This window comes from Calidris pugnax, unplaced genomic scaffold (genome assembly GCF_001431845.1).
Source record: "Calidris pugnax isolate Ruff unplaced genomic scaffold, ASM143184v1 scaffold273, whole genome shotgun sequence".
NCBI classification, from domain to species: domain Eukaryota; kingdom Metazoa; phylum Chordata; class Aves; order Charadriiformes; family Scolopacidae; genus Calidris; species Calidris pugnax.
This window is the reverse complement of record NW_015094508.1, coordinates 733,002-863,234: the sequence shown is the minus strand read 5'-3', so window position 1 is coordinate 863,234 and position 130,233 is coordinate 733,002. Positions and strand designations below refer to the sequence as shown.

The 130,233-nt window shown below is 41.6% G+C and overlaps 1 protein-coding gene across 9 annotated transcripts; it reads left to right on the top strand.

Annotated features, from left to right (window-relative positions):
- Nucleotides 1–8,684: 8,684 nt before the first annotated feature.
- ARHGEF28 (Rho guanine nucleotide exchange factor 28) lies at nucleotides 8,685–127,159 on the top strand. Of its 9 annotated transcripts, none has more exons than XM_014965106.1 (36): nucleotides 8,685–8,725; nucleotides 28,595–28,742; nucleotides 30,637–30,927; nucleotides 43,130–43,313; nucleotides 44,501–44,681; nucleotides 48,317–48,389; nucleotides 52,303–52,349; nucleotides 53,848–53,908; nucleotides 73,183–73,313; nucleotides 75,725–76,026; nucleotides 78,453–78,597; nucleotides 79,879–79,990; nucleotides 82,425–82,505; nucleotides 83,494–83,533; nucleotides 84,091–84,214; nucleotides 85,590–85,722; nucleotides 86,086–86,141; nucleotides 87,031–87,082; nucleotides 87,659–87,806; nucleotides 87,910–88,031; nucleotides 88,895–89,035; nucleotides 89,508–89,758; nucleotides 90,699–90,821; nucleotides 91,213–91,330; nucleotides 92,777–93,031; nucleotides 93,354–93,430; nucleotides 94,114–94,292; nucleotides 94,973–95,067; nucleotides 95,899–96,081; nucleotides 99,090–99,221; nucleotides 99,897–99,976; nucleotides 103,550–103,588; nucleotides 103,678–103,725; nucleotides 105,533–106,012; nucleotides 109,267–109,567; nucleotides 126,066–127,159. In XM_014965106.1, exons 1-36 carry the CDS (start codon nucleotides 8,693–8,695, stop codon nucleotides 126,224–126,226), a joined length of 5,127 nt encoding a protein of 1,708 aa, XP_014820592.1. In that variant the 5' UTR covers nucleotides 8,685–8,692; the 3' UTR covers nucleotides 126,227–127,159. The 9 variants fall into 9 exon arrangements, with proteins under 9 accessions (XP_014820592.1, XP_014820591.1, XP_014820594.1 ...); XM_014965105.1 differs by having other exon boundaries at nucleotides 99,891–99,976; XM_014965108.1 differs by lacking the exon at nucleotides 82,425–82,505 and having other exon boundaries at nucleotides 99,891–99,976.
- The last annotated feature ends 3,074 nt before the right edge of the window (nucleotides 127,160–130,233 follow it).

Genomic DNA, 130,233 nt, shown 5'->3' with positions numbered 1-130,233 from the left:
CGGGGCTGGGGGCGGGGGGCTGCCCTCGCCCTTCGCCGGGGGGCGACGTCCAGCACCGGGGAACGGCGGCGTCGTTCCGCCGGCCGGGGAGCGGTGTCCGGGGAAAGCGCTTCCCGTGGGCTGTTAGTCGCCTTCCAAACTCCCAAAAGTGGAGAGAGGGAGAATTTGATTTTATTTTACTTTATTTTTTTTACTTTATTTTATTTTACTTTACTATTTTATTTTGTTATTTTATTTTATTTTATTTTTCCCCCCTTGTTTGTCCATTAACACACCATAAGACCCGCTCGTGGTTTTTCTCAGTTCCTGCCTCTAAGTGGACAAGGTGTTTGGTGTTAGGCACGAAAGCACTTGTGTTTCTTTCTCAGCCGGAGCGTAAGAAGCTTCCAACTAACTTTATACTTTTTTTTAACAACCGAAAAATGTAAAGGAAAGGAAAACTTTCCTAACGGTAGCATTCAGAGAAACAACTTTTCGAAGCATTCTTGGTAGCGTTTCCTTGGGACGCTGATGTGTGCAGCTTAGAGTTGCTCAGGTTTTCAACCTGCAGAGTCATTCTTGTACCAAAAAAAAGGGCTCTAAAATCCCCGTTCGTTTTTATGGACTTAACTTCTGCCTCGATATTTGGTCATATAGAAAATAGAGGTAGTTCTTCTCATAAGTCATTATAAGGCACGTGAATGCGTTAGAAAGCCTAACAGATGACACAGGTTTTTTTCCTTTGTAGAGATAATTTGCTCTCTACCACACTTAGTGGAAATAGCATTTCAGGAGGCATATGAGTAAGAGGAATTTTTCCACATAGGCAAAAAAATAACCTGTAAATTAACTGAATTTGGTATGAAAAATTGGTAGGACAAAATCCGGTGAAAAGATTTGAGTACTTAAGTGCCTTTTTTATTTTTTCCCCAAGTGGTGTTTGAATATTGAGTGCAACAAGGAAAGTGATCGTGTAGATGTGTCTTAATAGAATCTGCCAGGAAACTCATCTGGTCTTCTCAGTCGACTTGTAAATTAGACATTTCTGCCAACATTTTGTTATGTAATATCAGGGAGGAGTGTTTCTTTTCTCGATCTGAAACTGCTGCTGTTATTCAGGAGAAGTTCCCGTTGGCTCCCCCGAGAATAATTCCTTTGTGGGGCCACTTCAGAAGGGTATGGTGTGTGAAATGGCCCGACATTCTTTTTGATCTGAATAATACGTTGAATGAGAATTTGCACCAGGGTATAGGAAGGATAGCCTATGACTAATACAGTGACTCAGAAGATCCAGTTCCAGTTTTTGGCCAAAACCAGCTCTCTGCATGGCGAGGCATCAGTCAATTGGCACCTGCACATCTCGATTTTCTGTTTATAGATGGGGCATACGGTAATCTTAGGGCAGGAACATGCCTTCTCCCTGCCTTCTGCAAATAATTTTTTTAGGTGCTAAGGTGCTACCTAGAACAGCAGGCATAACTTGGATCACCATGCATGTTTGTGCCCATGTATTGAAGCTACAGAAGTCTTTGTTTGCACCAGGAATTTTCATACTTCTTTTTGACAGGTCCATTCCTTTTTTTCTCTGCTGTATTAGCTTGAATATTCCTGCATCTGTAGCATCTTCTCACCCCTGTCTCAGGAGTGGTTTTGGAATTTTCCTCAATGTTGTCTGCTGAAATTCATCAAAAATTACTGAATTTTCAAAAATTAACAGGTTTTCCTACTAACTACTTGAGCTGTGTCACGTATCTTTCAGGCTTAGCATCATTTGGAAAAGGAGGTATCACTAACCTACATTAATAATTAGAAGAGGGCTGTGAGGTGGAATAGTGGTGCTTCTCAATGGAAGCTGCTTTTATGAATATCAGAATTGTATCTAATGACTTTCGGTGTTGAAAATTTGCTTCTTGCTCTTAATGGCTGTAGAGTCTGTTGAGGTGTTCCAGCTGTTCACGAAGGGGGAATGCAAATTACAGAAGTGCCATTAAACACACAGTATATTCCTTAATTTGGTTGGTTGGTTAGTTACAGCAGTTTGGTGGATGGCCAAGCCTGCGTGATGCTGAAGCCTCACAGGTCGCGTTGGAGCATGCATTTGAATGCATTGGTAGAAGCAAATGTTTCTGACCCACTTCTTTGCTACCTTGCCAGTAAACTGTACAGCTGTGCTGTATAAACTCTTTAAAAAAAGAGTTTGCTTTTCCTCTGGTCTCATGGCTTAACAGTGCCCAAACTAGGGAGTAGTAAATTCTAAAAGCCATTAAAAATGTCATCATTAGAAAGCTGCAATCTCTGTCACAAGGGGCATTAACAGGAGTAAGGGAGGTGAAACAGATCGCTGGTACTGGTATCAAACAGGTTTTATTATGTTGTAATGACCTTACATATACATTTAGTTTTCTTTCTCTCTTTCAGTAATGTATAACCCACGTTTCACATTTCTGAGGTTTCTAAAGTTTAGAGCCCCATTTTATTTTTACTTGAAATGAAAATGGTACATTAAGAATGTTAATACAGAAATGCATAAAGAATACATTTCGCCAGCCTCAGGAGCAGGCCTCTGTCTAAGACGCATTTTTCTAGAGTTGTTTTTGTGCTTTAAAGCCCAAATCTATTTTTAAAAGGTGAAAAAATGTGACCCTTTTTTGGAGACTCTTTAAATATTTTCCCTGCTAAGGAGGACAAAATGGTTCTGACTTTAACAAATTGAAGAAATAAGATAGCCATGAATGGGGTGATGTTTTTTGAGGAGGATATAAGTTTCTTATTGTGTCGAATTGTTAAAAAGAGAGCTATTTTAAAAGGTGTTTAGCTGCATTTCTTCTGTTTGCTTGCTTCAAGAGCAACTAATGTGTGGTGAAGTAATCAACAGTAGTGCAAGCTGCTTCATTATAAATTTAATAGGCAAGGGTTTATTTTACCTCTCAGTTTGAATACTGTTGGAAGGCAGTAAACAAATGTGCCTGCAAAGCTGCTAGCTGAGAGTTTTGCTCTGTCCCCTCCCTATTCCCCATCCTCTAGGTGTTCAGGAGATCCTGAAAGATCACGCCAAAAACCTGGGAAAGGTGTAAAACTCTGACTTTGGCAATGTAGTATTTATTATGTGTGTATTTTGCTACATTTTTCCTTTCGTTTAATTCTTCCAAGGTCTTTTAATCAGGTCAAGGATCTGCAGGTAAAAGAATGTTCTGTATGATGTTAGAGCTGGTAACTGTGCAGCGTGGTTCTTGGTGCTTGGGAAGCTGTGAGTGATCCCTTAGGTATAGGTGCGTAACGTAACTCAGATGGAATCTGTAAGTTCAAAAATACATGAGAGGAAGCAGTGGGATGAACTTTATTCATGGAAACTGGCTGGTCTGTGAGCACTATACTGGAATCTCACTGTTTTTGAAGAGTATTAAGATCTGAGAAGCATAAACACAGTATGCGCAGTAATTTGTGTCCATCTTAGAGGCTGTCCTGTGGGTTGATGTCACACCTACCTCCTATGGAATATTGCGTAGTAAAAAGTAATAAAACAGTGATAATATTGACATGTGACATGGTCATCCAGTGGAGGAGAGCTTGGTAGAAGACCTCTTAATATGTGAGTGCTGCTGAACTTTTAAAATGCACAAGACATTTTGCTTAGACAAAGACGTTGTATTTTAAGGCATCACAAATGATGCTCTGGGATTTGTGCCTACTTTCCACTGGCCTCTGGGTGGGACGCACCCTTGCTTTCCTGTTGCTGCAGTTGTTCAGGAATGAAGTTTCAATGTGCTTGTCTTGGTGATGGCAATAAGGCCAATTCTCAGTGTTCTATAGGCATGAGTTTCACTATGACCATCACCAAAAAGAAATGTAATTTAAAAAGGAAGAGTTGAGTTCCGAGGCACCTGTGAAGCCTCATTGGTGGTTCATTTACATAGCTTGACAGTGTTGACCTTCAGTCTGTTGCTTTACCATTTGTGAAACAGCAGCAGTGGTCCGTGGTGTGGACTTAAGCTCTGAAAGAAGAATATAGGGAGCAGGGTCCAAAGACCTTGTGTTTTGTTATATTTGAACTGGTGCGTGGAAGAGAAGTATGAAATACATATTTTATAGCACTGCTTATACTTTGCAGCCCTTTGCCAGGCTGGCACAAACTGTTGTGTCGTGCAGCAAAACAAGCCATGAAGGCTCGTTACAGCAGCAGAGCCCAGAGCTAAGCAAAGTCCATACAAGCAGCTACTGGATCACGGAGCAGCATCAAAGCCAGAGCCCTGTCTTCACCTTCTCTGTGCCTTTCTCCCGCAGCTGTATGCTTTATTTACAGGGAAGAGGAGAAAGTCAGGGTGTGAGTTGTCAGCCAGGTGGCTGTAGGATCGGGAAGCTTCCTTTTGTGTTTAGGGAAATGCTGACAATACACAGTAGGACAGCCAGATAGTAGTCACAGTGTGGTCTGAAGGGTCACCTTGTCCACCAGCAGAATTGCCTTTCTGTTGAGATTTAGATAATTCTTTCCCTTATCTAATTTCTTTGGTGTATACAGAGTAAAATAGTTTGATAGCTGACGTGTTTTGCATTTAAATGCAGTTAAGCCAATACCTGATGTTTTTGTTTCCCATCGGTTTATTTCCTTATTGTGGTCCTTCTAACATGTCTTGATAACTGGGGAAACCATGCTATAAAATGCTAAAATTTGCGATGTGGAAAGAAATGGGATATGTGAGAGTCCCACAATTGGCAGCCAATAAATAAAATATTGTGCGAGGAAAAGTGTTGGAGGGATTATTGAAATGTCTCACATCTTTGATAAAGCAGCAAATACTTGTTGATGTTCCTCTCAATCATTTGAGCTGGTCAGGAGGCCGGCAATAGCATTTGACATTACATTTAAGGGAGAGATTGTAGACTGGGGGGGGGGGGGGAGGGGGGTAAATTATATTTTTTTTAAAGTGGACTCTGAATCCTAGTTTTAATTAGAGAGAAGGTGAAATCAGGCAAACCTACCTCTTGCTCAAATACTATTCTTTCCTCAGTATCCCTCTGTTCTCCAGGAAAAATGGTCTTCTCCCTGTTGGTGACCATTTATGCAGACCCAGGATGCAAACTCTTTCCCACTGTGTCCTCACCATCTGCATGTTGTCTACCTCTCTCTCTATTGACAGCTTCCAATAAAAGCTTCCTTTAATAGAGTTGTCCTGACTCACAGGTGGGGGGGGGGGGGGGGGGGGGGGGAAGTGAGTTAAATATGATTATTTTCAAGGTTTTTTTTGTTCTTTTTTTGTTTATTTACTTCTGTTTGACTGAATGTGTCTCTCCAGTTTGCAGCACATCACAATAAATGCTTCCCTCAAATTTATTGCTAAACTGGACGCTGAAAAGGTGTAGTTTCTTTTTTTTTTTTTTTCCCTGTGTATAGATGAGTCCTGCTAGTGCTGAGCTCAGTATTTGTGGGCAATGCCTGAAACTGGACCTGTTTGTCTGTTAGGTGCCCGTCCTGCTGGTGTCCGTGTCAGAGGCAGGGATCAGGTGTTGCTCGGTGAAACGGTGTGTACCCGTGATGCCAGGCAGCTGGACCCTGCCCTTGCTGTGCGGAGCAAGACCCCAGGAGGGGTTGTCTGCGTGGCACCTCTTGGGCGCTGTCGACCCCGTTTTTTGGGGGGCTGAGCAGCTCTTTGCCGTGCAGGGGAGGTAAGCGGTAGGCTGCGGGCGATAGGGTCTCCTTCGCTCCCTCGCTCTGAAACGGAGGTTGCACAAGAGCTGCTCCGTAGCCAGAGCTGAGTGTTTCCTCCCAACGTGCATCCTCTTCTTCTTCCTGCCCCTCCCAGCCACTTCCAGCAGCCAGGCTGAGTTACTTGTACGCCCCAGATGGAGGAAAGACGCGAGCTATGCATGTAAAGCTTGTTCCTAAAACAACCAGCACCCTTCAGCGTGAGAAAAGCAGAAGAGGCAACTTAGTGTTTTGTGTTGACATTTATTGGTTCTTCTGCAGGAAGCAGAGGGAGCACCATTGAGTACCCCTTTGTAGCCAGGGAACACCATTATAAGCTGGTATGTCAGCAGAGCACATGTTGAAAGTACTGGTCGTATTTCAACATAGTTCTAATCAGTACTGTGTGGAAAACATCGATTGCTTCAGATTGCTTCAAATCTTCAGGTAATTTATCTGCTCAGGATCAACACTGAGCTAGGTACTTAGTATCTTAGCACAAGCTCCCTGGGGATCCACGGTATGACACAAGCAAAGGGTGAAGGGAGGATGGCATCATCTCTCCAATGAATTGCATTTGTATTATCCAGCAAAAAAGAAGCTTATTGTACTGATGGTGCAGTGATAATCCGCCAAAGGATGGGCTAAATTTTGCCGCCTTATGCACACTGGCAGTAGAGTACGTGGACTAGACTGGATACCTACCTTTTTCTCATAGAATCATAGAATCATTTAGGTTGGAAAAGACTCTTGGGATCATCGAGTCCAACCATCAACCCTACCCTACAAAGTTCTTCCCTACACCATATCCCCCAACACCACATATAAATGCCTCTTAAAACTCATCCAAGGATGGTGACTCAACCACCTCCCTGGGCAGCCTATTCCAGTGTCTGACCACTCTTTCTGTGAAGAATTTCTTCCTAATGTCCAGTCTATCCCCTTGCAGCTTGAAGCCATTCCATCTTGTTCTATTGCTAATTGCGTGTGAGAAGAGACCAGCACCAACCTCTCTACAGTGTCCTTTCAAGTAGTTGTAGAGAGTGATGAGGTCACCCCTCGGTCTCCTCTTTCTCAAACTAAACAGTCCCAGCTCCCTCAATCGTTCTTCGTACAATTTATTCTCCAGGCCCTTCACCAGCTTCGTTGCCCTCCTCTGCACCCGCTCCAGCACTTCGATATCTCTCTTGTATTGAGGTGCCTATTGAGGTGCTCATCATTGCAGAGGAGGACATTGAGATATGTCTTTTAAGGCTCTTGAGATAGTCATACAACAGAAGTAACCAGGAGCAGGTCTTGTTCTGTTGGCATGGCATAGTGATTTGAATGTGCTTATATTTTCTGGTAGAGGAGATGCTGGACTTAAGGTCTGATGTGTGCCTTAAAAGAGGGAGAACCATTGCAGGTGAAGGCATTTCATACAGCAGAATAGAGCAGCAGTGTAAAACAGCTGGCTGGCAAGTCTCTCGTTTCAGCCAACCATGAAGTGATGCCCTGTATATACATAGTCTGTGTGTGGTGGTAATTGTGAGCTGGTGACAGGTCTGGGATAGAAGTTAATGTGCTTCATCCGTTCTGTAAGGTGACGCTTGTGAAAAGCTCCACCTTAAAATTCTCCTGGTGGAATTAATGTTAACGGTTTCTTAATTTCTCTTGTAACCCTGTTTTCTTCTGTAGGAATAGGGCTGCTCTTCCCATGCTGCTGCTGTTAAGGTTGGATTCAGGATGCCGTTGCTGGGAACTGCAGGGCTTTGTCTCTGTCTGTCAAAGCGAGACGCCCCACAGTCAGCTGCGGGATACCTCCTCCCTCCCCAGAAAATAAGAAACCCCTCTGTCTGAGTCATCTCGCTGCTGTCTGTGCTGGCTGGATTAATGTTTGTCTTGATACCCTTCTTGTACAGTATGAGAGGTGGTTTGGGTTTTTTTGCCTGAACATTTGTGGCCAGTGATTTTTGTAAAGGGTTTTTTCCTTCTGTTTCGAAGTTACACTGAAGTAAAACTGTAAGAGTGTAGGTACCTACGAATGTGGATGAATTGATGGGCACCAGGAGATGAGTATTAAAAAACTTGCTAAAAGGAGTGTGTGGTGGGTGGGTCATTTTTGGTTTTGATTGAAGCTGTGCATTTAATCTCTGCAGTTTGTAGGCAGGGAACTTCTCAAATCCGATCTGACTCATAGCAGGCTGTACCTATGTATTAACGAGCAATGAGCTGCACAACTGTGTTGTTCTTGGATACTGCTCAGCTGTAAAAACAAGACCACAAAGAAGCTGAGACAGCCTCCCCTTAAGACAGACTGTTTTGCAAGTAGAGGCAGGCTTGCATGTAGTTGTTGAGCCCACCTTGCTGTTTTAAAGATGTGGAGTTGCTTCTGGTATGCTTTTCTCAGTTGACAGGAATACTGTTTTTAGAATGTGAATTTTGAGGATATAGTGACTTTAAAATATCGTAATAGAAATCAGTGTTGCTAGGATGATGGTAATTACAGTAATTCCAGTGATGACTCGTGTCAGTAGCTTGCTGTTTAGGGTAGTTAAGGTGACGTACCTTGGGGATATCTTCTGTGAACTGCTAAAATAGCAGCACCATATACTTGGGATATTGGTGTGGAGTAAAAGTTGCTACAACTACATCTTGTGGTGAAATTCCATTTTTTTGCCTCTAGAAATAAGAAATGCTGCAATTCCCACTACTCCATTTGCTACAACTACTAACATCTCAGTGGCTGGTCTCAGCCTGACCTATTTTGTTTACTGTGTCTATTGTGTGAAAAGCACAGAGCGTGTTAACTGAGGCCAGCCACCCCTCTTCCAGCCTTACATGGGCATCATTACACCAGCATTTCCTCATTCTGGGGAAATCTGGGGCAACTAGATAACTGGTTAGCTTAATATCCTTCTTTCCCCTCCCTCCCCCTAAATCTGGAAGATTTCTACTTAGTTTGCAAACATGAATGGGCTATAGTGATGCCAGTGCCTCCTGATGGGTGTGTAATAATTCCACTGATTTATTCTGTTTCTAGATGCTGTGACAATGGAGTTGAGCTGCGCTGAAGTACCTCTTTATGTAAGTTCTACAACACTAGGCTTCTGCCCAGAGAGTCGCTTATGGGTAATGGCTCATTCAAAACTAGGGTAAATGAAACCAAAAACCATTCTCTGGTTGTCTAAGACCACAGCCTGTCGAATGTTGCTGTCTGATGCAGGCGTGTGTGGGGATGGTGGTTTTCAGTACTCTGGCTCAGTTCTCTGAAGTTTAAAATTATTTCCCCTTTATGATTATTGTTTTCTTTTCCTTCAGTAGTCTTAAATGCAGTTTTCAAAAGCAGAGTTACTGCCTGTGAAGAGACACCATTTGCTCTCGCTTTCCCAAAATTTATGGCTGTTTTTCCACTAGAAAATTTCAAATTACAATTCTCTCTACCTCCTCAAAGCAGGAAATTGTATGTTATGTCAAAAATGAGTGAGCTGAAGTTTGTAATCAAGTTTTTTTTTTTTCTGCAAAACCCGATTGCTTAAAATAGCTAAACTCGGAGTTCAAAAACAGGTAGTAACAGGAGCGAGACCATGCATTAGATAAACTTAATTTACTTGGTGCCTCCAGTGGGATGTAAGTATGAGGATTAAAACTCGGGCGATTTAGTCATTATTATTTATAAACCATGGTTGTCTTTCTGGGCTAGTTTTGCAATGAAAGTGGTCATAGCCTGGGGTGTCTAGGAGTGTAGTGAGAGGGTACTGAATGGTTTTCAAAAGGGCGGTAAAAGGTGAAACAAAGACAGAAACAAACAATTATCTGCTTATTTTGATGAGATGGAAATGGAGGAGTACAAATAATCCGTACCCTGGAGTAATGACGAAGTGTGTGATTGCTAATTCACCAGCCCTGGGTTTTCATTGTATTAGTCAGCTTGGGAGTGGGAACCTCAGGCTCACAAAAATTGGGTGCAACACCTTTAAAGGCACTGGGGGGAGGGATTTTGTGAGGCCTGCTCATGTGATGTTGGTTTGCATGGTGTGAGGTTTTAAAAATGAATGTTGACAGAAAGAATAGTCAAAAACATTGGTGCTAACGGATAAAATGGTTTTGTCATAGGCAGCTGCATCAGGCTGATCAGGTATTTTCCCACAATAAGATAACTGACCACTTAGAAAAGGGCAATGCAACGGGCTTAACACAAGTTGTTGAAAATTAAACATTTGATGCCATGTCTCACAGGAAACTGGTATGGAAGATAAAGAAGATGGAGATAAATATAATAAGTATATATGGATACTGCAAGAACAGTTATTAGGGTAGAGAGAAAGATGCTACAAGTGATACTTCTTAAGGATCATCCTTAAAGCCAGTTCTGTTTAATATTTTGATTATAACCCTGAAAGCCAGATGTAGGGTTATGAAATCTGTGTAAATCTGTGGGCATCATAATATTGGGAGATGTTGATTAGTATTGAGGAGAATTCAGTAGATTGAATTGTAGATTGTGGGTAGATTGAATTTCCCCACCCTGTATTTACTGCAGTTAATAAGAGCGTGGTACAAAGCTGTGCATAGGGGGACCAATAGTGATACATTTCTTATGAACTGGGGACTCATCAAGTGGAGGCAGAGAGGGCTTGGGCTGTATAAGTCACGTATAGAGTGATGGATGTGAGAGTGTGATTTTAGTTGGGAGCATTTGCTCTAGGCTTTGCACAGGCAAGACTGGGTACCATACCTGAGCTTTGGCAACTTGCTGGTTGTGGTCTGCAGCCTCTCACCAGCTCAGGTGGGTAAATCCCAGAGAGGTCTCCTAGCTTATTAGAAACCTAATGATAGTGGTTTGGATTGCTGTCAGGCAGTCACCAACTTGTTTTCTTGTGGGGGGAACAGGTGGAGGTGGTGCTTTCTTCTGGGTCCCCAGTATCCTACCAAGCCTGAGGATAGTGATGAAACATGGACTTTCAGAAACTTCCAGTGGGAGCACCTGGGGCGAGGTTCCCAGAAACTGGGACTAGTAATTTTTTAACAGCCTCCTATATTTTGTGTAGGTTAATGTGTGTGTATGAGAATGAAGGTGTGTAAAGCTTTCAGGGCTTCTGCGGAGAATAGAAAGGGGCTATATGAGCACCCTAAGGTGATTGGGGAAGATTCAAGGTTGTCTCTCAACCCCCATCTAAAACTTGGGGAGGTCTTGGCAGACCTTATACTGATCATCTGAGGTTCATGTAGTTGCTCTGGTGGGTTAGTGTATGAAAGTGCTGCAGCTTCACAGTGTTGTCTGTCACATAGTGTTCCTGATCTGAGTACTTTTCAGTGTGTCTGGGGAGATAAAAGAGGTCTGTCCATCTTGAAAAAGTCCTTGAGTCAAGGAATTTATTTTCTCTTAGTTGGGTTCAATTATTTTATCAGTTCTGGAAACTCCTTCCAGCTGCTCCTGCTTTATTTGCATGACTTTGCCAGAGAACACAGTCAAATCAGCACTTAAACTAGATGTGAAAGTCCTTTCTGATTGTGCAGTTCCTTAGACAGTTTTCATTAAGCAGGTCTCTGGCTAGCTGGGCTTGTCTAAAATCTGTTGAATCTTCATCCATAAGCAGGGATAGAGAAAGCATCTCTTGGGAAGACTGGGGGAGCATGACAAATATTTGCACTGCAGTGAATTCAGTTATTTCTCTGATGAGTTCCAGTTCCCTTTAAAGGGCACAGTGGACCTACAGAATACAATGTCATAGCAATTGCGTACTGTTCACATGTAGCTTTAACAATGTCAGCATACGGTTATAACACATTATTTTTCTGCAGGAAAAGTGGAAGTGGTCAAAAGTTAGGAATTAATCTCTTCTTTCCAGCCTCTATAAAAGTACCAGGTTTTGTTCTTCAGGAGAAGGAGTTCTACTGGGTCCAAATTAGGATGCTTTTCACACTGTATTTAAACATGCTTCGTGGATTTTACACTCTTCTTTATTCCAAGAATGTCTGTCTGACAGACTTGTACTTCATATCAAATTATCTGAGAATAACTGCATTTCTGTATTTATAATACATATTTTTGAAAATTGTATGCAAGGTGAGCAGCTGTTATGCAGCTGGAGGATGCATCCATACAGCAGTTACGTCAAGCTGTCACAATTTGTTGTTAATGAATTTCTTTGCAAATTTGAAATAGTATGCATAATCTGGTTGGCCAAGGGGTGGCTGGATTTTTTTGTTACTTTGGAGGGAATGCATTCAGAAAACTCAAGGACCTTGCTAGGTAATATAGTTTTTGTGAAACATTATTTAAAAATACTCCGTGAAATTACTCCATTTCAAAAAAGCATTATTTTGATACACTTCTCTTTATATGTATTTTTTGTGGCAGCAATACGATTAAAATCTAATGGCAACACAGAAATGTCATGGTTTAAAAAATAAATGGTAATGAAGCAGGATTAAATATTTGAAGCACATGCTTTTCAGTTAATTTGAGGAGCCTGTTTCCGGCTTCTAGACAGCAAAGTACTGTTAACCATATCATAAAATTACTCCTTGTAAGCCGGGCTAATTTTCAGGATTTACTAGCCAAGGATAAATTGAGAAATCCTGTGTTGTCTCTTCTTTCAATCCTAATAATACATTGGTTAGGTAAATAGAACTAGAATTTATATAGCTGTGCCCTCCTAAATTGTGCTTTTAAAAACTGATACAAATGAAGTTATATTTATCCAGTCCTTTCAATAAGGAGAGCAGCAAGCTGAGTCTTTTAATTGCATAGTGTGCTAAACACAGTATATGGAATAAGACCATGCTGTCTTCAGGCAGCCACTGGTTTCACTGTAAATGGAAGAAAGACTATCTGTGAAAGATAAAAAGCAAAATACTTGATGAAGTGCTTTTCAGGTATTAAAGAATTTAGTATAGCAGTTCCTCCTATTGAAAGCAGTTTCTAGTGTGGAAAAACAAATCTCTCTCATGGAAAATCCTTCCTTCTTACTTCATGGTAGGTGACTGTTTTTTGTTTGTTTTTTTTTAATGTTTGTTTTAAAGAAATGTTATTGATCACTGACATTGATCTTTGACATGGGCAAAGAAATATCTTCCTGCCATTGGGCAAACATACCGTGGGAGTAGTCAACTCTCAAGAGCAGAAAATAAGTGATCTCAGAAGTCTGTAAATTGTTCTCTGCTGAGAGCTTGATGAATGTTTCCCATGGGAGCAGCAGAGACAAATAAAGAGATGCTGAGCCATGGAGGATATCCACAGCAGTTCAGAGGGGCCTCGTCTCCCAAGGAGACGATGCTGGAGGTTATGTGTTGATTCTGGCTTTCCAAAGGAGTATTTGGACATTAATTCTCTGGGATGAGGCAGAAACACGGGCTCCCAGCTTTGAGACTCAAGATCTCCTGGGAGGGCTGAGGGTAGGGAGGTAGCACCGGGCTGCTTGCAGCCACAGATGACCTGAGTGCCTGAAGACTCCCACCTTGGATAAGCTTGGCGATGGTCTTTTCCACGGCTGGGTCTGCAGAATGCCAATCCTGCCAAGTTTTCTAGGGTTTCTTTTCTCTGGCTTTTTTTCCTGTCAAGCATTTCCTTGTAGTGTTTTGTTCCCTAGTGCATGTTTCCTTGTAATGCTCTTAATGCAGTTTGCATGGTCATGTCTGTTCTGTGCTTGTCCAGCTATTTGTTTGTTTGGATTGGTGATGTGCTCCAGGCAATGTGATACACCTTAATGCTCTCTGTTTTAAGAGTCTATGTTTTCCATCACTTTAACAATGTCAGTGTCTGGTGATCTTTGTAGTGCACTGTTCCTCACAATGCTTTTTTGTAGTCAGGAGATGTTTTACTTCATTTACAAAGAAGCTCTGAAGTGATGTAAATGCACCAACATGCCTAAAATGTAAGAAACGTGTGGTGAACATACTCCAGTCCAGGTTTCTCAGATCTTAACCTGGGATGCTAGAACGGGGCAGCATCCCTTCTTCTGTAACAAGGTTAGAAATTAAGTATGTCTGCATGAAGAACATTTTTGTTTGTGGTAGTTTGCTTTGCTTTGCTGGTAAGTGGAAACTATTTCTAACGCAGCTTGCTCATGGCATGTCCCACCAGGGGACGTGCATCGCATGGGATGCAGGTGCATCCCATCTCGTTCACAGTTCCAAAGAAAGGAGTGTAGCTGCTTTAGATGGAGGCAGAGGGAGGGAGGTGCATCAAGTCTGCATTCACAGCCATCTCCCTCTGGGAATAAATGGGAGCCAGAGGAACCACATCTGGACCTTTGTCCACTTGTTCTGCAGTGAAGTGGAAGGTACCAAGGCCAATGTCTGTTCCCATGACTGTTTGGAGCACTCTAGGCAGCGTGTCCTGAATTTGTGTGCCAGTTCATATGCACATACTGACTTGGGGCCCATCCACACCAGCATTTCTCATCACCATCGCAGCGCTGGAGTTCAGCCTTGGTAGCAGAGAAGGGGGAGGACTGAGTGCAGCCTGGTGGCCATGGCTGGCCTTCCAGGTGGACTTGCTCTGAGCAAGTTGAGATGGCAATGTAGCTTCCCTCCTGTCTCAACATTAACTGCTGGCTGAAGAGATTGACTATTAAGAGAGAGTAGGAGTGCAAAATTGGAAATTGAATGCAAGACAGTCCGGTTGCTTTTTTATCACATGCAATATATCTGTAGCTTGTCCCTCCAAAAAGCAAGTCTATATTACAAACTCAGTTAATTATCCCTTGGATCCATGTGGTTTTATTTTCTTCTATCATTAAGTAACAATGTTGAAATCCTTTTGATAATTTGTTACTTTTTTCAATGTATATCCCCTCCCTCAAGGAGTTTTTGGGCAAACAACTGGGCTACAGCCAGGCTCATTAGCATCTTCCCTGGTTTTCTTGATCTGCCATTTTGTGGTTCCTCAGAGATGAGCTGGCATAATTCCCAGGGATCCAGTTGAAAACACAACTGCTTATTCACAGGTACCTTGGCCACAGAAGGTATTATATTAAGGAGCAGAGAGGACAAAGTGAAATAAGGGACATATTTCACACCCAAGGGGTGCAGTCAAAACCAGCAAATTCCTGGACTGGCTTTTGACTGACTACCTGGATTTCTGTGGGTGAGAAACATGGTGAAATAGAATTAATTCTATAACATTTTAGTTCACCAATAAGCTCATTTCATTATCCAGTAAAAAAAGACATAAACCAGTAGGCGCTGGCCAAGGGACAAAGCAAGGGGGTCTCTGTCCAGCCAGTTGCCAGGGGCCATCCTGCCTTGCCCAATGGCTGGCTTTCATGCTCCCCCATTGAATTAGCCCTGGTACTGTTGTACCATCTGCACACTCAACAGCAGTAGCGTGGAAGGGGAAAAACAATTACAGAGTTTCATAATGGATATTTGCATAGCCATTTGCATATAAATTATTTCCAGGCCAGTTTCAGAATACGCATGGCTGTTCTATAGCGGAGAAAATTAAAGGCAAAAGTTTCAGATTGGGAGTTAAGTCTTGTTGAAAAGATCAGAAAGCAAAGGGTGATGGAAAGTTCAATTTGAAAAGAGGATTTTAATGCATATCCAGGAATTGGATCAGTTTGGTACTCTGTCAGCAGCTTCTAGTTGTCTGGGCTGTTTTGACCTCAAAGGTGAGAGTTTTCCAAAGTGCGCTTTGTTGGTTGATGCTGAAGACAATGGTAAAGTGCACTGATGTTCACACGATCCTGAATGCTGCTCAACTTTTCAGGTCTGCACTGATGCTCATGCAAAAGGTGATTAAATAAGCATTTGTTTGTACTGTAGCAGTGTGTCCAGTGTGAATGATTTGAGCACATCTGCTGGAAAATGTTCAGAGGTCCACAGGCAGAGGGACTCTGAAAACGCTTGGTGAGACATAAAAAGTTGTGAATCATCTTGTTTGGCAGAAAGAAATTCCAATTTTTTTTTTCTAAAGTATGTTATTCTTATGCCTAGCTAAAGCTAGAGAGACAAATGAGTTGTACCTACCTTCTTCACAAACACTTGGGTTTCATGTGCATGAGAATTGGCGAACAGAATTAACAGAAATAGCTCAACGTTACTCTGTTTTCTAAATGGCCGAAGTTAAAATTGATATATGATTCCAGTGTAGTTTTGCATGATATGGGGAGGAAGTGACAGCAGGACTTACATATTGATCCAAAAGTGAGTAGTTGATCATCTGCCTTGCCAGACGGTGTGCCTTCCCAGTTCCTCCATATTGGCCTAAGAAGAGTTGGGGTTGGAAGAGGGGTGGAAAGGAATAGAGTTTTCCGTGGTGGAATACAGCTTTTGAATTTTCTCCTCTTGTCACGTGTTCAGTCTCTTCTAGCCAGTACTTTGTGGAAAGAAGCCAGTTTCTAGCCTGTCTTGCCCATCCTGTGCTTTCGGGTTCTTTGCTGTTGTGGTAGGGTTGGCCATATCCTGGGCCAGTCTGTGTGTCCAACCAGGATGAAACCACTGTCTTGTTTAGACAGTGATTTCAAAACATGAAAGAGAAATGTAATTTAAAATGTAAACTTGAATTGGGCTACCAGCATGCATCTGCTAATGCGTGGATCTGTGTTCACTGGCCTGAGTCAGCCCTGGTTGGGGTCATGGGCATTTTGCTGTTGACCTCTGTGGGAGCCTGGTCAGGTCTGTCGTGGGCGGCTTGCATGGGGGCACACAGAAAACTCTGCACAGGCTGCCCTGTGTTTGGATGCATAGTTGCTGCCAGAATGAGACTGAGGAAATACATGTGAAAGAATGGGATCCATTTTAAAAGATGGGAAGGAAAAGAGCGGGTACTTCAAAGCATGTCCATCAGCAGTCAGATCATTTTCTGCTCCCATGGTGTATTATTTTTCCTCCACCTTTCGTTTTTCTGTTCAGTCCCTATATTGGGATTTTTCTGGGCAGGGACTTTGTGCTTGCATGTCTTTGTGTGGTGTCTGCAACAGTAGAGCCCTGATGGCACATCGAACGTGAGAATAACAAGTAGTCTGTTTTACATGTTTTAAATCAAGTCAACTGAAAGAGGTAACTCCTTTCATTTAGTTAACATGTCAGAATGGATATTCATTCTCTACTAATACATCTTCTTTCAGAAGTTTTCTGATGTGTGTATGTGAATAGCTCATTCCCAAGCTTCTTAATTCCTCTGTATGATTTTATGCACCAACATAAATTGTGTTGCCATTGACAGCAAAACACTGAATGATATTTTTAACGACAGACCAGCAAGAATGTTAATACATGTTTTGGCACTGTGTAAAGCTTGAAAAGATTTTTTTCTTCTTTTTCCTACCCACCCCTCACCCCCACCCCCACTTCCTTCTTTCTGATAAGAGCATTCAGGCTATTTTTATTTCTGTCTACGTATTCCAGAACTAGAAGATATCCCATTCTACACAAGTATTGATTACTTTGCCATGTGGGAGACTGAAAACTTTTCTCCGCTTTACCTGTTGTCACAGTTTGATGGTAAACCAAACACTGATATAAGACCACTGGTGACAAATGTTGACCATGTGATGCAAAGTGCTGTTTTGCTATAAACTCGCTCTCTGGTCCAGGTTGTTTGAAAACATTGGTAGATTAATTCTGCACCAGAAGCTGGGTCAGGTACTGTCTCTTTTCCTGTTGCTGACATACAGCAGGCATGAAAAGCACAAAGCTGGTTTAAGCTCTGTGTCGTATGCTCTCACTAATTCAACAGAAATGAGATTGTGTGCCTGGGTCTGGCATGGGTCAGGTTAGTGTGTCTGGGTGTTGCTCATGGTGATGTGTGAATGGTGTTGCTGCCAGCTGTACCTTTAGATGACAGATTAGTGTTGACGGTCTGTGCTGGGGAAGAAAGTAGTGGATTTTTGTCATTCTGTTTGTCTTTATGATTTGCAGAGTCATGGGGGGGGGGATTCTTGCTTGTGGCTGAGTTCCTGCACGCGCCCACTTGTGATCGTGTAAAGTGTCTGGGCTTCTGGGTTTGGCATTATAATACACTTCTGAAATGGCTGGTTGTTCAAGTTACACTATATTTATGCGCCTTTTGGTTTTCCATTTTGAGTTAACCCCATCAGTACTCTAGCCATTCCTTTGTCCTGCCATCACCCTATATACCGGTACAGCAGCGTGGTGTGAAAGCTTTATGTGACAACTGCATCACAGCCTCATGCTTTTTAGCCTGGCTCCTTGCTGCATGCCATGCTGTTTGTTTGTGGCCTAAAATTGTGCCAGGCTTCCTTTGCAGCCTGGGTGAATTGTAAGCTCCTGCTGCGTTTATGCTTGACATGTTTTTGGGGATGGTGCTTTGCAGCAGGGGTGACAGCAGTGTGAGTTGGAAGAGCTGACAAAAGCTAAACAAAAAGCACAGGGCTGACTGAGGGGGTGCAACAGTAGAAACAGGACTGAAGAGGGGAATTTTTTGTGATGAGGTGATGCTGTAGAAAGTGAGAACTTGGGAAACGTCTGTGTATATTGCACGTGCACTGAATGAAATACATCAATATGTCTAATATGTATTTCTTTTTAAAGTGGATAATTTTAGAGGCAACTTAGCAATGCAGAGCAGCGTGGAGACTTGCAGACATGTATGGCATTACCTGTTACTGGCTTTCTTCTTTTTAGAGGAACTGTGTTTAGTTTTGCAGTAAGAAAGGAGTATTTTAAATGCCTGCATATTTTTTATTTTTTTTTAATTCTCCTGGATTCCTTTTCCCGGGTCTAAATCTTGCAGTTCTCAACAACAAACTTGCTTTTCTGTCTGTGAAGAAAGTGAGACTGTGTTGAGGCTAGTGAGTAGGCAGAAACTGTAGCTTATTTTGAGGCATCAACTTTGGGAAAATGCCACTATATGCAATTTCAGAAACTCCCAATACAGCAGATGTACTTCAGTTTGTCACCGAGGGAGGAGTATTGCAATACTGTTGACTGAAAACCCACAAGGTTTAATGCTGATTTCCTATTGAACACTTACTTTTCCTTTTAAAAGGGCACTGCATCTAAACCAAGGTGATGAACTTGCTGATATTTCATAGTAAAAGAGGGCAGCTTATCAGTCTTCATAAGGAAATTTCTGTTAGTGCTTTTCCCTTCAAGGTTGTGCTGGGACCTTGCTAGAAGTGTCCTTCAGATGACTGCCAACATGTTTTCACTAAGGGCAAATCATGCCTGAACAATTTAGTAGATTTCTATGATGGGGTTACAGCGTTGGTGCATAAGGGAAGAGCAGCTGACATCATCTCTCTGGACTTGTGCAAAGCATTTGACAGTCTTGCTTGTCTCTAAATTAGAGAGATGTGGATTTGATGGACAGACCACTCAGTCGATAAGGAATTGGATGGGTGGTCTCACTCAAAGAGTTGCAGTCAATGACTCAATGTCCAAGTGGAGACCAGGGACGAGTGGCATTCCTCAGGGGGCAGTACTGACACCAGTGCTGTTTAACATCTTTGTCAGTGACATGGACAGTGGGATTGAGTGCACCCTCAGCAAGTTTCCTGATGATACCAAGCTGTGTGGCGCGGTCAACACACTGGAGGGAAGGGATGCCATCCAGAGGGACCTGGACAGGCTTGAGAGGTGGGCCCATGCAAACCTCGTGAAGTTCAACAACGCTGGGTGCAAGGTCCTGCACTTGGGTTACAGCAGTCCAAAGCACAAATACAGGTGGTGTGGAGAATGTATTGAGAGCACCCTGAGAAGGACTTGGGAGTACTGGTTGATGAGAAGCTCAACATGAGCCAGCTATGCGCACTTGCAGCTCAGAAAGCCAACTGCATCCTGGGCCAGCAGATCAAGGGGAGGTTAGTGTGTCTGGGTGTTGCTCATGGTGATGTGTGAATGGTGTTGCTGCCAGCTGTACCTTTAGATGACAGATTAGTGTTGACGGTCTGTGCTGGGGAAGAAAGTAGTGGATTTTTGTCATTCTGTTTGTCTTTATGATTTGCAGAGTCATGGGGGGGGGGATTCTTGCTTGTGGCTGAGTTCCTGCACGCGCCCACTTGTGATCGTGTAAAGTGTCTGGGCTTCTGGGTTTGGCATTATAATACACTTCTGAAATGGCTGGTTGTTCAAGTTACACTATATTTATGCGCCTTTTGGTTTTCCATTTTGAGTTAACCCCATCAGTACTCTAGCCATTCCTTTGTCCTGCCATCACCCTATATACCGGTACAGCAGCGTGGTGTGAAAGCTTTATGTGACAACTGCATCACAGCCTCATGCTTTTTAGCCTGGCTCCTTGCTGCATGCCATGCTGTTTGTTTGTGGCCTAAAATTGTGCCAGGCTTCCTTTGCAGCCTGGGTGAATTGTAAGCTCCTGCTGCGTTTATGCTTGACATGTTTTTGGGGATGGTGCTTTGCAGCAGGGGTGACAGCAGTGTGAGTTGGAAGAGCTGACAAAAGCTAAACAAAAAGCACAGGGCTGACTGAGGGGGTGCAACAGTAGAAACAGGACTGAAGAGGGGAATTTTTTGTGATGAGGTGATGCTGTAGAAAGTGAGAACTTGGGAAACGTCTGTGTATATTGCACGTGCACTGAATGAAATACATCAATATGTCTAATATGTATTTCTTTTTAAAGTGGATAATTTTAGAGGCAACTTAGCAATGCAGAGCAGCGTGGAGACTTGCAGACATGTATGGCATTACCTGTTACTGGCTTTCTTCTTTTTAGAGGAACTGTGTTTAGTTTTGCAGTAAGAAAGGAGTATTTTAAATGCCTGCATATTTTTTATTTTTTTTTAATTCTCCTGGATTCCTTTTCCCGGGTCTAAATCTTGCAGTTCTCAACAACAAACTTGCTTTTCTGTCTGTGAAGAAAGTGAGACTGTGTTGAGGCTAGTGAGTAGGCAGAAACTGTAGCTTATTTTGAGGCATCAACTTTGGGAAAATGCCACTATATGCAATTTCAGAAACTCCCAATACAGCAGATGTACTTCAGTTTGTCACCGAGGGAGGAGTATTGCAATACTGTTGACTGAAAACCCACAAGGTTTAATGCTGATTTCCTATTGAACACTTACTTTTCCTTTTAAAAGGGCACTGCATCTAAACCAAGGTGATGAACTTGCTGATATTTCATAGTAAAAGAGGGCAGCTTATCAGTCTTCATAAGGAAATTTCTGTTAGTGCTTTTCCCTTCAAGGTTGTGCTGGGACCTTGCTAGAAGTGTCCTTCAGATGACTGCCAACATGTTTTCACTAAGGGCAAATCATGCCTGAACAATTTAGTAGATTTCTATGATGGGGTTACAGCGTTGGTGCATAAGGGAAGAGCAGCTGACATCATCTCTCTGGACTTGTGCAAAGCATTTGACAGTCTTGCTTGTCTCTAAATTAGAGAGATGTGGATTTGATGGACAGACCACTCAGTCGATAAGGAATTGGATGGGTGGTCTCACTCAAAGAGTTGCAGTCAATGACTCAATGTCCAAGTGGAGACCAGGGACGAGTGGCATTCCTCAGGGGGCAGTACTGACACCAGTGCTGTTTAACATCTTTGTCAGTGACATGGACAGTGGGATTGAGTGCACCCTCAGCAAGTTTCCTGATGATACCAAGCTGTGTGGCGCGGTCAACACACTGGAGGGAAGGGATGCCATCCAGAGGGACCTGGACAGGCTTGAGAGGTGGGCCCATGCAAACCTCGTGAAGTTCAACAACGCTGGGTGCAAGGTCCTGCACTTGGGTTACAGCAGTCCAAAGCACAAATACAGGTGGTGTGGAGAATGTATTGAGAGCACCCTGAGAAGGACTTGGGAGTACTGGTTGATGAGAAGCTCAACATGAGCCAGCTATGCGCACTTGCAGCTCAGAAAGCCAACTGCATCCTGGGCCAGCAGATCAAGGGGCGTGATTCTGCCCCTCTACTCCACTCTGGTGAGATCCTGCCTGGAGTACTGCATCCATCTCTGGAGCCCCCAACATAAGAAGGACATGGACCTGTTGGAGCAGGTCCAGAGGAGGGCCACAAAAATGCCTCTCCTCTGAGAAGGGAAAAATCCCTTATTTTTGTTTAAGATATTATTAGCTACATGGTTATAGAAAAATATTCAGCTTTTATCTCCTATTTTGTTTTTCAGTTTTACTCCTTTCCTTCCCTGGGTATAATTGCTGCTTCATTGTGTGTTTAGCCTTAAATCTCATTGCATTCCATTCAAATAGGGTACATTCTTTCTTAAACAAGTCCATGACAATGTTTACTGCAATCTGTAGACAAGAGCTGTCTGGTGGTCATTATAAAAATATCACTGAACATTACAAAGTCCTGTTTATAACTTTGTCCTTTTTACTAATGATTTGAGTATGGTTGGTTTGTGTTCATTTACAGTTTCCCTGCTTTTTTAGCATCCTTTGTGTAGGATTGTTTGTAGTTGCAGTTAAGTTGCAGCAAAGGTCATTAAAAGTGTGTGGCTGCTCAGGGAAAGTATCTTGTCTAAGCACAAGTAAAATATGTTTAAATAATTCACTTTAAAATATAAAGATTTTCTGAAGTGAATCTTTTGAACAGTGAAGAGATATTTATGCTAAATGCTAATGGCAGCTTGCATAGAGCAAAAAAGCCCCATTATTGCTAGCAATACTGGGGAATTCACATTTACTTCGAGATGTTGGGGACTTGCATTTTGGGAACAAAGAAGCCATTTTTTTATCCCTGCACACAGATATTTTTCTTGGAGCATGTAACTACAAATGTGGGGGCTGTTTGTAGCATTATATTTACAGATAATATCCTTGAAAATGCTGGATAAAACATTATTTCTCAAGCTATTATGTTGCTTATTTTATTGGTAAGGACATTTTTAGTGTACTTTAGAATGTATTATTGTTATGGTAAAGGACTACTGGGAAACGGAAAATAGGTTTATCCAGGCTGTGTATGCAAGGGTAGGGAACCATCATTGAAGTTTAAGTGTTGGCCAGCATGATGGCCTGGATCTGGAAGCCCACTAAAGGTCTTTTTGCCTTGAACCTGTTTTACTGAGGCAGGTTGCTGGGGAAGAAAATCATGTTACCTAAATGGACTCAAAGTGAAAGAAGCTCGACTCAGGTTAAGGGCCCATTATTTAATAGGGTATGGGGTGACTTGCAGCTGTGTGGGGTTTGGGCATGGTGCAAGTACCATGGTTGCCTTTGTGGCCCATCCTATGTGCTTGGATGCCTCTGTGGCTCAGCTGTGAAGGTTTGCTAGATCTCCTGTCCCTCTTCTCTTTGCAGGGAGCCTGACCCAGTCCCTCATTGGGATGCAGAAGAGGGTCAGAGCCAAGCTGGAGTTGTGAGCTCTTCTCCTGAGGCTGTGTAGAGTCTGGCCTTTGCTGCTCCTTACCCAGGATGTGGGGCGCAGGGGACCTGCTGCTGCGTGCCCGTCCCGGTCAGCCCTTGAGTGCCATAGAGAAACCAAAGGAAAACATACATCTGAAAAACCTGTTTGGTTACATTGAAAGGGTGCATAGACCTATAAATCCTGTTAAAAACACAAACCTTCCTAATCTCTTCCTTGGCACCAGTGCCAAGGCAATATTTTCATGGGTAATAAAAAGTGTGCTTTCCATTGTGGATCCCAGGGAGATTAATGCTGCCAAACACTTGCTCAGCCCCAGGTTTAATGTGTTGAGAGTTGGGTTGGTGTCTCTCTTAATGCCTCAGTAACTGCAGCCTCTTCTCCCCAATCCTCCTGCATACTTTTTTGTGGTTTGGTTTTTTTTTTTTGGTTGTTTCAAGGATTGGAAGGATAATCTTGGCTCTCTTTAAATTGGTGGCAAAACTCAATGGACCGAGGGTTTCTATCCTGCTCTTTTTCTTCTGTACAATTTCTGGTGTCTTTTTGCAGTCAGAGGTGTTGATGTGGCTGCCTGACGTTCTCTGCTGTTACAGGCCTGGATGGTGTTTGAAGAATCTCCAGTTCTATGTGTTCCTGTGGTGGTTCGGTAGAGTTGAGTTACTTGGTGTAAATAAAAGTAAGATAATGGCTGGCTGGTCTCAGTAAGCGCCCTCTGACTTTAAAATTTGCTTCCTCTACAAGTCCATTAGAATCAACACTGTGGGAACCTGAGGGCAAGGACATTTCCCAGCATCTACCTGAGAAACCATCTGTGACCAGGGGCTGTGTTTATTTGCGAAGGTACTGAAGTGATGCATCCTTCCTCTTGCTTTGGTTGAATGGGGGCTGAGCTATCTGACGTCCACATGGACCCTGAAAAGCATGTTTGGGCATACCTACACATACAAAGAAACCCGTAACTCCCGGTTATGTTTTTCCAAGTTTGTGAGGATGTAATTAAGCTTGTTAGGAGGAGGAAAGAATGAGGTTGAACTGTTGTTAGACAAATGAACTTCTGAAAAACCTAGGAACTAGTGGATTGTCAGGAATCTGGCCTGGCAAAGCCCTCTGGGTCCACGCACTCGCAGCTGCCCTGTATTCAGGCCACTTGGCTGGTTTTCCAAAGATGAGGCGCCTGTGTGACTTATGTAGTTTGGGTTTTGGTACCTAGAGGATGTGTTAAGCCTAAATTGGTTCTATATTTAGAAATGCAGAAGAAATATGCCAGTTGGGATGTGTTTCCAACTTCAGCAGTCTGGAACAAGCTCAGAACAAATATAGCTCTGTAGGAGCACAGTGTCCCCGCTTCAGGTAGTGCATATACCATAATTTATTTCTGTTGGTTTTGCTCTTTTGTACTGGTACATGAACTAGGGCTTAATTACCTATTTTTAAATGCTGATAACCATAATTTTAGTCTCTTCATGCTTTAGCGACAGGTCAGTGCCTGAGGTGTTTTGCAGGCTTGAGAAGGTTGTGCCTTGAAAAATGGGGTGGGAAGCAGTGGAGGAGTGCTTTTGCCAGATGTAGTGAGAGTGGTGCTGAACAAATGTTTTCTGTGACTATGAATTTCCCATGGAACTCCTGGAAATGTCTTTCACTGTTGTTTACCTATGCTATTTAATTGTAGTAATAGTTGAACGGTGTATATGTCTTTAGAATGAGAACCTAGACTGAGCACCTGGCTCTGCCAAGAAGCAGCTCTGTTACAAAAGAGGTGGCATCTCCCAAAAAGCTCTGAGAAGGCCCTGTGCAGGAGAGGTGCATTGCTTTGCTGAAGGAATACGTTACTGACTCTTACTCCAAGATCCAGCCCGTTCTCCTCCTTCCTGTGTGCCTTGCTAGGAAAGGAGGAGGACGATGGAGCTGGAATTGCTCCCACTTCTGTCATTCTCCCAGTTCATTTGCCTGCAGACGAAGATCTGCGCAGGTAACTCCTGCTGCAACCTGCTCCCTGGGCTGGGCTTGCCTGAGGGAGCCAGGAAATAAATGCTTCTGCAGGGAATGGGTATAATGGAAAGTTATAAATTATCCCTTACATTTAGCTAATCAAATAATCCCTTTTCTTAAAGGGCTAACATACAGCTTCTGACTTTCTGCCTGGGTGAGCTTATTTTGTATGTGCAAAGAAGCTGATAGAGATCCGGTTTGTACAAGCTCAAACACTTTTCAAACACTGAGATGTAACAATTGCTACAAAAAATAATAATTCAAAGTATACTAGACCAGTCTGTTTCAATTGAAAGGGGTCTACATTGATCATCTAGTCCAACTGTCTGCATATTGTGCAGAAAACTGTTGGCTCTTAGAGTGATAACACCAATGTTTATACATAATGCCGAAACGTATGCAAAGAGGCTCTTGCTTATGCTTACTGCTATAGCAACCAAGGTCAGCTAATTTTGTTATTTGCCCTTTTGGAGGGTCAGAAACAGGAAAGTGTAGAGGTGTCCCACCTGCAGGGAGGATCGGACAGAACAGGTGACCCAAACCTGACCAACAGGGTGTCCCATCCCATCTGCCCCATGCTCAGTATAAAGCTGAGGGAGAACCCTGTCTGTTCATCTGCCTTTGATCCCAATCTGTGCATTCCTGAATCCAGAGCTGGAATCCAGTTCCCATTTGTTGCTGAGTCCAGACTGGGACTTCCCTGGTGCCTGCTGGTGACATCATCCTGGGGGCTTGATACAGTTTTGTATATATTGTATCTATTTCATTATTTCCTTTTAATTTTATTATCGATAATTTCATTAAAGTAGTTTAATTCCTTCTAAACTTGTAAATATCTTTATCTTTCCTCCTCCTCCCCTGGTAGGAAGAGATGGAGGGAGAGCATCTGTCACCATCATAGTCAAATTCGGCCTAAACCATGGCAACTGGTCTGCCAAATAATCGCATTTGTGCCAGCAGTGCAAATGGATTGTGGGAACAGTCATCTCCATCAGTCACATCTGTTTGTGATATTGTCTAGCTGCATTACAACATCTTTTTTTATTAGGGCATATATATATAAGGATGTAGATTATATGTATGCTACATACGCAACATATTGTCTAATAGTTACATTAACTATGTTAAAATCTAAATAAAAAGAATTTTGCAAATGTGGGAAAGGAATTGATCAAACACAGTATGAGATTTTTCTTTCTGGTTTCACTTTGTCTTTTCAGCAGCTTATAGATCCCTAATGCTTTTATTGAAAGTATTGCTTTGCATTCAAATCTGGCATTAAATAGATATAATTCTGTGCTAAGGGAAGACTGAAGGAAGAGATGCTTAAATATTCAGGTTTAAATGTAGTATTTATGCGTGTTTTAGTAGTGGCAGTAGGGAAGAAGATGATGAAAGTGAAGACAGGATGGATGCGATGGCAAATGGAAAGTGCTGGAGATGATGGTTGGAGTTTGTTCTTTGTGAAGGAACTGTTTCTGATGCCAGGTGTGGTGACTGTCCAGCATCAAAAAAAATGCAGCTTAGTATTCCACTGTGACAGCTGAACTCTCTGTTATCTTTGGTTCTTCTCCAGTAATACGGGGTTTAACCCTCTTTTTGGGTCATGTGGGATTTTCCAAATGAATCTTGTCTGGCCAGATACAAGCTAGCTGCCAATTTGCATTCCTTCTGTAAAATGTTTGCTTAAATTACCAGTAGTTTCTTCTTCTGGAAGGTTGTAAGGAGTGGGTTATGAAAACCCTGTTTTTATCATACACACGTGAACTTTCCACTCTGTCTTTTCTGCTCTTGCTTTTTTCCTTCATCCATTATAAGACAAGGAGTTGTGAAATTCTCCCCCATGCATGTACATTATGCAGTGTGATCAACTTAAGATGTTCTGATGTCCTTACTGAGTCTACGTTAATATTTTTAAAAAAGGAGCAGTATAAACCAATGGCTACAATTTGAGCTTGATTTTTTTTCTTTTTTTTTTCTCAAGAGTAGGCTTATGAAATGAGAAATATTGCCACAATATATCTCCTTTGTTTCATGTAATTAGTGCAAAGAAAATATGAAAGCTGGCTGGCTGTATAGTACCCTCAGCCTTAGGGGTCCAGAGGGTATAGAGGTGGTTTGGGAGTTATGGCCACAAGTGCCCATGTGGAAGAAATTCTGCTGTGCTCCTGTGCACCAGGCTGCTGTCAGTGAAGCACCCACTGGAGCAGTCTGTGGAGTGCCTTCAGGGACTTAACCTGTTACTGTCTCCCCAAAGCAGCCACAGCCATCCATAGTATTACTCAACAGACAAAAAGGGTTGTTCACAACTAACATAAAAAGATTTTAAAAACATTTTAATGATAGTAATAATAATAATAATAAAATAATAAAATGATTCTGTGTATAGCAGCATAAAACCCAAATAGAAAAAAAAAAATTGGCAGTTATAGTAACACTTCAGGCTACTAAAAAGAGGTACGTGCATTATCAGTTTCTAGGGATGACAGGCATGTTTGCTCTCAACGCTGGACTCCTTATGTTGTTTACATCTATCCTTGCAGGAATAATCCTATCTAAGGAAGATTTTATGCCTGAAACTGGCCCTTGCCTCTTCACCCCTCGTTCAGTAGACCCACTTGTGTTTTAAGAGGAAAACAAATGCAGGATTTGCATTGTTACGAGTGACGAGAAAGGTGTCCTTGGGGAAGGCAGGCGAAGATGTCACGGTGTGGGGGGTGGCAAGAGTCTCGCTGCAGTGAAGTGTATGTTTGCCATATTAATGAACAGGGGAAGGAGCCGGATGTTTGTCAGGATGATCAGGGGCATAGCTGCTGTTTTCCATCACGGAAACTTCTGTGCTGCCGTCTTGTCCTTTGGTGCAGGTTTTTACCAGACACGTTTATGGAGCTGGTGGAGTCGGTGCTGTACTGTTTTGAATAGAAGCAGGGCAGGCATCGTTTGGAAGTGTGAACGGCTGACATGTTCTTCTGCAGCATGTTTTTCAGAAAACACCGTTTCTGCCAGGTGTTGGGGCAATTCTGTCTTATTTGGAATATCTGTGGCAGCCAAGGACTGTGGTGGAGCATGCTGTCCTCCTCGTCAAGGAAATGCAACTTCATCTAAATTTCCTCCCTCAGACATGTCAGACATCTGTTATTGTTTGGTGCTTCTCAGATCCCTTTCCTGTTCTTTTTTGAAGCTATTGTATGACAGATTTTTCTTGGCTTGTTGCTTTCTATTTACTATAAAGAAACCCATGGGCAGATATCTGGGAACTAATATTCTTTGAAACCAGCATAGTCAGTTGTAGAATTACATCAGTGCTTTTGTTTTGTAAACTGAGTCTAAGATCATTTCAGACAGTTTTGAATTTTGAATTTTTTTTAACACAAAGCCTGCTTTTGTAAATAGCAAAATGCTTGGGTTCACTGACTCACTTAGTCTGATTCATTTTAAATAAAAGTAAGTTATATTTATGTGGGTCAGGATGAAAGGGATTAGTTGAAAGATGTTATTTAAAAGGCAGTTTTTAAAATCACCTTTGCTTGTACCATAAAGCCAGTGTTAATTTTTAAGTGGAAATAGAAGACTGCAGATTTGTCATTGGATCATAGCCTTTGTACAGTAGAGTTGAAAAAGGTCATAATAAACTTACATCTGAAGTATGTATCAGTGGGTTTGTTGGAGATAAGAAATTTACCGGACACTTCTGAAAGCACTTTCATTTTTCAGGGGCAGGTGACTATAAACGCAAAATTTGACAAAGACATTTACCTCCCAGAGGACGCCGAGTTTTACTTTGTTTACGATGGATCCCTAAAGAGGCACGTAATGTTTGCTGAGCGCATTAGTGACAATGCTCTTCGGTCCATTGTTCCAGGTGAGTCTTAACTCCTGTTTACATTTTTCATCTCTTTGCTATACCCCACCCCCATTTCAGTGCTGGGCACAACTGGATGGCTTGGTATCACTCCGTTTTATGGCTCTATAATGGAGGAAGTGCAGGAGCAGAATGATGACCTTTAGGATCCAGGCTGAGTTTGACTGACAATCGGTGATCCTGCCTTTCATAGCGACCCACACCAGCACAGTGTCAGGCACAGACAGTGTTACTGGGCTTCCATAGTTGGGTGTGTGCTATAGTGCAATCTTCAGAGGTGGCATCATTTTCAATGTAAATTAATTCTACGCCACAACTGTTTGCCCTTGGGCATCCTAATACCTGCAAAAGTCACGTCTGTGTCTGAGCCTTCCCTGGGTGCAGCAGTTAGCCCGGCTTGCAAGGCCCTCGTGGTGGAGGTATGCGACACTTGGAGCTCTGCTGGAGCTGTACCCAGTGCAGGGGTGTCGGGGAAACTGTTCCAGGGGTGCCTTGCTGCAAACAAGGGGAATTTGTGTTGCCTCCCTGCCTTGGCTTTGTTCCCATGGTGTGGATGTAACATAAACCCTGGTTGTCACCTTTATTGTGCGCTTTGTGACCTTTCCGTTTGTGTGAGTGGGTGACTATAGACATGATGTACCTGTGCAATAGGATCTGGTTATTACTTGTTCTTGTTTTCTAAAGGAGATTTAGGGTCTTAAAATGACTGCTGAGTATAAAAAGGGAAAGTTCACCGCTGTTACATGGTGGCTGCTTTGGTCCTGTAAATGGTAGATGATTGTAATCATTGCCATGCAGTACAAGTGGAAAAAATGCAATGCTTATTCCAGGGTAGGAAAGTTGTGGGTTTTTTTGTTTGGGTGGGTTTTTTTTGTTGTTGTTCTTTGTTTGTTTGTTTGTTTTTGTTTCTAAGAGGCCTGAAATGACAGTGTGAAATGATTGCTTCTGGGCTAGGAAAAAAACACAGGAGGCTACAGGCAACACTTAACACTCTGCCTGTTTCCAACAGAAGCCATGAACAGAGGAAAATAAAGTGTGATGTTAAAATATAGCCCTGCTGATGTTGGTGTTGTTTCATAGTGGCCAAATTAAACATAAGGGAACGCAGAGCATTTTAAAAACAACTGCAGATGTGAAAAGTACGTACTTCCTTCTGCAGTTACTAGATTGCATATATACTTGTAGTCACTCAGGGGTATGTTTGCACCCATAGTGTGTCATGGCTACCTCTCTAATGAGGAGTACAGCTTATGTCTCTTTTAAGTGTATAACATTCACCCTCACTTAGATGACAAAGGAGGCAGAGGAGGTGCTTAAACAGTTTGAGAGACAAACTCCCTTAGACTTCGAGAGTCCCAGCTGTAAGTTAGAGAATCGATACACTGTTTAATCAAGTTTGCTAAAATAATGAAGTGTGCATTCGTTAAAAGCTTCTGGCTTTTGGCTTACATGGAGGCACTGGGTAGGTATACAATGGGTGTTAATGAATAGGTATATTACTCAGAGTTTGTGTTGCCACTCTTTTCTTGAGCGTCTAATTTTTCTTAATTCTTATCCAAAAATCTTCAGGCCTTTGGTTTGTGGGATTTTGTCCTGATGTGGTTACCTCTTCTTTCCATTGCGGTTAAAGAAACTTAATCTAGAAAGACTGGTTCTACAATTAATTATGTCAATATAATTAGGAGGACTGGCAGTTCACAGTCTAGTCGAATCCAGGTTCATCCCTAGAAATGGTTGATGGATGCCTTCTGACAAATAGATGTAATTAGATGGAAGAACAGAATAATTCTGGATGAGTAGTCACAGCTCTTAGAGGCAGGGGAGGAATGAGGAAAAACTAATGTATTTTCTGAAAAAGGGTAATGCTAGTGATTAATTTACATTGTAATTACAGGCCATGGATGCCAAGAAGCAGTTTCTGTCTCTGTGTTAATGTACACAAGGGGATATTCACCTGTGGTCCTCGGCAGCTCTCCTGTCACTTACAGAGAGAATCTATCTTGCAAGTTGTCTCGCTTTCTGGTCGATCACGCAGAAAGTGTCACTGCTGCTAGTCACAAGATGCTGCTGGATAAGTTTGGGCTAAGGATAAAAGATCTGCAGTCCCTGGATAATGATTTGATGATGGCCGTTGCACACGAAGAATTGCCATCAACTTGGAACATCCTTGGAAGCTGCTCAGAAGGTGGTAAGGTTTTATTTTAAGTTGGAAAGCTTTTAACAGTGGTTTGTTGTACAGTTTGGAGCAGAGTACCTAACCATTTCATCCCAGGTTCTCAACCCTTGTGCTTTATTTTGTGGTTAAGATGAAAAATTGTTCAAGTATGAGAAGGGTAATCAGAGATTTGGTTTGTGCTCAGAGGTTTAAAAAGGATAATAATGGCTATTGTAACTCAGTCTCTCCAGAAGCTTTTTATGCCTTGACTCACTGTGAATACAGTTCTTTATTTATAAATAGACTCTGCCTTTACAAGATTGAAGAGCTATCTGTTTAAAAAAAGCAAGAATTGTAGCAGGGAAGTATTGCTGCCATGATTCCAACAGAGTGAGAGATTTTAATTATGCAGACAAAAAGGAGACGGTCACAAAACAGAAGAATGTGCTACTGTAGGAATTCTGTAAACATAATTTTTATCATGGTTCTGTCAAGGTTTATGCTTCATTTATGACTATGATTGTTCTTTAGGGAGATATAATTAAACAAGCTTTGTGACTTTTTTTTATTATAGAGGAAGTGGGATGAAAATATACATGAAACTTTACGTTAGGATATGCTATTGAAAAACTTTGTAACAAAATAAGGTGAATTTTTCCTGGTTTCAGGTTTCATTGCAAACAGAAAACTGTAGTTAGATTTTGCTGAAGAGTATAATTTTTTTTGCAGACCCAGCTGATTTATAGCTGAGGTTGGAAAACAGCGTTAAACTTGATGGCTTCACATGTTTTTCATTGAAAATTTGGTACTTTTGGCTGTTTTCCTTTTAGTACTTCAAATTGCTAAAAATTGGAGGACAGGCAGTTTCCACATGAGCCAAGCTGAAAGTGAGATTCATGCAAGCTTTTGGGAAGTAAAAGCAGAGCACTTAGTCCATTTCACTGGGTGAGGGCTTTTTTCCTGTCTTAAATCTTTCTAATTCTTAATGACAGATAGCTTGAAATCTTCTACTGCCTTCCTCAGGAGAAGGATGATTTTTGTCTGTCTGTTGTAAGCAGTTCTTTCAAGAGATGTAAAAACAAATACCAAGTCTCATTCAAATATTGGCTAGACAGTAGACAGGAGAGAAAAAAAAAAAAAAAGCCTTTACTTGTTTCATTTTAGTGTGTAGTAAATATTTGTTCACATTACTCAACTGCTGGAACAGCTGTTGGATCTTAGCAATGAAGATCTTGATTCAAAGCCTGAAGAAATCAGCTGTAGTTTTGTTCACAGACTTGGCTAAGCTTTTCATCAAAACTGGTTGAAGCCAAACCCAGAAGCATCAGCAGGATACCAGTGGTACTGAGAGATGCTTGGGCAAAGCCAACTGGGTACCTGCTTGCTTGAAACACGGGGGTGTTTATGCTGGGTATGTTGTGGGTTTGGAGGGCTGGAGATCAGCTCAGTTGGTACCAGATTAAGCTCTGCCAGGGCAGCTGCTAGCTAAATAGCAAAATTCTTTAATTTTTAATTATGCTAATTATTAACTTTCAGGTGTACTGCAACATTTATATGGAAAAGAATATGTTGCCCTCATGAGACTCTTGTAGGACTTGAATGTTTTTTGTTTCAGTATCTTTTTCATACTTTCTTTGCTTTTCAGATTTAAATATTATACATAAACAAAATCGAACACATCTGAGGAAGCAGGAACATGTGCTCCAGTCAGTATACAAAGCCTCTGTGGGTGTTTGACATGTTAGATGAGCATGTCTTGAACATGCTGCATTAGCGGTTGCTTGATGGGTGCTGTTGCACTGAAGAGGTGACATCTCCCTTTTTACCCCAGTCATTGCTCTTAAATGAAGCTTGGGTCTTTCCCCTTGTTTTTGAATAAGACAAAAACCGATCCCAATTCCTGGGGCCTTGTTGCGATGCTTACACAGTGAGGAGCTCTCGGTGTAGTCCTGCCTGGACAGTGCTTACTGGACACCCTTGTTGAGTGGGCAGCTGCTTAAAGCTTTCCAGACAGCTTCTCCTTCATCCCAAGGGGGTCAATCATTCCCTTTGTCTCCCCCTGAGGTCCAGGCTTGGGCTGGTCCTGACATCCATTTTGGTATCCTCTAAGCAGTTTGTATTCTTTGGCTCTTCCTTCCTTTCTCCTGTATCCTTTCACTTTTCTTGCTGAAAGTGTAGTTTTGATTCTTCTTATGGCCATATTCTCCTTTCCCCTGACTCTAAGAAGCACTGACTCATGTTGCTTCCTTGTGCTGTCCCCATCACTGTGTTCTTGTCCCTAAATCCAAGAGGCCAAGCACAGCTGAGGGTTGCACTGTGACTGCAGGGGAAGGAGAGGGAGGGAGAAGTGGTTGGACTGGGGCAGGAGGGCTTCAGATCTCAACACAGGTGAGAAGAGGAGGACAACGTTCTTCGTCTTCCACTATGGGGTGATCAAGGGTAGTTCCAGCTCTCTATTTCTTCCCCTGACTCCAGAAGATAAAAATGAATGAAAAACAGGGAATTTACAAGGGTTTGGAAAGAGTATGAGACCTTCTTTCCCTACCTGCTATTCCTGCAACTTCTTGTCTTGCCAGTGTCAGGATGTTCTTTTTAGTAGCAGCGTTGTGAAACATGTGGGTGCTATCATCCATCATTAGTTAGGACCTCATGCTTGTGAGATTCTGTCGGTTTTCAGAGCTGCTGGACTATTTTTATTGGAAAAAAGTTACTTTTGAGCGACACATTGCTGGAGAAAATTATTGCACCATCTGGTGGTTTTGGACCTCATTCATTTTTATGAGGATTTAGAGACATACGGGTTGATGGAAAGATAGAAGAATAATTTATTCATTGGAGTTTTGTTATTTGGAAAAAGTGTTTATATTCCCTTTATAAGGCATAAAAAGGATTGGATGAAGAGAGAGCCTGGATTGTCTAGGGAGCATTGCAAATAATTCAGGAATTTAGCGCAGTTGCACAGGTCAGGACTTGTTAGCCACATTATTTAAAGTTCAACAAAAAAGAAAGCACAAACCTTTTGGTAACCCTTACTTGTGCCCATGTCTCAACTGCATCAGGAGCTGCTCACTCACACAAACTGGTCAGATGTTGAGACCACCTGGCCCATAAGCAGTTTGCTACTAGAGGAAACTGGGGAACCAACAGAAGTGCTATGCTTAGAGATCTAATTGTTGGTGGGTTTGAAGAAACAGGAAGGAGGGGTAGGGAAGAGGGAGAGGGAGAAGCCAGTTGTCTTGTTGATTTCACCTTCATAAGTGAAAACTGGATTATTCAATTTATGGAAAACTTCTGGAAACTAGGTTATTCAATTTATGGAGATAATCAGTATTAAATATTAAGCGAAATAACTTGTTAGAGTTCCTCAGATACAAAAAAGAAAAAGAGAATCTTCCTACAGTTTTTCAGTTTACCAAAAAAAACCCCAAAAACCAGAAAAAAGAAAGATGAGGAGGTTTAACGTGGATGAGAAAAATGCTTCCAAGTAACTTTCCTGATTTTAGTACGATCAGATTAGGGCAGCCTTTTAGGACTGGCAGTTCCCAAGGACCATCAGACACAGGTTCAGCATCTTCACTGCAACTTTTTGTCGTTGACACACTCAGGTTTATGTCCCTTGGCTGTCAGAGGGGGAGCAGGAGCACAGGAGTGTGGACCTTGCAAGGAACCTGCCTTACGTACAGGAGGCTGAGAGCATCTCAGTGTCTGGTTGTTTTAAGGGCATTGCTGTGAGGGCGAGTTCAGGTTGCCTGGGTGACTAAATTGTGCTGATAATCAAGGAAGAACAGCTGCTGCTGGCTTTGCCACTATTTACAGTCATTTTCAAGAGGAAGAGTGCTCTTTTAGTTTTAAGGCTATTGGTAGAAACAATTAAATTACAGCCTGAATTATGAAAATTAATTGTGGATTTTAAGGAAGGGAACTGTGTCTATACTTGTTAATTCCCTTTCATGAAGAAGAATTTCCATTTATTTCATAAATGCTTCATAGTTGTTTTCTAGGAATGGGTCTCAAGGAGTGAACTGAAGTACCCAACCTCACTGCTTTACAATCTGCCTTTGGGCAACACTTTTCCATTTTCTGTGGCATTTTTTACTTTATTGCCCTCTCCCTGCCCTTTTCTTTGTAAATCCTGTTACTGTTTCCACTTGGTGTTAAACACATTCCTGCTATGCTGCAGCAGTTCAAACCTGGCTGCTATTTTTGGTCTGAATTAAAGAAAATTCTGTCTGTGTCTTTCCCTCAGTTGGAATTTTAGATTTCTTTTTTGCTTGCAGAAGGGAAAGGAAAGGGGGTCAAAGTGCCTTTTCTCCTTCATAGAATTAGGAAAACACTGGGAACGTGGAATTAGGGAACACTGGGAATATTTACCCAAGAACACTGGGTAAATATTTCTAGGATTGGTGAGATTTGTGAGGAGAGGTGATTTTTTTTGGTCAGACAGTTTAGAGGGAAATATTTCACCCTGTAGGAGTTTGCCCCCTTGGAAACAGGACAGAGGGAGGAGGATGCTAACCTGGGCACTGGGAAGCAGAGGGGTGTCTTCCTCTGCCTGCGACTGACCAGGAAACTTGCAACTGGCCAAGAAATCTGCCACATGAGGCAAGCTACTGGCAAGCATGCTTCAGCCTGTGGGTCCCCCAGCCAATATATGATCCTTATCTCCTGGTCAATGGCAATGCTAGCAGAGAGGAGATGTTTGAGATCCTCCTGACTGTGAAGGGGCTCTTTGGGAAAAGCCCCAAGTACTCGGAAGAGATGGTGATACGCAGAGTGACAGTATAGCAAGTACTGTAAGAGATTGTTATGGTTTAAGAAAACCCATAACAATTTATTGTCTTTTAGACAATTATTCTATTACCCAATGACCCCTCCTCTCCCAGAAAGGGGAATTGGGCAACACAAAGAAACACGAGGGTTGAAATATAAATAAATTTAATAGAATAAGACTAAATAATTAACAATAATACTAAAGAACCAGTATTACTCAGCCAATTCTATCAACAGGAAGCTGTGCACTCCCAGCAGGGACAGCAAATGGCGGACACTGCGAGTGCAGTGGCTTCAGGAGGAAGGGAAGGCCTCAGGGGTCCGGCACCGGGGCAAGGAGTTGTCTGGACCTGCCACCATCAAGGGAGAGAGACCTAAGCAGCAAACTCTTCTAATTTTTATTAAATGTCATGCTCATGGTATGAAATAATCCTGTTGGCCAGCCTGGGTCAAATGCCCAGGCCTTGCTCCTCCTCATCCCTGCACCTGGCAAGGCTCAAAAACACCTATAGCCTAGCTGGCTATAAAGAAAATATTTTCATGAATTAGGGCACTAGAGTCTTTTAAAAGGGCAGTTTTCCCCAGCATTAGAAGAAAAGTTAATCCTGTGTTGCTCAACCCAGGACAGAGATTCAAGACATTAAATTTAGTATTTTAGGCAACATCTACGTAGTGGTGCTTAGGAGCCTGCTCTGCTGCTGGAGAGACCAGGTGTGAAGCTATGATCTGACCCGGACCCCAATCTTGGGTCAATGCTGCTGGAGAGCCTTTCTCTGCTCCTGCGAGAGGGTGTCCCCTTTGGTGGTGCTTGATAAACAAGTGTCTTAGACCAAACAGGTTGAGGGAGTGTTTGGCTGCAGTACAAAAGAATGAGGAATATCCCTCTGCTAACAGAAGCCGTCTGTTGTAGTGTTTTGCATTTTTTTGGGGTCACCCAAGCAGTGAAGCCAATTGAAACTTCACCTGACGGTGCAGGTGGTGGCACCATGCTCAGCCTTCACCATGTGGTGCTGGTGGATGGGAGCCTTCTCCAGCCCTCCTGCTGCTAAAACTGCTGGGGCAAGAGTCCTTAAAGTCCATCTTTGTGATGGAGCTTAACCTTCCCCCATTTCCTCCTTTTCTTCTCCAGCATTGATGGCAGCCTCCAGGTGTTACTTGATAAAGGTAGGATGAATAGGGGAACTAATTAAAGAAAAGGAGGATTTCCAGATACTGGGTAAGGGAAAAGGGGCGATGCCACTGCAACCCTGCCCTCAGATGGGCTGTCATGTACCTGACTTCGCGCATGGTAGTTATCGTCTAGTCACAAAACCACTTGAGTGTGTTTGTGCAGCAGCAGGGTACACTGAAGAGAGTTTTATAAACAATCTCATACCTAACGGAAAAATGAAAAAATGAACAGTAATGCATAAAAGTATGAAGCCAGGAAAAACTGGAATTTGTCAGCCAGTTTTGATGTCTCCTCCTGCTTTTCAAGTCACAAGTCTTGAGGTTTTTAGTCTCCTTCCAGGAAATGAATGAGATTCATAGCCCAGAAAGGGCTTAGTCATTTCTGTCAGAGAGAAATATTTGTTTTTAGCTTATTGTTTTGGACATAGGAAGGGATTCAGGTGCAAGGAAGAACAAAAGGATTTATTTAATGTTTAAAACAGACTGTGTTTGGCTCAGCTTTGTGTAACTCAGAGTGTTTTGGCTGGAGAATGGGGATGCAATGCAAAACAACATCCTGATAGTGCATGTCTTTTACAGTACCACCTGCCTTGCTGGCTGTGTGAATTAGCCAGCAGTGTGTCATTCAAATCATAGGAATTTTTGGTTATATGTCTTGATGGAAAATGCATTTTATACCATTTAATGGTAATTTATACCATTTAAATATGAATAACTTGAAGAAGCCTTGTGTTTTCATTTTTGCCTTATTTTTTTCCTGTTTGCTACTGGATGCATTTGAATGTATTACATCTTTTTTTTTTCACAACATGGTTTTTTTTTTTTTAATTCTTGATGGTTTTCTTTTTGTCATATTTTTTTGTTTGCTTCCCCCTGCCCCCATTTTGCCACATCTGACATCTTCCTCAAGGTTAGGGGGAAAAAATGTGAAAAGTGTAGGAGAATGACATTTTTCCTGTCACAGTGAGGAGCAGTGGTGAAAGAGGAACACTGAAAGTAGGAATTGTTCTTAAGAAAAAAAGTGCTAAAACCCAGTTACCCAGTTGTTTCAGAAATTTACCTTTTTTTATAGTGCAAATTTTTTCTTTTTAGGTGGGTCTGTTTTAAAAGCTTATTATCTGTCATCATGTCTTTTTCATTATTTTGCTTTGAGTTTGCTGATCCTGGAATAGCACAGCAGAACTTGGATGGAAGGGGTCTCTGGAGGTGGCCTGGTTCTACCTTTCACGTGGAGAAGGGCAAGCTTCAAATCTGGATCAGGTTGCTCACGGCCAGGTTTTGAGCATCTCCAAGGATGGAAAGTTTGTAACCTCTCTGGGTGACCCGTCCCAGTGTTTGACCATCCTCGCAGTGAAAAATTATTTCCTTGTATTGAAAGAACACATTTACCTTTCCATTTATCCTTCCAACATTCCAATTTGTATTTCAGATTTTAGTATCAGGAAGCTATTAGTAATTGCTTTATGTCATCAGGTTCTGCTTACTCCTGGGCAAACCAGGTGGGACAGGTAAGAGAAGAATAGCCTAGCAAACACGCAGTCTACAGAGGTGAAGGATGGGGAGAAATGCGAGTGCTGTTTCAAAGTGCATCAAGGGTGAAAACAGCCAGTGGAGCTGCGAGTGGTTCTGCTGCCATGTGCATTCAAGCTAGCCATGAACAAATTTAGCTTAAGGTTAGATGAAGGTTGTTAGGTTGGGCAGATAAAAATTAGTTACTAGAATATTTGTGGTGAGATAATAGAAGTTATTATTGTAGCAGGTGTTTTAAGACCACAAAGATTAATGGCTATTTATTAATTATTTTTAAAACTAGGTTCTTTTCTAGCAGACTTATTCATGCTGCATTGTTTTTAAGATTTGGCTGGCAGAGGAGTAACTTAATTTGCTGCAGTCTTGGAGCAGGCTATGCCTCATTAGGAAAGGCTTCCTAAGGCCTGCCTTTCTGCAGAGCGGGAAAGTCCTAATCTTATTTTACCCAGAGCAATTTTATCTGGCTTTTTTACAGTGTTACAATATACATTGAAACCCAGTGGCCCCAGGCCAAATTTTAATCATAGGATGGAATTCAGAGTAGAATTTGCCTTTTTGTTTCTGTGTTCTTAATCTGAGAATTGGGTTGTGGTTATTATCTAGTCAGATGCTTAATGTGCTTAATAGTGGTTGATACATTTGCATGGGTTTTAATTAGATGGACTTATGTTCTAGCTGCTTATTAACACCATATATAGAAAAAATCATCCAGTTGGAAATGTGCAAAGAACCCTCTTTGATCTCTAAAGTGGGGCGTTAGCAGAATTTAAGTACTCCAGACCAAGGAGCAATTCTGAAAGTTCATTTTTTAGTGAATATTTCAACCTGGAAATGCATAAGGTTTGTTCTGGGGCTATGTTTTGTACCACAGCATTCCCTGGTATACATATAAACACACCAGAAAAGGGAGTGCTGGGGTTCAGACTGGTGGCATAGCCTTGAGTCTGCTAAAGTCCTTGTGGGGGGAGACTCTGTGAAGTACATAAATAGCACTGTAAAGCAAAGCACGGATGACCTTATCAATCTTGATTAAGAAACACAGCTATGGAAAGGGAAGACACTGGCACACATTTTCATACCATGTCTGAATGGTTAGGACATTCTCTGAGCAAGTGAGACATTCAGGCTCCCACCATTGTTCTTCACATCTGATTACAGTATAATGAGAAATGTAGTCATGTCCAAACAGCAGGAACTTCTCCCACCTGATTTTTGCTTTCTAGTTGGTTAGTTGCTTTCTTGGTCTTCTGCTCTGCATCCCTTGGGCTTCCTTCTGCACCGTGACCTATTTTCAATAACTCTGCAGTGGAGGGGATCAGGGGAAGCTGAAGGAAGATGTATTTGGATTCAATTCCCACCTGGCTGAGGAAGAAGTTGAACTGAGGTCTTCCATTTTTGAAGTAGCACATCAGCCATCGTTTCCATTGATTCTGAACAGATTTTGGGAAGCCTGAGTCCTTCTAAATTTAAATGTTCCTCCATAGAAGAAGGTCTCTGATCCAGGCAGACTTAGGTGTTTGATAAGTAGTGCTTGGTTGGGTTTTGAAGCTGTGGGTTGGAGTCAGATCCTCATGCTTCCATATTCCCTATGGGTATACTTGAGCCAGAACTCACTCACTGGTGGGTTTTGCTCTCATGAGACTCCACCAACCATCTCTGGGGTTGTGAGCACAGGAAAGACATGGACCTGTTGAAGCAGGTCCAGAGGAAGGCCGTGAAAATTATCAGAGGGCTGGAATACCTCTGCTGTGAGCCTAGGGAAGAGAAGACTCTGGGGACACCTTATTGCAGCCTTTCAGTACTTAAAGAGGGCTTATGAGAAAGATAGGGAAAGACTTTTTATCAGGGCCTGTAGCAACAGAAAAAGGGGCAATGGTTTTAAACTGAAATAGGGTATATTTAGATTGGATGTAAGGAAGAAATTTTGTATGATGAGGGTGGTGTGACACTGGAACAGGTTCCCAGAAGTTGTGGATGTCCCATTATTGGAAGCGTTCCAAGTCGGGTTGGATGGGGCTTTGAGCAAGCTGATCTGGTGAAAGATGTCCCTACCCGTGGCAGGGGGGTTGGACTGGGTGATCTTTAAAGGTCCCTTCTGACCTAAGCCGTTCTGTGGCCTAGTATCCTGCGGCAAATCCTCTGTCCAGCTGGACACAATTTTTGCCTAGAATTTGAAATGAGGAGGCCAAGAAACAGTTTTGTTGCCCAAAACCTGGGGAGAAAATAAGTGTTGCATGGGCAGGTTAATGCACCAGATCATGTGTGCTTAGAGATATGGTATAGTGATGGTTTTTGTCAGTGTTAGGTTGATGGTTGGACAGGTGATCTGAAAGGTCCCTTACAATCTAGGCAATTCTATGATTCTATGTGTTGGCCAGCCACAAGTAAGAGGGAAGTTTGAAGATGAATTTTTTTTTCCTAAATAATGACGTGAAATCTTGTATGTGTGTTCTAGAAATATTTAGGTACATGTTGTGTAGGTGTTTAGTAATATTCTGGTTTAAATAATCGCCCTGCATCTTCTTAGTGTGTCTGCTTCTGTTAGAACTGCAGTGAAATAAAGGTTTCAGATGGTACATGCAAATTTGCTGGATGTTACAGTGCTAGAGTCTGTGTCCCGAAGCTCCCTTTTATGCTGATGTCTGGAGTTTGTTTCATTTATTGAAGGAAGCTTGGCCTGGTTTTCTGGGATTTGACTCTGTCTGAAAGTTTTGATTCCACTTGAAATGGAAAGGTAAAAAGTCTGGATGGGTTGCCACCAAATATTCAGAGCAAAAACTGAACACCAGTGGAGATCCTGCAGTAATTTTCCCTGTGGAGTGGTGGAGCAAGTTCCGTAGCTTCCTTGCCATTCTGGCTTTACCAGATGGGGAGATAAAGTTGTTGGGGTTTTTTTTGCCTTTTTTTCCCCCCCAAATAATATTATAACAGTTCAGGTTAAACTTTTTCAAAGGAGACTAATGGTTTTGGCCCCCAACTCTGGGAGGGCATTCCAAAAAGTCCAGCTTTGCAGAGGCAACTCTCCTATTAAGATGTCCAGAGGGGATGTACTTCGCTGAGACATGACTGCAGCTTTCAATTATGTAAAAGGAAGCTGCGAAGAGAAAGGAATTAGGTGTTTTTCCTGCCTATTTTGGGTGGAACAAGAAGCAGCAGGATTATACTGAGAAAGGGTGAGCTAGGTTAAGCTAGGTTGAGCTAGGTTAGGTATTTCAAATCTTTGTAACTGTGAAGGTAAAATTACCCTCCCTTGTGTAGATTACCTACGGAGCTTACGAAACTCTCTCATTGTTGGAAAGTTTTTAGAAGAGATGAGACAAACATCTGTCAGGAGTGATTTAGGTTGAGCTGATCCTGCCTTAGGGCAATGGGTGGACTAGAGACCTCATGAGGACTCTTCAAGGTTTTGAGGTTGGGTTTTTTTTAATTATTATTCTGTAAAATAAATATTCCCCACACTTCTAGAGGGAGTACTTAAACTGGAGGCAGCCATGAGCCGCTGCATTTGCTTGTAACTACATGATACCTTTGCTCAATGCATAAGTGTTCCTAAAAAAGCATGTTTTTTAGCTTTTTGGCTACATTACTGCTCTCTCTGCTGGGGGATTGCTTTCCATCAGATGGTTTTATCTTGTAAATATTGATGCAGAGAGAAAATCTGACAGCAATTTGCTGTTGATTTTAACTCTATTATTTACACAAATGTGTGCACTTACATAAGCTTCAGAAGTATCACCTTTCCTTTGCCACTGGAACATATACTGAACTGGGTGGGCAGCAGGCAAGGAAGAGTCTGTTGAATCAGTATGATAAATTTCAATGGAAATCACTGGAAAGCTAATAGATTTCAGCCAGTTTCTTTGAGAGCTGTAGAGTTACTGCCCTAAATACTTGATCCGTGTGAAAGTACCCTTTTATATAACTTCATACCGGAATACCAGTATAAGGAACAGGTTGAGTGGCACTTAAGCTGAATTTTATTTATTGCCTTTAGATTGCAGAGGCTTTGTCTTTGGGAATGTATGTAGACAGATAAGCCCTTCTTTGAATAAAGGCCAGGGAAGTGCTTGAGTGGAGAATCTGCATCTAGTGACTATGTTGTTATTGTGTACTCTTTTATTTTCCGCTTCATCCCATTGAGCTTGATGATTCTATGCTAAAAAGTGGTGAGGAAGTATTGGCAGGTGAGATCATGTTTCTGAAAGGAGAGACACAAGAATTATCCTGTGTATTTTACCCACACATACGTTAGTTTATGGCTTGCTGTCCTGCTAAGGATCTCTTAACCTTGCTGATAAGCAGCCTGCCTTGAAAAATCACACCCTTTTAATTTTTTTTTTTTTTTTAATTTTTATTATTTATTTTAAATTTAGATACTTGACCATGCTGCCAGATGGTTTGTGTTGCTGAGACAGCTGGAAAATTGCCTCTTACCTATCTTATGCAGTATATTGCGGCATTTCAGTACTGTACTATGTACAAAGAAAGAGAGAAATACTGAGATTATCTAATTAAAACTCTTTTCTTTGCTGAAATTAGATGGTGTTTGGTTATCCTAGTTCAGTTGCACAGATGCAGTTAAGTAGCTAACTGTTGATTTCAGTGGAAGACATTTTGCCAAGGTACTTTTATAGGTCTGAACCTGAGCTGTGATATTTCTACAGATGATAACAAATTTATTTTTATGCTTCCTAGCAAATAAAATGCTGGGGATTTGTTACTGATGTTTTCTTTTTTTTTTTTGTTTGCTGTGTTTTTTCAGAGCCTAAACATAAAGAAACTCTTCTCCACCTTGTGATGAAATTGGGCTTGGTTAAGCTTTCTCAGTTCTTAGCAGCCCAACCTGGAGGGTCATCAGCATTAGTGTTACCTAATGAAGATGGAGCAACACCATTGGATTTGGCTTTACAAAACGGGCACTCCAGACTTGTTGAGATATTCACAAAGTGAGTAAAAGAGTTGCTTCCTCTGAAAAACTCCTGTCATTCAAGGGACCTAGGGAGTACTGTTGTTCTCGAGAGTTGCCTATTTTGTGTTTTGGTTTCTGTTGCTTTTTTTGCCATTTTAAGTGGTAAACTTGTATTTACAATTAAAGGAGTTGGGATTTGCATCCTTCACTACATTTGCAAGTCAGTTGATAGTCAAATAAGTGACAGAGAACCATTTGTACCATCAGGTACCTGTCCCAGCACTATCACACCTGACACATTACCAAAAAATCATCCCTTACGTAGAGAGAAATATTTAGATATAAACAGAACCACAGGACCTGACTTTCATAAAACCTCACCAGACTTTGTGACCTCTGTAAAGCTCAGGTTTGAGTGAATAAGGAAGAGTCAGCAACAAAGCCAGTGCTGCAGCTATGGCTCTGTTTTGCCAGAGAGCTTAAAGAACAAATGCTTTCTGGCATGGACCTGAGGAGCTGGATGGTGTGTGTGTGTGTCTTGGGGTACCACACGTTCAGCATCAGATGCCCCTTCTTACTGTTGGCTTTTCTTTGCAAATAGAAATTCTCAAGAATTGGGTTACATTTTTGTTTTGGTTTGTGACTCTTTCAGTTCTGGCTTCATGCAGCGTATAGTTTATGTGAGACTTATCTGTACTTCAGTTTGAAAAAAAATAATACTTACAACACTGGTACAGTACATTGTGTTATGAATGCCTCATTTGTTTGTAACTTCCAAACAATGCTGTATTCCCTTGAGGTATTTTCTGTTTTTCACTGTTGTGGGATAACAAACCTGCTAGCTGCTAATCATGTCCTACTGCTATATATGGCAACATTTACAGGAAGAGGTACTATTGCAAATTTACAGCAATAAGGAGAAATAGGTATTGTCATGGCTTGCTCTTCCTGGCTTATTTTACTAGTGAGTGACGTTTTTTTTCTCTGCTGATGACTAGAAGTAGCTGTGTGTTCTGAGACCTGAATGGAGTCATTGGTAAGTATTTGTTTGCCCAGCTGTGTTTTCAGTGGATGTTTCAGATTTTCTGCCTCTGGTTTTTGCAGCGGGTGCGTTGGGATCCCAACGGGCCATGCTGAAGGCGAGCAGGACATTCGCTGTGGCTATGTTTTCGTTCTACCTGTTTGCAGAGAATCTGCCTTGGTTTAAAGAGTGTGTTGTTCCAGTTTCCAGGGCAGTCACTCACTTGACATTTCAAGAGCGGAGATCAGCGAGGGTGCTTGCATGCAGTTTGTTCATTCATCAGGAGCTCTGACGCTGACATTTAGCCACACCGCACAGCACTTGCTGGAGTCGGACGTTAAGCTCTTCAGAAAATACTTCTGGGACAGACCTCTTCTTTACCAGGTAGGTACCTGTCACAGATTTTATAAAATAATATGCACCCACAGACTCTTCAGGCTAGATTTGTTTTTCTTGAGTAGCTTTTTAGTTTAAGTTGCCTGTGTCACTAATGGCCAGTGTAATTGCAGGATTGCTGTTGTGGGCTTCTACTTTGTGTAAGTGTAGCACATTGCACATGTGAAGCTGGAGGATAAGAGGTGTTGAGAACTTTATCAAGGCCTTCTTTAGCTCCCAAGCTGTTTTTGAATCATTGTGGAATCTACAGTGCAGATCTTTCCCTGGAATCTCTGTGTCTTTAAATTGCATTGCCATTGTATTCACGTTCGTACTTTGAAATATTCAAAGTAGTGTGATGCCCGGGAGCCTGTCGCAAGAGCCAACCCTAGTCTCTTATTTACAGCAGAAATACAAACTTTTGCTATTGAATTTAGTTATGGTGTAGTGGGTCTTATTTTATTGTAAGGTGACTGGGGCACTGCTGTGATCTTCAGGACATCTCTCAAGTTCAGTAAAGTAAGGAAGAGAACACTTGAAAGCACAAATTCTTTAATAGCAATGCAGGTGCTCACTTATGTTTTTTAGATTGAGACTGTGTGACTATATAAAACTAGTGAACTAAAAACACTAAAAATAGGCTTTTTCTCTTTTTCTGGTCTTAAAATTCAGCTCTTCTTTTCTGTGCTTAACTTCAAATTTTCTTATCTGTGCACTGATTTTCCTTGAATTATCTTTATGCATTCTCCATGTTTTTTTTTTTTTAACTTAGAATGTGATCCACATGTTACTCTTCACACAAAAACTTAAGGTGTGATGTATTGTATAGTCCTTATGTATATATTGTATAACTACACTTTTGGTAGCCCTATACCATACTATAGACCAGATTTTGATTGGTTCCAATACAAAGAAGTTATTCTGTGTTTGTAGCTTGCAGAATACCTACAATTTGTGTGTGGCTTTTCCATGGAAACTATGGTAAACCCAATTGCAAACCCAAGGCTGTAATGAAGAATGCATTGTTATTGTATCATTGGCTTTTTCTTGCACTCATCAAATCCGTGTTCTTCTTTCAGTCTTTGAAATGGAGAAGAAAGTGTGGTACGTTATATGTTTGCGTGGGTCTCAGAGACAAAGATGCTTAAAGGCTGCAGTTTTTGCACATGGTATTTTTAGGAAAAAGCCTACTGCCTTTCACTTGTGGGTTTCCCTTCTGCTCATTCCTGTAGTCGTAGCAGTTCAGATCCTCAGTTGTGGGGAGCTGTTTCACCCCTGCCCAGTGTTGCACTACTTTTAATAAAGCAGAAATAAGCCAGAATAATTGGGAAGATCACATGGTTTAGTTCATTTCCTATACACCAGATATCATCCTGAAGTATATGTGAGGAGGATGATCAAACTGTCATGTGTAGACCATGTATTATACCCAAAAGGTAAGGTAAAATTAATTTTCTTTCTGCTGCAAACAAGGACTTGCAGCCCTTAGTTGGATCCAAAGCGTAAGGTGGGCATTAGAGATTTCAAGATATGTAGTCTTTTTAAGATAGAGGTAGAATTTATTGCTGTACTGGAGTATTCAGCTGATCTACAACAGACTAAGACTGCACATCTAGCTTATTCTATCTTGAGATTGCATAAATGACCACATTGCTATTTTAGGCTTGGGTCAGAAAGACATACTACAGAGAAGGAGCTTGTTTCAGTTATGGTGGCATGGAGCACTGGATGTGTGTGTGTTAAATGGATGATCTACAGAGCAGCACAAACTATTTTTGCATTTATTGATGCAAGAAAATCCCAGTATTTCTCAAGTATTTTCTTTAGTCCCTGGTCTGTGGGAATGTTTAGTCACTTGACTGTTAGTTACAAGTCTAAAGAGTAATGGAAAAGTTAAAACAAACAAGCTGTCAGTAGGCTAGAGGTACCCATACGGGAGCCATGCCCTCACTAGAAGCCTTCAGGGACTCTGCAGTTCAAAAAGTGTAAACCCACAGGAATTGTGGCTGTACCAGGCAATGCAGAAGAGAGATTTCTCATGAAGATGAGGAAGAGCATGCAACCTCCTTGGGGCAGAAATTGCTCTGTTGGTAGCAGACCCTGTCAGTGAGGCCACGTGGTTTGTTGTGCACCTCCAGCAGAGCCCTAAGCAGTGTGTGGAGGTGATCTATTTGGCTGTCTCAGTTGCTGGAGGCAGCACAACCAATACAGGGCAGAGGTCCTCTTTGAGATGAAAAGAAATCCAGAAGAGGGCTACAAAGATGCTCAGAGGGCTGGAGCACCTCTTCTATGAAGTCAGGCTGAGAGAGTTGGAGTTGTTCAGCCTGGAGAAGGCTCCAGGGAGACCTTATAGCAGCCTTCCAGTACCTAAAGGGAGCCTGCAGGAGACATGGGGAGGGACTATACGGAGGTGTAGCGATAGGATGAGGGTAGATTTAGACTATTAGACTAGATTTAGACTATTAGGAAGAAATTCTTTACTGTGAGGGTGGTGAGGCACTGGAAGAGGTTGCCCAGGGAAGTTGTGGATGCCCCATCCCTGAAGGTGTTCAAGGCCAATTTGGATGGGGTTTTGAGCCAACCTGATCTAGTGGAGGTGTCCCTGCCCATGGCAGGGGGGTTGGAACTTGATGATCTTTAAGGTCCCTTCCAACGCAAACCATTCTATGATTCTATGACTAATGGGCACACATGAAATAGTTTCAGGGTAATAAAAGAAGAGAAAGGTCAAATCCGGATAATAATTCAAAGTGATTAGGATAATTTATGATAATTTAAGTAATTTTGTTGCCTAGTGGTGGACAAATTTCCCAAAGAGGAGCAGACTTATTTCTGCCTGGTATTTGTGGAAGTAGAAAAGTGTCTTGCACACCAACAGACGAGCAGAGAAGAATGCAACTAGTCCCACTAAGGCAAAGGATGTAGCTAGCTTGACAGCTGTGGGCTTTCAAATCAGTTTGGTTGCAATATTCACCTCAGAGCCATCCCTGACTTTTTCTTTGGTATTCAGATTGCCATGCCTTTTCTCCATTTGCTCTGTTCGATGGTGAATACACAGGCAATCTTACTAGAGGGAAAGACTAGAAGCAAGTAGAGATGTAGATGAAATTATGCAGACACATTCTTTCCTCCTGCCTTGTCCCCCCTCTTTGCTTATAATCTTTGAAGATAATTGCTAAAATAAGGGACTGGATCTTAACCCCCTCTTCCTTCTGAGGAGCCTGGTTTAGGCTCTTTGCTTGTCTGTCAAAATTGCTTGCTTTATAGGGATGCTTTCAAGGTTAACTAGACTTTGGAATAGAGCTGTTGTGCAAAGCTGCTGTGCTGCTGTTCTCATAGAGAAGGAGATTATAAACAATGAAGTAAAAATGTTAAATCTGATCCTTTAGATCCCTTGTGTATTGTAAGCAGGAGCTAATTTCTCTCTATAGTTGTAAATAGTTTATTGGTTTCCCTCTTGAGGAATTGCTATCAGTTTCCTCTAGAGAGTAACCGATAGAATATTGTGTGGAATCTCTATCAGTCATTTTAGTGTTGCTTATAACATATTTGTTTGCTACTCTTTGATATTGTGTTTGAGTTTTCAGATAAATGTCATGGACATCAAATACAGTTACTGTCATTTTGATATTTTTTTTTTATAGAGTATTAATTCAAACCAAGTTGAGACAGTGGAAGGTCCAAAAATGCCCTGCAGTACAGCAAGCTCTGTAGAAGGTACAGTTTTTTATTCCATAATGTGCAGTCTTTAAAAGCTCTGGAAAGTTGGCACAGACTCATACACTATTTATTTATTCAGGAAGATCACATTTCATATGACATTAGAGACCTGTAAGTAGACAACAGTGGAATATGCAAGTCATACACTACAAGAGTGGTGTAAATCGTGATACTCCCTGCAGAGCACTGGTTTTCCAATGTCAGACTGAAATTTTTCACGAAATATTGTGGCATTTATAGTGACTGGAAAAGCCTTAACTAATTTTATTCTAAGAGCCAGAAGAATGTCAGAAGGTTCCAGGAGAGGGCAGTGTTTAACTGACTGAATGCTGCAGCCTGCAAATTCCAGTAAAGCCAATTAAGTTTAATAAAGACAGGAGCAGAGTAACGTTTTGTATGAATAGTTTTGGGATCCAGCCCAGACTTCTTAATGTGGCAAAATTCCCACATGTTTCAATTAGGTACTCAATATTTTAGCGAGTGATTTAGCTCTGTAAGGATTGCAGGACTGTACTTGCTGATGAGAACACTCTGTCATTACTGAAATACATCCCTGTGTACCACAGAATAAGCATCTCTTGGACCTGAAAAGAAAATCACAAAAAAAAGGTCATTATTCAGCAGGAGAAGTGTGACCCTTTAGTTGTTTATGTATGTTTGCTAGGAATTAATCAGGAGTTTTCATCAGTTGATGTTTGCTTACGTGGCTGGCTGGCACTGTGTATTTGGATAAAGCAACAATCTGAAAATGGTGAGGTCAGTGAGAGGCTCTGTCCTGCTCAGTGGCAGCTCTACTGAGGGCAGCAGAAACCTGAGCACCTGCATAAACTGCCAACAGGATCAGGACCAGACAGAGGGAAAGGAAGAGCACTGCAGTTCCAGGCAGCATCAGCTAGGAACTTTAATTGAATGGATAAAACGGGGACACAGTCATTGTGTAGCTCGTCTTTAAACATGTAGGTGGCTGTTGTTAGTGCTTGAAAAGCACTTCTCCAGCAGCATTCAGGTGACAGGTGTTCTGCCATTAGGAGGTAAATAGGAGAAATGATAAGCAGTTGCAAACTATGCATCAGTTATGATAAGTGGCAATTTACAAGGTTTGTGAATGACTTTGTTGACACAGTGTGCAAATGCATTGGCTCTGGGTATTCATCTAAGTGCCATACTTGGACCAACGTGATCTTTATTCTGCTCCTTGGGGATAGAGACTGAATGGCCTGGATTGGTAGCACAAGATGTGGCAGTAGCTTGGGCAGTTAAAAACAATTTCAGCTCATGCTGATTTGGGACAAGCAGATAACAAATGTCAGTGGATACTGATTGCCCAGAGAGAGAATCACCAGTTCAGGACATCTAGGCTCAGTTTGGATTCTGGTTGTAAAACTTCTACTCTCTTTACACCAAAGATATTTGGCATGATATTGGCATAGGCACACCTACCTTTTTGTGTTTTCAATGGAAGCTATACACTTCTGTGCCTTTATGCATTGGAGTTATTTTGTGCCTGATTTTAAAAAAACCACAACAAACCAAACCAAACTAATTTCAGAAAAATATGCCATATTTTGGGAGTATCCAGGACCTAGACAAACAAATTGTAGTAATCACACTTTATAGTCTATGTTATCTACTTGTAGACATGTGGAGCCTATAACTATTGTATGTATGCTGATGGACAGCAAAGTTTTTTAATCTTCTTGGGTTTTGATATTGCCATTGGTTACCACATTTCTATAAATGAGACTTTTTTTTTCTTTTTTGCCTTCTTCACTAATCACCACTAAATCCAGATACTGAAAAATCATGAATGATCATTGCAGGTGGCTAATAGCCTCTCTTACACTCCCATTTGTCAGCATTCAGGAGAACAAAAGAACTTTCTTCAGGATTGAGTTAAAATTGCTGCTAGAAGCAGAAATTACATGAAATGATTGACAGAGTACTTCTTACTATATTCCCAGTTGCATTCAGTGAACTCCTTTATAAAGTGCCTGCTAAGCTCAGGACATTAATTTGGCACATTTGTGTCAGGAAAGGATCCCCCTCACATTTTAAAAAACTGCTGCCATTCCATGAAGTAGTAACTACTTAGTTCTGGGTAGGCCTAAAGTCAAGATCAACAGACCTTTAAACACAAAGCTATCAGAAGCCCTGAGCTATTACTGATTAGAGGTTGTTATAGCAGTACATTGCTTCTTGTGAAATGCAATCATATGAAAGCAATGGGTCAGTGTAAGGTGATGCGATGAACTTAGCAGTGAATCTCCCATAGCAACTTAATTAAATTCAAATACATGGAGTGATACATTATCCAGTAAGGATGTAAAACAAAAGGTGAAATAGATGGTATTTTGGCTAATTTGGTAGTTTGTGCTTTTTTTTAATTTTCTGACCTTGAAATTCCATGCCCATGAGCTGACTGAATACTGATATCAGGAGGATAAGCCATTTGCTTCTGCAGAATATTAGATATAAAGCAAACAGCTTTTTATTTCTGCAAACTGTGAATCTGAGTAATAACGCCAATCGTGTGGCAATACTGTAAAATATACCTTCCCACTGAAACTTCTAAAGTAAGTTTCTGCAGTTAAAGTTACAGAAGAAATAGTTTGTTCCTTCTAGCTGAAGGGTGATGCCTAGGATGCTCTGTTTGACGGCACTAGTGATTTTGTGCTCTATGACAGCACTCTATTAGAATGCAAGGGGAGGTATATATGTAACTGCTGCGGAAGGTTGATTAAAGAAGGTGGATTAATTAAAAATTAACGATTGAGATACTGTTCAGCATGGACCCTGTCCTGACTCTTTCCAGTGTCCATGGGCACTGCTGAGTTCAGGGACAACAGGCACACTGATTGCAGTGGGCCCGTACTTGCATCCCAGGACTTCATCTCACAGAGACCTGCAAGTTAGATAGTGGTGGTGCTGCTGAAGATTGTGCAATTTAGGTAATAGGCAGCTGCCTTTGAATTGTTTTTCCAAAGATATATTGATGCAGCTGGTTTTTATAAAACTTGAGTATAGGCTTTGTGCAATGCCAAGACAAGACAGAGGTCCCAAAACCCCACATTCCTCAAAGCAGTCCCCTAAACTACCCTATACTGGCTTCCGAGTCATACTTAGTTTAACTATTTGCAGGAGCTGGAGAATGGAGAGGGATTCGTGTACCTAAGAACAGATGTGAATCTTGAGTTGAAATATTCAATATAAAGTGAAACATATTTACCAACATAACTCTGACTATATAATTATTATTATTTTAAAAATATTTACTAAATAATAACGTTCCTGGAAGCCCAAGTGATACTGGTGTTCATTTGCATTTCTCTAGCCAGATTATTCCTCTTTGCTGTTTCACAGTAGTCCTTGAGGCTGTGTTCAGGCAAAACTTGCAAAGTGTGGACCTTGTTTTGCATGTGCTCTGTCCTCCACCACAGTCCTGGGAAGAAACCGTGAAAAAAAAAACCAAGTGTGACAGAAATGAAGTTATTTCTTTACTTATAGGGATGAAAATGCAAGGTCTAATTTCAGAAATGGCGTGAAACTCCTGCAAAAGAAAAGCAGAGCCCAGCTGCTGGGGTGAGGGCATGGCGCTAGAACTGTTGAGGTTCTGAGCGCGTGGGAGTTAGTCAGCAGCTGGCTGATAAATGGCTGTGCTTGCCTAGGCCGAATGTAACTGTGACAATGGCCTAGCGCTTGTTGTACATCCAGCTCGCGTGCTGCCCACGGGAACACCGCTGTTGGGAGAGGCATGGGCTGCCCATGTCCATTCTCCTTGCTTGCCAGCCTGTTTGCCTATTCCTTGTGTCCCCCCTCCTATTTGAAAAAGCAGAGAGACCAGCAGCAGGAACCAAAGCAGGCCCAAACTGAATTTGCTTGTTATTAAAGGTAGGAATCTTTGCCTTTATAGGTCCTGTGAACTTGGCATCTGATGGATTGTCCCAGGAGGATATGAAGGTACAGATTTCTCCTTATACAAACACCTAAGCTTCATTTAGGTTGGGAAGCAGCAACCTCTGTTTGGCTATCTGAGCACCTCCCAGTGCTAACAAATGAATAAAGTGACTAATGCCTGCCAGACAACATTTCCTGCCTGTTCCTATCCTGTGGGAATAGTTATGTGTATAGATGATTATTATTTGAAGGAACCTGTTACGTGGTTGTGGGCTGGAAGGCTGGGCTGGAGAAGCAAACTCTGCTTTTGGACCAGAAAGCTCTCGTGTTTATGGCAAACCCTAGTGCCTTCAGGGAGCTTGCAGTTCAGCTGCCAGTCTGAAGGGAGCACAGCCTGTCTCGCACAAAGCCTCATCCTTGAAACAGCATGATTCATTACATCTGAGGAGTTAGTCTTCGAGAGAGACCTTGTGGGTAACTGAGTCCTTAACTGGGAAAAATGCTTGGTGTAAAAAATATGGCAGTTCCCATTGCCTTCTACATGGAAGTATCTAACAGTTTTTTTTGGGGACCAATGTTTGTGAGAAGTCCCATTATGGTTAGTCAGGTGTATTCTATCTCTAGTATTATATTCTGCTTTTTATTTATGTGTATTTGTTTACAAAACAGAAAATCTTTGTCTCAGTGTTTTTTAATCACCTTTTAAAGCAGGAGCTTGCTTATTAGCTTAAGGGGGTATGAAGCTAAAATAATGATTTGAGAGAAGCAAAATCTGGTAAAATCTGGCAAATCTGGTAATAGTGATACCTTCTTAATAGCCAATAACTATTGATTTTTTAAAATATCGTTTGAATTTAGTGGGATGTTGTTTGAGTGCCACTTTTGTTAGGTCATTATTATAAAAGTGATGACCTCTTTAGTTTTGGGGTTTTCTTAAATTTTTAGTTGTTTGGGATTCACATGTTGCTATTGTTATCTGTGTCTTCTCAGAATTATAATTCTGCAGTATGCCTGCAGTTTGGAGTCTATGTTGAAAACTTATGTTGGGGTGGAGTGCTGCAGCTCATGAGTGTTGCTGGGGGAAAAGTACCATATTGACTGTCTCTTGTTTTGTTCTAGCAGAAGGGCCATAGTTGACTCTCTAAAGAATGAACTGACCTTTGATGTTTCCACAGGTGTGAACAGCTCAGGCATTACAGGGGGAGGCATCTTAGAAATGCATTGCTCTTTCCTCCAAAACACTGTATATTGGCTAGTCAGGGCACAGTTAAACTTTATAAGAGAAAAGCAGGCTGAAAAGTGGAGTTTGCATGGAAAGAGAGATTGTTTGGTCTCTTCTTCCATTATATTTGGGGTTTGAGTCCATAGGGTTTATGTGCTTGTCTTTTGAGTCTGGGAGTGGCATGCTGCATCTGTTGAATTTATTAAAATGGCTAAAATGAAGTGACTGCTGTTTGATAGTGTTTGAACTGAATTCTGAAAGCCTATAGTGCAGCTTCTAACTCAGCACGAATGCAACTATTTGCCTTCAAAGATATAGCTCAATTTTTTTTGTTTCTAGCCTTTCCAAGACTCTGTGGTTCCTTCTAAAGAAAATGAAGATCCTGTCCTGTTGGGCATAGGTAAGAAAGAATTAATAATTTTGACTTCCCAAAAGCTATTGGTATATACTGTGCTGCCAAATACACAGAAGGCAATTTGTTTAGAAGAGGTAAAGGTCATTGACGTTGCAGCCTAGCTTGGCAAGAGATCAATCAGTTATGTCAGAGAGGGAACCTCTTTCAGAGTGCCTCTAGTATGAATAGGTGGTGTATCCAACAGTATCATGATACTCTAGGATTTTTCAGTAGTATATTAGCTGTTGTAGGAACGACAGTCTTGAAAATGTCTTCTGATAGAGCCAATTCATGTGACTGAAGATGAAATTAAACATGTAGAAATGTCTAGGTGCCACAGTGGTGAGTTAGTTGTGGGGCTGCTAGGAGGATACAGCCAGTTGCAGTAGATGGTACATTTGGAGGCTGAAACTCAAAAGGAAAGGTGAGCATTTTCAAGTCTGGGGAGAGCTCCAGGCACAATGTGCAAACATGGGCTCATGCAAAGCACAGCAAGGCAGAAAAAGACAACGAGTTACTAAGCTCTGCCAGTGGGAGCTGCTGTGCCAGGCAGAGCATGCCAGGCTGGCATCACTTGCCTGTGGTCCAATGCTGAGCTCAGAAAGAACAGCCCAGATGGTGGCATTCAGACAACCCATATGCAAACTTTGTGGCTGCAAAATGAAGAGTTGCTCTGTGTGTGTGGAAAAGGAGGCGATGTGCGTGCATGGATGGGGAGGTTATATGTTAGAGGGAAAGGAGCTGATGTAAACTCAGAGACACAGTCATAAGGTAAGAAGCTGGCAGATTATTTTTATAATCTCTTCCTAAAATCGTAATCTAGTTATCTATTTTTCTAGTCATTGTTATGCCAAATATCAGTATTTCAACCATTTAATCATGCTTGCCTCAGTCTCCTGTGCAGGCAATACGGGAGCTGCAGATGGGAATTCAGAGTAGTAGCAAAAATACTATTATTCAAAGTTATCCTGACTTCAGTGCTTTTTAAGCATAGGACAGCATAGTAGTCCTTGCCTTGCACAAAAATACAGTGCACGTACGTGAGATGTGTGCCCATATGATCAAATCTGTTTTGTCAAGCAAGACCAAATTATTGGACGGTCTCAGTGTAGGAGGGTGTGGAGCCATTGGAGAGTGATTATGGTTTGCTAATCTGAAGCCACATCTGCTCCAGTTATATGGTCTGGAAGGAACATAAGGTAGCTTGAAAGCTGATAGAGTGGAAGTTCCCCACCCTGAAATTATAGCTGATTATTTCTTTTTCTTATCCCTGAAATGCCTTTTCCTTCTAAGGCATCCTTTGCACAGTGGTGTTTGTGACAGCTGGAACAGGAGCCAGGCCCTTTGGCTCCAGGCCAGCTCAGTCTCCTCTCTGATGCTTGGATGGGCAGCTGCAGTAGGTCCTGAGGCTTCTGCAGGGATCAAGCAAATGACTTTGGCCATGGTTCATACAGCTAGTTAGGAGTTGTGGAGTGTAGATTCTTAGAGGAGCTTTTGGGGTAAAACAAAATTGGTAAATTTGCATACAACCTAGAACAAGATTTAGGTTCTTAAAATTTGATTTAAATGTATCTTCTTAGGCATGTTATATATGTATAAAATAAAATTATAAATATGGATATAAATGTGTATGTATACATATGACTGTACCTATACACATATATATTAATACCTTTTGTCCTGAGCACAGACTCAGCTTGTGCTAAACTAAGAAAAATTCCCGGTTGTACCTCTTATCTGAAAAACAATCAACCCTCTCTTTCTTCCCTAAATTCTAATTACCTTGTAGTACGTGTTAAGAAGTTGACTTGTTTGTGGAGAAGCTGCAGTGAAATTGGTTTTACTTGTTTTAGAAGTAAGTGACTGTAACTGAGGATTTGGTTGCCCTGTGTAAGGCCTGGAGCATGGACTCACTTCTGGCTGCACCGTAGCTTCTCCTTGCCCATCTCCCAGTTGCGTCCTCAAGTTAGCTGAAATGCTTGTAATATAGACATCTGATGGGATTTTGCCATTGACCTCAGCAGGGTCTAGAGGGCTTCCAGTCAGCGCTGTGTGTGAGATCTGATGGGGATGAAGTTCAGGCTGGGGAGTGAGTGCAAAAAAAGGTGGAAGTGGGGAGTGACGAAGAATTATGGAAATAGAGTTTGGTGACAACCAGTAATTTATAAATTGGCTTAAGTTGGTTTGTTTGTATGTAAAAAATCAGTATATGTTCTAACCTGACTCATAACCATATTGCTAAATATCATAGTTTTATTACTATGGATTATTTTAAACTACTTTTTAAAAAATTGTTTGCTTGGCAATGTTCTTAAATGGCGATGTTTTTGGCAGGAAAAGCACACAGTGGGGAATAAGGAGAGAAGTTAAAATGGTTGACAGTGGGGGAGAGGAAGAGGGAAGGCAGCTAAGGGGGGTTGAGTGAAGAAGAATGAATAGAAATGAGCAAACTGGAGTCTCACTAGGAAGTTCGATGCATAAATCAGGGGACTTCTAAGAGCGAGAATGTGAGTGCTCTTTAAATGGTTAAAAATTGCCCCATTTCTGCTTCTCACTTCTTTTTCCACATGGTTCTTGCTTTTAGAAACTTTTACCAAAAATCAGTCTCGTCATGGAATGGTTTGGGTTGGAAGGGACCTATAAAGAAGCAGTCACTGCTGGAAGGGCTCTGCTATTCCTGCTCTCCGTTTTCTTCCCCAGCCTTCCTTTTTAAGCATACTGACCATTCTGTCTCTTTCCCCATCCCCAACAAAGTTTGGGGAGTATCTTAGCAGGGCCGCGCACACTAGTCAATAGGATGCTGAAAGGGTACCAATTCTCCTTGCTCCCTGTCCTCTTCATTTTTGGGTTGGGACCTTGCTGCCTTAGGCACCATTTGAGCCTTGCATTTGAGTTTTGAGAACTGTAGTTCCATTTTTCGTGCAAGAGGCTTCTTGTCCTGCAGGATCACTGGAGATCCCCTGAGGTCCCGCCCCTGTGAGTGTGGGGATGGGCCAATAAAAAGCCATGTGAACTACAGACGATGGTTTTTGGGTTTGCCATATTCAAGAACTGAAAGAATAGAAGTGAACTGTGGGGCACAACATGATGCTAAGCCAGGCAGAACAGGGATTTGTATGGAGTCTCCAGAGTTCAGTGCTAGTCACACCTGCCAGTCTTTTTCCCCCTCTCTCTGTCTCTCTTGGAAATTGTCAGAGATCTGTTTTGTATTTACAAGAGAAAAAAAAAAAATATCAAAAGAAAACACACTGGAAAGATTGAGAGACAAAAACATATCCAGTTGAGGAGAGTGAATGAAAGAAACAAAATGGAAAGCAACAAAAAAAGGATTTTTTTTTTCCTTTCAGTATTAAGCATATGTATTATTGCCAGGCATTGTCATCCTCAGAGTCAGCAACCCTGTACATTTTGGGAGAGAATCTAGGAGGTGACAGCTGAATGCTGTTACTGTTGGGCATGTGACACTTTTAACTGGGCATGTGTTTTTAAACATTTATAATTCCTTCCTGTTTTGCATAGCTAGTTTAGAAAGAGGACATTCACAAGCCCATTTATAAAGCTGCAAAAGTTTCTTTTTTCCAATAAGAAAAATCTAACCTCCAGTTTTTCTTCCAAGGAAATAGAGCTTTTATAGAGCTTTTTTTTTTTTTTTTTTATTCCCCTAAACTTCAGGAAGGCAGGATGATGTTAATTTTTCAAAATATTTTCTCTGCTCTCCTAGTTACAGTGCCAATGACCTAGTGGTGTCTGTCTAATCTATTCTGTTTGCTCTGCCAGTGGTGAAAAAGTTCTGCAAGCCACGTTTTGCACTTCAAGAGATAAAAATACTGATGCCAAATTTTTGGCAGTTTGCTGAATGGGACTAGGCAGCTACAAAACATTTTTAGTAAAGTCTGCCCTTTGATTTTCATGGTTCCACAGAAATCAGTGTTTAACCAGAGATCAGTTTCAGGAACAGAACGTTATGATCTTCTCTGTGTAAACCAGTAGAGCTGCACTGTAATCTGCAGAAAAATCTGGTTTCAATGTTGCTGTTTTGTTCTTTTAGATTTCCTTGCCATGGTTGGTAAGACTTAAAAAGATCGGTAGTTTTTTTAAGATAGAAAAAAAGCATGGTCCTTCTGTCTGGAGTCCTGCCTTTGTACAGTTTTTGTTAAGTCTGTGAAATTACTATTTTTTCTACTTATTGCAGTCACATCTTTCACTCTTTTAATTTACTTTTGGTTTTTGGTGTGCAGAATGTTTGCATTTGGAAGTGTTTCTAGCCAAGTGTGCCTGTTTTGACATTGGAACTACAGGAAATAATTGATTGATAGCTGAAAGTGAAAGCTACATGTTAAGTGTTGCCTATTTGAGATAGTTACAGTAGTCCTGTGATTAAGGCTCTGTAGATCTTCTCTGTTTGTTGTCATTTTTATCTTCTCCTGGCAGTTTTCAATCCTGTCTTTCCCTTTTGTATGCCTTGAGAGGTGGGGTGATCCAGCAGTAGTATCGATAGTCCAGGAGCTCCTGTTTGCTTTTGTTCCTCTCTTTTGCTTCAGTTTCTCTCCATAACGGGTTTACAGTGGGGCCCTGGGCAAGTCACTTATCTTTTTCCTGTGTCTCCTTTTTTCACCTGAAACAAAGAAAGACCATAGAGAGTGAAGGTAGAAAGAGGCACTGCAATACTTGGATGACTGTAGGTGTGCAAATACTCAGACTGGTTCTGTTGAAGAAGTCCTGGAAGGTCAGTTTGTTGTAAAAGAGACTGTGTTAAAAATTCATTTTCAGTCTCATTTTAGGTAGGTGGTCTGAAAATCACAGAGAAAAGTAATAGCTGAAGAAAACTGCAGAGTTATGGCTGCAGCTAATGACTGTGGCAACTGCACTCTGCCCTTATTTGCTGCAGCTTTCAGAGATCTTTATGTTGCTAGTTTTACTTTTGCAAAACCTTTGCATGGTTCCTTGCACCTTGCAGAAGAGAGGCTTAACTTGGGGTTGATCTGTCAGAGTCCTGCCAGAAACAACCTTTGAACAACCTTTAAACATGGCAGTAGTTTATTTCAGTAGATAAAAAGTATTCTCGGTTGTTTGGAGTGTCTATAAACAGCTAAATATTGAAGATTACAGGATAGTTGAGACCTACAGAAGATGTGGGAAGTCTTCCTGGGATGTGAGCCTGAACTGAGCTTAATTAAAAAGCTGTGGAGAAATCTGGAAGAAGCAGCATTAGGCACTAAAACAAGCTTGTTCTTGTTTCTTGGAGTTTCCTCCACTCTTGATTTTCTGAGACATTATAATTCAAGTTAACCTCAAAAAGGAAGACAGAAAGAAAAATGAACAAGTTACAAACATGTGCTGTCTGGCTTCCCAGAACTTGTCCTCCTCCTCTGCTTAAAATCCAAAACAAATTTGCTCAACAAAATGATCCTTCAAAAAGAGGCTCCTTTTTTCTGATGTTTAAATAAGCTCTTTTGCTTGTCTTCTGCCCAGTCTCATTTCATGCTAACATAAATAAACAATCTGGGATATATCTAATGTCAAGTTACTCTTTAAATGTGAAATATAATCCAGGAATACATTGTGAAGAAAACAGTTGCAGTCTTAAAAGTACACACATGAACACATTTCTCAGCTTTCTTCCTCCTTGAGAGGCAGCCCTTCCCTTGAAGTCTTCCCTGAAACATGGAAAATTGGATTTTTAACGAGATGGGTCTTTGGTGAACTTTTTGGCAGTGCAGCCTGCCAGCGTTAAGTGTAGACTCAACAACCAAGTCATTGGCGAATCTTCAGTAGGAGTGAGGTCCAAGTTAAACTTGGGTTTGCTTTCATGTGAGGCCATGTGTGCTCTCCATGTTGCTGGGGCTCGCACAGGCCTCCATGGAGCCGAAACCAGGAAGAGATTTTTATTGACTCTAGCCCTTAGTTCTCAAGCTTTTGCAAATAAACTCAAGGGAGCTTTTCATCAGGGTATGAGACAAAAAGCAATGAGCTTTCCGTCCACGTTTGTATTGCATAACCCCAGCTAGTCTTTTGATGTGAATAGATACTGGACAAGGAGAGCATTTAGGCAAATTATCTATTTTATGTACTTTGTTGGAAGGGCTTAGTGGTTGTTTCAAGAGTCAGGGCATACCGACCGCTGTCACGTGAAAGTAGTATTAATGAGCTTGTTATCCTAAACTGAGCTTGTTATGCTAAACCACGTCAGGTGAACAATGCAGTAAAAAAGGGAAAAAAAATAATCTGCAATCAGTCATGAAGCAGAAAGGTCTGAGGTGGAGGAACACTGTGAAATCCTGACAGCAGGACAGTGACCTGGACAACATGAAGAGTTTGGGACAAAGCCTGAGGAAATGCAGTGTGCATTCCCACTGGCTCTTTGGAGGTACATTGTGTGAGGATTGGACGTGGGTCACATTTTTGCCTCAGCTTTGAGGCAGCTCTGAGCTCTTCCTCATCCCAGTCTCTTGGGTGTTCTCCAAGGGTCTTGCAGTACTAGCGTTCAAAGCTGCTTCTCTTAAATTTTTAAAGATACGTTGCTCCTTTAGTTTATCAAAGAAATAAGAGTTAAGTGCCACCACTTACAAACAGTTGCTTTTCAAAAGAGGTACCTATGGCTAATAACTCTTCGTAGGATAATGCATCATTCATTGAATATCACAAACATGATAGTGTTATTGTAGCTGTTCTAACTGTAGTTGTCAGCTTGATTTCAAAGATACCATTAAAAGAACAGCCTTAAAAATTAATTTCATGATTCACTTTGTAATTAGAAATATACCTGCAGGGGAACAGGTATAAACTTAGATGGCATAGTCTCCACTCAGTCTAGATGGTTTGCAGCAGCACTGTGATTCTATGTGCCCTGTCCGGGGCTGGTAAAAGGACATATCCATGTGGAAGTAAACACAGTGGAGCACACAACCCCTTGGACCGGCAGTCTAGCTTAAAGCAATGCAGAAAGCGGCACACACAAACTGACTCTGCTTCTCCTGCAGCCTGCCGTGACTGCCGAATGTTTCAGTAAACTTGGGGGTCTGTGTAGAACAGCATTTTCAGAGACGGGTAGGATGGCCTGTGGCTCTCAGCGGGGTGTCTGTGAAGGCAGCAGCTGTTCTGTGCTCATTTCCAGGCTAGTGTCCAAGAAACTGCACAAATAAGTGAATAAAAAATTGACCCAAATTTATAGTACTGTACCGTTATTCTGTATTTTTCATTAATATTTCTGGTATCTGTCTAAACAGCATCCATAGGAGACACTCATTACAGAAAAGGGGTCTCGGGTGTGGGTGGATTTTCTCATCAGCCGTTTGAATGGAAGCATGGAGAACACCTGCACAAGGAGTGGTGTGAGCGGGAGGTGTGGGGTCTGATGGGGCCAGGGCCACTTAATCTCATGTCCAAACACGCCTGGGTGTGATACCTGCATTCACCCAGGACCATGCTTCTCTAGGAAAGCAAAATCTGCTGTTTTGAACTGGTAGTGGCAGGAAGAGACTCTGTGATGCTGGATACTAACGATCTTTCAGCCTGTTGAAACCTGTGGCTTTATTGGGGTTGAAATGGTGGGAAGCAGGCATGTTTGCAATAGAAAGTGTGCAGTGCAAGAAGTCCCTGTTCCTTCTTCCCCTTCCCTGCTCCTTACCCTTTCCAGACCTATCCCCTGCAGGTGACATGGGATTTGGAGCCTGCCGCAGGGTGCCAGTGAGTGAGAGAGGTGGGCTGTCATACATCGGGCAGTGATGATGGGCAGTGACTGCCTGCCGGGACATTATGGGATTCACTGCTGAACAATTTAAATCCCAAGCTGCTGTGTTACTTGTGGGAGGCCTCAACAGGTCTCTGCTCACAAAATAAGGAAATAAATGGGCCGTTTCCCTCAACCAAATGCATGAGCCGCCCATCAGAAATTTAGCAATAAGGGAGATCATAAAAACAAGTGGGGGAGGTCATCTGCCAAAACCCTAAGGATTTGGGCCTGGTTCTGTGTTTTTCAATGATTGGTTCTTCAATGATTTGGGAAGGGGAGAGGTAGAGAACAGTGATGTGGCAAAGTTTTTCTGACTTATTCTGGTATAAACTTTCATAAGAAAGACCCAGGTGTCTGGCAGAGAAGAGAGCTGGTAAAAACCACGTGTGTGGCAAGGCATCCTAGAAGACCAGTGAGGCTGTTGTGGGCAGCAGTATGCACATTGTTGTGGGCAGGTGGAAGGAGTGTTAAGAGTTGGAGGGTGTTGGTGTGTGGGGTCTGGTTGATAGCGTTTTGCTATCGCTGTTGGTAACGTTGCTTTTAATTCACGTTTGCTAAGTTTTCAACGTGATTGTTAAGCCTGACGTACGGTAATGCAGATATTTTGTCCAGGTAGGCTGGCTGATTCTCCCTGTGGGAAGATGGGCTCTAATTAATACAAAAAATGGAGTGAAGAAGGTAGGAAAGCCAAGTGTGCCTATGGGTCACAGAGGCTGGTAAAGAAGATCATCTATCCCTTTCTACACTATCTTTCTTTGTCAGAGCCTTCTCCACAGCTTTGGGAAATGATTGCAGTCTTGGGGCAGAACCAAGCTGGGGGGAATAAACTTCATCCCTAATGTCAGGGAAGACTGTGCCTGGAGCAAACCAGGCAGGACATTTTTGGCAGAGCTGTTATCCAGGCAGCTGTCATCTCACCTGTGTGTCCAACACTGACCCCCTCCAGCGCTATTTCTGGGGTTGGTAGCCCTGCTTGCCATCCATCCTGTGTACATCCCCTCTCCACCTGGGGAGGGGACACTGGGCCCAGAGTGGTTGGCTTCTGGTCTGCCTGAGAGAGAGGCAGCTGCTAGCCCATGGTTTAGGGGTGTTTGAGGAGGGGGAGCACACCGGCTCTGTGCTGCAGAGCTGTCCTCTGAGTGCACCGGGGAGGCAACACTGCCGTTCCATGGGGACTGCGGATGCTGATGACTTTCCTCTGCTTCCTTCTGTCTTGCCGCGAGCCGCAGGAACCATCAGACAATAGACAATAGACTGTAATATCTCAAAAACATTTTTATCATACGGATGTGTTTTGGCAAGCCTTGGGTGAAAGAATTTAAGGCATTACATTATTTATCGAAAGCGTTAGCCTTAGGTAATGCACACAAAAAAACCCATTTGTTCTTTATCTTCACATCTATACCTTGGTATACATAATTGAAAACATTTTTTCAGTGGAAAGTAAGGTTAATATTTTCCAGCTAGAAAGCACCTTTTATCTCATAAGCTGCCAGATCTCTGTGCCAGCTGCATGCAAATGCCACCACTTTGGAAACAAAGAGTGGCAGGTGAAAAGTGGTTTGGATCATCCCACAAAGTGCAAGAATGGGGAAGAAAAATATTTTTAGCCAAAGACAATAAGGCAAAGCTCTTCTTTGGCAAAAAGCAGCATGAGGTCTTTCACGTCCACATAAAGCAATTTTATAAACTAGAAAAAAGTGGTCTTCCACAATGCCCAAATGGAGCAAATAACATGAGTGATATTCAATTAACCCTTCAGAAATAGGGGTTAAGGTTGATAATTTATCTGTGCTTTCAGACTGCCATTGACAAACTCCTGTGCAAGGGAGATTGCAATAAGTGGGTGAAAAGCCTAAGAGCTTGCCCAAGAAATAGAGGGTAAACGGCAGGAGTGCATGGTCAGGGTTTTATCACAGCAGAAGTTTAGTAGCAGGATTCTCCGAGTGTTATGTAATAGGGCTGCTGTTGAAAAATTAAACAATCCTTAATTGCTCATTTGTATTAGAAGGTTCTAAATGAATGCTGCTAGTTTAATGGAGAGAGCAGGTAATAACTGAGCAGTCAGTGAAAACATTTATGCAGTGTACAGAGGTCATTCAGCAAAGTAAATGTCTCGGCATGTAAAATATTTTAATGCCATTAAATACATTGGCTGCATTTCTGCATTATGAGTGTTTTGTTCAGTTCTAGTTATCCATCCCTGGACCAAGCAGAAGTTCAGGAAGACCAATGGGAGTGAATAAGTGTATTTCAGTTGAATGTATAAGTGAAAAAAGCCTGAATCAATCAATTTAGAGAAAAGATTCACAAATGGAGGTATCACAGAAGTAAGCAGAATTTACTGCTTCTTATAAGGCAGAAGAAAGGGATAATTGAAAAATCGAAAGGTGTGAAATTTAACAGCCACTTTAAAACATACAGTGCTCTCTATATGTGAATTGCTGTTTTCCCATGGAGCGCTGCCTTTTGTCTGAAATTAAGACTTTTATTCCAGTTAGTGTTACATCCACCCGACAAGCACGAGTGTACACTTGGGTAGGGAAAACTGCTACTTAGAGGGGAAATCTTTTATGTTGCAGACATTTCCTAAGTGAACAAGTTATCCAACAAATATGCTCCGTCCTTTCTTTTCCTCTCAAACTGCAGCCACGATGGGAGGCAGGGGAATGCCCTGGATGGTGTGCAGGTGGGAAGGTGTACGTCAGCGCCTGCATTCCTGTATGCCCAGAGGATTTATCAGTGCAATATGAACCTGACATTCCAGAGAGTGGAGATATTTTGAAGTGGATGCTTTAAGCATGGATTTATATCCTCTCTGTATTTTCAGTCATCTATTGTCCGTTGTAATTCCCTGGGGCTGTTAATTATATATATAAATCAAACAAAGTCTATGGGAGTGTCTAATATTTAAAGTGAAAGTCTAAGGCTTCCAGTGTCTGGGGTGAATTATTCTTTTCAGGCCTAACAAAGCTGGCAGAACTTCAGTTAAGGGAAGGGCAGAACAATGATGCGTTTCAACTTTGTTTTATGTAATTTGTGCTCTTTATGAAGTGCTTGTATAATAATTATTTTATCCCTGAAAACCTGATAGATATTTTTCTAATGGGTTTTGAGTTAAATTTGCATTTGAATTGCGTTATTTTCTTTCAACAAATACATTGTTATCTCCGACTGAAATGTGGATTAAGGAATCACTTGAAACATAATACAGAAGTAGCGCTGCAGACCTCAGCAGCCTGAAAAATAATTGAAGTGAAGTAAGGAATGTTAACAAGCTCAAATGTCATCATCTTCCAAAAACTGACATTTAAGCTGATCCACATTCCCTCTCCTCCTTTATGTGGAGTACAAAAACACATACATTGTGGGGTAACTAAAAGAAATGTTTGGTGGAGTTGGTTAAGAAACAGTGGACATGTTATTTTTGTATTAGCTCTTGTATAGCCACATTTGAGCTTGTTTAAAAAAAAATGTAGTTTGTGTAGTGTAAAGATGTGGGGGGAAGGGATAATGAGTTCCTACTGAATACTAATTGCCTACGAGTTGTTCAGGGAGACTGTATAAGAATGGAGGATTTGTTGTAAATTAGTCACTAGCTGTATTGTGCATTGCTCTGAGGTTAGACCAGAGCTGTAAAGGTGCCAGCTCTACAAAATCCTTATGATTCACTGTCTAACTTGGTGACTATGCGAAGGAGAAAATACTATTCAGACTAAATATTATTGGAAAGAGAGGTCCTCTAATGACAGTGTAATCTTTCTTTATAACACTTGAGCTTTAGGCTCATTTGAGTTAGAAAGATGGGAGCAACAGATTTTGAGTGGGTTATCGCTGCTTTTCCAGCTGCAACATCCCAAGGTCTGCCAAAGTTGTAAACGCTGAGAGGAGGGGTATTGCTCTGCGGTAATATAGGGTGCAGCAGATTTATTAGTGCTTTTAGCTTACTGTTAATCTTTGGCTTCTTTAATTCCAGCATTTTGCCTGTCTTTAATTTGAGAGTCTTTGTAAACCCCACTTTTAACATGGAAACAAAGCTTTGAAAAAGGTTGCAATAGTTTGTTTACTTTTGAGACTTCCTTTCTGGTTCCTTACTCGGCTCCTATTGTTTTCATTTACATCAAAATGGAAAGGTGAGTTAATGATTCATTGGCACACGGTGACCTTTCAAATAGCTTTGGACCACGATGCAACAGCACCATTCGAAGCTCTCATACTTTAACCTCCTTGCTTCTGCCTTAATATTTGCAGCCTGATCTGTCTACATGCCTGGACGCCTGAAGAGAGCAAACATTTACAGCTTCTCCCTCCCCTGTGTGTAGTGGGCAATTTGATCCTTCTTTGTCCATTCCTTTATTTTACATCACTCTTAGACTTGACTTGCTATTGAGAACAACTAAGTGCAACTTTGGGAATCTGCTCTGTGTTTATTTAGCACAAAAATGGATTCAGACTCTGATTCACCTTTTAATTACTCTTGGCCATCCTTACCTAAAATGAGGATTCGAAGAAGGGCATCCAAACCAGGTAGAAAAAGCTGTCTTCTTTTAAATGACTCTTGTTTAATAGCTCTGCTTCCTTTTCATTGTCTGGTTGTGTGCAGGTGACTATAAACAGCTTTCATGAGGAAGATTTTCTTTCTGTCAAAAGTCTCCTTCACTCTTAGTTATGCTTTTATAAATATTGGTGTTGGAATTTGTTAAATAAGGAGAAAATGTTTTCTCCAAATTATGTACTGTTCTTTAAAATTGCTTTTATTTCTTTACTTTCTTAGGGCTTTTTTTTTTTTCTTCTGGTTGCATGTGTAACTCTCGCTGAGCAGCTTTGACACCCTGGGAGCTGCACGGCATAGCAGCAGTTGCAGAAGACTCTGCTGGTTACAGTTGTTTTCATTTATGAAGAGTTTGGTAATTGAAATATGGGTCAACAGCTAACAGGATTATTTTTTTTTTTTGTTTAAATTACATTAAAAAATCTTACCAGAAAGAAGAGGGAACTCTTTGGCTTTCTGTAAAAGAAAGCAAAAGGGTCAGTTACTCTCTTTGGTGGCAGGGTCAGTTACTGTCTTTGCACAGTTAGACATTGTCATCCTTTGTGGAGAAGTCTTTGGGAGGTAAGCATTGAAAATGTTGGGAGTATGATAAAGGTGATTTTAAGGAGGTTGAAAGGCACTGACTAGCAAGTTTATGTTAGGAATAATTATAATTGAAAGCTTTAATGAGGAAAGCTAAATCTTTTCTACATTTAAAAGCAAAGAGATGAAGAGGCAAAAATGGCAAAAAATTTTAATTTGTGATTCCTTCCATAAGATTGCTTTTTTTTTGTTTCAGAAAGGGAAAAAAAACCAAATAAGAGGAGTAAGATCCATCTGTGTCATTAAAGTCAATGATCCAGGAGACTCGTGTTTACACAGACTGAGACTTTGACCTAGTTTTAGAGTGAAAAATGTGTACAGAATGCACATTTTAATGTGCACAACACTTTCTGAACTTTTTACTTTTATTCACGGGGAAATCGAATATTTCCCAAGCGTACAAGAGCTTCTGCAATGTGTACAGATGCAGATACAGTTTGCAAAGAAGATGAAATGGGTTGCAAGTTGCTTGGTGTGTGTTCTTTCCATCTCTCATGAGGACTCATTTTACCTGTAAATGCTGTAGCTCTGCACCCATCCTCCTTGGCACTGTTGCTGTTATTTATTTTATTTTATTTATTATTTTTTAAAAATACTTCACGTGTTGTAAAGCACTGTATACAGACCTGATGTTTGCATGCTATAGTATTGCATCTTGTTTCCCATCCCTGCTATTAAGAGTGTATCAGCACACGTGGCTTGTCTGCACATATATCTGATCATATATGAAGTTGCTGGAGCAAGAAGGTGCATGTTTTAGTGGAAAAGTCTAATGGTTCGCTTGTGCTTGGGGAATTGAAATCCTGGCTGCCCACAGGACTGGGAGAACTGCCTCTACAAGGGGAGAGCAGGCTGTGATCTGTGATGGTGATCTATGTTTTTTGCCCGGTGGTATCCAAACATGGCCAATTGATCCTGGCACGCAGGTGTGGGGCACGTACCTTGCAGCTGCTTTTCCCTCAGGTGGGAGTTCAAGTCTCAGCGAACAAGAGACTTGCAGTGCCCGGCGGGAAGGGGTGTGGGATTCCTCCTCCCTACCCTACCCCGAAAGCCACAAAGTCATTGCTGTGCACCAGTGCTGAGTGCTCCAGCAGGCTGTTGGGGTTGCTCCCCCGGGGAGGCTGGGGAACTGGTCCAACCTCCTGTGGCAGAAGCGGAAAGTCTCACACCCCACTTTGTACCACATGCATCAGTGATTTCAGTTTTTAAGTTCCCCGTGTGCCCCAAACTCAGCTTTTGTCCCTGCTCAGGGACCTCTTGGGCTGGGTGGTGAAGCCCCTGTCCTCCCCCTGAACTCCTGGGGGCTGGCAGGAGCCAAGCGCAGGCTGTCCGCTGTCGGGGCCATGCATTGCAGACTCCCTCCCTCCTGCTGAGGTTGCGTGTGCATGGCATGATTAAAGGTTAATTAGGCTCAACAGAGAGTGTGAACATGACTGTGTCTTAGTGATCGGGCTGGGGAGGGGTGGGTATCTAAATTTTATTCCTTGCTGCAAGACCCCTAGTAGTGTTTATTTTGTGATTTTTCAATGGTATTTGTTTTGTAATTTAATGGGAAATGGCCATAAAGCAGGCCTCCCCTCTCCTTGTGCTGCATAGTCCTACCTGTTCGGAGGCAGTAGCTGCAGAGCCTTTTTGGAGGCTTTATCAACCTTCAGGCCGCTGAGAATATCTGTTTCTGCTTAATCTGTCCCACTGTTCTGGGAGGGGGGAGTTGTGTGCTGAATCCACTCCAGCAGAGGTGCTGATTGAAACCCAGCATCCTATATCTTGGGAAAGTATTTTATCTGTTGTGCCCTTGTATAAAATGAGACACCAACTTATTTCTGGTTGTATATTCGTTCATATAGTTGGTAAGGTGCCTGCTTCAGGGAGGGAAGTCAGAGCTGTGAATCCCATGTTGAAAAGGGGCACTTTCTTGCATCTCACATTTTTGGAACAAAGGTCAAAGTCAAGGACTAACAACTACCTTTATCCTCAGGCTACTTTAGGACTGCATCTTGAACATGATGGTAAGATTTCCAGCAGCCAGATGACTGATCCACTTGATGCAGTATATAGGAAATGCAGTGTTTTCATTTCCATTCCATAGATTTAGGACAGTTCAATGTCTTTATGACAGCAGCACTTCAAAGCCTACCTCACTATACTGTCCATGTAATGCTATTCTTATATTAATTTTTACTTAATTTTACAGTCATGAGTAGTTGCATTGTCTGAATGAAGCACTAAGACATCTGAATCAGGGATGCAAATCCCCCATTGAAACTGGTTGTATGGTCCACATCTACAGACGTGCACGCCACTTCAGTCGGTCTCTCCCCAGGAGCATGTGGGCTTCTTTCTCTAAATTCAGGTGACTGCTTCTGTATTTAGAGGAGTATTCTGCAGTCCTGCATGACCCACGCACTTAGCTGTCTGCATTTTTTGGTCACTTCATAGCTCTGTTACTTCCAGTTATACATTAACCCCTGCTCAGATTGCTGGGGGTAAATGCGATGAGCTGTCTGAAAACAATTCAGTGTAGCTAGAGAATGGAATTTGTCATTTCTTTCCTGGCTCTCAGCTTGCTTATGTCGATGTATTTCACTTCTCTTTTGCTGTGTGCTGTCTCATAGAATTGTTTAAGTTTTGATTTTTGTGGAAAACAGGCAATGTTATGTTCTTGCTATTTTTTGACACAGGTCATTCAAGGCTATACATTTTCTTATGCCAACACAAAGCATGTTTTGAATTATTGCTATGATGGTCTTTTTTTTTTTTAAAAGTTAAAGTATTTTTATAAGCTTTTGTGCCTGGTAAAATGTGCAGCCTTTGTTGTATAATTTTGAGAACAACATTACAGAAGATGTAGAGAACTTGTGCCTAGTTATTCACTGGTCAAGGTCTTTTATTTTATCCATGTTTGGAGATTATCCTTCCCAGCACTGTGACTTTTGTTCGCCTACATCTAAATAACACATACATCTTTCCTGACTGTTTACCAGGCAGATGGCAGAGAGCCACAGACTCTGCTAAAGGAGACATGCCTTTATTTTATTTTATTTTTTCTTTTTCTGTGGTCACGGCACAGTATACAACTAGGGAGTGTCCAGCTCTGGCAGGACGATCAGCTTGGTGAGCTGTGCTTGCTGGGTTGTTTCAGTACCAGAGCCAATTCTGACATGTTGTATTCAGGTCACTTTTATCTTAGCAAGCACCTTGGAGTCCATTACCGACACGTTTTACAGCTAAAACTCTTGGGGGCACCTTCACTCTGGCAAGAAGTATCAGTTTGCCCTGGCAGTCATATCTGACTTTCCACAAGCTGTGCTGAACTTTTGCATCTGCAATGAGAATAAGCATTTTGAATGGGTAGGGGAGATTTTTGAGACATTTTGTTTGAAAATGCATTTTGTTGTTACTCCTCATCTTTCAGGCAGGGACAGCCTTGCTGCGTATTACTGCTGGTACTCAGTACAGCAAGCTATTACCTGCTGCTGTGTTAACCTGGAGGAGAGTCTGTTGATGGTCCCTGTAGGACTGAGACGGTTTGTAGCCAGCAAGGCAGGCTGGAAGCAGTTAGTGGGACTGAAGGAATGCTGTGTGTGATCTGGATACTTGCGATGGTTTTGTCACTTTTTAAACTATGTGGGCCTATCCAGTGGAAATAAGTTACTAGTATAGTCAATGTGTAGTTAATAATGCTCTCCCCTACATTCAGCAAAGTCTTTAAATACTTCTCTTGTTACGAAGTTTGTTTGATGGAGTTATTCCTTCATGCTTGTTTGGAATTGGAGGATGTAGTGGGAATAAGGAGGTACAGTGGAGTCATATGGCAACATGAAGACCCAAGTAACCTGCTACCTTTTGTCTGTCCATTTAAAACCCCAACAAGTATTTATTTAGACACCTTACCTGTAACAACACACCAACTGGAGCATCACCAGAAAAACATAAGGCATTTAGCAGTGGTAATCAATAAAGATTTAGTGACGGAAAGCACTGTAGATAACATATTCTGGTATATCTTGTATTTTCAGTAGCTTTCTTCAGAAGTTTTTACTTAGATTGTTAGTCTCTTACAGAATTTTAAATTAACGTGAAATGTGGTATTATTTTAAAATAATGTAAGAGAAATAAAAATGTGAAGTAATAGGGGATTTTGTTGTTTCTGGCGTGGGACATGTAATTCATAATACAGTCCAGTAATTGGCTGTAGAGACCCCAGCAGTGGGGACTGTTATTGAAAGTCAAGAAACTTTTTCTATAGGCTTGGGTTTACACCACGATTTGGGAATCCCTAACGCCTGGGCTGTTTCTCAGGGGTATGTTTTGAACCTTTGCAGCCTAGCATGGGAGGTGAACACCACCCTTCGGTATTCAGCTGCTCATTGTACCCAGTGGGTTTATATACAAGAGGGAGCGTGTGCTGAGGAAGGTAATAAGCATACAAGAAGCAATGGAGCCTGGTTGTTGGCTTAAGACCAGCCCTTGGACAGCTTTGCTTGCCACAAGAAAGTACTGCCAGTTTTTGCCAAATCACATTTCCATATGATTTTAGATGCCAAAGACTGATGAACTGCTGTAGAAAACAATGCTTTAATACTATTTATAAACAAAGGCTTTGGGATGTTGGCAGACATAAGGAAATGGTTTGTAGCTTTAGCAATTCTCAAGATGGCAGACACTAAAATCATGTTAAAATTCCTGTAGGAGGGAGAAGCAAAATGAGGAACGTAAGGATGTTTTAATGGTATGATATCCCGCAACGCCTTCCAGGCCTAGAAGCCAAATAATTCAATGTGCCATTTCTATGTGGGAATTTCCAGTTGTCTCAATAGAGCTTACTGGCTTTATGAGATAACATCTTAAATGAAAGATCTGGTGTAGCATTGCAGTTTTGGCAATGGTCTTGGGACTTCTTTTTCGGCGGAAAAATGCCCCAGACCTTGACAAGTGTAGTTTCTAATCCAGTGCCATTTCTTCATTATAACTTTTCTTGCAATCTGATGGCCTCAGGAATCTTGGATGGGGCTTTAACCAGCCTGATTTGGTGAAAGATGTATGGCAGGGATGTTGGACTAGATCTATATTCCAACCTAAACCATGCTATATATGATTCTATGATCTTCCAATAGTAGTTATGTTGCTTTAAGAATATAGCCCAGTGGGAGTCTTTAGTGGTATCTTTTCCTTTCCACCTTTGCAGAAAATAAATTTCTGATGCAGATTAAGAAGGATTTTTTTTTTGCATAATTTTAAAGAAGAGACAGACTGGAATTAAGTATCTGAGAGTTTTTATTTTGGATATTTTTCTGGGTATGATACTTTTCTCTATCACATCATTCTTATGCTAGTCTATCTCAGTGCACTTCCAATGGCAATACTTGACTTATAGCATCTTAAAAAATGAAAATTACATTACAACTGTGATTTTCTTAAAAAACATGTTTTCACACAGTGCAGAGCAAGACTGGTTTCCGCTTTGTCAAATTTTGCTCCTTTTACAATCAGAAGGTAATATGAGACCTGACTACCAATTCAGATGCTAGATTGGTGCATGCTCTTCATACTTAAAAGTAGCTTTAAGAGAAGTGGGCCTGCAGGACAGACTGACAGTGTTTCTGCACTTGGGTAGGTTTTCTGCTGCTCAAAGCCATGAAATAAAGAGTCAGCCCGTGCAGCTTTTTATAATATTTGTAGTCATGAACATGCTGTTGAAATCTGTTAATGATTTCTGGTGAAACTGATAATTTCTCATTTCTGTACCAAAACCAGATCAGAAGCAATCTTCATACCCAACATCTTGTTCATGGGTCAAATCTTGATTGATTGCTGTCACCCTGTAAAGGCATTATCAGTGGTATTTTATTTATATCACTCTTAAAATTTTGTTGCTGTTTTTTGTTTTAAGAATGGTAATCTGCTTTATTGGCTTTTGATTAGTATTTATGTTGCTCCCAGTAGGTAGAATGCTTTAGGAGAGTCATTATTTAAGTAGAACAGTATTCCACTCATATAATGTATCAGAAGTTAGATATTTATAATGTATAGGCCATATACATATGTGCATATTTCATCCCAGCCCATAAATCTTGTCCAATGTACTTCAACCACAGATCTCTTCAAAGTTCTGGCTTGGGTAGAATATAAAGGTTTTGCTAACCAAGATACAGAAACACTTATTTTTAAGTTATATGAATGATTCTGTGGTACCTTTTAGAGTCTTGTTCAACTATAGGCTTCTTGGAACATTTAGCAAGTGTAAGGCAATTACAAAATAGGCAGGCTTTTGAGTGGCCACACAAGTATTACTCAAATTGTAGTCCTAAGATTTGGTGCTTACTTCGCCATTTTTTTTATGACAGTATATATGCATGAGAAGAAAATTATTTGAGATTTAATGCCATATTTTCCACAATTTATTTTTTCCAGAGCAGAGACACTCTACCCTTGATGTTCTCAGGAAATTCAAGGCTCCACCTACTTTGTTTGCTGCAACCAGGCATTCTGCTGTGCTGAGTGGAAACGATGAAGTATATGCAAACTGCATGGTAGTAGACCAAGTAAGTTTATGGTCAAACTTTGGGCAATTTTTTCATTGTCTTCTGTTAAAGTAATTTATTTGTGTGATAGTAGGATCTTCTGGATCTGTGAACAGTGGGGTGTGGCCAATTAGTAAAGCTCTAAAACAAAAACAGTAATACCGTAGGCTTCTCAGCTGCATTTTGTAACCCAGTTATGAGGTCCCTTTTAACAGATTCAGTTATGACAGGAATTATTCTCCCTAGCCTGGAGGGGGAACTCTAAGGGAGCTTTTACTGTCTTTTATGTGTGTGTGTGTTTGAGCTAAGTGGTATTTGCTTCTTTCTAAGAAACATTAACACAATGTAACTTGTTCATGTGCACTTCAGATTTTCTGAATTCTGTATACATTCACAAAAGAGATGAATTTGCTGATGTTGGCTAATTTCAGAAGTTAATTATAATCTCCTAGCTAAGTTTACAGACTCAACAAAAATGAGATACTGCTGAAACGGTGAAGTCAACGTCTTCCAACTGACATGCAGCATTCTGATACTGGAGGTCCTGACTTAGTATTCATGTTTCTGATTTATTTGTCACCAGCATTGGAGAAGAGCCAGAGTGTGCAGACCGAATTATATTTTATGTTGCTATGCTGGGCCTGAAATCCTTTCCCATAACTTAGGCAGAGGGCACTAGTCCAACTCTTGTGTACAGTGGTGGTGTGTAGTTACACAGCTGCCAAATGCTGGTAGCATGTAGCTATGTTTCAGTGATGGTTAGTGACTTAATTATTTGTTACCTGTTGTGTGCTCTCCGTGGGATTAAAGTTGGAACATAAGAGTAAGAAGTTATCAGATCATAATGTTAGAAGAAGGATGAGATTTTGCAAGCGTGATTTTTTTTTTCTTCTTTTTTTTTCTTTTGTTCCCTGAAACACTTCAGCCACTGCATTCACTGCAGATCCAGTCTGTTGTCACAGCTGAGACAGAAGTTCCAGTCAGTGGCCAGCATGATCAAAATGCACCTAAGGTTACTGAGAGATGCATGAAGTAATGACCTAGGGTTGAGCAGCTGGCAGGGGACTGACTGTATGCGCAATGTGTGAACCCTTGACATAAACAATATCCAGGTTGGATATTGCAGAAGTTGCAGCTCTGTTAGAGATTCAAATGTTACCCAAATATATTGCTGGGGGGTACTGCAGCTCTGATTACTAACCTTTGCTCAATATCCAGCCACATTCAACTTCGTTAAATTGCTAATTAGGGCCAAATTCTCCCTTAAGCATCACACTGCAGGAGCTGGAGAAGCTGCTGGAGGAGCTGCCTCTTGTGCTAAGGGGAAACTCAAAGGAATAACTTTGAAGAGAGGAACAGCTATGTAAGACCTGGGAGAAGCATTTTATCTTCGTGCATCTCATCTGCACAACACAGCAGAAGTACTTCCAGACTTGTATGCACTATGTCTTTAATGCAAATATGGGCTGCTGTAAAAATGCCAGCAGTTCTTTCTGTCTTTTAGTAAGAGAAACATCGTTATGATTGGGATGAAAACACATCTCAAGTGGGACTGGAGAGGAGGAAGTCAACAATCTGAACGACCAGGGCTTTGGATATGCTTGCAGTCCTTCCTCTCTTGTTGCTTTTATACAAGCGCTTTTTGGAAGTAGGGTGTTCTCACTGGCTGTATGACTTTTCAGTATTATTTAGCGTTTAAGTAAACAACAGTAGCATCTAACTAAAAGACTTGACAATAAACTATATTTTAGTATCTTCTGCAGGGCTGACAGGAGAATTAGACCTCAGTTGTGCAGAGAATTATTTGTTGCCAGGGTCTAAATCCTGACCCTGATATCTGAGAAAACATAATTCCTAACTCTATTCCTGTCTTTGTGCAAGAGGAGGGGTGCTTCATGCTTATAATTGCTTAACAGCAAAAAAATAAAGATTCCTTTCCCTTCCTTCTCTGGAGCACCTGCGTTTCAGGTCATGTATATTTATCACAAAGCTTAGGAAGTTGGTGCTGGAAAATGAAAAGTGCATGATGTGTAGGCTGATGTTTCCAAATTAAATTGCACAATGTTTGAATTCTTCTCCATGTCTCCCACACTAATGTATCATGCATATTTTTTGCTCGACTCAAGGATATCTTTTATTAAAAGCTATAAATATATGAATCAATACAATTAACAAAAGGTATAAATATGAGTGAGAAATCCATTAGACTTGCAAATACCAATTCATTGCTACTCTAATTATGGAAAAAAGTAATGCAAGGGTCTAGAATCACCTGGCTGTATAACTTGCCTTCAATTCATGTGCTGTAAAAAGTAATTGGGGGAAAAAAAAGGCAAACCATATAACCATAAATAAAATGGCAATCTAATCTGGTGCTTGTTTGCAGACAATACATCTTGTTACTGCCTCTTACCAGCATTCATTTCCTGCAGGCTGGAGATATAAAGGCCAGCTATGTTCATGGAGATGGTGTCAGCAGTGAATCCGGTCTGAATCCCACCAACTCAATCCCAATGGCTAAGAGCTCTTCGTCTCCCTCCCTTGAAGAGAATGACCAATATATATATGTTCCAAATGAAGGAAATCAAAGGCCAGTAAAAAATGGAGAAAATGCTGGTTTAAGACATGCTGTTTCACCTTCTGATCTAGATGGAGCAGATTCATACCTTCCATTCAAGACTCATGGTTTTATTAAGGATCGGGGCCAACTTAATGCTGACATGAAAAAAAAGAGGTATGGAATTGACTTGATGGTAAGGCCAGAATAAGGATTATTTATGATTACCTTTTATTTCAAAAGATGAAGCAGAATCTGGAGTAATAAATACTATTACTGAGGTAAAATCACTGTTTTCAATCACTGATACTTAAATTGTCCTAATGATCTGTTTTCATAAAATACTTATAAAGACATTTTTAACAAATAAAAGGTATCTTCTAAGTGGATTAATTCTTAATGCAAATTTATACTTTTATACCTTTTGTGTGTTCTTTAGAAGAAAAAAGAATCAGCTGTTCACTGTAAGAGTTTCCATTGTGGCGTTTTTGTCAGAAACCAGAGTTTCACCCTAGTTTTCCTCAGTTATATTTTCCATTACAAAAGTAACTCAAAATCTATTGAGTGCTTTGGGAAGCTTTCCATTCTTTGCGCTGGCCTGTAGAAGGACCGACTTAATTCTGATTAGATTAAGCCAAAAGACACAGTGCAGAGTGCAGCTCACGTTTCTGATAGGTTCAGACTGTTCTCCACGCTTTTGCTGGTGCACAAGGTTTGCTGCCAGCAGAGTCAGTTATCTGTGGGCCGTCCACCAGATGACTTTAGGTTATACTGGGAACTGGTTGGCTTCTGGAATGCAGAGAGCTTTGAAGATGAAACTATAATTCTTGTATTCAACAATTAGTAAATTCCCTTGATAAAGAGGCTTTATTGCTTCTCTGAATAGAAGAGACATGAAATCATATCCTTTTCGTACAGGAGGAAATTTGAATCTGTATCCCACCTTTCCAGAGTGTTTGGACTAGTCAGAAGTAGGGTATCACATCTATGTAAGACCGGTAAGGAAGCAGTAGTGTCTGTCTGTTGCCAATTAAAGTGAGCAGTAACATTTTCTTTACCTTAATTTTGAGTTTCTTATGCAAATATGAAGTGCCATTAGGAGGAATCTTTTAACACAGATAACACAACAGGTCAGCCAAAGAGTTGTTCTTTCTGAAACTTTTTATTTTTGCTAGCTATGGGGTTATCAGGTAGGTTACTATAAATAACTTCTGCCTCTCTGTCATGAACATTTTTCTCCTATACATTTTTAAGACATAGGTCAGGTACTTGTATGAATTTTCAGAGAGATGTGATTGACCTTAATATGTCAACTGTAAGTGATCCAAATATTACACATAAAGTAAGACTATCAGTATGTAATTCCAGTAGCATCTTCCTTGAAGTATCTGAGGTGATGTGGCAAGTTACTTAGCAGATCTTTAAGCCAGCTCTTTGTGTCAAAAAAATTCCCTGGATAAATTACCCACAGTAAGATAGGTATGCTTGTCTGTTGACATAGACGTGTATTTATTTTGCAATTTTAAAATGTGGCAGTAACTGATAATGCATTTAAATAACTTGTTTCTGGGATGTCACATGGGCTATTACTAGGAAACATTGCGAAAGATGGTCTCCAGAAGTGTAATAAGGAAGTAGTTTTGGACAGTATCGATAGATTTGCCCTTCGACAGAGTGAGTTTGTTTGTGTGAAGGAATTGTTGTGCTGTTATTCCTGGTAGGAACCCTGGCTATTTAGAAATACCACACATAATTTAAAGTTTTATGTTGTAAGCCTGGAATGTTATTGCAAGCAGTCAACCGTTCCTTTCAGTCGCTCTGATGAACAGACCATGAACTTGCTCTTGTAGCCAACAGGATCCATCTTGGAAAACTCTGGAACTCCTGAGAAACCTTACTGTGCTCTCCTTCTCAGGAACCCTTGCCAATCAAATCGTCTCTAGGTGTTAGAAGTATTGATTTAGCCAGAGATTTTTCAGTCTGTTTATAGCTTTATATGTTTTAAAGCTTTTATCTTTTGAAATGAGTCTCACAAACGGTCTCAGACCCTCCTTCATCTCTCATTAGTTTTCTCTTCCACCCTCCATCAAGTCACAGATGTTGAAAAAAAGGATGTCTGTGAATAGCCACATAATATCTTTCAAATATACATACGCACAAAATATCCATATACACCCATATATCTTAATACTGAAATCTGAGCTATTGTCTCAGTTCTCCTTATCATCTGTATAGAGAGGCAGGTATGTGCGTGGAACAAAACATCTAATTTTAAGGGAGATGCTGAACATGGGTCTGAAAATCATGCTCCAGAGAGGGTTGACTGTGGTGAGAGTCTCTGTGTTCATGTGCAGTGCAAATGTCTGTTACTGCAGATCCACAAGGTTGGGTCAGATGACTCCTGTACGGATTGACTGAGTACCTTGACCGGGTGAGTGCAGACACGAGAGAGCACTCACATTGTGGCTTACCCAGCACATAATCATGGTGCTTGGGGTTGACATTAATCAGAGTATACAGCAGTATCTTTGCTTGTTGCATTAAGGATGAGATGGATTGTTACTAGTATTCATGGGAATTAAAGACTTCATTGTCTGCTTCAGTTCAAGTCTTGATGACCTTGAAGTAGACGTCGGAAGTGGAGGTGTTTCGGACAGATCCCACGTTCACTACGCTCCCCTTGGCTCTTCAGAGGCTGTGGCTTGTAGCAGAGATGGATTAGATTTATCTACCAATCTGCAGCCCAAGGTATTTGATACTATCTTGGTTTGCGTTGCTTTTCTTTTAAGTAAATTACTGAAAACATGTGAGAAATGCCTGAATCTGAAGGGGAAAAGTGAGTTCCCAGTTGGCAGTGCTAGTCCCTCTGGAGAGCACCATACCTAGGGTTGTGGAGCAGGAGCTTCCTGGTTGTGTCCTGGCTTGGCAGCAGCTGTGGGAAGGGTCCATCAGACATTCCCTTCAGCTTTGAAAAAAGCATAATTTATCAGAAGAATTTCAAAGGAAATATCTCCGTTTCAGTGAATCAGCATTTTCTAACCAGAATATTTTTAGTGAGGAAATGTTTAACCAGCTGTAGTTATCTAGAAGTGTAACAGCTTTGTGAAGTATAAAAACAGCCTGCTGCCTGTTTCAAAACAATTGCTAGACTCAGGGAAATTCAGTTGGGTTTTGTGTACTGACTAGTGCAAATCTCTCTTCCTCATTATGGTTTGCTGAAGTGATCTTTCACTTTTTCAGTGCATTTTTTTTCAGACCATGACGCCATTTCTGAGATCTTAAGACACACACACAGTTACTTTTTGTTTGTAGGGCTTCTTTATGTTTTCATTAGACAGACTTCTTGCCACTGTAAGGCTTTATCTGATCTTCAGCAAACGATTATATGAAGGGAGGAAAAGAGTCTGGCACAAACACTGAATTCTGTTAGAGCTACTTTTAAAAACAATAAGGTAAGCAGTTTAGGAGTGGAAGTAAGGAGTCTCCTTTCAAGCATTATCATTAATGTATTTGGGGTTTGGAAAAATCTTTTCACAATAGAAAAAAAAATGCAGAGAGAAAAGAGAAAGAGGCTAACTCCTTTCTTTGGAAACTTTGACATCAATAATCACCAAGGCATGGTGTTAGTCTCCATGAAATGGTCTTGAGGTGTTAAAGTACTAAGATTAATGGCTCCCTTAGTAAAATAAGGCATCTTGGTCATCAGATGTAATGGCCAATAGCGCTGTTTAGATGGTGCTTGTCACCAAACTGGAAAAGAGTGCAAGCTTTCTCTTATTCTAACTCACACCCACAATTATTTCCTGCAACATACAAAAAATTGTCATAGTGGAAGTATGAATGGCTTCCCAAGAATTCAGATGAAGTTGTCAAAAATTGTACTTCAAATGCTTTAATGAAGCCAACAAAATGTATGTGTATGGTCACCTGCCTTTCTTTCAGAAATTATGTTACTGATTTTTTTTTTTGTTTCTGTTGCTTATGCATTTCAAAACAACTTGAGTCTTAGTTTGCTGGAACTTCTTGTAGGAATGCACTGTGTCTGGCATCCGGTCACGCTCCTATTCCTGCTCCTCGCCCAAAGGTTTGCTAGGAAGACCACGCATTCCTCGGGACTTTGCAGTTGGTGATTCGAATGAAGGTCAGTGCTCTGGCTTTGCACCTGCACATCCTCATCCCATGCCCGCCTGCTCCAGGCCCAGTGCTGACAGCTTTAGTCAGGCCTGTCCTGTACACAGACCTCACCAGTGCACTTGAAAGCAGGGTTCGGTTCACTTTGGGCACCCCTACAGTCGTCCCTCTACTCCAGTTCAACCATCTACAGCTCTGTCATGCCCTCCCCTGGTAGAGCAGCTGGTCCTCGGGAGGACACACAAACTGGGACTGTCAGCCAGAAAAGGCAATGCAGGCAAGGGTGATAATCTTCTTTTCGGGAGATTCTTACCACGTACTCCCACTGTGTGCCTGGCAGAGACCATGTGGAAGCTCAGGATGACACAGAAGAGGCATCAAAGAGGGCAGATGGCCTCAGCTTCTGTAGATCCTGGGGAGTCTCTGAAACGTGGATGGGGTGTTGTCATCTACACAGGCTGCGGAGCAAACCCTACCCTCTCCATCAAGTGGAGTCAGAGACATCTCTGCAAGAATCTTGCAATGTTTTTCCAAATTGTTTCTAACATGCTTTCTTTCTAGACACATAGTTTCATATTTAGAAGACAACTCACACTTTTCACAATGAGTTTGGGTCATATTTGAAAACCATGCAAAGTGTGAAATACATATACTGTGCTTTTCATATAGATCACATTACTTAAGAAGCACTTGCATTTCAAGAGACTTGGCCTCTGTCCCTATAACCCTGTCCATTGCCATACTTCCAGCTTGTCTCTCCCTGCCTTATACCTTTAGCTTTCCACTGCTCCTGAGCATGGGGCAGGACATGGGAGTTACAGTGAACCAGATGGGACAGACACCCAGAGAAGTTGTGGGTGCCCCACCACTGAAGTGTTCAAGGTCAGGCTGGATGGGGCTTTGAGTAACCCGATCAAGTGAAAGATGTCCCTGACTGTGGCAGGGGGGGTGGACTAAGTGATTCTAGATGATCAGGGGGGATGGACAAGAGGAAATAGCCTCAAGTTGTACCAGGGAGGTTTAGGATGGATATTAGGAAAAATTTCTTCGCAGAAAGGGTTATCAAACATTGGAACAGGCTACCCAGGTAAGTGGTTGAATCACTGTCTCTGAAGGTATTTAAAAGACAGGTGGAGATGGTTTAGTGGTCATTTTTGCAGTGCTAGGTTGATGGTTGGACTCAATCTAGGTTATCAAACATTGGAACAGGCTACCCAGGTAAGTGGTTGAATCACTGTCTCTGAAGGTATTTAAAAGACAGGTGGACATGGTTTAGTGGTCATTTTTGCAGTGCTAGGTTGATGGTTGGACTCAATCTATGAAGGTCCCTTCCAATCCAAACCATTCTGTGATGCTATGACACTGAATGTAAAACATAGAAATTGCAGTAATATTCTTGTTAACCAGTTAAGAAATTCAAAAACTGTTGGAAAGGTGAGATGGAGAAAGCTGATGGGCAGACATACAGTTACTGCAGACATCTTATTGCCTTAAGAAACAGTGTTAAGCAGTGCAGCAAATAACTTGTTTGTGGTTGCTCAAATTCACTGTGAGATTTCATGTCTCCACGTAAGGAGAAGTATGTACTGCAGCCTGCAGCACGCAGCTGTGTTGTGTTTTTCTGCACCACTTAATATATTTATAAAAATTTGTGTCCAACAGATTAGGTGGGAATCATGGCAAAACAAGGCTCAGGCCCATGTCCTGTTTGTTCTTTCTCCCCTTCCTCCTGGGACAGTCAGTACTGAAGCTTTACCTGTCTTGTGCAGAAGATGGAAATCCTTTCCTGTCCATGCTTTGGAAATGGGCTGTTCTGCAGCCCACACCGTGGATGCAGTGTGCTGCTGGGAGGGAGATGGTGGTCTGCTGAGGTTCCTGCTGGCCCTTCCCTGCCCAGAACCTCCTGTCTCGTCCCTTCCTTTCTGGCATTTTGCAAGGATGGAAGCATTGGTCAGAGTGCTTGGTGGCTGGCAGGGGTCATGACTGTGTGAGGCAGCCACTGCTGCGCTCACTCTGAGCAGTTGCATCTGGGTACAGGACAAGCCCAAGAGCTTGGTCCAGGAAGCTAGGTCAGACACATCCTGATCTCTGCAGGCTGTGGTGGGATTGTATCTGGTTCTGTGCAGGTGTCTATGTGCTGAAAACCTACTCCTTCCCCTCTGCCCAGTTGCCAGTGCTTTGGACAACTCGCTCAGGGCTTTGCTGTGCAGGAAGGAGGCGCAGCTGACTTTGTACATTGCAATGAAATATAAACCAAAGCAGGTGAATGCTGGATGGCAACAGGATGGTCTTTCTCACACAAAGTACGAAAAAAAAAAGTGGCAAGTCACTATCCATTTCTGATGGAAGCTTTTCAGCATGCTCAGGTTTAAAGCAACTACCTGCTTATGTTCAAGAAGGTATTACCAGGCTGTAACAGTAAAGGATTTGTCCCTGCTCTGTAGATGGTGTGCTTATGAACAGTGGCCGATCCCTTCTTCAGGCTCTTTCACTCTCTAAGTCAGTGTCTCTGCTCCACCCTTCTAGTAAGTACCTCAACACCAACTCCACGGTGCTGTTATGCATGAGGCTGTCTTCATCTCCCATAGGTACATGGCCGTTGTTTCTTCTGAAAGCATCCCATGGCACAGGTTGTGCCTGGCAACTAACTGAAATTCTCTTTTAGTCTTGATGCTTCTGTGGTAAATACTCTAGCTTTCGCTAACCTGAAGTCTATGTTTGTCTGAAGACATGCTGGTTTGACGATGCATATTTAGGTTTGCATCTAACTTTAAAGAAGGCATAGTCTGATGCTGTGACTTAGGCAGGTGTTTTAAGTATCTTTCTGAACCATATCTGTGGTAGCTCTGCAAAAAAAGTCTGCAAAACAGAAAGGCTTCTAATATGGAAATAGCAGAATGGTCTCTATAATTTTTATTTTTTTTCTTTCCAAAACAACCCAACTGAATTACTTCTCTTTTATTTTGCTTTTTGGACAGTTTGTTGAATAGTATCTCCTTGAGTTCCCTCTGTTGCTTCTAGGATGTAAACTTGTAACACATTACACATCCTGTGCAGTACACAGACTAGGAATATTCCTCTTTATGTAGAGGGATTTAAAAATTTTTAATACTGTAGATAAAGCTGCATAAGACAGATAATTGTAAATGTTAGAAGAGTGTTATTAACATATTTTGCAACGAATTGTGCAAAGAGCAAAATGAAGTGTGAAACATTCAGGTCTGGATTAAGAAAAACAAAATGAATATTTTTTGTTATTCTTAAAAACAGTCTGTTTGCAGAGACTGGCATTCACTGATACTCGTCTCAGTCCTGTCAACTTAACAAAGCTTAGCAGGCAGCGGTCTGTGGTAGGAAGAGCTGCTTCTAATGCATCTACATTTTTGCTTCCCTAATTTTCAAACGACATTGCAAGCTCTTAATGACAAGCTTTTGTCCGGGCAGAGGTGGCGTGTTCCAAGTGAACCTGGTGGCCTTGCAATCTGAGTCCCGGTAACCGTTTGTGTCTTGCAGAGCGAGCGTACAGCCTGCCCGAGCAGTGCCGGGAGAAAAGGTACGGCAGCGCCTCGCACGGAGCCCGTCTGTCCAAGAATGCCATCTAGGGAGCAGAGCAGGGAAGAGGCCTGGTTGTGGGCAGCGATTTTGGGGAGTGCCCCCCTGCCCAGGGCATCCGCAAGGCCCTACTGAAACCCTGTGCTGAGCTCAGCCCAGCTCTCCCTGTCCCGTCCTCACCATGCTCCTCCTGCCTGTCCCACTGTGTACCTACAGGCATGGTAGGGATGCGCTGCTGTTGGCTGTAGGAGCTCTCCTGTCCACTGTCAGAACATCCAAAACACCGTAATAAAAGCAAGGGGGCTATTGATAGCAACCATGATCTTGTAAACAACCAAGCTTGTAATACATTACGCATTCAGAGCACTCCATGGGGTGGTGTTACTCAATCTGATAAAGAGGGATTGCAATCTTTTTTAGTAACGTCAGCTAAACCTGCAATAAAACTGTGAATGTGTAACTGTAAATGCTAGGTGAAACAACCACCATCCAGATTCTGCTCAGTTTTAAGAGACTGTTCCCACTGGAATGAGGTTTTTTCCTTGGTCTCTGTTTTAGGATTCAGGAGGAGGAATGGAATAAATATATTGTACCCTCAAAAAGTGAGTCTGAAAAATGTAAAGTGAGTCGAACTTTCAGCTTTCTGATGAACAGGATGACCAGCACACGGAATAAGTGCAAGGTAATTTCGGATTTATGTCTATATTATTATGTATAATTATGTCACTGCAATTAAATGAATTATAGATGAGAATCTAAATTGTTATGTAAAGATAACTTGTTTATTACAAAATCACATAAGTAATAGGAAGAAACTTTTGTCTTTATTTTTTAATTTTAAAATGTATGCAGTATACCCTGAAATAGCCTTTGTATTAAAAAACAGCTTTCCCTTTAAACAATAGCTTTAGCTGAATACTATTAAGTATTTCCCTTGCCATTTTTTTAAATGTTATTAATAATCTCATTTAACGATTTAGCCAAAGTTTAAATGTATAAATTGTCTTTAAGAAATAATTTATGTTGCTAAATAAAATTGAGAAGTACGGGCCTGTTCTTGCAATTAATGAGTAATTGAGTCTGTAACTTTTACATTGGCACATAATGAGTTGAATTTGCCTTATTTGAAGTTAATGGGACTTCTTAAACAGTTGCAGACTCAAAACCCGCACAGTCAAATTTACGTACTATGGAATTAGATTAGAACAGATTAGATTAGAAGATTAGATTAGAACATTTGTGGTTTAATTTTGAGACATCTCAAATTTAGATTAATGGCATCAATTAGCAGCTTGAGAGATAGATTTGGCCTACAGAATCTTTCCAGTTGGCCTTGCAGGCTTTCTGGTATGCCCTCCTGTACCCTAGGATATCCTACCGTACATGGATGTGAAGATGGTTGGCTGAGGGTGTATCTTCAAGAGTGGCAGAACTGGCTGTGAACATACATGTCTGGTCCAGTAGCCTTACATTAACCTGCTTCTGTATGGTCTCCTAAAGAATAACCACCAGGGCGGCTCAGACAAATGTATACTCGCACTAACAGGAGTACTGTAAAGATAGCCAGAACTTATTAAAGTCATTAACACTCATGAAAAATAGCTTATTTCTAATATCTTCTAAAATCTAAAGACAAGTTGTCGAAATTTACATAACTGCAGCTTTAACTGCAGAAGCATGAGTTTGCATGAGTACCTCATGGAAATGTAGGCATTGATACTTGTTTATATGTGCAGGGAGTCACAAACACTTCTTAAATTTTATTTTCTGGTCATCCCCTTTTTGCAGCTTTATAAATGTATTTCTGCCAGTCATCTTTGATAATACTTGCTGGCTTAGCTGCCAGTGAAAGCAATGCCTGCATCTTTTTAGGACTTCAGTGATGTTGGATGTAATAATATAATATACTGTTACAAGTCTTCCAGGATATGGAATAAATGTTTTAGAGTAATTTGCTCTTAAACGGGGGGAATGTTTTAGTGTTTTTAAGATTGAATTGCTTTATTTTCTGCTCTAATGTATTTTATTTTTTTCTGCCTCTGCTATTGTGGATGAAGACAAAAAATAAAGATACCAAAGATAAAGAGAAGCTGAACAGGCACAATTTTACAAATGGGACCTTCTCAGGAGTTATCCCATGTATGGCCTGTGAAAAGGCCCTCCTAGGAAAGGAGTCACTGCAGTGCTCGCGTAAGTTGCTGGCTTTCGTGTGTGAACTTACAGTGCTCTGAATCCCGCTTTGAGATCCTGGTTCAGTGTGTTGTTTCAAAGAGAGACCTTGCCTAGATTTAGATGTACCTCCTTTATGTAACGAGCTGAGGTTGGCAAGGGAGAGGGAGGAAGGACAGCAGGTGACAGCTTCAGAAGGGACCTCAGCCATCTTGTAGACGCAGTACATTAGGCAAAAACTTCTTCCTAGCTAGCAAAGCATCTTCAGGGCTATTTTAGTAAGTGGACCTGGAGGAGGAAAGAAGGTGAAGCCTCAGAGTAACATTTTCTACTGTCTGGGGATCCTGTTTGATGCCAGTCTTTGAGACGTGCCTTCTCTTTCAGATTGCAACGTGATTGTGCATAAGAACTGCAAGGAGTATGCTCCTGTGTGCACTAAGGTAACCTTCTGTACCACACCGTTCATACTAGAGCATATCTGCTTTCCAAGTTGTCTGGAAACATCCTGAAGGAAAAAAGAAAGTACGCACAGCCTGCCCTACAGACCCAGTGTCTGTATGCAAAGAGCTGCAAGGGTGTCAAAATGTCTGATGTGAGCAACAGAGCAAGCACTGTGCTTGAACAACAATTTTTAGAAGAGGGTTAACAATTAATTTAAAGAGATATTTCTATTTTTGAAGAGTTGCACACTCAAATTGTGAAATAGCGTGCCTGAAGGGATGCAAAAGGGATTAAAAGAAAGGACTCCTCAAAACCACAGATACTCCCTTGTGTAGAAGGGGGGGGTCTGGTATGTTTGGAATAATGAAAAGCAGAGATGGAAGGGACCTTGGAAGGTAGAATCATAGAATGGTTAGGGTTGGAAGGGACCTTAAAGATCATCGAATTCCAACCCCCCTGCCATGGGCAGGGACACCTCCCACTAGACCAGGTTGGCTCAAAGCCCCAGCCAGCCTGGCCTTGAAAACCTCCAGGGATGGGGCATCCACAACTTCTCTGGGCAAGGTGACCTAGTCCATCTCCTCAAACTCGGACAGGCTGACTTCTAGGCAATAATTCGGGCAGATTTTGTCTGACCTGTTCTGGAAAATCTCTGGATTCAGTTTTGTATTGTAGTACAAATAGTATCATTCTGCTTTGAGTATTGTTATCTACCAATAACGAATAAACTTAAATTTATTCAGTTTTGGTAGAAATCAGGACCTTAATTTAGGACCACTTTCCTGAAGCCCTTTTGTGGGGTGATGTGTGGCAGTGAGTTATTGTCTTGACTAGTCAGTGTGTTACCAGGATTTCACTACAATTTCATCAAATTCTTCTTTTTTTCAGAAATCGCAGGAGAGGTACTATAACAAAAACAAGCCCCAAGCTGGTGTAACAAGTAAGTTCACAGGTGCAAATGTAGCACTCCTAAGTTAAGCCTTGGTTAAAAATCACAGGACTGACAACTCGAACTTTCCATCATTTGCATCATTTGTCTGTTTTTATTTTTCATTTCAGTAGCTGTAAGCAAGTGTGTGTGTCTCTAATACAAGTAGGAATTTTTGGAAAAATTACTGTTGAATTAACTTTTCTTCTATTAAAATGACTGGGAGATTTACTGCATTTTGTTTTCAGTAAGAATGAAAATCGGTTCTGTCTTGTGCTTTTGAGTATGTCATTTACCATATCCACAAACATGTGGGTCTCCTGTATTCAGATTGCAATGTTAGAGACTGTATGATTTGAGATTGTTTTCTTCTCAGTAATATCCATGCAGAGATATTCCACTTTGCCTACAGGCTTATCTTTATATTCTGTGGAACAGCACCGCAGTCTTGTACCATGGCAAGCGGACATTCTTGATAGCCAGTATAGGTCAATATGAACACCAGGTAGCATCTGCCAGTGTAAGTGTGCTGTTGATGACATACTCTACGTTGTTTGTCAAAATGTTGTGTTGTGCTTTGCCTCACAGATTCCCTGCCTGGAGATATTTCACAGGCAGCGCTTGCCCCAGTGCATCCTTCTTCCTCTGTGCCTATCGGGCTGTCTGCTGGACAGAGGGAAGCCTCGCAACAGTCCCACTTCTTGTCCAAAAGTGTCCCCAGTGCCAGTTTTGAAAGGTAGAGGGCAGATGCTGGGGGACTATGCTAAGTATGTTATTCAGCTTTTCTCGGAAAACTGAAACCATTAAATAAATGTGGGATATTCTTTTTTCTTCTGTAGGAGATCTATGCCATTTTCTGAACAAGACTCTGAGACTAGCACGTGGAGGTCCAAGTCACGGTCTGAAGAGATGTTACAAGCATTAGGAACCTTTTCTTCAATCGATCCTTTTGTGATGGAAGGTGAGAAGTATTGCATAGCTGTTGTATTTTATAACCTGTATTGGAAAATGCAAAATAGAAAGACTTCATAGCTGATACAGGAACCCACTTCATCTGCTAAAAGAGCATCTATTTTTGATAATTACAGTTGTGTCCCTCATGAAAATGATACAATCAGACACATAAGTCTTAAAATACAACTTTTCCTTTTTTCCTTGTAACTAACTCTTTGATAGCTTTTCGAATATTTTTGTACAGTGTTACTATCTTAAAGTAACAGGGCTAAATGTACTTGGCATGCTTGCAGAACCAGAATAGCAATATACTTTTCTACAGTCATCGAATCATCTCAATTGACAATGTGTGTTGAAAAACATGAACCTACATCACTTGTATTTCCTCAGTAGGCCCAAAATCTTACCCTGCCTGGTGAACTGCCCTCCTAAAATGGCTGCACATCCTTGTGAAGTGAATAGAAATAGGCTTTTTCTGTAGCTAGGTGTGAGACTGAATTTCAAAGCTGAAGGGCATTCATTCACAAAGGATGGTGCAGATATTTCTCACTGGACATCTACTTTTGAAAATGTTGGGTTTTATTTTTTGCATTTTAAAAGGCTTCATCAAGGAAAGGAGTATAAAAAAAAAGGGTTGTTGTTTCTGTTCTCCTCCCCTGCTGTCAGATTTGCGTTTCAACACTTTGGTAATGGTATTGACATCTGGCAAGCTTTTCCATTGTAAAGCCACTGCCAATGTTTGCAGAAGCCTTGTCTAAAGTTCATCCCTGTCATGCGGTCCCCTTGCTATATGAATAGATCTGGATGTGCAAAGGGACTTCCCTTACACTTCATATGCCTGGTCTTAATGAAATCTACGTTTTGTCATAGATGATGTGGATTTGCCTCAGTGGACTGATCTCTGCACAGATGCACAAGAGTTTGAGGCAGAGTCCTGGAGTCTTGTTGTGGATCCAGTGTTCTGTAGCAAGCAAGAAAAGGATGTCATCAAGAGGCAGGATGTAATTTTCGGTCAGTATTTCAAAGCTTTGTGTAGGTTTGAAAATGATTTATTGTAGAAAACAGAGAGGGAACCTACATGTCTTATGACCAGAAGAATGAGTGCTTCAACTCGGAATAATAAGAAGATTCAAAGAACTTTTTAATCACAAATTAAAACGAGTCCTAGAGCTAAGGAAATGGAGCGTAGTGACTACCAGAGACACATCTATCCTGTCCACAGAACAGTTGAGATTGGAAGGGACTTCATTCGATCTCCAGCTCAAGCAGTTGCAACCCCAGCCGGTTCAGTGGGGTACAGCTGAGAGAACCGTGCCAGAGCCACATAAATTAAATCTTCCTACTGACATAATCTATTAGGTTTGAGACTCACACAGAAAAATTGATTGTGACTGTGTATTTGAATGTTGCTAAAGTTTATCTTAGAAGGTGTACATAATGTTCAGGTGATTACTATACTATGCTGTTTTCTTTCACACTGCAGAGCTGATGCAAACAGAAGTGCATCACATCCATACCCTGTTCATTATGTCTGAAATATTCAGGAAAGGTATGAAGGAAGAACTGCAGCTGGACCACAGCACAGTGGACAAAATATTCCCCTGCTTAGATGAGCTTCTGGAGATGCACAGGCAGTTCTTCTGCAGAATGAAGGAGAGACGGCAGGAATCATGTGAGGCAGGGAGTGAACGTAATTTTGTCATCAGCAGAATTGGAGACATCCTTGTGCAGCAGGTAGAGATATCAGCTCTGTTAATCCTTTATGTACTCAAGGTTCACAAATTAAACAATTTAGTGACTTTAAAACTTGTGTGGGCCAGAAGATGGCTTATGGCTGCTTCACAAAATTCAGAGTGTCCCCTCCAGATTACCACAGGGTGAAATAGCAATGAGAGAAAATGATTACTGAGAGATAATTCTGATGAATGTGGGATGATCTTCTACCTATATGGTACAAGTGATGAGCAAAGTGATGAACTTAGTCCTTTTCACTTAGAAGGCTGCTGCCATCATATGGCCACTTTATTTGCCACTGCAAAAAACGGAAGCAGTGGATTCACTTTTTTAGCAGCTGAGCAGAGGTGTGAAGAATTGACTGATGATGGAAAAGAAACTACGTGTTCATTTCTTGTAGTGATCTGGCATGGTGCATTTTGAGTTGCTGCTCACTAGAAAAGGAGTGGTCACAGCGTGTTTGTGGTGGCTATAGAAGAGCAAACTAACTTCCTGCTGGTCACACTTCTGTTCCTTCCAATCAGGAGAGTGTGGCTTTTCGCCTTCAGTCAATCAGTTTTCACTCCACCGAAATAAAGAAGCTGAACAGTTATCCTGTCTAGAAGCAGTGTGGAGATTAGGCAAATGCAAATGAGCCTCAAAGACATTGTGTTTGCAAATAGGTGAACGAAACACTGTTATAATAATTGTTATAGCTGTTACTGGCAAGACTGTAGTGAAGGTCACTTTTGCTCTCTCCAGTCTACATTCCTTTTCTTGCTCCTAGAAACAGCTAGCTCATCTTCATTCTGTAGTGACAGGCCCTTTTAGTGAAATTCAGAGAACTTGAGAAACAAATAGCAGAAATGTTCCTTATTTGTACAAAATACATTTTTTAAAGGTGTACAAGTTCCTGTTAGGTGCAATGTTAAGCACAATTCACTTATTATTACTTCTTCAGTTTTCAGAGGAAAATGCAACTAAAATGAAGAAAATATATGGAGAGTTTTGCAGCCATCAAAAAGAAGCTGTTAATCTCTTCAAAGAGTTGCAACAAAACAAGAAGTTCCAGAATTTCATTAAAGTAAGTTTATGTGGAAACATGATCCCTATTGACAAAATGCTTAGGAAAAAGTTATGTAGCTTTTACTTAGATTTAGGATTGAAATTGTGTTCAATAACTCACTTTTAATAGCTAATAAAAATGGCAAAGTTTTTTCTCCTCAACCAGTGAGCTGATAAATTACGTTTTTCTTTCAAAGTTTAGAAAGCTTTGGCATCCAGTGTGTATTACACACACGTTCCTGTTATCGTACACCTCATCCCTCAGGGCAGCAACTGTTCCTTGGGGATGGTTCGGATATCCCAGTATTTTGTATTAGCTTATTCTAATGCATTTTGGTAATATTTCCTATTAGCCAATTGGTAGTTTAATATGCATTTACTACTTAAGGTATATATTTGTATCTGTGCAGCTGAGAAATAGTAACCTGTTGGCACGCCGCCGAGGAATCCCGGAGTGCATTTTGCTTGTCACCCAGCGAATCACCAAATACCCTGTTCTGGTTGAAAGGATATTGCAGTACTCAAAAGGTGAATAAAGGCTAAAGTGTTGCTTCATGTCTGGAATCCTACCGCGTTTCTAACCTAAGGAGTATGCAGTGCTACAGTATAACAAAACATGAAATTCACTGCTCTGTAAAGAACTGGGGCAATGTAAATATCTACTGTTCAGGCAAATGTCAGCTAAACAGGGTTCTTGGTATGTGTAGTCTTTGTCAAGGCTGGGCTGTGAAGATTTGCAGTATTCCAGCTGGATAAGCCATAGAAGTCCAGAAGACCATACTTTTTTTGGGGAAAAATCTTGACTAGAGGATGGGAATTAATTCAGGCATGCGTCTGCACCTCTCTGAAATTAATTCTCACGTAAGTGGGACAACAGCATCCTGGCTTATATCAGAAACAGTGTGGTGAGTAGGAAGTGATTCCCTGTACTCAGCACTGGTGAGTCCTCACCTTGAGTACTTTGTCCAGTTTTGGGCCCCTCACTACAGGAAAGACATTGAGGTGCTGGAGCATGTCCAGTGGAGAGCCACCAACCTGGTGAAGGGGCTCAAACACAAGACTTGTCAGGAACTGCTGAAGGAGCTGGAGTTTAGCCTGGAGAAAAGGAGACTGAGGGGAGACCTTATTGCTCTCTACAGCTACCTGAAAGGAGGTTGTTGAGAGGTGGAGGTTGGCCTCTTCTCCTAAGTAGCAGGTGACAGGACAAGGGGAAATGTCCTCAAGTTGCGCCAGGGATGTTTAGATTGGATATTAGGAAAAAATTTTCACACTGGAAATGTTATTAAGCATTAGAAGAAGCTGCCCAGGGAAGTGGTTGAGTCACTATCCCTGGCAGTATTTAAAAGACGGGTAGACATAGTGCTTGGAGATATGGTTTAGTGATGTGTTTTGTCCACGTTAAGTTGATGGTTGGACTAGATGATCTGCAAGGTCCCTTCCAAACTAGGCAATTCTATGATTCTAAGACTCTAAGTAGGGCTAGACAAATGTTTCATAAATTACTCTCCAGTTTTTCAAACAAAGCTTGAATTACCTTTGGAATTTCATAAAGTGTTTTGCCACCCAAATGGGCAATAAATGAGCATTGTAGAAAGTTGCATATCTAAATGTGAACCCTTTGTGCTTTCGAGGTTTTTTTTTTTAACTTAGCCAGAAGAGTAATACACTATATGATTTACTTAGCCAGTAAAACTTACTAAATGCTAACAGCTCATAAATATGTCAGAAACTGTTCAACATGTTGTTTGGACTAATGAATATATCTGAGGTACCTGCCATCATTTAATAAGCAAATCAAACAAAGATAGCTGACTCTAATATTTCTAGTAAATTGATTGCCATACTCAACCTAAAATGACAAAATTTATCAATTTAAGCTTTGTATCATGTTGGTTGTTCCCAGAAAGTAAGGAATGATATTTTCTCTCGAATATGCTGACTACTATCATGTTGTTTATTTTTTGTTTTATACAGAAGGAACAGAAGAACGTAAAGACCTGTGCAAAGCCCTTCATTTAATTAAGGACATGATTGCAGCAGTAGATTTGAAAGTGAATGAATATGAGAAAAAGCAAAAGCTATTAGAAATTCTCAGTAGAACTGAAAACAAAACGTATACAAAGCTGAAAAATGGCCATGTTTTTAGGAAGCAAGACTTGATGAGGAAAGAGAGGATCCTTCTTCATGAAGGTGTAGTCTACTGGAAGACAGCAACTGGTCGTTTCAAAGGTATTCCATCTGAGTAGTAAAGTCCTTTAACTCTTTATTTGCAAATAACATACGAAGATTGTTTGCTTTAAGAATAAAAATAATTTATTATGCTGTTTTGCAAACACAAATTTCTGAGGTAATGGTATTGAGAATATGCCACTATTTGCTAGAAGAAACTGCCATGGTTTGGGCGTAATTCACCGTATATCACTGTATTGTAAGAAGGCAAGTTCACATACAAAGCCATCAGCTGCATATATTTTTAAAGATAAAAGGCAAAATAAATGATAATTGCAATAACTTTAACTAAAAAACATTATTTTCTTTTTCTCATTTTAAGACACCTTAGCGCTGCTTCTAACTGATATGCTACTGTTTTTACAAGAAAAAGATCAAAAATACTTCTTTGCAGCTGTTGTAAGTATATTATCAGGTGTTTGAATACACATTTTACTTGTATATTTCTTGAAAATTAGGTAATTTTCTAGGTTATTCCTATATAAAGTGTTTGATTTTTTTTTCTAAAATCCTGGTTTTGTATTCAGAACAGTAATATGCTAGTATATGAAAAATGAAGTTTAATTTCAAAAAAAAAATTAGAAGGATGAAAATATCAGAATGATATTTTTATTGTCACGATTCATCTGATTATGAGGGCAGGAAGTGAGAGCAGGCTCTTTCAATTATCTAAAATAACCTTTTTTAACTTCTGTTTCTGTAAAACAGAACAGAAGGGTGATTTTAACTGCAAATGTAGTAGTAAACACACATAGAAAGTAGAAAGGTCATGGAGAGAAGTTCCCAAGCTATATAAATATAAACTTTATATGGATACTGTGCTTCAGTATCATTGAGCCTCTGGGAATTTACTTCTTAGCACTTCTAGTGCTTTACTTGTTCGTAAATGCTATAATGTAGTTTAAAGAGATGTCTGAATACTCAAAACTTGCAGCCTCTTAGACCTGATGAGAACATATGTAGTCTGACTATATCAGGACTACAATGAGTCCAATTAATAGAAAAATTATGCTCTTCTAAAAGTGTGATGTTTTAGAAGACAGTAATTTATGACTTGCATGTGCTGTGATTGTTTCCCCCAGGACCAGAAGCCTTCCGTTATCTCCCTTCAGAGGCTCATAGTAAGAGAAGTAGCCAACGAAGAAAGGGGGATGTTTCTGATTAGCGCTTCATCTGCAGGGCCTGAGATGTATGAGGTTCATACCAACTCCAAAGAGGAACGTAACAACTGGATGAGGCACATTCAAGATGCAGTGGAAAGGTACAGAAAAAGGCTTTTGGTTTTCGTCCGGGCAGTCCAAAGCAGACAGGAGGCTGGTGGGATATTCATAGCCGTGTGCTCTCTGTTCTGCATTGCACTGGATCCATCCTGTGAAGTTGGGTTTTTCCCTAAGCTCAGGATTCACAGACCCCAAAACCTCACCATCACTTCTGCCAGACTTGCCATGTTACTTCTGGTTTCACGCTGAATCAGTAGACCCTTTCTGCTCCCCATCACATATCCGTACCAGCCATTGTAAGCTTCTCTCACCTTTGCCTTTGGCACTGGATGCTTTCCAGACTCCTGTGGGTGTCCATACAACCATTTCAGGGAAATCCCCAATCATGCCTCTTATCTTGTTGCCAGCTCCTTAAGAATGTCAGGGAAAGTGTTGCTCTTTATGGGGCTCTAACTTATGCCTAGGACAGCAAAACTGTGTGAGGGCCAGCCACCCATTGACTGCACAATGCAGCTTTACCAGAATTAAAAGGAGTCTTTCAGTCTGGTTTATGTCCAGTTACTGCTTTTTAAAGAAGCAGGCAAATGGCATGCTTCTGGATTGTAGCAAAAGTCGGTACTGATGTTGTGTTCTGTTTATTAGGAACACAACACTATATTGAGGATAAATATGATATGCAGATTTTGCTTTATTCACTTTTATTTGCTTTTCATCTTTGAAGTTGTCCAGAGGAAGAAGAAGAAGGAAAAATGAGTGAATCTGATGAAGACAGACGTATTGCTGAGGCCAAAGCATCCAGAATTCAGAAATGTCAAGGTGCGGTACCTTCCCTGCCACTAAGAGTTGGGGATGTGCCAATACTGGCTGGTGGGTTTAGAGTGGCTTGATAGACAGGGTCACAGCAGAGAAAGCTGGGGTGGTCTGGTGGTATAATTACTGTGAGTTTATTGAAAGAGAAACTTTTTTTTTTCCAAACATTTGATATTTTTGCGACATTACTATAAGTAAAAAAGAAAAATGGATGCCTTCAGAATAAACATTGACTTTCCCAGATAAGGATTAGGACTAGGTAGTTCTGTGGTTTGTAGAAATACCTTACATCTTCAGTAATTGTGTGGCTTTGTCCTTGTTTGTGGCACTTTATCCTTTGCTGCTATTTTTATCTGACAATATAGCTGATCGTGATAAATTCTGCTTCCTTGGCTCTCCGACACGTAACTTCCAAATGTTTATAATTCTGTGAGGAGAGAAATTCCAGCAATGTCCTTCCTGTAGAGAGCCACAGGGAATGGCATCCTCTGCTGAGAGCAGGTTTCTTCTTTGATATTGATCATTGTGTGTTCTGGGTGTCTGACCTAAGTGGTTTTCCAGCACTGATCATTCTGAGTGCAACAGGAGGTAGCTGAAGGCCCCAGAGTGCAGCTAAGGCCACCTTATCAGGTTAGGGCACTGGCCTAGTCCTCTGCCAGGGTCTGTGCCAGCTTTCATTAGACAGACTGTGGGATGAATTTGGTTCCTGCCCGCTTAAAAAAAGCCTAGGTCAAGTTAGCAGTGTCTATGTGGCATAATGATTAGAAGGGTGGACGGGGCATGTGCTTTTCCTGCTGGATAAAAAATATTAATACAGTGTTCAATTTTGGTTTACAGAATCACTGAGTAACCAGGACCAGCAGATCTGTAGTTATTTGGAAGAGAAGTTGCTTATCTATGCAGAACTGGGAGATATAAGTGGGTTTGAAGATGTTCATGTAGAACCTCACCTCCTTATCAAACCTGATTCTGGAGAGACTCCACAGGCTGCTTCATTGCTGGCAGCAGCACTCAGAGAAGGTGAGTTTGCATGGGAGGAGTGGACTGCTGACTCTTTACATGGGCAGGTAATTCAAGGTAACAAAGTACAGCTGGCTTGCATTGTGCTGCAATTCTGTCCAAGTCTCAAGAATTGGCAGTGTCAAAACTTGGCAAAGAGCATTCAAGAAAAGTCTTTTTGAGTTTATACTCACCAGATGCACTAGGTGGTACCTCCCAGATTGTAAGATAAGGTGTATGATTAGTGCATAACATCATATGTAAGCAGGCAGGGACATGGGTGTGAGGTTGCCCCTGAGGATTGTTTTCTTAGCCATCCTCCTTGCAGTAGAGCCCTGTGAAGGAGATAACAGGATGCAGTATGATAATGCATCTGGTCCACAACCTTCACCTTCCTTGCTTGATTTGATGACAGATCAGAATCATATAACGTCATATACAGACCAAATTGCAGAGGTCTTGGCAAATCTGCCAAGAAACATCTGCCAGAATTGATGTAGGAGCTGTATTTTTTCTGCATACTATATAACAGAGATATGATAGCCTTATGCTACCTACAGTGCTATCCTCCAAAGGAAGGAAAGAAGGAAAAGGTATTTGCCTAGTTGGAAGTTTAGCTAAAATCCTGCTAAACTAAGCTGAAAAGAGTCCTGGTAAACTAAGCCATATACAGCATAGGCCATATGCTCTTTAAGAAGGACTACAAGACTTAGCAGCACCTAAATTGAGAGCTGTGGGCTATTAGCCACATTTCAACCAATAAAGCAGCAAACGTTGGTTTCCGCCATCATTATGAAGTCAGAGAGCATTTTACTGATAAAAGTTGGATAGGGAATATATGTCAATGATGCAATAGTAAATGTCATTTTAGCTAAAATGGCAGCTGTAAGTACACACTTTATTCTGCCTTTTCACTTTCCCTCGTGCTAATGCAAATGTTTATGATGTCTTGGATTTTGGGACTCTTCAGCAGGTTGTAGGGAATTTACAATTGCTTACACTGTTGGCAGTTTATGTGGATGATTTTCCAGAACAGAAATACTAAGTCCCTGAGCTAATAGCAGACTTTATAGGAATAAAGCATTGCTCACAGTACAGAAGGATAGAATTAGAGAGAGCTTAAGCAAATTGGATATACACAAATCCATGAGATGAGGTGGGTTAAATCCATGGCTGCTCAGGGAGCTCTCCAATGTCATTGTGAGACTCTTATGAAAGGTCACAGTGATCAGGTGAGGTTACTGATGACTTGAAGAAGGCAAGCACCAAAACCCTCTTCAAGAAGAAATATGTAGGGAAGTAGAAAATAGCCTCACCACCGTCTCTGAGATAGTGATAGAGCAAATCCTCCTGGAAGAAGGTGACTGAGAACAGCCAGCATGGATTCATCAAGGGCAAATTTGTCTGACCAGCCTGATGGGTTTTATGATGAGAGGGGAGCAGTACATGTTGTTTATGTTGACATCTGCAAGGTCTTCTACAGTATCTGGACTGGCTGTAGTATCCTTACAGCTGAATTGGTGAAATGCAGACAGCATAAGTGGATGGAAAATTGGCTGGACTGCTGGGCTGAAAGGATCCTGAGCTACATCAAAAGAACCGTGGCCAGTAGGTCGAGGGAGGTGATTCTACCCCCCTACTCTGCTCTCATGAGACCCCACCTGGGGTACTGTATCCAGCTTTGGAGTCCTCAACAAGGAAGGACATGGACCTGTTGGATTGGGTCCAGCGGAGGGCCACAGAAATGATCAGAGGGATGGAGCACCTCTCCTGTGAAATCAGGCTGAGAGAGTTGGGGATGTTCAGCCTGGAGAAGAGAAGCTCTGGGGAGCCAGGTTACCCAGAGAAGTTTTGGATGCCCCATCCCTGGAAGTGTTCAAGACCAGGCTGGATGGGTCTTTGAGCCAACCTGGTCTAGTGGGAGGTGTCCCTACCCATGGTAGGGGGTTGGAACTCAATGATCTTTAAAGTCCCTTCCAACTCTCACCATTCTATGATTCTATGATTGTGATCAGTTATATGATGTCCAGCTGCCAACATGTTATTAGGGGATTCATTAGGAATGGATCCTGAGACCAGTACTGTTCAACATATTTATTAATGAAGTTAACGAGGGGATTGAGTACACTGTTAGCAGATTCATGGCTTTCACCAAATGAAATGGGATGACCAATGTGCTGGAGAGACGTCTATAGATTGGAAAAATGGGCTAAGAGAAATCCCTAGAAGTTCAGCAAAGACAAGTGCAAAGTCCTGTATCTGGGATGGAGTAATCCTATGAGTTGGTAGAGGCTGCACTCTAACTAGATGGAAAATAGCTTTGCAGAAGTGGACTGGGGAGTCCTACTCAACAGCAGGTTGACCATGAGGCAGCAATGTGCCTTGTGGCAAAGGCAAACTGTCTCCCAGGCTGCTGCATTAGGAGGAGAGTTATCAGCACATTGAGGGATGTGATCCTTTCTCTGCTCACCCCTGGTGAGTTCTGTGACCAGTGCTGGGCCCCCCTGAACAAGAGAGACAGTGACAAACTGGAGCAAATCCAGCGAAAGGCATCAAGCTGACTAGGGGGCTGGAACACATGACATCTGAGGAGAGGCTATTCAGCCTTGAGAGAAGAAGACTTGGTGGGATCTCACTGCTGTCTTCAGCTGCCTAGTAGGAAGATACAGAGAAGCCAGATTTTTTTTGTGGAGGCACATAGTGATAGGGTAAGAGACAACATGAGCAAGTTGGAACACTGGCAATTCCAGTTAAATGAAAGGAAAAAATAAGTACTGTGAGGGTGGTCAAAAACCAGAACAGGTTGCCCAGAGAGGCTGTGAAATTTCCATCTTTGGAGCTGTTAAAAGCTTGTCTGTGCAAAGCACTGAGCAACCCAATTTAGTTCAACCAGCTTTGAGTAGGATTTTGGACTAGATGGCCTCTGAAAGTCCCTTCCAACCTAAATTATTCTATAGTCATATGTCACTGATGTATGCATTAAGGAGCTATTTAAGGTGCCTCAAATTCTGCATGTTTTTTCTCCGTAGTTGAAAGTCTCCATGTTGCTGTAGCGACATCACAAGTGAGTGAAGCAGACCCATCACCAGAGGAAAGTATTGAGGAATTAAGTGTGAAGCACAGGTTTAGTGCCAATGAAGTCTTGGAATTTGTTCCTGGTGGTGAGTAAAATTTGATGCTTTTGCATATTCAAGGTGCTAAAATAATAGGTATCTAATTGTTTTTTTGGAAAGTTTTCTGTATCTCTATGGCAGAATCAATAGAAAATAATGTAATAAAATCTGTCTTTGAGGTCAACTGAGACATTATAACTTCATGGAAGTAAATGAATCATTTGCATCCACTACAGCTTTTCCATAGCACATGCCTATATTCAGCAATATTGAATCAGTTTTGTGTATCTCCATATACTTTCTCATTGTTGCTCAGCTCTGCAGCAAATCTATGTTGCATTACAGACCATTTTTTTCAGAAGGCCTGAAAATCAGGACCGGCATTCCAATGTTCGGCTGTAAAAGGTAGCATGAATTTCTTGCAACCAAAATGCAAATAAAGTTCTCTAAAAACCATTGCTGCAGAGCATTTTTAGTGATATGGCTATAGTTATCTCCAGACTTTCACAAGTGAAACACTACTAATTTTTAAGGTAGGAAAAGTGGCTTCCAAATTTGGTTTTCCCCAGCCTAGAATCCATTTTGTAATTCCAAATTACGTAAATCTCTATTTTCAGCATCCTGTGAGTAGCTGTAAAAAAGCGTGCCCTTTGTTTCTCGAGTCAGAATATGCTTTAATATCTTTCTCTTGCATTTTATTGGGGCTTTATTTGCTAGATGCAGAAATAGAAGAAGCTGAAGAATCATCTGAAGTCAGTCTCAGTGTTGAAAAGGAAATGGCAGGTGCCAATCTAGAGGATAAGGTATTGTAACTGATTTTCCTTCCTGTGTTGCACATAACTCTCTGGATACTGTGAATGTAAATGCTGTCCAAATTTTTATGGGTTATCGAAAGACTGTTCTAAAACACAAAGCATGGGACAGGCACATTTCACCCAAATCCAGATAATTCAATTTAATAGAGGTCACTGAAATTAATAATGAATTTTAAAAGGCAATCATAAACAGTCCAATCACAGAACAATGTTCCTGCCAGGCTTACAGATTGGCGGGTTGTAATAACTGCCAGTGTTTTCATACCACTTGTATGGGCCACTTGAGAGCCTGGTTCTCTGCTGTCATCGTTCAATACATCCATCTCTATGGAGCTGACAATAGTATTCCCTCTACTCCCCCCTCCTATTCACAGGATGATGAAAGTCTCCTGCAATGACAGAGACCTCAGCTAATGCAATGAAGACTTACGCATTGGAAGAACTTCGTCCTGAGAACAAACACATAAAATAAGATGGATTGTCATACCAACTTGCTTCAGAATTTTGAATTAAAGCAAAATGGAGCAATTAGAAAACAGAAGAGAAACTGCCCATTTTTCAAAGTACTATAACTTATATGCAAATCTCGGGGAAAACCAGAATCAAAAGTCAGTTCTGGGCAAAATTAGGAACCACAAATTTCATGTAGCAGCAGAGTGTTAGAGCAAGAGAAGTGTGAATTACTGTGTGGAAATAAAGTGAATTGTAATTGTGGAGTCCTTAGGTGGAGAAGCTGGACCACAAAAGGAATAAAGAGGAGAGACAAGAATGAAGATACATGACTTGAAATGGAAAGGAAAGTTTACTAGGAAAGGAGATACTTAGCATCCAATCAGAAAGAGGACTTGTGTGCCTGAAACCATGGAATTTTTTTTCCTAGCTATTTCTGGAAGACTCTAATACACTAATCTCCCCATAACCTTGCCTCATGTTCAGCTGTAGGTCATTGCACTTACTAGACTTCTGTGTTAGAAGGGAGTAGGAAGAAGCGTGTGTGTGAAAAAAAGGGTATGAAAGCAAAAGTCCAAGTGAGGGAGCACAGAAGCTAGGTGAGGGAAAACAAAATGACCAAAGAGAAGATGGAGGGGCTCAGATCTAGCCCATTAAAAGTTCTGGTAGCTCCACAGGAAACCATTGCTTTTGAGGTTATAGTGAAGACAGAGCCAGGCTTTTCTCAGAGGTGCACAGCAAAAGGATGATCATCCTAGATTACAAGTTGCAGCAACGAAAATTCTGACTGTATATAAGGAAAAAAAATCACTGCGAGGGTGATTGAGCAGGAACAGATTGTCCAGAGCTGTTGTGGGGTCTCCGTCCCTGAAGGTTTCCCAGACTTGACAGGAAAAGGCCCTGAGCAACCTCATTTAACTTGGAAGCTGGGCCTTGCTTTGAGCTGCAGCTAGACAAGAGGGATCTGCAGCAAGCTCTTCCACCCTCAGGTATTTTTCTGTTCTGGCCTTAAATTTGTGCAAGACTCAAAACGTATCTTACCATGTCAGAATTGGACTTACCAGGAGGTGGCAGACCGAGCAAACAAAACAAGCAAGGCAAGGGCTTCCAAGGGCAGAGGATGTTCTCCTGCCTGCCTTCGGTGGCTGGGTGCACAGTCCTGGGGCCGTGGGGGTGGCAGCTCTGGGCTCAGGCCAGCTCACCTGGGATACCAAGAACCAGATGGTGGGAGCAATAGCTGCCAGCTTGGGAGTTAGATGCTGACCAAGTATCAGAAGGAAGAGTGTTGCCTATGCAACATGTAGGGTCCCAAGGGGACAGATGTGAGAGATGGTCCCTATCTCCTCCTCCCTACTCCTGCCTTGTAACTGCATCTCTGGGGGGCTGTCTGAGGCACTGTGCACACAGCTTGCCCTGGGATCTGACTGTGGTCATCTCCACTGCTGCTCATTGCCCTGAACCAAGGCGCTATGGAAGACTGGCAGGGAGGTGGCAGTGGCCCACAGCACAGGTTGAACAGCTGAATGTGTTGCTTTGGACATAGCTGGACTTACGGGGCTTGTGCTGAAGCTGTAGCTGCGGAGATGCAGTTCATCTGCAGTTCAGCTTCTGTCACCCTGGCTGGCTCAACTAAACCTGCCTTGGGCGCATCCCCCAGTGCCCAAGCGAGGAGACCACGGGCTCTTGGGCTGGTCACTTGCTACCCCTTGTCCATGCCAAAGGCAGCTAAGCCTTCAATCCCCCTGCACACATCCTTACACCTCCTTTATTAAATTAGAAAGGCCTTCAAAAACTGAAAGAAACCCCGCTCTTCTGCATGAGGGCTCTCCTTTGTACACTTACTCTTCCTCACTCCCCCAACATCTCCTCCTCCTTTCTCTCCCTCCCGGCCCTGTTCTTCCTCCTTGCCTGCTGCCCATTTTGGCCACCCAGCAAAGGGAGAGTGGAGCTCCCATATGTTAGTCCTTATGCTGCACAGAGGCATCCGTGCAAACTCCTCTGACTCTCACAGCCAAGCTGAGCTCTGGGGCTCGTGGCTGCAGTGAGAAGCGGGGGAGGACGTGGAGATGTGGGGCGAGAACAGAGGGAAATACTGAAGGGAGATAATGAGAGAGACGGAGGAGTGGAGGAAATGCCACAGCTGGTGCTCCCTTTCCCCTAGCTTGTCTGCCTTGAGCTGTGTTTTGGTGCCTGGCCTTTTTCATCTTCATTTTCAGTTGTCGCAGCTAAATGGAGCAGCTGCTTTGCTCTCTGTGGTGGAAAATGAGACTCAGTAGAGAACTTAGGAGAATGAGAGAGAGAAAGCAAATATTCCCCAAACCCTCCTCTGCTCCTCTGAAAAAAAAAAAAAAAGAGAAAAATCATACAGGAAGTCTTTTCAGCGTGGTCTCAGAAGGGATTGTGTTTTATTTCTCCACCATTTCACCTTATCTTTCTCAGAGGAGCTGTTCTTCATGCTGAAGGGATTATGGGTGGCTTCACCCCATAAATTTAGAAAGCTTCTTAGGAAAAGGGAGCAGGGTGGAAAGTGCTAAGTGGTTGAGCCTAGCTGCAGTGGACACTAGTTGCTGGAGCGCCGTGCGAAGTACAGCAAGCACGCAGGCTTTGCTCAACGCCTCACAGCACATCTAAGGCATCTGCCATAACCCACTATCATGTCTTTTGCTAGTTTCTTGCTATATTAATATCTCTATTTTTTGAAGAGTCTTGTGCTGTTTCACCCTACTATAAGTAGTCAAAACCCACTGTGCTGTGTATACAGAAGTCTGGTTACTGTATTTCAAAACTGTCAAGTAAACAAAGAATGAATGGAAATGTCTTCCTCTGTGTAGCATTAGTCACGAGAGGATTAAAATTGTGGATGAAATATTTTTGTTTTTACAATTGTGCTTAGAATCTCTAGTGATTTCCACGGAAACTCCAGTGTTGATGAATTATTAGTCTTCGTAGGTTATTGCTTCTGTCTTTTTTCACATACCCCACAAAAAGGTTTGACTCAGCACTGCATATATTAGTGACATGAATGTCTCCACTAGTTTAAAAAAAATTTACCTAGATGATACAATTCTGAAGTTAAAAACTACTTTTTAAAGCAATATGTGTTTATTTTAGGGAGGAAGTATGAGTTTCCCAGGATCTACAGGGACGGAGGTGAGTTTATTTAAACCCCAGACAGAATGTAGTAACTATTTAGTTAACAGTAGTCAAACCTTTGAAAATTCTTATCTTTTATTTTCTAGATTGTACAAGCAATCCAGAACTTAACCCGTCTCTTGTACAGCATACAGGTGACTAGTCCACTATTAACTTGGTAGAGCATTTAGTCTTAATAATGTATTTCTTAAGGTTTGTTTTTCCCTTGCCCTACTTGTAGATATTACATCAGTGGATACCCATCTCTGCCAACTCTTGCATAAGTTATCATATAATATATTTTTATTCCATATCAGTGGTAGGTTTCTTTTAAGAACTGAATAATGCTTACTTGCTTGGAGTTCAATCTCCCCCCAAATCAGCATGTGTGTACAGTCCAAAAATCTAGGGGGAATGTAAAATGATGGCTCTCACTGAACTGATGTAATTTCATTTATTGATTTCTGAAATAATTGTTCAAAATACTGAAAAATTGTAATTTTTTGCTTAGAATATTTTCCTAGCTACTAGTAAAGAGTACCTCTGCCCTTTAGGTAGCAGACTCAAGCGATTTTAGATATTTCGGTCTTAATTTTTGTGTATATTCTGTAGGGCCTTAGGCGGAAGTTTTTACCTCTTTCATACTATGTTTTAATGTTTTAACTTATTTTTTCTTACTTAGGTGCAGTTTTAGTTTTATTTTAGAGTATTTCACTTGAATAATTTTTAGACCCTCTTGACATTAGCATATTTCATAATAATCTGGGAAACCTTGGACTTAGAAGTTAAATTCATTGAAGCATTGCAAAAGCAAAATAAAAAGCTTGTGGTTCAGGAAAAATTTTTGAAAAATTGGAAAACAGATAGCTTGACACCAGAGTGTCAGTAAAGTAAGGCTTGAGATCATGCCTTAGTCATTCACACCGTGAATTGGCAATATAGGTGCAGAGAAACAAGCAGAAGAGCCTGTCCTTGCCCTGTTTACATATCACTGGAACTGACCCAATACTGGAGGAAGAGCCAAGAAAAGTGGGAATTGCACATTGCATAAAGTTAAAAACTCTTTCTGGGGTGGACAGCATGGGGTAATGGGACTGTGGGAATTCTCTGGGAATGTCTGCTGAAGTAGATTCCCATGTCAGCTCTTGAAGACAGGCTGTGCAATAAGTGCCTCAGCAGATCTAGGGCTTTCTTGCTTTTCTTTCTTCTTAATCCCAGCTATTTATTTTTGTGTTATTGGCGCATGTCACAACCTTTAATGCAAACAATGTCACAACATCCTTGTGAAGGACAGAATATAGTGCTCTCAGTTGAAAAAAAACCCACAACAACCCAACAACTATTGAAACATTAGATCCAAAATTACTGCCTTGCTGCAGATTCCTGCCAGCACAGACATCTCAGTCAGGTGCATGTAGAAGTGTGGTCCTGATGACATGGCTATGTTGGCAGGTGACTGCAGGACTGATGTTGCAGGTTAGCAAGGAGAGCCTTAGGGTTTGAGCAAGCTGTAGTGGAAAGATTTCGGTTTTATCTATGTAAGCCACATCTGTGTTAGGAATACTTTATTAAGTGTAGCATTCCCAATGCCTTAATGCCCTCTTTAACCATGGAAAATTATTTTACCTTTTTTCCTGTCTCTTAACATCCTCTTACAGAACTGGATCCCAGCTGTAACTGAAATGTATACGCATAGCTGTAACATAAACATACATAATAAGTGTAAACCAGAAGCTGTGTTAAATGTGCTTGAAATGGTTGAGGGCTTTCAGAAACATCTCTTTTTAAAAGGCACGAACACAGAATTTCTCTACTTGCATGCGGAATAACCTTCTGAAAAGCATTAAGTGCTGATACTACGGGACATTGAAGTATTTTTACATTACGCTTCTATGTGAAAATACAGAAATTGATTAATGCTAATATTTAAACATTTGTGTCTGATTTTGTTGTGGTGTCTAGGCAGCAGTAGCTATCCAGGACAGTCACGCAGAGCTCCATAGGTTACTCCTACAAGACAATGAGAAGACCTGTCGGGGCCATGGTTCTCGGCTCAACCTCCTTCTGGAACAAGAAAAATACCGGAATCTGGAAAAACAGAGGGTGGAGGTGGCCAACATACACAAACTGAAGCAGCAGTTTCAGCAAGAGCAGCAGCGGTGGCTGCGGGAGTGCGAGCAGCAGCAGCGGGAGCAGGAGGCGAGGGAGGGCCAGCTGGGGCAGCGGGAGAGGGAGTGCGGGTACCAGGAGGAACTGCTGGAGAAGAGCCGACAGGAACTGGCGCTGCAGCTGCAGGAATACCAGCAGAGCCTGGAGAGGCTCCAGGAGGGCCAGAAAATGGTGGAGAGAGAAAGAGACAGTGTGAGAATGCAGAAGCGGCTCCTTTGGCACTGGAAGCACGGTCAACAAAGTAGCGTGTTGTCATCCTCGGAGAGCTATGAGGTGTGTGTTTCCTTGCTGTAATTATATCCTCGACTGCAGACCTAGAGAGACTTTACTTGATGAATAGATTAGTACATCTGGTACTAGTTGGTAAGTTGGTTACTTGGTTGGTAACGTAATGAGGGAGCATGTGGCAAGCAGAGATTCAGGCATATCCAAGGGCTTTGTTTGAACCTCATGAAGTTTAACCAGGGGAAATACAAAGCACTCAAAGTCCTGCCGCTGGGGAAGAACAACCCCATGTATCAGTACACACTGAGGCCCACTTAATGGGAAAGCAGCTTTGCAGAAAAGGTCCTGTGGGTCCTGGTGGACACCAAGTTGAACGTAAGCCAATAATGTGTCCTGGTCACAAAGGAGACTTACAGTCTCCTGGGCTGCATAAGGCTAAGTATTGCTGGGAGATGGAGGGAGGTGATTCTTCCCCTCTACTCCATCTGCTCCTGGAGTACTGTGTCAAGTTCTGGCTCCCCAGTACAAGAGAGACATAGAGCTACAGGATGGGGAGAGGGGTGTCTGGTGAAGGGCCACAAAGACGTTTGAGGGACTGGGGCATCTCTCCTATAAGGAAACACTTAAACTGTGCACCCTTGAGAAGAAAAGGCTTATTAATGTATATAAATACCTAAATGGAGAGTGTTCCTGGTGGACACCAAGTTGAACGTAAGCCAATAATGTGTCCTGGTCACAAAGGAGACTTACAGTCTCCTGGGCTGCATAAGGCTAAGTATTGCTGGGAGATGGAGGGAGGTGATTCTTCCCCTCTACTCCATCTGCTCCTGGAGTACTGTGTCAAGTTCTGGCTCCCCAGTACAAGAGAGACATAGAGCTACAGGATGGGGAGAGGGGTGTCTGGTGAAGGGCCACAAAGACGTTTGAGGGACTGGGGCATCTCTCCTATAAGGAAACACTTAAACTGTGCACCCTTGAGAAGAAAAGGCTTATTAATGTATATAAATACCTAAATGGAGAGTGTAAAGAGGATGGAGCCAGGCTCTTTTCAGTGGTGCCCACCAACAGGACAAGAGGCACAAAGAGAAACTCAAGAGGTTCCCTCTGAACATCAGGAAACACTTTTTTACTGTGAGGCTGACCAAGCACTGGCAGAGGTTACCCCAAGAGGCTGTGGAGTCTCTGTCCTTGGAGATATTCAGAAGCTGTCTGGATATGGTCCTGAGCAGCTTGCTCTGGGTGGTCCTGCTTGAGCAGAGGGACTGGACCAGATGACCTCCAGAAGTGCCTCTCATCCAGCTGGATGCCCTACAGAAGCCAAACTCAGACCAATGGGCATTAAATTGAGGCAATGGAAATTTTAAGTGTGAGAATCTGTGTTTTATTCTGCTTTGCTGCTGTGTTTGCAAGATACGTTGTGTCTGCTGCCTCTTGTAGGAGAGCTAAATTACTATAATGCTTGAGGCATATAAAGCTTTTAGTGAAGTCTTTGGCTGCTGTCCTTGTTCCTGGACAACAGCACTGTCTTCAGTAAGGAACAGTGGCTGCTCCAGGAGTGGGAAACACCAGGCTCCCATGAACCGCATGTGTCGGGCCCTACTGTCCCGCTTCTCTGAAACAAGCAGCCCCATAGGGAAGAGGCTCCATCCCTGACAGTATACTTCCTTGGGAATGGTCATTGTTAGGGGATGCAATTTAAAGTAGCTCTGAAGCTGCTTAAGTATTTAATACTGAAAATTATTGAGTTTTTGTTGACGGTGAAGGGTAGAGGCTGACTCTGAACTCAACTGTCTGGGTGCTCACCTGCCAGGTGGGACCTGGCCTCTAGTCCCTGTCTTGGTGAGTCCAGTCTTGACTTCCATTACTGTTCTCTAAAGCACCTAAAAATCAAACCATTTTGCCTGGCTTTTGTGTGTATTGAAAGCTCACTGACCCAAACAGCTTTTTTTTCGCCCAGGTTTTCGTTTTCACGAGAAAATCTGTAGAGCCTTTCTTCAGGCCATCACCTCCCTAGTTTTTCAGCTGGCAAGTGACCCATAACAGGCAGTGACCGTTTGGCATCTGAGCCTGTGCCTGCATGAGAGGGTGAAGGATTTGGCCTCTGACCTCCCCCTTTTCATCTGGCTTTTGTGAACACCGTTTGAACATGACATCCATATATACTTGCCCAGCCCAAACAATGAAGGGACTTATGGCTAATATAGCTTGTGGTACAGTTTTGACTTGTTTGGCAATGCTTAAGAAGTGACGATAAAACCAAAACTGAATTTTCCCATCAGCTTTAATGGATAGGACTTCTGAAATCTTTTGAGGAGTGGAAGTTGAAGGATGACGACAGCCTGATTCAGGGATGGCCAGGATCGAACAGACAGAGTGGCAAAATAGTGAAATGCTGTCAAAGAGCAGTGGTTCTTAATCTAATATTTCTTGTATTTTTATTTCAAGTGAACTACATGGGTTTGGATGCATTCCAGGCCTTGGGATCATCTTTGTCTGGCTTTTTCCACTACTGTAGTCCTTACAGCAGAGTGAGCTGAGTGGTTGCCAGTCAGCCAGTATTCTCAGCCCAGTGTTTTTGCCATTGCAGTGAACAACGGTAGTTTTGGCTGGCCAGACATTGCAGTAATTCACACTGCTACTCCTGCTTTTTTGCAAGCTTGGCCTTGATAAACACCTGCAGGCAGGGAGTCTTTGCAGGAGTTGCATTTTCTGCCCTTGAGAGCCATGGCCACTTGCTGAATGCTGTTTGCCATCCCCAGTTTGACTGCTGCAGTCCTGTTCTCTTTGAGTACCTGTCTACGTGAGGTACAATGTTATTTTTGGATTGCAGTGTTCACAGATTTACATATGTGAAGTGGTAACTCATTGAGCCATGGGGCAAAATAGTAACCCTCCAGAAGGAGTCAGCAGAGCTCAGTGCATCCCAGGTAGCGGCCATTTGTCATTTGCATTTTGCAATTATTACTGAGTTTTCCTGCATTTTGAGAGGAGCTAAGGCAAAATGTACTAGGTTTTTGCTGTTTATTCCTGAACACAGATCCAATTTAACATATTTTGAGGTTAACTTCTGGGAAATTAGGTGACTGTTTGCTATGAATCGCCATTCCATCTGGCAGTTAATTTTATGTATCCTGGTGTAAGGATTCTTCAGGATAATGCTCATAGTCATATGGTTTAGCTTTAGGTAGTCCTGCAAGGATACTTATGGGTCCCTTCCAACTTGAGATATTCCGTGCTGTATGATTCTAGTGCTGGACAAAGGTGAAAATGCTGTTCTCTGTTTTTTCTTTCCCCTTCTGCAGATAATGCGACATAGTCAATTGGACAGCTTACGTGGCGAAAATGCATTCTACTTAAATGAAGCTGTAGTGTGTGTGTCTCTAAGCAGTCTCAACAGATCAGATTCTTCTCTCATTTATGAGGATGGTGTGTATGGGCTGAACATCTCAAATTCTGATATAGTAAGGACTAGTGAAAATCAGGTGGACCTCAAAACGGACAATTCTTGTCAGCCAGTGTTAACCAGTGCACTGTGGAAATCCACTGGTCCTTACCAGCAGATGTCTTTTTCCTGCAAAAGCAACAAGGATGCCTTTAATGATGGTAATTAACACTTTCTTTAATTAACAAGTAGTATGGGCAGTTTGCCACCTCTCAGAATGAATAGTCCTAGGTACGAGGACAGCTTGGTAGCAGCGGAAGGAATAGATTTTGCTAAAACAATCGCGTGTCACTTTGCAAGCTTGTTGAGGATGAGAAAATGAGCAGAGCAGAAATACAGAAAACTTTGGGGAAAAAAAACCAACCCTGTTTGTGTCTGCATAACAGTACTCAGAATGTTGTTCTTTCCAAATCCTTAATCCTTTCCCAGTTCTTTTTGGCTTGTTTTTTTTGTTTTGTTTGGTTGGGTTTTTTTGGTGAGTTGAAGTCACTTTTGCTGTTTCAAGTGCATTTTATTGGCTGTTTTAGAACATACATGCATTAGTGGATGATTTGGATGATTGCTAGTTGGAATAGCTTTTGATTTATCATCTCGAAATCATAATCAGTGATCAAACACACTCTGCTTTATTCATAGAGAATGAAATGAAAATATCTTGAAAGACTGTAGTTGTGGAAAGAAAATTACATCGCTTCTAAGGGTTAGCACCATCTTTGACAATAAGTTTCCATGTTAGTAAAAACAGCTCTTACTGCATTAACTTTCTTTATTCTTGTATTTTGCCAGAACAATATTGACAGTTATTGACAGTGGCTACCAAAATGTGTGGAAGAGGCCACCTATCTAAGCACTGCATTGAACTAAAAATTCCTTGTAGGACTTAAAAACGCACTAATGAGAAACTCTGAACTATCTGGGTTTCATTTCTCACGTTGAATAATGATAGTTTTGATCTGACTTGGTGTCTACATTCTTCCATTATTGTGAGAGTTGTAGAGCAGCATATGAAAACACAACAGCTAAAAGTCTTAGGGGACAATGGTGCACTTTTGGTGTAATAGATAAGTAATCTGGTGGGGTTTTCCTGCACAGTTGTGAAATTCAGGTGAGACATGACAAGTCAACACTGCAGCAGTGCCTGAGCTCCTATTTTCCTGCAGCTGGCCATGCAGGATGACTTCTGTCCTCACACCAGCTGCATGCAGGTTACTTCACAGCAAAGACCAGTGGGCAGCAGGATAAGAAGTTGAAAATGTAAACCAGAACAATGGTATTTTAATTGTCCTAGGTCAAATCTTGAAGTTGTTCAAATGAAAAGGTCCTTGATGGAGATTAAGGAACTTGCTCCTAAGTACTCCTTGTAATGTATTAACCAGGTAACCACTACAACCTTACTAGTTGTTGATACATGGGTTGCCAAAATAGCATTTTATAATCAAAGGTAGGGCAGGCTAGTCTCATCACCACAATCAGCAAACCAAGCTGATTAGTAAAAGAGATTAATATTTCTAAAGATGCCTAAATAATTAGCCCGGTGAAACTCGTTCTAGTTTGACTGAAGTTGCCGTTTTAGTAATAGGTTAGCTAAGCTAGTGCAAATTTGAAAAGCAACACTTATATGGGTTTAAACCTCTCAAAAGTGGATTAGCTTGCACTGGCAAACGTTCAGATGCAAGCTAACCAGGATACTTTCTATTGAGCCCACATGAGAGCGTCTGGTTTAATTAAACTGGCTTGTACCAGTTTAATTGCACTGATTCTAAGATAAGCTGGTGGAGCTTCTGTATGTGAAGATGCCCTTCACCTACAATGGCCCAGCTTTGTGTTCAGCTGCTATAACTGCATCTTGTGTAGACATCCTTATTTTGCCCTGGTAACAGTGCAGTCCCAGCAGCTTGGGCAACAGCACTGGATACCAAGCCTGCCCAAGATTTTAGTGTAAGTCACTCTGGCTAAGTCATGTCTGTAAAAACCTGCAGTTAATGCCTCGATTGAGTCACAGGGTGCCTTTGGCAAAGCAATGCAGCAAATCCTTGCAGCATCCTGATGGTGCAGATGGTGCTGCGAAGCCCCCCCGGTGCATTGCTAGAGCAGGGAGCCTCCCCCCCAGAGAGATGTGCCATCGCATTCCACAGTCGCATTTGTGATTTGGAGGGTGACAAGTATTCTGTGCTCTGATCATGCAGTGCATAAATCTGTATCATTCAGACTTACTTCTGTCATGCATCAGGAGCCACCGTACGGGGAGTGGGGAATGAGAAGAACGCTAAACTTCCCCCTGAAAGACAGATGGCATCTGAAGCCCCAGCAAATGGCTCTGCACATGGAAATGAAGTAAATCACTTGTTCCTAAGCAATGTGAATCAAGCTCAGCAGTATGAAAGTTTCATACAAGGAAGCTGATTTCCTTTTTGCTTTTTTTTTTTGGCCATGCTTTTTCCTCAGAGAGTTTAGCAGAGTTTAAGAAGATCTCATGACCTTGTGCCTCCATTTCCTGACACCTCTGCAGGGTATAGTCAATTCTGATCACTTGTGAAGGAAAACCAACAGAGATGCAATGAGAGAAAGGCTGGAAATAATTTGAAAATTACCTGAAACTTTTAATATTTTCATGTGGATGAATGTTTCATGACATTTTCCTGCATTTTTCAACCAGCTCTATGTATGAAGTCTTATAATCATCTTTCAAAAAACATTCTAAATAATACTTCAAAATAGAACACAGAAACAAATACTGAGTATGGTTTACTTGAAATAGCCACATGCCAGATACATACACAGCCAGATCTTGGATATAGTAAGTTTTGTGTGTATGCAAAAGGAATTTCTTGGTTTTGATTAATTTTCCTAGAATTATTAGGCATACTGTAAGAAGTCTGCTCTGTCAAAAAAACCTTAAATTATTTAATGAGAAGCACCACCTGAACGTGTTGTCAAGGAGTTAATCATGCCGCATGCTACTGTATACTAAGTACTATGCAATTTAGCTTCATAACTATATTCAAATGGAAAAAGCTACAGTCCTCCAAGTGCATAATTTTCCATTCATATTTTCTAAGGTAAGACATATGTCTCTTCACATAGCTAGCATTATGATTATATATCATTGTTTTATGTGTATGGGAGGGAACTTCACTAAAGACCTTGGGGCAAGTTCCCACAAAGCTGAAACTGGCACAAGTACACTCACTAGAAAAGGTGTGTCAGTCAACAGGAGGAAAATATGATTGAAAGAAAAATGTGTTAATGCGTTACACTAATGGTTATAAAATTATCTGCATGAAAGAAGACAAGTACTTTGGCTAATTAGGAATCAAGGGAAGTATAGGTTTTGTGTCAGACTAGACTGAGAATTGAATAAATTACTCTTGCATTTAATTGACATGTCAGGTTAACTAGCCAAAGTGATGCCTAAGGATTTACCTATGGATTCACCTCTTTGATTTCAGGAATCAGTACAATTTTAATTCTTTTAAGCTTTGATGTGCATGGCATTGTTGACTGGTACTGCCTTTCATTTTTTTTATTCAGATGTTGTAGCTACAGGAATATAATTGAAAAGTGATAGATCTGGAAAACTGTGCTGAAACTTGATTATGGGAAGTTTTTTTCCCCTAGACATTTGCAGTGTTAGCATGAAGGCCTGTAAGCATGATCTAGTGGAAAATACAGTTTAAATCTTTATGGGGAACATAGAAAAGCCTGTGATCTCTATAAATGTCCAAACGCAAAAATAGGGAGCAAATGTAGGGCTCTATTTGACTAATGTGATTTTAATCTTTCTTAAAGGACAGAAATTTGTACATATATGCATTTAAGCAAATGAGATAGATTGATTTTGGCAAAACAAACCATTTATAGTGGTTTTCATCAAAGAAAGTGGTTTCTAGGGATGTAAAATACTTAATTTGCAATAGAAAAAGCAAAAAACCCAGAAACAAAGTGTAGTATTCTGTAACTCCTTTTTTCCCTTCTTCTTTATAAGAAATTATCTTCCTATTCCTTAAAGCAGATTGTGCTTGCTCTATTGAATCTGTTCTTAAAACTGTACATTATATTCATTTGTCTTAGTTTCCCATTGGTAATTGAGATGAGGTTTAGAACAACACATTATTTTTTGGCTATCTTAACATCAGTTATGGCCTAATGATGTTGTATAGAAGTACCTGCATATGTTTGCATCAGGGAGGTAAGGACAGGGCTGTATGGGCCTGGTTCTTTTCTTATGTTTGTGTTAAGATGAATTTGTTGAGTCAGAAGAGGTACACGATGTAGAGCTGATGAAAGTGTGTTTAAAAACCAGGTGAAACGTGCTTTGCACTACAGTGTTAAAAGGCCATCTGAAGATGTACAAGCTGTTTCCCCGTGATTCCAAGTCAGCATAGGATTTTGGCAAGGGGTGAATCTCAGTAACTCAGGGCCTTATTCAAATAAGCATAGCTCCTGCTGCCAGTGCTGGAGGTGGTTAATGGGATCCTATATTGAGGACTTTGTTGAATAAGATCGCTTTCATCTCTTGGAACCTGTTAAATAATTACTAGCTCCCACAAGAAAATTCATCACAGTTTTGCATATGTGACCGCTGGGAGTTAATTTCTGTACTGTTGCTGCTGTATGAACTCCTGAGTACATTGTCTTCTGAGCTGGGACATAACTGTGCCCCGTACAGCACACACTTTACACATCTCCCGTTTAAACAGCATCCTTCATAGCCAGCAGCAGGCCAACACCATACTACCTATGGAATGGCATGTGAAGATTTTTTTTTGCCTATTTTGAGTTTTTCTGGTGTGTTTCACAATATTTTAAATAGTGCCATTCTTTCACTGTTTGTCCTGTACAGTGAGCATATTCTTTCTGTTGTTCCTCCGCTTGAGAAGAGGGAAGGAGAGAGGATGACACAGCCATGGAGCTCCTGGTTTGTCAGCACATCTCATGAGCAGATGTGACATTTTGAGTAACTTTAAACTTTTTGTCTTTTTTAATTGAGTAGATGCCAAATTAAGAACATGCAATTAATTCCAGATTGCCCTTTCTGTGTTCAACATATCCCTTCTACTCTTAGCACATGGACGCATAGGTGAGCACACGTGCATTCAGTGCTCAACATTAAGTTGTAATGAGAATAAAATGAAATGGTAAGATACAAGAATATGAAGTTGAGCACCCACATTTCCCAAATTCAAAACCGCATTGATTTATCAAAACAATTAAGATCTTACTTTTAGCTCTGCAACAGATAACAGCAAATTTGCCTCCTCTCCATACCACAGAACACTGAGTTTCGTGCTCTGCCATAAGACATCAGTGTCTGTGGGATACTTGGTGGAAGTGAATCACAGGGGAAGCATTTTTCTTCCTCTTGGGAATAACACTGCCATTTGTTTAAAGCAGATGGCAAAAGGGATTAAATCACATGGCAGTGTGATACCAAAGTGAAAAATATGTCATTATATGTCATTTGCAATTAGTATATTTCAAGTAACACTTGCTTTTCAGCTCTGCAGCACTAGGGTTTTTATAGTTCTGTTACTGATTTTCTCATCGCAAAATACTTTTTTGCATTTCTGAACATGGCCACAGTAGATGCAGCAGTATGACATTACATAACCTTCTAATTAAGGCGGTTAATGATGTTCTGGTTTTATACTGTATGCTGATGTAAGTACAGAATTTCCTGTGTAATGGCTGTCTGATTTGATTCCTGTTACTATGTTATCATTGAGACCTCATTCATTAGGGCAGAAGTTTAAAATAGTGCACATCTTTAAGATGATGAATGGAGCGAAGAGAATGTCCATCCCTGTCTTTTGCAGTACCGCTGATGTTGGTGTAAATCTGCACACCATACTCAGGATTTCACTGCCTGCAGCCTTCTTATAGATGATGGCCAAATCTTTCTCATTTTCCTCATATTTATGGTTCCAGCAACTTCAGTGCAGTGGGTTTTGAAGTAGCATCAATGAAAGTGGAATGGGTTGGACTGTATTTTTTACACACAGATTTATTCTTTAGTTAGGTAATTTATTCCAATAGATATGGGCTTCAGGGAAGGAGAAGGCAGGAAAGGGGCACATTTTGAAGCAGAAGACCCTGGGCAGGGGGTCTTTTGCCAGACAGCTGTTTTGTAGTGAAGCAGCTCCAGCTCAGGGTTGTGCAGAGCTGTGACTTTGGCAGCAAGTCTGCAGGGAAAGAGGTGATCTCTCCGGAAAAACAGTCACAAAACAAGAGTCCTGCTAATTGCTGTTTGATGTCAGGAAGATACCTTGGGAGGTCCGTGTTTAACCCAGGTAATGTGATCTGTGGGTGGAGACTTGGTTGCATGCCCTGCTTTAGTATATTAAAAATGTTTTGTATATGTTTTGTAATGGAATTAGACCCTGAAATAGAGGCACAAGTATGAATAAATAATGCATCCTAATGGCTGGGAGAAGCTGTTTATGGATGATCAAATTTTGCAAGATACTGAGTATGCAAACACACCCTGTAGAATCATGTCGCTGAATCACCAAGTGTATCTGTCTGGCTTATTTTGAAAAGTACAATCTCATTTTAATTATTTAGTATAATACTTTACATATTCCAGGAAATGGCCTGTAGCACGTTGTGTAAAAGCAATGAAGCCTCAGTAATATGAAACCTCCTCAGCAGCATCTGCTGTTAAATATTTATTGAGAAGCTGTGGAAGATTTTCTGTCTGTCTATTACTGGCATTCATCACAGGAGCACCCAATTGTTTTCCACATAAATTATGTTGGCTGGAGCCAAGCTTCTAGAGAATACTTCATGGGGTATCTTGTTTTGCATCCCTCCTCAGATGCTATAGAAAACTTTCCTTTGGGAGTAAATTTTTGGTGGGGCAGTAAAGTGGAGGAGCCTTGGTGCTGGTATGGAAGTTGTTTTTAGTTTAATCAAATAGGAGGACTTCCAACAGTCACCTGTCAAGATTTCCTTGAGTGTCCCTTGGAAGGTTGATCTAGGACTCGAACATAAAAAATACAAAAATAAATGTGATTTGGCTGTATTTGGTTAGGGTCTGCCATAGAAAAATCAATGAAACCCGTGTGGCTATAAAATTAATTGAATATACTCCGTATTATTCCCTGACAGACAGGGAAACTAGTATATTTGGCGAGGATGAAAAGAGATATATTTTATTTTTCCTTTTTTTAATTGAGGTTGAGAATTGCAGGATAGTTGTTACTAACAGCAAGAACTGCAGAGAAGTTGTGTCCTATGCAGGGCAACTTGCCATTTGCAGCACAGTGGTGGTGGGAAAGGGATGAAGGTCTAAGAGGCTTCTGTGTTAAATACAGGCAGTTTTGAACTAAAGGTGAAAATGAATGCAGGAGGGTGTTTTAAAATGTAGTGTCACTTTTTTTCTGCTGTGAGGAAGTGGGCTGCTCTCTAGAGTGGTGGGATGGGATCGGTGCAGAGCTGTAGTGCATGAAGCGAGGGGGTGGGTAGGCACTGGGGGTCGATGGACCAAAACAGAGCCGGCATCTACAAAGATGCAGCAGTGGGACTAAGGAGAAGACAGTTTGTTGTGAAAGCAGGGTAGAAGGAGGAGGTGGTGAATTCGACCTTAAGGGTAAGGCCAGTGTTGTTGTAGTGGAGAGAAGTGGGAGCAGAAAAAAAGAAAGGGGATCCAAGTACGTTCTGTGCACTCAACGCTGAAGGGATGAACGCACATGCTTATTTGATAATTGTGCTTTTTTCTGCCTTTGATGTACCATTTTCCCTTTAGCTTTTATGCAAACTGTTTTCACAGCAGTTAGGTGTTCACAGAGCATTTAGCAAACAATTAAAAAGGGCATCCATTTCAAAATACTTGAGCACACCCTGAAACTTCCTATGCTTACAATGCAAAGCCTGGGGAAAGTGCAGCTTTTCAGTTTTTGCTATGTTTTTCAATGACTGCAAGGAGAAAACATCACTGCATATACTTTCTGCCAGCCTGGATAAAAATGGCTATGCTAATACTCAAACTGCAATCAAAAAATAGTGACACGATTTCCCTGTGTTTTGAGCTTGGGTAGAACAAGTATCTCTAGGAGTCTCAGATAAGAGGCTTCTGTCAGATGCTTACTCTTATAGTAAGGCCCTTATTTTTTCCTGCATTAATCACCAAGCGACAGCTTCTATTAAAGGGTAAGATTAGCAAGTAATTGATTTGAAACAGGTACTTTGCCTTATTTTTTGCTTCTGCTGCGGTTCTATATATTGGCTTAGTATTCCTCTGCCACTTAGTTTGATTTTTGATCTCATCAGCTTTTATGAGTAAGAAGCGATGGATCTGGTCTGTTCTTGGGAAACTACCATACAAACCCAAGGTGCTTAGGAGGAGACTTGAGAGTGTTTTATAAATGACCTCCCCCTTTTGGCTTTTGTAGCAGAGCAGCCCTTCTGCTACTCAAGAAAGTGTTTGCCAAGTCCAGAGCATGCTCCTTTCTGTTGCACCTTAAAGACTGGCCAAAAGCTTGGGACTAAACTGATTGTTTGCCAAAGTCTTTGATTTAATGTTTATTTCAAAGCAAAATTGTAGTTTAAAAAAAAAAAAAAAGAAAAACCCAAAACCATCCATAAAATATGAAGCAAAGTTAATCAGCACAATAATGTCTGCCTGTGGTATGAGAGAGCTCAGAAGAGTAGTTTTGATGTGTAAATGTCCCCTTTTGTTTCAAAGGGAATGAATTCATCTGCCAGAGAGCGTTACTGCTAACTGTTTGTCTCTTCAGAAGGGAAGGAGAGGGAGCTTCACCACGGTGTTCTACCTGCGGGCTGCAAGCTGGGGCTGCGGGCAAAGGGAGCCCGTGTGGATGTGCTGGCTGGCGGCAGAAAGTGGGGCTGGTTTCATCTCCTGCCCAGTCTTTGGAAACCCTGCTTGGGTCTGTAACTTTCTGGGACTTCCATTTCTCCAGCAAACATCCAAGCAGGAGCGTTACCCGCTTGCCCGCAGTTTGTTTTGTTGTCAGCCACAGACAGACAGACAGACAGACAGACGAGTCGCCCCTGCCCCCTGGAGAGGTGGTGGAGCAATGGGCCCACGCAAACAGCTGGTCACGTTCCTTGTGATCCTTTGTAGGAAGGGTGTTCTTGGGGGTTTTATGGTTATTTTCTCCTGATCATTTGAGTGCAGCTGTGTTTAATGAGCTGGAAAAGAAGTAGGTCAATAAAACATGTGTTCATTGTTAGGAGAATACCTGTTGGACCATGTGTGTGTCTGTAATTGACCATCTAAAGCTTCAAAGCTTAGCACAAAGACTATTTAATAGGGAATTCATACCTAAATAAATTAATATTAAGCAGAAGCAGACGGCTGGCAGGCAGTATGCCCTACCTAGGTGAGACTGTGGGTATTTAATGCACAGACAAGTCATGATTTCAAATCAGACCTATGTTTAAGTCTCTCTTATTGATATGCATTAAAAAGCAGCATGCCAAAAATAGTTTAGAAGCCGTGTGCATTAATGCCAACACAGCTGATAATGTAGCCATTTTAGTAGGTTAAAATTTTAAATTATTTCAACCTAGGGGCATGCTCTGAACTTGATTTTAAAGTGGTATCACTGGCAGTGTCTGAGCTTGAGGTGGTTTAAAATCGTTTATTTGATAACACCAGTGTTAGAAATAGTGTGTTTACTGGAGTTTAATAAAAAAAAAAAGACATCTGCATCATCACATCTCTTCTAAACCTGGAGCTTTAAGACAAATATCAAATAAATGAGTTGGAACCATTATGGAGGTTTAAAATACAGGGAAACTTTTTCTTAGCCAAGAAGTAGGTCCAAATTCTCTAGACCAAACTTCTCTAAAGAATTATGAGGCATAACCTGAAAACTCAATTGCATTATTTTACCTAAGCCAACAACTAAACAAAGAACAGAAACATGCAGAATAATGGCATTTCCAGTAATTTTACTGTGAACAAAAATCCAAAGTATAGATGTGAAGACGAGTTGCGTTGCAGACCTTATTCATCACAGACTTTGAATTCTTTCTGTTCTCCGTGTAACAGAAAAATGCGCTAAAGCTGATGAGACTAATTGAAGTAAGATCTATTATGATTTAATTGCTTCTCTGCTTTTTGTGAAAAGACCTCTTATTCATGAAGGTGCTTGTTTGCCTAAAATATGCAGCTGCTGCTTTTTCATGGGGTTGGGCTGGTTAAAAGTAAATAGCAGCATTAAAATTCTCAGATTGATTTCCTGCCTTATTCAGTCAGCTGAAATGATTAGGCTCCTCTTTCCTTGATAGCTTCAGGGTCAAAATATTTTTCCCAGTGTTTTTTGAGACCTGGTACGGAATTCAGTTCCACTGTGAAATCAGGTTTACTGAGGTGCGTCAACCCAGTTTCTCAATGGTACTTGAGATCTCGACTTGCAGTGAAACTGCTGAGTATTGTCCTCAGATCCTCAAAGCTTATAGACGCCTTTTCCATACCAAGTGGACCCGTACAGCAGCAGTGATGTCTTGGCTGTACCCAGGGCAAAGGGCTGCTCTGCCCTGGCAGGTCCGGTGCTGCCAAGTGGTGTTCCCAACCATCAGCTCCATAAGCAACTGAACCGGTGGTGTGGAAAGTCCATGGCAAATTAGGAAGGTCTTCATAGGCACTGAAAAAAGCACTCAAAACCTGTCATGGTGCCTTTCACCGGGAGGAAAGGGAGAGAGGCAGAGGTGCCTGGAGTTCCCTGGGGAACCGGCTGTCACTAATGAATGTGCATGGAAACCACTGGGAGCATCATTAGAGACAAAGAGGTGCCATGGGATTTGCCGGTGGGGACTTTCAGTGAAGCTCACTGAAGGAGTTAGGCTGCCGTTTGCTATTGAACTGTAATGGCAAATGAGAGTCTGTTACCCTTGAATTCCTTTGAATATCTCAGGGTCGGTAGACTTAGCATTGGTTTTTAGGTGTCTGCTTGTGCTTTGCATTATGCATGAGTGCCGGTGGGGGGATTAAACACAGCAGCTCTGCCACTTCAGATAGCTTTGGCCTGAAACTGATGTGTCAGCTGTCAGTCCAGATGAACTTGGTACAAGAACTGGTACCAGTTATTATAAATAAATGGTAAACCCAAAACCTAACTCTATATATTTTCAGAGGAGTTTTGAGAATCTTTAACATATTTGTTGCTAAAAATGGCATAACTGTCTCTTCATTTAATGGAATTTTATTTTGTGAAGAGGGACAACATGTGACACGGATCTCTGAAAGTCACAGCAAATTAATTCACCATATACATGCAGTTTCTGCAAAATCCATGTGGTGAGTGTCATCGCCTTTCCCCTTACCCTCTCTTTCTTTTTATTATTTTTTATTATTATTATTGTGGAAACAGCTGGGAAGTAAAAAACCCGAGTATCCAACCCAGCCTGACTTCAGAGCTGACCCAGTTTCGAGCAGGGGTTCGAACCAGTGGCCTCCTAAAATGCCTTCCTACTTGAATTATCCTGTGATGCTTTGAAATTAGGGTCAGAGCTGAAGGAGAAAAACTGAGGGCTTTCTATTAAAAAGACAGAGACTTGGGAAGGATTTTTTTTTGCTGGAAGTGTTTCCTAGTGCCTTGATAATGTCTTCCTATCTTTCCCATAATCATCCCTGTGGGCACTCCAGGCTTACCTGAAGAGCTCTGATCCTCAGGGGAGAGAGGAGGGGTGAAAGAGAAAATCTGTGGCATTTATTTGATGTGGAAGTGCTTACATCCTATGACAAGAGACACAAGGTGAGAATCAGTGTGACTAATGAGTTGTTTACTTGGCTTTTGTATCCTCCTCCCCCTCCCCCCACCAGGAGCACGGGGGGCTGTGTTTGTTTTGGTATGTATTGATCTCAGATTCCTGCAAATGCCATTGCTTTGTCCTTCACCTTCCGAGCAGTTTATGCGATGCCACTAATCCTATCTCTTAGTGCTACAGGAAGGGTAGGGTATGGTAGTTAGGATGTGGAATGCCACTTCTTTTTTTTTTTTTTTTTTCCATTTCCCGTACAGCTTTAGCACATTTTTAGCCAGAAGCTGTCGTTTCTCTGAGATTGGACCTAGACCACATTTGGAGAACTGAGGTCCTTTCCTTCTAAGGAAGCCCCCATGAAAGTTGGCTCTACGTGCTGCAGGCCTTCAGTCAGGCATTGCTGTTACATTTAGGTTGCCTAGAAAAGTATTTTTATTTTGGGGGAGTGGAGTGTCTCTCTGCAGTGTCCTGATACCTGTCCTCATGGTACTGGAGCTAAAATAATGGAAAATGGGGAGCAAAAATTGGATTTGTTTTTAACGTTGCATTTGGCAGTATGTGTCTGTCTGCATGATGCAAGTTGTGATTTTTTTACCTCCAGAATTTGGTAGAAATGGCCTCTAACCCTTATTGAGAAAGTTGGTGGGGGAGACATCAGGGAATGCCTGGGTTTTCTTTATTTAATGAAATGGTATCGGCTGAGATAAAAAGGAGAAAAAGCTGGACTGAAGTGGTATTTTGTGCTGTGGTGTGGTATTGCTGGGCTGAACAGGGCCCCAAAACCTTGAAGTGCTGTACCAGATCACCTCCAGCCTCAAGGACATCACTCTCTGCTCAGGAGTTTGACCAGCCCAATGTTGAAAGAGTAGAGCTGCTCTGGCAGGGGGGGGTTGGACTAGATGATCCCCTGAGGTCCCTTCCAACCCCCATATCATTCTGGGATTCCCTGATTTTTCTGGTCTGCTGTTTAGTTTTGTCTAGGATATGCATGGTGCAGCTGAGGACCTGTCTCTGGCTCTTCGGGAAAGACTTACCAGGAGTGTTGTAGAAGAAATAAATTTTGAGTAAGCGAGAAGTAGTTAAAGGATGTTCAGTTTGCACATAAACACCAGAAGCCAGGATGCAGTGAGATGCCGACAGCCCTTGGCTGCTGCAGAAGTGGGAGGGAGGGGGGTTCTGTGAGCCTCACAGGGAGACCCTGTGGAAAGGTCCGAGCTACAGCTCAGCTTCGGAAATCTGGGAGTGTTTTCTGTGCTTATATAAATATGGAGGAAGAAACTGTGTTCCCCTGGGTGTAAATGAGCAAGAGGAAGGCTGTGGCTGGGTACAGTCACCTTGGCTTGTCCTTTGTGTGCGAGGGGTGCGGAGTCAGGGCAGCAGGCAGAGCCCAGCCCAGGCAGGAGGGGTGCAGGAGCCCTTTCTCTGGGTGCTGGTGGTGTGGGTGCTGGGCTGGTGGGCGCGCTGTTGAGCTGAACACAGCCCGCCCCAGCATCCCTCGGCAGCTTGGAAGGGAGCAGGAGAGAGGCTAAGTAAACGCTGAATTTAAAGAAAGGGAATAATACAGATCTCATTTAGTGGCCAGTGCTGACGGAAGATGAGTTACAGTCGCAATGAAGGAGGCTAATAAAAGGCCAGTGGTCCTTATTTACCTGGCTCTTGGTCCATACAGAGTTCTGATTGTCAGCTGTAGTGCAGCAGAGAACAGGCCTGGAGAGCAGCAACGGAGGTTCCTAGGGGTGTCCCGGCTGCCTGGGGAGCACAGGAGATCTTCCCAGCCATCGCTTTCTGGTAGCAGCCCCCTTTGCCAGCACACTTCTCTACATAGATAATCAGTTTGTTTTCCACGTATCCCTTTTTCTTTGAGCATGTTCAGCTCTCAGAGTTCTTTAGTAGGCAGCAGCTGATGCTGTCAAGGCTGTTTCTGGAGGGATCTTCCCTGTTTCGGGAGAGCACTTAAAGGGGAGGGCTTCTCCCACCATTCTGCTTAGGGCCAAAGGCAGCTTGTTTCTCTGTGCTGTACCGGGGAGCTTGGAGGAGGCTTCTTGGCAGCTATTGCTGCTCTGCGTAACACGAACCAGTGCTGGCTGGTGGATCGGTCCTTTTTCCCCACTCTCCCTTCACCTGAGGCTGTTATTACCAATTCTGGCAGTTCTTCCACCCTCCCCAAGCAGCTGCTCTTGGGGCTCATCGCGCTGCCGCCTGCGATACCAGCTGGTCTCCTGGCTCGGCTGCTTCCAGCATGGCATCAGGCAGGGAGACAGCAGGCACCCTCCCCACTGGCAGGCTGAGTATGTCGGCCCAGGGACACATTGTGCTTTTATTAGGCAGAGCCTGTGTTGAGTGCCACCTGAAGCACAGCCAAAACCAGCCCCTTCCCTCCTCAGTTGGATTAGGCACAACCTTTCCATCCTGAGAAGTCACTCATCACCCCAGCAGCAGCTGGGCTTTCACCTCCTGGGTGCTCTCCTGCTGTTCAAGTTCTCTGGATGCAACAGAATTTTAAATGAGAAAAAAAAAAAAAAAAAAAAAAAAAAGGCAGCTAAACTAGGGATAAATCATTTATTTCAATAGTGACAGAATCTGATTTGTTTTTCCAGAGTGCTGACAGTTTCCACTGCTCAGTTCTGCTGCTTAGAGTTGTAACAGTTAATGAGAAATGGTTTGGAAACTGCTACTGTTTTAATTGGTGAAGCAATTACTCTTTAGTTTTGATGGTGGAAAATAACTGCATGTAAGGTGTTACTCTTTCTTTTCTGGGTTTTTTCAAATTTGTAATTAGGCTTCTCCAATTATGTACTTCATAAACTTTGGAAACAGATCTTTCAAATAAGTGCTTACTGCCTGGTATTCTTATGCACATAACTTTGTTAAGGTGAATAGACTCACAGGACTTAAAAGGAATATTAATGTGGGTAAAATTACCCCCAAATACAAGTGTTTAGAAGTTGAGGACCTTTCTGGTAGGGCTCTTTTTAATAAATAAATAAAACTGAACTATCCAGTTTGCATAAAGAAAAGCAGATGTAGGGTATTTCTGGTTTCTTCTCTTGCTGCAAATTGTAATCGTTTTGTAATATGGCTATCAAAAAGAAATCAATGCAAGTCATCTTTAACACAGCAAGGCTTTTCAAGTTAGTCAGGGAGTCAAATCCTGCTATGTTATGTATTGCAAGTAGCTCACCTTCAATCAAGACGTACTCTAGATTTTCACCCAGACCAAAACATGATCCTTTAAATCCAGTGTAAAACAGTAAAAGAATGTAAATTTGGAATTAATTTTCTTAACATCCTGTGTCATCCCACTGTGAACGAGCACCGCTTGTGTATAAACACTTTGCCCCTGCTACCAGCCCTGCACTCTCAGCAGTGGGTATGACATACATGTAGCCTGTGCTGAGAACCCAAGCCCCAAAGCCTGTTTGCTCCCCCCAGCTGTGTGAATACAAAGGAGGAGAAGACGCTGAAGGCAGAGGCAGTGATAGGATGTGTTCCCACATGCCCATCACATAATCATCTCCCACTGCTCCACACACCCCGTGGTGGGGAGCAGCAGAGGAGCCCAGGCTTTGCAGGGTTGCCAGTAAACTTGCTTTGCCTTAAACTCCTGCCTCAGTGAACAAGACCGGTGGGAGCCACGTGTGTAGGGGGAGTGCCAGGTGTGGGCAGGTGTCATTTTAAATTGCCACCAGTTAGAGCAACGTGGTGTGTAAAACCCCCAAGTTCTCCTTTACAATAGATTTTCATTGCACATAAATGTGAGAAGGGGTAGGGACCAGAACAGGCATGAAATGTCTTTTTAGCTCTCTGCACGCATGACCAAGGTTCAAAGGACCCCAATGCTGGGTATGCTTGCTTCTGGTGTTACCCATGCTGTGGGAGGGGGTACCGAGCTCCCCTTCTCCCTGCAGAATCCTTTTTGCAGAGGAAAGAATGAAAAGTTAACCCTCCTGATGTAATAGCAGAGGTTGGTTGGGCCAAGATTACACTGAAAATTATTGCAACCTGTCCATTGCAGAGTTTTCTCATTCCTATGAGGATACATGCTCCATTGTTATGCAGCTTGTTTTTATAGTAAAAATTGCTTTGCAAAAATACAGATGTAGAAAAGCCAACTACTGAGGTGCAGTTCCTGAGGGCCTGAAGTGGTACGGAAAGCTGACTAGGGAGAAAACCCAACCGTAGTTATTTTTTTTTAAAGTAGTGCACAGATCATCAGGAAAGCTGTCAGAGCTCAATGCTGGAAAACAAGTATTTGCAGGAGAAAATTGGAAAGATAACAAATGAAGATCCTTGTGAAATGATTTCTTAGTATCTGGGTGCAAGTGCTGTCTCCATGTCACACCTAAAGAATTGAGACAAGAATAGAGTAGGTAGTTTGTGCAAAGAAAAATGGATAAACTTGGCAGAAAAGGCTGAATGGTTATACATCTGTTACAGACTGCAAGTGCTAGTCAAGTAGACTTTTAACTGGGTTTACTGAGTTGATTCTTTTTCATCTGTAAAAAAAGGATTGTAAATAAAATTTTGTGTAATGATTGGAACTGTATTAATTTTACAATTGTATTATTAATAAAGGTACTAATTATGTGCTGTATGTTTCCCTCCAGCCTAACTCTGACAGCATTTATGCCTTTCCATTATTATGTGTCTGGTTAGTGAAGTATGGGTATAAATTTATTTTATTGTAAAATAGTGACAGTGATCATCCTTTGGATGATGGTGGACAGACTTGAACAGATTTAAGGAAATTTGGGTAAGGTGCCTCTCACCGGGCTGTAGTGTAGTTTGTAACACAGCAGTGCTTTCATTTCTAGGCAGGTGCAGCAAACCAGAATATGGTGCTAATGAAGAGGTCAGAATTTGCTCTTTACAGTGGCATAGGCATGGCAGAAGATGCACTGTCACATCTCCTTCTCTTGTGTGTTACAGATCTGAATGCGTCGCAGACCCAGGGTCCCCAGGCGAGCATTCCAAACCAGGGATCCCTCCAGCCACCACAGGTAGACATGCTACTGCTGAACCACCAGCCTGAGAGCCTGCAGGACACAGAAAGTGGAGGCAGAGTAGAGGAGAAGATTGTTTACCTCTGATGGCTTGTTTTCTAATCTCAGTAGCACTTTGGAAATGTAACTGTCCTTGCTTTTCTAAATGTCTGTAGTTGCTCTTGGTATGACCAAATGGCTTTAAGGATAGTATTTAATATTCAAAGCAAGATTTTCCCTGTAATAAATATAACAATTAAGTTATTTGGAAGCCTTTGTTTCATAATCATTAATTTATGGCATGATTTCAGATGATTTGCAAGAAGCAATGGGTAGCAGGGGATACATAACATTTTGGAATTGTAAAGATGCCACCAAGAGTTGTGAAAGCTGGTGTTGATTTTCTCTTGAGTCCTCTTTTTCAAAGGGCAAGCCAAGAGAGATGGGCCTGCTATTTGAGATTTCAGAGTATGGATCAGTAACCTTCTAACAGTTGTGATATAACATGAGAAGACAGCAATGTAAGAATGATGGCTATAGTCTTCGCTGAAATGTGCTATGTACCCTTAACTATAGGGTCATTTTCCTTATTCTCTGGTTCAGGAACTGCCCAGAAGAAGATGTTTTTTATGGTCTCAACATAATTACATAATTGTAAGTGTTTCTTCACGTCCCAAAGCTTATAATCATTTTGGTGCCACTGCCAGTTTCTGTGCAGATGCTGTAAATCAGTTTGTTATTGTTTTATAACTGTACCTCACTGCAGTAAGTGCCCTTATGTATTAAAATTTACCAGATAAAACCATCTCACTGGTCAAAAGAAAAGGGGATAAATAATAGGCTTTTAGTTAGCAGAACCCGTATGAAAATCCACTGCTTTCCCACGTAGGAACGAGCTACCTTCCTGCTTTCAGGTTCATGGAATCATTTGTTCAATGTAAGACAGTGAGAAACCAAGACATGTTTTGTGCCCTTTTGTCTTTTGGAAATATTTGTACATTTCTGTCGAATTGAATAAATATTTTGTGCCTTTCTGCAAAAGTGTAGCTTTTATTCATTGTCAGGTCCTTCAAAGAAGTTTGAAAACAGGAGGAAAAAAAAAATAAATCTCCTTGCCTAGTTTGCACTCTGCCCTGCTGCAGATGTGCCTGCTTTGCTGCAGTGCAGCCAAAGCTGTGCTCCAGGCACCTCGGCTGGAAAAAACAAGGAATTGGCAGTCGTAGCAAGGACGAGCAGCCCTCTGGACTGGCCAGGTGCTGCTTAGACTGGCTGAGGGTATCAGCAGTGGGGCAGCAGTGATCCAGCTGTGGAGCTGCTGTATCAGAGCTGCCTCACATCTGCCCAGCTCATGGGGCAGAGGAGCACAGGATTGTCCTCAGCAGTTTGTCTGGATAAGCCTCAGGCATCATATGGTGCTTGGGGCCAGCCTGGTGTTTTGCAAAATCTTTTGCAGGGTGCAGGGTTTTGGGTAGTAGGTGCTTGTCAGCAAGGGTTTCCTGATGGGGAGGATTCTCTTCTAGGTACTGGTGTGTGTTATTTGGAATATTCAAAAGCAGAGCTTTCTGAGTTGCATCTTACTGGGCTACCAGACTAGCTCTTCAGTTGGTATATTAAGCTAATGACTGGGTGACTGACCTTCTCAATGAGCAGAACCTGATCCCCGGCTGGTATTAATTGCTGTGCCAATGTTATCAGGGAAAGATTGGGCCTGCAGATGTATTTTCCAGTTTCTGCTTCCAGCCTTCAGGACTCCTGCTCACCCAACAGCAATATGTCTACTTATAAGAGAAAAACCCTTTAGAATTTCTGGAAAAGTTTTGCTGCCTGTACTTTTCACAGTTAGACGAAAATTAAAAGGGGAATCCAGCCTGTTCTAAGGGTCCTACAGTAAGAACAGTCCATAGCCTTTCTATTTTGCCAGTCAGCAATGAATTCAGGGTTGCCATCTGGGCAGCTTTTTAGCAAATTTCTGAATAGCCAGACCAGTTTCTTGGGATGCAGTATGTCCCAGGATATGTGCGTTGTCCAGGGACCCGTGGGGAACCGGGAAAAAACTGAGTAGTTTTCTCCACAATTACTCTCTCTGCATTTTATTACGCCTTTGCTGAAACATCTGGTGCTGGTTAGTGTCAAATCCAAGCTGCTGGACGGATAGCTGCTGTCCCAGCCTGGTGTGGGAATTCCTGTGTAAGCGTCTTGCCACTGGGAGAGGAAGAGAGGATACTGCTTCTCTCATCAGTTTTAATTGAAGGGCTGGGAGTTGAAAAGTGGCTGGCTGGGACTTCAGCTGTCGTGCAAATTCCTCAAGTCCCCTAACATCAGGCAGCATCTTATTTTGCTCACCTGTGTTTACAGTAAAACTTCTGGCACTCAAGGAAGGCAAAGGCAGGAAACAGGTGGCCTCTAGATTTCGGTATTTTAATTGTAGAAAATGTTTGAACTATAGGCCAGTATGGTCTCGGCAGGTGCTCTTTATAACAAGATGTATTATGCACCCTTGAACTCTGTCCATTATTTAGGCATTTCTTAATACTTAGCAGATTTAAATGCAGCCCCAATGAGACTCAGCCATTTTAGCAGGCTGCATTTTCAGTCAGTCAGGCATGTATTACTGATTTGTCTTCTTTTTTAATTAGAAAAATATATTCGGAAGTTCTCCACTTCTATTATATTGTTTTGAAATGGGCTTATTTACAAGGCCTGTTGTTTTTATTTTTAACTCATCCTATGTATTGTGTTTTCTTTTTGCCATACTTCTCAAGGCATCTTGCCTCTGAAAACTCAAAATAGAATTTAGTCATTCATTTCAGTGTTTAAATTAAAGGAGCAGTTGCTGTACCACAAATCTCCACTGTGCCAGGCTGGGCTTTCTCTTTGCTTTTTTATTTTTTAAATGTCTTCCATCATTTAACAAAGGGGGAATATCTTCACTGTAATATCTAGACTGTGTCCAGCATTTTCTACTTAATGTTGTTGTATGCTAGTAAAACTGTCATATCTAACAACTTTGAGAGATTTTTAAGGAAAACTTGCAGCAAAGCTTTTATTCAGCAAATCTATAAAAATGGTAAAGAAGGAATTAAAGAAGAGCTCAAGCTTACGGTGGGCTGGATCCAGAATCTTAAATTTATGCATTCAGTCATTTACAGAATGAGGCCAGCATACAGCAAATGCTTCACTTGGCTGCTGTTTGAGTATTAAGGTAAACAACACACTTAGCTGCATTTTAAGAGATTTTTCACAAAGCTCATCCACGTAATTTTCGAATGGCTAAATTAAATACAGATTAGACTCTCAGCAAAACTCCCCAAAGATTATTTACTAAAGTGATTAAAGAAAATATCTGTTAATGTTTGCTATGTAAGGAACATGAATCATTTTACTAAGAGTGCCCTGTGGGCTGCATTAATTTATATGCCACTCATTTAGGTTGTAAAAGCAAATAAGATTTTTCTCTGCTGCTTAGTCAAGTAGGTGCAAATTCTGTAGTAACGTGCCATAGCGCTGGTAAAATCATGTTCATGGTGTTGTTCATTCAGAGAGAAAAGAGGCTGTGCTGTGGTAAGTAGCATGTACAACTTGCTCTGACTGAATTTTGAAAGCAAAGGAGAGTTGCCAATTAGGCAGTTTTCCTTATGTATTTGATGATAAATGGTGGAATAGCGTGACTGCTCAGATACCTTCTAATGAATATTCTGTTTGAAAAGAATTCCAGCCCCAAATCCTCCCCATCCAAAGCCTTCACTGTGCCCCGTTTGTACTACAGAGGTAGACAGAACATAGGTTGTGGGGGATTACCATACTGTAACAGGTTGGATGTCTGCTCTTTGTTGTGGAATGGCAGTTGCTTTGTCACTTTTTTTGTCAAGGTAAATGGATGTATTTGTTGCTTTCGCATCCGTAGTAAAGATCTGTATGTAGAAGGAGTGCAGCACTGGCTGTGAATATTCTTGAATTTTGGTCATAAGGACAGCTACGTGTTAACCTCCAAAAAGATTTTCCTGTCCCACTTGCTGCCAGTTTCTGAGATAAGACTCTGAGGATGGCCTGAATTCAATGGCGTGAATTTTGCATAAATGTTCCCTTTGACAGGCTGATGTGAAGCTGGAGTGTTT

Excerpts from the sequence above, each read along its gene's own strand:
- ARHGEF28 (XM_014965105.1), top strand. The coding sequence starts at position 8,693 with ATGGAGTTGAGCTGCGCTGAAGTACCTCTTTAT. Across the intron at positions 28,743-30,636 it reads TCTTCGGTCCATTGTTCCAG|GCCATGGATGCCAAGAAGCA; the intron begins GTGAGTCTTAAC and ends TTGTAATTACAG. Across the intron at positions 95,068-95,898 it reads CAGAATTCAGAAATGTCAAG|AATCACTGAGTAACCAGGAC; the intron begins GTGCGGTACCTT and ends TTTGGTTTACAG.